At 34.8% G+C, this 144,179-nt stretch overlaps 9 protein-coding genes and 1 long non-coding RNA gene across 14 annotated transcripts; 7 read left to right on the top strand and 3 right to left on the bottom strand.

Moving 5' to 3' along the window:
* Positions 1-29,164: 29,164 nt before the first annotated feature.
* LOC144566376 (U-box domain-containing protein 25-like) lies at positions 29,165-30,720 on the top strand. Its single transcript, XM_078316394.1, has one exon. The coding sequence runs from the start codon at positions 29,209-29,211 to the stop codon at positions 30,448-30,450; it is 1,242 nt and encodes a 413-aa protein (XP_078172520.1). The 5' UTR covers positions 29,165-29,208; the 3' UTR covers positions 30,451-30,720.
* A 13,519-nt stretch (positions 30,721-44,239) lies between these two features.
* Positions 44,240-45,700, bottom strand: LOC144566614 (transcription factor bHLH95-like; the record flags this gene model as incomplete). The annotated part of the gene is made up of 2 exons (XM_078316662.1): positions 45,440-45,700; positions 44,240-44,602 (listed from the first exon to the last, which is right to left on the bottom strand). Coding segments are annotated over exons 1-2 (624 nt in total), but the record flags the coding sequence as incomplete, so codon positions are not given.
* A 7,821-nt stretch (positions 45,701-53,521) lies between these two features.
* Positions 53,522-57,739, top strand: UBP27 (ubiquitin-specific protease 27). Of its 2 annotated transcripts, XM_078316444.1 has the most exons (11): positions 53,522-53,643; positions 53,965-54,245; positions 54,642-54,765; positions 55,100-55,200; positions 55,294-55,521; positions 56,164-56,232; positions 56,366-56,497; positions 56,608-56,742; positions 56,831-56,893; positions 57,025-57,255; positions 57,340-57,739. In XM_078316444.1, exons 2-11 carry the CDS (start codon positions 53,967-53,969, stop codon positions 57,610-57,612), a joined length of 1,635 nt encoding a protein of 544 aa, XP_078172570.1. In that variant the 5' UTR covers positions 53,522-53,643; positions 53,965-53,966; the 3' UTR covers positions 57,613-57,739. The 2 variants fall into 2 exon arrangements, with proteins under 2 accessions (XP_078172570.1, XP_078172571.1); XM_078316445.1 differs by lacking the exon at positions 53,522-53,643 and having other exon boundaries at positions 53,944-54,245.
* Positions 57,740-60,183: 2,444 nt separating this feature from the next.
* LOC144566613 (BTB/POZ and MATH domain-containing protein 1-like) lies at positions 60,184-61,260 on the top strand. Its single transcript, XM_078316661.1, has one exon. It carries the CDS (start codon positions 60,184-60,186, stop codon positions 61,258-61,260), a length of 1,077 nt encoding a protein of 358 aa, XP_078172787.1.
* Positions 61,261-66,804: 5,544 nt separating this feature from the next.
* Positions 66,805-68,834, top strand: LOC144566692 (transcription factor bHLH95-like). Its single transcript, XM_078316715.1, has 3 exons — positions 66,805-67,199; positions 67,813-68,259; positions 68,433-68,834. Exons 1-3 carry the CDS (start codon positions 66,924-66,926, stop codon positions 68,520-68,522), a joined length of 813 nt encoding a protein of 270 aa, XP_078172841.1. The 5' UTR covers positions 66,805-66,923; the 3' UTR covers positions 68,523-68,834.
* Positions 68,835-69,343: 509 nt separating this feature from the next.
* LOC144566088 (histone-lysine N-methyltransferase ASHH1-like) lies at positions 69,344-122,025 on the bottom strand. Of its 3 annotated transcripts, none has more exons than XM_078315957.1 (12): positions 121,897-122,025; positions 73,693-73,750; positions 72,423-72,487; positions 72,122-72,278; positions 71,705-71,791; positions 71,351-71,435; positions 71,166-71,259; positions 70,885-71,083; positions 70,686-70,720; positions 70,297-70,580; positions 69,819-69,919; positions 69,344-69,687 (listed from the first exon to the last, which is right to left on the bottom strand). In XM_078315957.1, exons 2-12 carry the CDS (start codon positions 73,693-73,695, stop codon positions 69,478-69,480), a joined length of 1,320 nt encoding a protein of 439 aa, XP_078172083.1. In that variant the 5' UTR covers positions 73,696-73,750; positions 121,897-122,025; the 3' UTR covers positions 69,344-69,477. The 3 variants fall into 3 exon arrangements, with proteins under 3 accessions (XP_078172083.1, XP_078172084.1, XP_078172082.1); XM_078315958.1 differs by lacking the exon at positions 121,897-122,025 and adding an exon at positions 74,184-74,199; XM_078315956.1 differs by lacking the exons at positions 73,693-73,750; positions 121,897-122,025 and adding an exon at positions 72,846-73,065.
* On the top strand, positions 105,530-107,294 carry LOC144566543 (uncharacterized). The gene is made up of 4 exons (XR_013515219.1): positions 105,530-105,934; positions 106,130-106,209; positions 106,888-107,122; positions 107,251-107,294. It is a non-coding gene; the product is annotated as an uncharacterized LOC144566543 (long non-coding RNA).
* Positions 110,359-121,694, bottom strand: LOC144566087 (DNA-directed RNA polymerase III subunit 2-like). The gene is made up of 38 exons (XM_078315955.1): positions 121,478-121,694; positions 121,309-121,390; positions 120,881-120,996; positions 120,614-120,700; positions 119,963-120,029; positions 119,589-119,679; positions 119,347-119,399; positions 119,172-119,236; positions 118,444-118,549; positions 118,175-118,285; positions 117,340-117,399; positions 117,205-117,243; positions 117,059-117,109; positions 116,505-116,603; positions 116,211-116,270; positions 116,013-116,105; positions 115,796-115,897; positions 115,568-115,678; positions 115,360-115,476; positions 115,062-115,178; positions 114,808-114,888; positions 114,576-114,680; positions 114,386-114,466; positions 114,161-114,304; positions 114,014-114,058; positions 113,851-113,928; positions 113,604-113,743; positions 113,247-113,346; positions 112,940-113,046; positions 112,714-112,849; positions 112,493-112,623; positions 112,264-112,389; positions 112,089-112,144; positions 111,621-111,691; positions 111,421-111,505; positions 110,970-111,073; positions 110,743-110,871; positions 110,359-110,657 (listed from the first exon to the last, which is right to left on the bottom strand). Exons 1-38 carry the CDS (start codon positions 121,564-121,566, stop codon positions 110,607-110,609), a joined length of 3,486 nt encoding a protein of 1,161 aa, XP_078172081.1. The 5' UTR covers positions 121,567-121,694; the 3' UTR covers positions 110,359-110,606.
* Positions 122,026-138,484: 16,459 nt separating the features above from the next.
* LOC144566489 (ethylene-responsive transcription factor RAP2-6-like) lies at positions 138,485-140,245 on the top strand. Of its 2 annotated transcripts, none has more exons than XM_078316521.1 (2): positions 138,485-138,718; positions 139,725-140,245. In XM_078316521.1, the coding sequence occupies exons 1-2, from the start codon at positions 138,523-138,525 to the stop codon at positions 140,057-140,059; spliced, it is 531 nt and encodes a 176-aa protein (XP_078172647.1). In that variant the 5' UTR covers positions 138,485-138,522; the 3' UTR covers positions 140,060-140,245. The 2 variants fall into 2 exon arrangements, with proteins under 2 accessions (XP_078172647.1, XP_078172645.1); XM_078316519.1 differs by having other exon boundaries at positions 139,659-140,244.
* A 1,835-nt stretch (positions 140,246-142,080) lies between these two features.
* COP9 (COP9 signalosome, subunit CSN8) lies at positions 142,081-143,648 on the top strand. Its single transcript, XM_078316522.1, has 5 exons — positions 142,081-142,280; positions 142,364-142,443; positions 142,547-142,728; positions 142,855-142,962; positions 143,352-143,648. The coding sequence occupies exons 1-5, from the start codon at positions 142,197-142,199 to the stop codon at positions 143,489-143,491; spliced, it is 594 nt and encodes a 197-aa protein (XP_078172648.1). The 5' UTR covers positions 142,081-142,196; the 3' UTR covers positions 143,492-143,648.
* Positions 143,649-144,179: the final 531 nt, after the last annotated feature.

The following is a 144,179-nucleotide window of genomic DNA, read 5'->3' as shown; positions in this document are numbered from 1 at the left end:
AATTGGAGTATTTTATTTGTGTTTTAAATTCCATACTATCTTGCCATCTGGAGACATTATTAGAATGCTCCAAACACCTTCAATTGGAGTATTGTATTGGGGTTGTAAATGTCTTTAATCTTGCTATATACGGTCACTACTAGAGTGCTCCAAACACCATCAATTGGCGTGTTGTATTAGTGTTGTAAATGCCCTATTATCTTGCCATTTGAAGACATAACTAGAGTGCTCCAAACACCATCAATTGAAGTGTTTTATTAGGGTTGTTAATGCCATATTATCTTGCCATATGGAGACACTAGTAGAGTGCCCCATACACTCTCAAATGGAATGTTTTATTAGGGTTGTAAATGCCTTATTATCTTGCCAAATAGAGACACTACTAGATTGCTCCAAAGGCCTTCAATTAATGTGTTGTACTGGGGTTGTAAATGCCATATTATCTTACTATCTCGAGACACTACTAGAGTACTTCAAACACCTTCAATTGGTGTGTTATATTAGGGTTGTACATGCCCTATTATCTTGCCATATAGAGATACTACTAGAGTGCTCCAAACACAATTGGAGTGTTGTATTAGGATTGGAAATGCGCTTTTATCTTGCCATATGGAAACTAGAGAGCTCCAAACACATTCAATTGAAGTGTTGTATTAGAGTTTGAAATGCCCTATTATCTTTCTATTAGGGTTTTAAATGCCCTTCTATCATGCTATATAGAGACACTACTAGAGTTCTCCAAACACCTTCAATTTGATTGTTGTATGAGGGTTGTAAATGTCCTTCCTTTTATCTTGCCATATGGAAACATTAATAAAGTGCTCCAAACACATTCCATTAGAGTGTTCTATTAGAGTTGTAAATGCTCGATTATCTTGCTATATAGAATTACTACTAGAGTGCTCGAAACACCTTCAATTGGAGTGTTATATTAGTGTTGTAAATGCCCTATTATCTTCTCATCTAGAGACACTACTAGAGTGCTCCAAACACCATCAATTGAAGTGTTGTATTAGAGTTATAAATACCATATTATCTTTCTATTTGGTGAGACTACTAGAGTGCTCCAAACACCTTAAATTGTAGTGTTGTATTAGGGTTTTCAAAATCCTATTATCTTGCTATATAGAGTTACTACTAGAGTTCTCCAAACACCTTCAATTGAAGTGTTGTATTAGAGTTGTAAATGCCCAATTATCTTTCCATATGAAAACATTAGTAGAGTGCTCAAAACATCTTCCATTAGGGAGTAGTATTAGAGTTGTAAATCCTCAATTATCTTGCTATATAGAGTCACTATTAGGGTGCTCAAAATACCTTCAATTGGAGTATTTTAATAAGGCTGTAAATGCCTGATTATCTTGCCATATGGAGACACTACTAGAGTGCTCCAAACACCTTCAATTGGAGTGTTGTAATATGGTTGCAAATGCCCTATTATCTTGTTGTATAGTGTCCCTACTAGGGTGCTCCAAAAAAATCTTCAATTGGAGTGTTGTATTACGGTTGTAAATACCCTATTATCTTGCTATCTTGAGACACTACTGGAGTGCTTCAAACACCTCCAAATGGAGTGTTTTATTAGGGTTATAAATACCTTATTATCTTGACAAATAGAGACACTACTAGAGTGCTACAAACACCTTCAATTAAAGTGTTGTATTGGGGTTGTAAATGCCATATTAAGTTGACATCTGGAGACACTACTAGAGTGTTTCAAACACCTTCAATTGGAGTGTTGTATTAGGGTTGTAAATAATCTACTATCTTGCTATATAGAGTCACTACTAGAGCGCTCCAAATACCTTCAATTGGAGTGTTGTATTAGGGTTGGAAATGCCCTATTAACTTGCCATCTGGTGACACTACTAGAGTGCTCCAAACACCTTCGATTAAAGTGTTGTATTAGGGTTGTAAATGCCATATTATGTTTCTATATAGAGTCACTACTAGAGTGCTCCAAACACTTTCAATTGGAGTGATGTATTATGGTTGCAAATGCCCTATTATCTTGCTAGTGTCACTACTATAGTGCACTAAACACCTTCAACTGGAGAATTGTATTTGTACATGCCGTGTTATCTAACAATATATCAGTACTAGAGTGGTCCAAACATGTATTAGCGTTGTAAATGCTCTATTATCTTGTCATCTAAGACACAACTAGAGTGCTTCAAACACCATCTATTGAAGTGTTTTATTAGGGTTGTTAATGTCATTTTATCTTGCCATATGGAGACACTACTAGAGTGCCCAAACACTCTAAAATGTAATATTTTATTAGGGTTGAAAATGCCTTATTATCTTGCCAAATAGAGACACTACTAGATTGCTCCAAAGGCCTTCAATTAAAGTGTTGTACTGGGGTTGTAAATGTCATATTATCTTGCTATCTGGAGACACTACTAGAGTGCTTCAAACACCTTCAATTGGAGTGTTGTATGAGGGTTGTAAAAGCCCTATTATCGTGCCATATAGAGACACTACTGGAGTGCTCCAAACACCTCCAATTGGAGTGTTGTATTAGGGTTGTAAATGCCCAATTATTTTGCCATATGGAAACATTAGTTGAGTGCTCTAAACATCTTCCATTGGAGTGTTGTACTAGAGTTGTAAATTCCTTATTATCTTGCTATATGGAGACACTACTAGAGTGCTCCAAACACCTTCAATTGGAGTGTTGTAATATGGTTGCAAATGCCCTATTATCTTGCTATCTTGAGACACTACTAGAGTGTTTCAAACACCTTCAATTGTAGTGTTGTATTAGGGTTGTAAATAATCTACTATCTTGCTATATAGAGTCACTACTAGAGCGCTCCAAATACCTTCAATTGGAGTGTTGTATTAGGGTTGCAAATGCCCTTGATACCTCGCATATTTAGCCTATATTTGACTTGATTTCATACCAAATCCATGTTCCAAATTGTCAAAACCATGTGCATTTCATTGATATATTCTTAGAATTTGGTACTGCTGAGAGTTTGTTTGTTTTCTGCAGGATTGGAGCAAAATACACGAAGAAACGGCGTTTTTGGACACCTTGGTACGGCCCTTACCAAACTTGGTACGGCCTGTACCAAACTTAGCCGTTTCAGCCTTCTTCCCACCTTGTACGGCCTGGCCGTACCAAATTGGTACGGGCCGTACATAGGTGCCGCCTGACAGAATTCAAATCTTGGCAGAGGCTATATATAGCGGGGGATCTCTCCATTTTCGGGGATTCCACTTCATTCCAGATTGAGAGCTCAGTGAAAGAGAGAAAGAGAGCAAAGGAGCAAGAAGAGAAGATCAAGGAAGAGGAAGAGGCGAGAATCGACGGATCTACACCTTCTCCATTCCCGATCTTCAATCTAGTTCTTTCATGACTTTCTCTATCTCTTTTCTTGTATATCTGGACAGATCCATGACTTGTGAGTAGTAGACTTTCGTTTCTAGGGTTTGTAGATGGATTTTCTTGATTTGTGTTGCTTTTCTTGATTTGGATCTTGTATGAACTCTTGTGATTGAATTGATTGTGAATTTGCTTTTCTTGATTGCTTTGTGTTTCTGTGATTGCATGTGGTGTGCCTATAGTGGTAGATCAACCCTAACAAGGTCATGTGACCATTGCCTTCTCTCAACCAAACCAATCCCTTTAGGTAGACTTGATCGAATTGAAGCCGAAAGGTTGAATTCTCCTCTAATCGACAGATTAGAGGTTACCTTAGATCTCCAATCAATCAACTAGAGGATCTGGACCAAAACACGAGAGTTGAGGTTTAGAAACCCTAGAAGGTGAAGAATTGAATCCAAAACTTAGATCTTGAACCAACAAACGAGAGTTGAGGTTTAGGAACCTTAGGTATGGTCAATTGAACCTTTATCAAGAGTTTAATACGAGGTACCAGCAAGAAATGCATCAACTCGAACTTGTAAGCTCTGTTCTGGTAAACCAGTACGGCCCTTACAAGAGTGGTGCGGCCTACCCGTACCAAGCCCCATACGGCTTGGTCATACCAGGTTGGTGCGGCCTGGCCGTACCAACTTGGTAAGGGCCGTACCACTAGAGGCAAATCAGAGATGAAGTCTGAAACCCTTGAAACACCTTTTATCCCAAATCAAAACACAGTTTATACCTTTTCTTGCACATCTACTATTCTATATCATTGTGTGATTGCTTGAGTTGATTCCTTAGGAAAATTAAACACCAAAACCCCTTTTTCTCACTTCTAGTCTTTAGTCGAGATAAGTAAATATCTAGATAAAGGAACCGTCCCTGTGGATCGATACCCGATTATACTCCTCGATAGGGTTGTACACTTGCAACCCTAATCGGAAGGTGTAACCGCGGTTTTAAAAGGTACGCCCCCAAGCGTACCGAAACTTGCGTTGCGCTTTCACGCGAACAGCCCTATTAACTTGCCATCTGGTGACACTACTAGAGTGCTCCAAACACCTTCGATTAAAGTGTTGTATTAGGGTTGTAAATGCCCTATTATCTTGCTATATAGTGTCACTACTATAGTGCACTAAACACCTTCAACTGGAGAATTGTATTAGGGTTGTACATGCCTTGTTATCTAACAATATATCAGTACTAGAGTGGTCCAAACAACATCAAATGGATTGTTGTATTAGCGCTGTAAATGCTCTATTATCTTGCCATCTGAGACACAACTAGAGTGCTCCAAACACCATCTATTGAAGTGTTTTATTAGGGTTGTTAATGCCATTTTATCTTGCCATATGGAGACACTACTAGAGTGCCCAAACACTCTAAAATATAATGTTTTATTAGGGTTGAAAATGCCTTATTATTGTCACACCCCAAATCCACCGGGTCTGACAGCCTGCCGCGTGTATTTATCTAGTGTCACCTATACACGCAAGGCAATGGATCTTTTATATGCATTACCAATATCCTCATTTGCTGCGTCCGTGTAATGAACCTGAAAATAATCGGGGAGAGGGGGTGAGAATAAATTCTCAGTGCGAAATTTGCCACAGTTTAGATTATTGGACTTGCAATCAAACTCTATGTTCAAAAATGAAATCCATACAAAATCACATTAGCAATTCTATAACAATATATATAAATGAATGCATATGCTCGACAACAAATAATAAACCGAGTCACAGTTTACAGAATTTCCCAGTTGAATCTCAAACAAACACATATTTGGCTTAACTCGACTCATTAGGGCTTGTACCAACTACATATGTTCTTTCGAGCTGGACCGTTATCAAACCCACATCTGTAGGGTTACAGGCGCCTACAGATGGCCAACCAAGCTGGCCCCTTTATCTGACACCCATCTGTAGCTGTTTGGCTTAACCGTTTCCTAAGGTCTGGTTACAAGTCACCTATACAGGTCAACTTGACAAAAATGCAATCACACGGAATCAAAGTCAGCCATACGGCTCAACTTTGCAATTTTATTCAAATAGAACCAAAGTCGGCTATCAGCCTTGCAAAATTCAGTAAACAGATCAACGGATAGGTCACCGTCACCTGAATCCAGCCACCTAAACAGGTCGGCCTGGCAAATTCAGAAACAGATCAACGGATAGGTCACCGTCACCTGATCCAGCCACCTAAACAGGTCGGCCTGGCAAATTCAGAAAACAGATCAACGAATAGGTCACCGTCACCTGATCCAGCCACCTAAACAGGTCGGCCTGGCAAATTCAGAAAACAGATCAACGGATAGGTCACCGTCACCTGATCCAGCCACCTAAACAGGTCGGCCTGGCAAATTCAGAAAACAGATCAACGGATAGGTCACCGTCACCTGATCCAACCACCTAAACAGGTCGGTCTGGCAGATTCATTCACATATAGAACAATCGATAGAACTAATCAATTAATAACCATACCAACATGCAAGTTAACCTTAACCGAACAATTCAAATCATTCTCATTTATGCAAGCATCAATACACAGCATGAATTTCAAAATAATGCAACAATTAAGCTTTCAACATGACAAACGAATAAACAGTTTAATTCCTGAAAATAAAGTATCAAACAAGTCCAAGAATCCCGCACCTGTTTACGACGAGCGTATATCGCGCTTACGGTTCGGACGTCTCGAATGGTCCCGCAACGTCTTTCTCAACCGAGCCTACACCTATATTACATATATACTTGTTTTTAATCATTGTTCGGCAATTGATACCCTTACTTGAGTTATATGAGTTGCTTTATACTTTTCTGAACGAAATCCATATACCCTTGTCATTCGTCTTTATTACTCACACCTATAAAATTCATCCCGTTTACGTTTGGGTCCTATAAACCATATACAATTCTAATTATGCAACCTTTTGCAAGAATACCCGTTTAATCATTTCTCATCTTACTAATTAAGTTTTCATAACGATTTGGTTGGTTGTACATATATAGGGTTTGAGAGGTAACCCAACGATTTATCCAAGATACTATCCTTAAATCAATTTGAAACCAAAATAATTTCGGATTTGGCAAGAGAGAAAGAAATCTTACCAATTAACACCTCTAATTGGGTTGGATTGGACTAAACAATTCACAAATTTTTCCCAAAATTCGGATGTGGTTCAAAACCCTAAAATGGAAATATGAAATTGAGATGAAATCGAGAGAATAATCGACAAATAAACAACGAAGAAGCTCAAAGGAGAGGGATTACTCACAAATGATGCACCAATTTCGGGTTTAAGCAAGAATCGTAACAATGGCGAAAATTTGGGTTTTGAGAGGGGGAGAGAAGAGAAATGAGTACCAATGGGAGAGTTAGGAGAGATGCTCGGCCGACTTCTCGCTTCCTTCTTCACTTTCTTGGGAGGTTCGGTGGTTTGAGAGGGAGAGGGAGCTCTCTCTCTCTTTTTCTTCTTCCTTTGGTGGAACACACAAGAGAAAGGGGAAGGGACGGAGTGGGAGAGAAAGAGACACAGAAATTTTACTAATAGACCCTTATTTTGTGTGATGAAACGTTACAACGTTTTAGTAAATCGTTATGACGATTCAGCTGGTGAAAAACGCAGGAAATAGTGTATAAAACGCATAATTTGGTGTATAAAACGTTATAACGTTTTCTGAAAACGTTATGACATTTTAATTGAATCCAGCCTTCATAAAATTGCCATTTTTAATCAAGTTTTACAGTGAAAAACGTTATAACGTTTTACGAATTTTTTTTTTTTTTTTTTTTTTTTTTTTTTTTTACAGATGTAACATTCTTCCCCCCTTAAAAAATAAATTTCGTCCTCGAAATTTAAAATCAAAAATAGAAAATAGCATTTTTCTTACCAAAAATTAAGATGTATAGTTTCACCAATTTAATTAGTTGTATAAATTCACTACGCTTCCACTGCGCTACTCTGATCGTAATATTTTGTACGAAAATTTCATCAAGTACTTTCAAAATAATTACTACTAATCGCCATTCGACAAGAATTATGATTTTATTCCAAAAATTAATTTAGCTGGTACCATAACGTCAAGATTATTCTAAAATAGTTATTTGTTAATTTATTATTACAAGATTATCACAATTATATAAATATAATATATTGCGTACACATGATAATAAATTCATATCACTCTCATACTTGTTTGGCGCCACTTTACTTTTGTTGCTAAACATTTATACGTAACTATTTTAGAAAACTACATATTTTTCTAAAAATGTTTACCACATAGGTTCGTACCAAATATCCCTAAATAATTTAGCTAGATATTCTTAATAGATGTTTACTTAAAATAATTCATAATCATAACGTCTCGGTACTATAACAATCATGGAAATTTATACGTTAAAGTTTGGATTATATTTTCAACGTGTTACCATCATATCCTAAACTCTTCTTTTATACCTGTACATGAGTGTATTAAAAATATAATACCCTATTCGACTTCCATTAAGATATGTCGTTAATAAACAAGGGAATTTCGTAAACGATAATAATGACTTGATCAAATCTCAGTAATCTTTATACTGGTCTTTACCTAAGTAATTACAAACCATAAGTATATATTAGTGTACATATGCAATACTCTTAACCAATAAGGCACATATATGCAACGACTCCATTAAATTAATTGGTGCACCATTAGTATGTAATAACAGGAAATGCAACAACTCCATAAACCAAGAAAGCCCTAAATAATCATATTTAACCAACAAACTATTGATGCATATGCAATAATCTTATAAATATTACCTACTAATTATTTCCAATGAATTAAAAGGAATTTTCTAATAATATTTAAATCTATAAAGTTTGAAGTAAATCAAATCAATTCATTTTTTTACTGTCCAAAACAATATATGTTATGTCCTCGAGTGAATTCCTTTTACTATTAGTTTTGTAACAATTAACATTGTGCTAATGCCATAACAATATCAAAACTATCAATATTCTTTTCTAAAGCTATCATTATTTACCCCTTTCTCTACTATATGAAGGTTAACGTGAATGATCAATATTTATTCCTAGGAATATCAGTATTTTTCTTTTAACATGTCAAGTCCATTTGAAGAATACTATATAAAATAACTTTTAAAACTTTAAGGTTCCATGGTTAGATCTTAAACAGACTTCAATTCACATCTGGAGAACAAGAATAGAACAAATGTTGATTAATTTCAGTATCAATAATCGATGCAACAATTCTGAACAGATTTCACAATCACAAAATGAAACTAATGGATTCAAGGAATCAAAATTTTGAGTCACCTAATTAAATTATTTTCGATTCATGCTTAATCATTAAAGATTCAATTTCGATATATTTATATATTTTCTTGTATTTATACTTTGACAATCTCTTCTTTTATATACATATTCACCAGAACGTTACTATTTACATTTAGATCAACCATTATAACACGGTCTAGTCTATAATATATTTTCATATAAACGTACCTATATCATTGATTCTTATAACCAATCGTCAGAATTACACTTTCACATTTATTTCACAAATTCAATAACAATCGTATCATATATGTAACCGTTTACGTTTACCATATGTACCCCTCCTTACAATGTTTACGATTAATAGATCCTTCCAATATTCTGTTTAATTTTCATATCAACTCAGTTTCTATATCATTTCACTTTTCATATCAGAGATAACACTAATAAACCAGAGAGGGAATTCGTAATAATACTAATAACTCAATACGATCTCACTGACGTTCACTCGACAGCAAATGAGTTATTGGCACTGCATATTCATGCTCTGATACCATCTTAACTGTCACACCCCAAATCCACCGGGTCTGACAGCCTGCCGCGTGTATTTATCTAGTGTCACCTATACACACAAGGCAGTGGATCTTTTATATGCATTACCAATATCCTCATTTGCTGCGTCCGTGTAATGAACCTGAAAATAATCGGGGAGAGGGGGTGAGAATAAATTCTCAGTGCGAAATTTGCCACAGTTTAGATTATTGGACTTGCAATCAAACTCTATGTTCAAAAATGAAATCCATACAAAATCACATTAGCAATTCTATAACAATATATATAAATGAATGCATATGCTCGACAACAAATAATAAACCGAGTCACAGTTTACAGAATTTCCCAGTTGAATCTCAAACAAACACATATTTGGCTTAACTCGACTCATTAGGGCTTGTACCAACTACAGATGTTCTTTCGAGCTGGACCGTTATCAAACCCACATCTGTAGGGTTACAGGCGCCTACAGATGGCCAACCAAGCTGGCCCCTTTATCTGACACCCATCTGTAGCTGTTTGGCTTAACCGTTTCCTAAGGTCTGGTTACAAGTCACCTATACAGGTCAACTTGACAAAAATGCAATCACACGGAATCAAAGTCAGCCATACGGCTCAACTTTGCAATTTCATTCAAATAGAACCAAAGTCGGCTATCAGCCTTGCAAAATTCAGTAAACAGATCAACGGATAGGTCACCGTCACCTGAATCCAGCCACCTAAACAGGTCGGCCTGGCAAATTCAGAAACAGATCAACGGATAGGTCACCGTCACCTGATCCAGCCACCTAAACAGGTCGGCCTGGCAAATTCAAAAAACAGATCAACGGATAGGTCACCGTCACCTGATCCAGCCACCTAAACAGGTCGGCCTGGCAAATTCAGAAAACAGATCAACGGATAGGTCACCGTCACCTGATCCAGCCACCTAAACAGATCGGCCTGGCAAATTCAGAAAACAGATCAACGGATAGGTCACCGTCACCTGATCCAACCACCTAAACAGGTCGGTCTGGCAGATTCATTCACATATAGAACAATCGATAGAACTAATCAATTAATAACCATACCAACATGCAAGTTAACCTTAACCGAACAATTCAAATCATTCTCATTTATGCAAGCATCAATACACAGCATGAATTTCAAAGTATGCAACAATTAAGCATTCAACATGACAAACGAATAAACAGTTTAATTTCTGAAAATGAAATATCAAACAAGTCCAAGAATCCCGCACCTGTTTACGACGAGCGTATATCGCGCTTACGGTTCGGACGTCTCGAATGGTCCCGCAACGTCTTTCTCAACCGAGCCTACACCTATATTACATATATACTTGCTTTTAATCATTGTTCGGCAATTGATACCCTTACTTGAGTTATATGAGTTGCTTTATACTTTTCTGAACGAAATCCATATACCCTTGTCATTCGTCTTTATTACTCACACCTATAAAATTCATCCCGTTTACGTTTGGGTCCTATAAACCATATACAATTCTAATTATGCAACCTTTTGCAAGAATACCCGTTTAATCATTTCTCATCTTACTAATTAAGTTTTCATAACGATTTGGTTGGTTGTACATATATAGGGTTTGAGAGGTAACCCAACGATTTATCCAAGATACTATCCTTAAATCAATTTGAAACCAAAATAATTTCGGATTTGGCAAGAGAGAAAGAAATCTTACCAATTAACACCTCTAATTGGGTTGGATTGGACTAAACAATTCACAAATTTTTCCCAAAATTCGGATGTGGTTCAAAACCCTAAAATGGAAATATGAAATTGAGATGAAATCGAGAGAATAATCGACAAATAAACAACGAAGAAGCTCAAAGGAGAGGGATTACTCACAAATGATGCACCAATTTCGGGTTTAAGCAAGAATCTTAACAATGGCGAAAATTTGGGTTTTGAGAGGGGGAGAGAAGAGAAATGAGTACCAATGGGAGAGTTAGGAGAGATGCTCGGCCGACTTCTCGCTTCCTTCTTCACTTTCTTGGGAGGTTCGGTGGTTTGAGAGGGAGAGGGAGCTCTCTCTCTCTTTTTCTTCTTCCTTTGGTGGAACACACAAGAGAAAGGGGAAGGGACGGAGTGGGAGAGAAAGAGACACAGAAATTTTACTAATAGACCCTTATTTTGTGTGATGAAACGTTACAACGTTTTAGTAAATCGTTATGACGATTCAGCTGGTGAAAAATGCAGGAAATAGTGTATAAAACGCATAATTTGGTGTATAAAACGTTATAACGTTTTCTGAAAACGTTATGACGTTTTAATTGAATCCAGCCTTCATAAAATTGCCATTTTTAATCAAGTTTTACAGTGAAAAACGTTACGTAACGTTTTAAAAACGTTATAACGTTTTACGAATTTTTTTTTTTTTTTTTTTTTTTTTACAGATGTAACAATTATCTTGCATAATAGAGACACTACTCGATTGCTCCAAAGACCTTCAATTAAAGTATTTTACTGGGGTTGTAAATGTCATATTATCTTGCTATCTGGAGACACTACTAGAGTGCTTCAAACACCTTCAATTAGAGTGTTGTATGAGGGTTGTAAAAGCCCTATTATCTTGCCATATAGAGACACTACTGGAGTGCTCCAAACATCTCCAATTGAAGTGTTGTATTAGGGTTGTAAATGCCCAATTATTTTACCATATGGAAACATTAGTTGAGTGCTCCAAACATCTTCCATTGGAGTGTTGTACTAGAGTTGTAAATTCCTTATTATCTTGCTATATGGAGACACTACCAGAGTGCTCCAAACACCTTCAATTGGAGTGTTGTAATATGGTTGCAAATGCCCTATTATCTTGCTGTATAGTGTCCCTACTAGGGTTCTCCAAAAAATCTTTCAATTGGAGTATTGTATTGCGGTTGTAAATAACCTATTATCTTGCCATCTTGAGACACCTACAGTGCCTCGAACACCTCCAAATGGAGTGTTTCATTAGGGTTGTAAATACCTTATTATCTTCACAAATAAAGACACTACTAGAGTGCTACAAACTTCTTCAATTAAAGTGTTGTATTGGGATTGTAAATATCATATTAAGTTGTCATCTGGAGACACTACCAGAGTGCTTCAAACACCTTCAATTGGAGTGTTGTAATATGGTTGCAAATGCCCTATTATCTTGCTGTATAGTGTCCCTACTAGGGTTCTCCAAAAAATCCTTCAATTGGAGTGTTGTATTGCGGTTGTAAATACCCTATTATCTTGCCATCTTGAGACACCTACAGTGCCTCGAACACCTCCAAATGGAGTGTTTCATTAGGGTTGTAAATACCTTATTATCTTCACAAATAAAGACACTACTAGAGTGCTACAAACTTCTTCAATTAAAGTGTTGTATTGGGGTTGTAAATATCATATTAAGTTGTCATCTGGAGACACTACCAGAGTGCTTCAAACACCTTCAATTGGAATGTTGTATTAGGGTTGTAAATGACCTATTATCATGCTATATAGTCACTACTAGAGTGCTCCAAACACCTTCAATTGGAGTGTTGTATTAGGGTTGTAAATGCTCTATTATCTTGCCATATAGAGACACTATTAGAGTTCTCTAATCACCTTCAATTGGAGGGTTGTATTAGGGTTGTAAATACCCTATTATCTTGCCATATGGAAGCATTACTAGAGTGCTCCAAAAACCTTTCATTGGATTGTTGTATTAGAGTTGTAAATGCTTGATTATCTTGCTATATAGAGTCACTACTAGAGTGCTCCAAACACCATCAATTGAAGTGTTGTATTAGGATTGTCAGTGCCCTATTATTTTGCCATATGGAAACATTACTAGAGTGCTCCAAACCATCCATTGGAGTGTTGTATTAAAGTTATAAATGCTTGATTATCTTTTTATATAGAGTCACAACTAGAGTGCTCCAATCACCTTTAATTAGAGTGCTTGATTATCTTTTTATATAGAGACACTACTAGAGTACTCCAAACACCTTCAAATGGAGTGTTTAATTCGGGTTGTAAATACCCTATTATCTTACCATATAGAGACACTACAAGAGTGCTCCAGTCACCTTCAATTGGAGTGTTGTATTAGGGTTGTAAATGCCCTATTATCTTGTTACATAGAATCATTACTAGAGTGCTCGAAACACCATCAATTGGAGTATTTTATTAGTGTTGTAAATGTCCTATTATCATTCCATATTGAGACACTACTAGAGTTCTCCAAACACCTTCAATCGGAGTGTTGTATTAGGGTTTTAAATGCCCTATTATCTTGTTATATATAGTCACTACTAGATTGCTCCAAATACTATCAATTGGAGTGTTTTATTATGGTTGTAAATGCCCTATTATCTTGCCATATGGAGAGACTACTAGACTGCTCCAAAGACCTTCAATTGGAGTGTTGTATTAGGGTTTTAATTGCCCTATTATCTTGCAATAGAGAGTCACTACTATAATGCTCTATACCCCTTAAATTGGAGCGTTGTATTAGGGTTGTACATTCCCTGTTATCTTACTCTATAGAATCACCACTAGAGTGCTCCAAACACCTTCAATTGGAGTGTTGTATTAGGGTTATAAATGTCATATTATCTTGTCATATGGAGACACTACAAGTGTGCTCGAAACACCTTCAATTGGAGTGTTGTATTCGGGTTTTAAATGCCCTATTATCTTGCTATATAGAATCACTACTAGAGTGCTTGAAACACCTTCAATTGGAATCGTGTATTGGGGATGTAAATGCCCTATTATCTTGATATATATAGTCACGACTAGTGTACTCCAAACACCTTCAATTGGAGTGTTGTATTAGGGTTTCAAATGCCCTCATTATCTTGCTCTATAGAGTCACTACTATTGTGTTCCAAACACCTTCGAATGGAGTATTGTATTAGAGTTGGAAATGCCTTGTTATCTAGCCATCTGGAGACACTACTAGAGTGCTCGAAACATCTTCAATTGGAGTGTTGTATGTTAGTTTGTAATAATCTAGAAGTCAATAATACGATAAATTATCATAAAACTTTGTTCATGAATTGAATGTTTATTTATATATCATTTTGTTGCCTTGAGTATTATTGAATTTATGGATCATTTCGAGTTCATGACTGAAATTGTGAAACTCCATAATATAGATGATATATACTCTTAAAAGGTCACTGACCAAGGTAATTAGCAGGAACACTAATTACCGCGATAAGGTTAGTATGTGGATTAAAAGATGGTTAAGTTTTACAAACCACCTGACACGAGATGTCATTTTAATCACATAGATACATGTTCTAGGAACATGGTATTTGACAGACCCCGAATGAAACATTAAATAGAATTGTGTTCGTGTCATTTATGTTTTCATTTAGTGTCACGTTCTACAGTATGAGGTATTTATCGTTCCCACTGAAAAATATGTATGTGTGATTGTTATCCACCGCTGTCCGTAAAAAGCAGTCATAACGGTAGCTTTTCCATATGTATAGCTTAGCTGAGGAAGTGATAGTTTACCAAGAATACTATTTGTCCCTCGTATCTCTATACGAGCTATAGCATCACTGGGCCCCTTGATAGAGTAAGATTATCTGCTAGCGGTATAATTACAAGAGTAATTATATTTGATAATCTGCTCAAGATCAAGAAAAGATTCAGTTAGCAAGGATGACACACATCTACCTTGAAACTGATCTGATAGCTATGAGACAGAAGAACAGACACAAGTAAATTGTTTACTGGATCGTGATATTGTACAGTACAGCATCATCTGTGTAATTGGATGGTCATGATGTGTTGCCAGATGCCACCCATGATTATAGAAGTTAAAACAGTTTTAACTCTATTTACCAACATAACACAGATCCTATTGGGTCACACCATATAGGAGTTAATCGGAGAATCTTATTGTGATTGATTATAAATTGGTTATGATCAATAGTAAGATGGTTATAATTAATTATACGTGTTATAATTAAATTATAAATGTTATGTAAAAATAACAAGCAAAAATATTGGTTAATTTATAAACGTGTGTGACACGTTGTATAAAAGTTAACCGGTTAATTTATAAATGTGCAGGACACGTTGTATAAATTACCGAAACAACAAACCGCAAGAAAAATATATATATAATTGTTCAGAATAATTATACGAATATTATTTGTGTTCGGGCCGAGGGCATTCGGGTCTTTTCAGATTCGTCCTTATCCGCATGACATGTCATTGATCCTATTCAGATGACATGTCATCAATCCTATCCACAAGGGCAAAATGGTCATTTCACACCTATGCCACCTTGCATGTGTAGAAACATGGAGAAGAGTGTGGAAGGGTGTGGAAGGGGTATTTTGGTCATTTCACATATAAAAGGATGAGGTGTCAATGGCATACCTTGTAAATAGGCCGAACTTGGAGGGCATTTTGGTCTTTTGCAACCGACCCTAAACACTATAAATAGGGGTGGAGGGGGTAGAGAGAAAATTTACTAATTCACTTGTATCGTTTCGTGCAGAATCGAATCGGTATTTTCTCTCTTTCTCGGTTTCTCTCTCAAATAGTGTTTCGGTTGAGAAAAGAAAGTTATACGTAGTTGACGTATAATCTTGCGGGTTGTTGTGGAGTATATTTACGGGATCGATGAATAGTATTTTACCGAATTTCGCGGTATGTCAGTTTTGCATATTGATGAAACTGAGCAACCGAAAATTCGTATTTACGGGTTTTTGTCTTTTCCCCGTGAATAGTGTTTTTGCAGAATTCTGCGGTTTACGGTATTTCTGGCAGAAGAAATAAACCGCTCTTCGGTTAGTCCTGGTGGATAACTGATAGAGGCATTAGACGTCTGATGCTCCGTTCCGAGTCGATTCCTTCCCTGGTGAGGCTCTACTCGCTCGGTCTGCATTCCAACTGTGATTTGGAAACAAGGTATAAATATGTTATATTAATCTATTTAATTTGTAAGTAGATTAAAGTTTTAGAAATCAATCATGGAGTAGATCTGTGAAAGGATTAAATTGGGTTTTGATGCCAAAGGAATACTGAAGGTGGACCGCCTTGGAAAGTTTCCTGACATACCCCGTTTAATCCTGAGCTTAAGTTGGTTGTAGAAATTTTTGTTCTACGGTCATTCCGCACCTTAAGCCTAAAAGGGGTTTTGGTTAGCACCCGCGATAAACCCCAACATTGTATTAGGGTTGTAAATGTCATGTTATCTTGCCATCTTGAGACACTACTAGAGTGCTCCATACACCTTAAATTGGAGTGTTGTTGTAGGGTTGTAAATGCCATATTATTTTGCTATATGGAGACACTATTAGTGTGCTCCAAACACCTTCAATTGGAGTATTGTATTAGGGTTTTAAATACCATATTATCTAGCTATATAGAGTTACGACTAGTGTGCTCCAAACACCTCAGTTTGACTGTTGTATTAGGGTTTCAAATGTCCCATTATCTTGCTCTATAGAGTTACTACTATTGTGCTCCAAACACCTTCCATTGGAGTGTTGTATTAGGATTGGAAATGCCCTGTTATCTAGCCATCTGGAGACACTGGTAGAGTGCTCCAAACACCATCAATTGGAGTGTTGTATTAGGGTTGTAAATGTCGTCTTATCTTGCTATATAGAGTCACTACTACAGTGCTCCAAGCACCTTCAATTGGAGTGTTGTATTAGGTAAATGCTCGATTATCTTACTATATAGAGACACTACTAGAGTGCTCCAAACACCTTTAATTGGAGTGTTGTATTAGGGTTGTAAGTGACTTATTATCATGCCATATAGAAACAATACTAGAGTGTGCTTCAAACACCTACCATTGAAGTGTTGTATTAGGGTTGTAAATGCTCGATTATCTTGCTATATAGAGTCACTACTAGAGTGCTCCAAACATCTTCAATTGAAGTATTGTATAAGTGTTGTAAATGCTCCATTATCTTGCTATATAGAGACACTACTAGTGTGCTCCAAACACCTTCAATTGAAGTGTTGTATTAGAGTTTCAAATGCCCCATTATCTTGCTCTATAGAGTCACTACTATAGTGGTCCAAACACCTTTCATTGGAGTGTTGTATTAGGATTGAAAATGTCATGTTATCTAGCCATCTGGAGACACTACTAGAGTGCTCCAAACACCATCAATTGGACTACTACTTTGATTGATATAACGGGCTGGTCATTTAATTGATACAACGGTTTGCTTGGTTAAAAAATAGGCCAGAAAATTAATAAATAATACGACCTGTGCAAACGGCTTACCCAATTTCTGAATACTGATCCATATAGCAACTGTACGGACTAAACGAAACATGGCCAATCAATTGGATTATTCGGGCCGATTAGTCATTCTCCGTTGAAGGGAGTTGCCTTGAGCATCATATCAAAATCCGTCTGATGTCTCGTCTAAGTCGTCCAATCTGCATCAAAATTTACGTGTATAGTTAAGATTCACGGGACAGCTAAAATTAGTGCAGGTTTAATTCTGCTTGTAAGAATCTCAACGATGGATCACAGGGCTTAGAAAAGAGCATCGGACAAGCTTTTGCCCGATGTACTTAGAAAAAACCGGACCCTCTGCAAACCGGCCTCCGCATCTCTTGTTCATGACGGTTCGGCAAGTGGGTATTTGTTAGCTCAATTTCAATTCTATTCTGGGCCTTATCCTAACGATAAATCTTCTCACTTATCACTACGTATAGAGGTCTGCTGGTGGGTCCCACTTGTCACGCTCTACTGTATCGAGAACTGTAGAAAACACTATTCAACTACAGTAAAAAGACACATCGAAAATTAATATAGAAGAAATTAAGAATAGATATCATCGTATCAGTGTAGCACTGTTTAAATGCTAAAATAACGATCCAGTAGTTCGCTCTCTCCATATCTGGGCCTAAATCCATTGGGCCGATAATTCCTTTTCTTTGTTCAGTTTATTTTTTTGAGGGAATTCTTTGTGCAGCTGGTGATAAGCTGTCGATGTCGATGTAATAGTGAATGATGCAAAAACGGAGCTAATGCACAGTTAAATATAACTCAGATTTAAGTATCATTAATTTCATGTGCAATCTTGGATTTGCACGTGAAGGTAGATCGGAGTTTAGAGATGATAAATGATTGTGTGTTTGTACTACATACAGCTACATGCTGTCTTTGAATTTCACTGGATATATTTGAGTTGACAAGAGCACGTGAGAACATATTTGCCATAGGCTGATTATCTGTTCTGACCAGATAGAAGTAAAAACAATTCACAGCAACCAATACAAAGGAAACCTGTTTATATTATTTTAATCTGGAAACTTTAAAAAAATATTAACAGTCACGTTCTTCACGGTGATTTCTTGGCAGTAGTCAAACAAGCTTATCCGCTCTCAATTTATTAATAGTTTTATTTTGGGTAATTTATTAACATTATATTGGATGTAACCAGGAAGCTTCCTGCTCCGTATTCTAGCCGTTGGATTAGGATGCTAATCATTGATAAAATTGACAACAGTCTCCCATTTCCCATTTCTTTTTCTTTAATATAATCGGGCCAACTCAGGCAAACAATATAAATAGACACTTAAAATTTAGGCAATAGCTTTATAAATTTATATTTTGTAATTTCTAGCCATGTGTTTGGTTCATTTGTGATTTTACATATTTAGTTGTGCAAGGATCAAACTAATTGAAGTTAAACAAAGAAAATAAAAAAGAGTGAGTCTATGGACTATGCATATCACGGGTTGTTATTGTGCTACAGCTCTATATTTGAGTTTTCAAATCCTAACGGTCGATCCGAACCGTTCATCTTGTTCTCCATATTAATATGTGTTTGGAGACCAAATTTTACATTTTTTGAAATTTTTTTACTATTTTTTTTAGATATTTAGAAAATCACTTGATTTGAAAATTCTGGACCATCCAAAAACAGTGATTTTCAATAAATCTAAAAAAATAGTAAAAAAATTTCAAAAAAATGTAAAACCTGGTCTCCAAATACATATTAATATGGAGAACAAGATGAATGGTTCGGATCGACCGTTAGGATTTGAAAACTCAAATATAGAGCCGTAGCACGGTAACAAATCGTAATATGCATAGTACCATAGACTCACTCAATAAAAAATATACTCGATAAATTCATTCTCCAATATTAACTAAGAACATAACATATATAGGATCAAGTGTCTCTGTTTAAAAGCTTACCACTAACAAATAAAAAAAATATACAATTCTATATATTTATATTACAAAATTGTTTATGGAGAAGTCATGATTCTTGCATGATTGGGAGCGAAACTCCTTGGCATTTTACACTTAAATGCCTGCAACAACCTGATAAAGTATGATTAAAAAATATCAATTAAATAAGCTTTGCAACAAGAAAAATAATGGTTTTGTATTTGACGCGTTTCTATCAGAAATCTAGTACGCCATGATATTAAATGCCTGGAAATGGGAAATTAAATACATATGATGATGTAATGGGCTTATTGTTTTATGCAGCTTTTGTTAAGTATTATGTGGTGTAGTGATTTTTGTTCAACAATAATGAAGATACTTTAACTTTAGTTGTCACCATAGTGACAAGATACCTGAATTATATCTATTTAATTCTTTTTTTGGGTGATGTCAAACTGAACGCCGAATTATTTGGTTGATCGAACTTTGACCAAATTAAACCAGAATAATTTCCGAATTTTACGAACTTTTCCCTAATTTTATGAATTATTCACAAATTTTTCCAAGAACATTTTTTTTTTTGGTTTTTTTTGGCTCCCTTGCAGGACTGAGATTTCTGATTCGGATAATTCCGAATCATCCCCGAATTATATCCGAATTATTTCCGAATCACGAATTTTTGATCTTGTCGAACCGAACCCAAATAATTCATTTGTCACTATGGTTGTCACTTGTCACTCGTCAAAAGAGACGCAGCTCAAATTATATTGTGTGTAAGCCACATAAAATCCAACATCATTAAAATGGGCAGAAATTCCGTATCCTTTGAGATATCTCAAACTTTGCGTGACTTTTTGGAAAATCCCAACCGTTTAAATACTATCTGCACGAATCTCAAAGCACACATAATACTGACCCCTACATCACCCCGAATAGGCACCGGACACGTCGGTCACGCAAAAGTTGAGATATCTCAGAGGACACGCACCCGGAAATCAGGTGCTCAAAACCTATCGAGGGAAATATATTCGGCTGCTTCTCTGTCTATGAAGCAATCGTGTAGCGAATCGAATTGACGGCTTCCATTGCTTTCTTTCAAGAAATTAAGGAGAGCAACAACTAGGTGTTGGGGATATTTTGAATCTTCATTTTGCGGATGATACCCTACTTTTTCTAGAGGCTAGTGATAAGATGGTAGAAACACTCAAATTATTATTGATAGGTTTTGAGAACATGACTGGTTTGAAAATTAATTACCATAAGATTGTTATGATACCACTAAATTTGACTGAGTTGGAAAGTACGAGATTAGCTGATAGGTTTGGTTGTACAATAGGTCAATTGCCTATAACTTACTTAGGTGTACCTGTTCATTGGAAAGCTGTTCCTATTGATTGTTCGCATGTATTAATTGATAAAATTGAGAAAAAGTTACAAGGCTGGAAAAGTAAATTACTATCTATAGGGGGTCGAGTAACACTACTAAATGCAGTAATTTCTGCTATTCCTTTATATTGGCTTGCTTTGTATAAAATGCATGTTCAAATTAGAAAGCATATGGACAAACTTAGGAGGAGATTTTTATGGTACGGGGGTAGTTCAGTTAGAAAAAAGATTTCTTTAGTTTTGTGGTCAGTAGTCTGTGATATGAAATCACAAGGTGGTTTGGGTCTTTTAAACTTGCGTACTATGAATGTAGCTCTATTAGCTAAATGGTGGTATAGATATAATGATCCTATAGTTGTAGGGATGTGGAAGGATATTCTTTTAGCTAAATATGGGTTGCATGGGTGTAGTTATCAGATGTCAACCTTCTGGAGGAATGTTTTTAAACTAAAAAGAATAGTTGACTTAGGATTTAAGAAAACAGTAGGTAATGGAAAGGAGGTTATGTTTTGGACAGATAGGTGGATGGGAGAATGTCTTTTAAGTGAATTATATCCGCAGTTGTATTCAGTAGCAACTAACACTGGTATATCTGTAGCATCAGTTTTAGATTCTGGTACTATTAACTTGACTTTTAGGAGGCAACTAACAGGGGCGCTTAGAGAAGAATGGTGTAGTTTAGTTTCTCAACTTAGGGTAGTGCAATTGGATAGTGATCAGGCTGATACTTTGAGTTGGAGATGGAACAATAATGGTAAATTTACGGTTCACTCTTTCTATACCTGGTTTGAGTATGGAGGGATTCAAAATGTTACTTTTGATTCTATTAGGAGAGCAAAGATTCCTTTTAAGATTAAAATTTTCTTGTGGCTTGTTAAGCAAAGAAAGATTCTGACTAGAGTAAATTTGAGCGAACGGGGTTGGTTAGGAGATGTAGCTTGTTTATTTTGTGGGGCTCCTGAAACAATAGATCATTTATTTTTGCAATGTACATTTTTTAGAACAATTTGGAATTGGATAGCTGATTATAACAACTTTACGTTTGATATTATGACTATAGAAGAATTGTGGTTTATTGATGCTTTAATTCCTTTTAAATATAAGTATTTGATCGAACTTGTGAGAGGGGCAATACTTTGGGTTATGTGGTTAACAAGGAATAAACTTTGTTTTGAGGGGATTCATATTTCTCTTAGATCTATAGGATCTCAAATTATTTCTTTAGCACAATTTTGGGTGAAATCCAAAGGAATGGGTACTCTTCTTACATTATCTTTAGTTCTACCTACTGATGTGTTGCACTTGCCTGTTGCCTTTGATAATTTTCTTTTGCAGGAGGAGAGAGTAGCTGGAACAAGTGGTTTAGAGCGTCAGCTTGATGACGATAGTTTTCAGGAGGAGAACATAGTAGAAATAAGTGGGGTACAGCCAAGAAGTTCAGCAGCCGCTAATAGCCTAGTTGTTAGTGATGATTAGTTGGTTGTTTCTTTTGATAGTTGTTGGCTGCTATGTAGTTTTTTTTTATAGATATTCCTAGGTGATTGATATGGTTTGTTTGGTATGTTGTTGGGTTTGATTGGTATCAGCTTGGTACCACTTTTGTCTAACTTTGTAGGTTTCGTTCGAGTAATGAAATCGGTGGTGATTAAGCCACTTTTATCAAAAAAAAAAGAGAGCAACAACTATTTCTCACCAAAAGTACTATCTTCTTTTAATTCATATTCATCATAAGTACCTTACAGTAAGTTTAAATGATTAGAATTGACAAAGGAGGTATATTTTGTCAGTGATATTACATGACACTAAAGGATAAAGTTAAAAGTTCATTTTTTGAGAGAAGTGTGGTTGAGAAAAAAATGAGAGAGAACTTATAATGTTCATAGTTTATGATATGAATAAATCATTCATCTTCTCAATTACTGTTATTTATTTTTTTGTTTATATTTTCTCTTTCTGTGTTCGTTGATCTCATTTTATATTATTTTTCTCAATTTTTATGCCTTCGTTTCCTCTTCCTTTCACTTTACTCATTATTGATCACATTGATATGCAATTCAATCATTCATCACTTTTAGTCTCACTTTTATTCGGTTTATAAAAAATAAAAGTTGAAGTATCGTCACGAGCTATACGGTCTTAATTTCTTATTCAACTCTATTTTATAATATGTTAAAGCAATGAACAGTCCATAACTCAGTCAAAAGTAATCATATCGTTTTTATTCCATACATAGAAACTTCTAACTGAACCTGTATCCACAATACATAATAGAAATTTGAATGCATAACATAAAAACTGAATACATTTAAATTTTAACAACTTCACGAAACTAGAAATGAATGGAGATATTTATATTTATATAATAACTAAATCAAAGTGCTAGTTTTTTTGTTTATAAATTATGAGCTCTTCATATTCTCCCTGATTTAATTATGAAAAGGAAAATTACCGTTCCCTAATGCAAGTGAAGTACATTTTTCTAAAATGAAAACTGCTGCTTGAATTATACTAATTATTCCTTTTAATCTACATTTTTGTGTACAGTTTTTTCTAAAAAATATAAGAAAGCATTAGTGTCCATCGGGTACCAATGCAGAAACTCTGATTGAGCAACTGGGAATTGAGAGACACCTCTTGAATACACATTTTAGAGTGTTCTCTTAGATTAGGAAGTTGAAGTTTTTTAGATTAATTTTACTTACTGTTGACATTTTAATTTCTGATGCAATCTTTAGTAAGTTATTGCTGTTGTATGCTCTTTAAGAGCCGTAGTGTAACAATTTCTCATTCAATAAAGTATACCTACGGGTTTTTCTCAAAAAAAAAAAAAAAAAAACTAACTGTTAGGTTAAATGACTCAATACGCATGTGACAAGTCATGCTACCTTTACTGGCTTTACACATTAGTCCGAGCGGGTCCCGACGGATAAAAAGGAAAGAAGAATATTTGATTCCATCAAAGAACGGAAAAGAAAGAGACCGGAACCGGATGCAGTCAAAACCCATGAAAGGTACAGTAATATTCAGTATCACATTCTGTATGTCAAACCTATGTAACAAATCACTTTTTGTATTCTGATGAGCTGCTACAGATAAGGAACTCCATTAAATGATGCATAAAACCAGAAGGCATTAAGGAGAGGAGAGCTGGATGAAAGGAGACAGCTGTCAACACGTGCGGGCCAGGCATAGCACGTGCACGCGAAGCAAGAAGGAGAAAGAGCTGGGGCCGGGCTGGCCGGACTCGGCGTTCCTGCCTGGTTGACTGGAGACAACGCCTAGCCCACCAACTGTCTGTGGGTCCCGCTTCCTTTTCTTATTCCCTTCCTTGCACGCGTGGCAACACTGGTCAGTGGCCCCATCAATTCAATCAAGAGGGTGTGATATTCATGGCGAGTACTAAATTATTTTCTAGAATAACACCTTTTTCTCCAAATAATACTAGCCAGCGGCCACATCAATTTAACCTTTCTTAAGATTAAGCAAGTGAATTCTTCAAAGTGTTCGAAACGATAATTTACAATTTTATCTTATTTCAAAATTATAAAACAAACTATGTTTTTCGGAAAAAAATTAACAAACAATATTCCTGTGAACTTTCTTTTATACTCATTTTCTTTTCTGTCACATTATCTCAAGTTCTTTTAGGACGTGCTGTGGATAACGTCTTCGTTAAAGAAAAGAGAATATAAAAGAGGAATTATAATGACTTTTTGTTTAAAATTTGTTAGAAGAGGACAGTTTGTATCATGATTTAAAAAAAAAAAAAGACAAACTGCAAAATTTAACGGGGCCCATTTATCTACTGCATCACTAGTAAGAAAAGATAAATATTTCTGATTTGATGTTTGAAGCTTGTCTGATGGATTTTAAAACAATATCACTATAGTTGAAATAATATTGATATCATAGTAGTCGGAATATGATTCCGGTTACTATCACATCGGTGTTATTTCAGTCGTAGTAACACACTGACATTCACTTCAAAATACATCCACCATACTTTGAACAACATATCTAAACCATTCAATCCAATCTACCTAATAAGTGATGCATTTACATGCAAAAATTTTAAATCTTCGAATTTATTTTTATATGAAGCCAAATGGTAAAAAAAAAAAAAAAAAAATTAATGCATTAAAATTACCTTAAAAATCTGTTTCTTTTTTTACTGCTTGATTTTCCAAAAAATGGCTTCGAAAATTTACAGATTTTGTCTGTAAATGCATCACTCATAAGGAAGATTGATTTGAACAGTTTAGATATGTTGTTTGAAACATATTTGATAGATTTTGAAATTTGTGTCACTATGATTGAAATACATTGATACTATTAATAGCCGGACTCAATACTTGATCAAGAGGAGAATCAATCTTTGATCTAGTGATTAAGATAATGTTTTGTGCGCAAGAGATTACAGATTTAAAATCCAAATAAAAAATCATTCATAAATATTAAGAAAGTTAGACAATATGACCTCCGACTTACAAAAAAAATATACTTGATCAAGAGAAATGATATCTCAATTTTACTCTGCCCGCTTTCTCGTCTTATCTTCTTTTTGACCGCGAACTTTCATCATCATTTGATGGTTGATCCGTACTCCGTATGAAGACACATTTCTTCCAACGTAATATAATAAAATATTGAATGTTGAGAGAGAAATAATAATTGAGTACGAGTTGAGGGTTAAAGAAAAATCTAAGCCTTCAAAATAACAATCATTTATTTCGAAAGTAAATTATTTTGAAATAAACAAGTTAATTAATGCGAAACCTAAACCTTTCAAGACGATAAATATAATGTCTAGAATTTATTAACACAGCATAATTATTTCTTCTCTAGTTCTTCATTAAATAATTTTTGGTCCCCATTAAATAGATGTTTATGTTTGTATTACTGTGCCATGCAACAGTACACCGCTGGTTTTCTTTTCTACTTTTTGTCTTGGACTCTTGGCTACGGTGCCGCGTATCAATTTCCATCTGATCCACCCAATAGCAGCACTGTGGCGCAGCACCGTGCAATTGCCGGGGATCTGGTCTCAGTTACACAGACGAGTCGATGGCTGCTGTTTATTACTTGAATGGTTCACACTTCACACTTCACAGTATTAAATTTCTTCTGGTTATCGGCAGGGGGGAACCTGTACCCTTGTGTGTCGATTTCTCATTGGATGGAAGGAGAGGTGTTTCCTGTTTGCGGGCTAACATCTGGTCTGGTCCAAGCAATTGGCGTGGTCTTCACAGAATATTTGTACCCCGAGGCCCAGGCGCGAGGAGAGGAGGGGAGCCTCGGATATATGAGCCAATATGTGCCAGCTTGCTACAGGACTTCTTCCAATCCACTCATTCATTCTACTACGTTTTACAAGTAATTAAATGGACTGATGGAGAGATTCGTTTCGAAGATGCCCGATGAGATGCGACCATTTTTAGAAATTAGTAAAAGATTGTAAAATTGATTCGTTCGGAAAGATGCTGCATGCGCGGGGCCCATCGCCCCTATCCGATTTCTGTTTTAGATGTTTGACCGCCCACCACCCGAGACCCCTACATATTTGACCCGGAAGATCTACACCGTCCGATGCCTCGAGTTCCGTGCGTTAGAAGATCTGGCGGCCGGGATGCGTTCCAACTGCCGACAATTTTAACGAAGCACAAAAACCCACGGGTGGCACGAGAGGGTATCCGGTCCGTTGGGTTCTGATCGGTGGGCCAGGGAGAATTGATTGGAGAATTTGGCAATGATGGGAACGGGAGCGAGATGATAAACGCCAAAAACGGGCAGAACAGAACCGAAAGGCATGTGGATTTTGACAACTTGTGTATTATGAATTTATGGTGGGTTGTTTTCTGATTTGGTCCTTTGGTAGTTATATATTGGTAGCTGCTCTTCCAAAAATATCACAAAAAAGCTGTCCAGAAAAAGTTTTTTCGCTGTAATCATTAATATGTTTTAAAAATAATGTGGGATCCATTAACAATATATTAATTTGATAGTTTTAATAATAGTATAAATACTTTTATCATATTAAATCTGACCATTGAAATATTATATGCATTATATCTATATGATACACATGAAAAATTATCGAACTTGATTCAAGTTTTACCGCTGTCCGCTCATCAACCGAATTAAGTCCAATATCATATTTATAAATATTTTTAAAAATAATTAAACTTAACCCTTAAAAGTACACTATTAAAGTTGTCAAAATATTAATTATAAAGAAATTCCCTAAAAAAGGTAACTTAATTTGTTTATCTCAGTACTGATCTCGCAAGTTGAAATTTCATTCTAAATCATCTATTCTTATATAGACAGTGGCGAAGTTAGAAATTTTGCTAGATGTAGACGAACATTTACTAGGGGTAGAGCGGGATCATAAGGAGGTTCTTGTGAAGATGAATCAACTGAAAATTTAGGTCCATTCTTGTAGTATTTGTTCATTCTCTATTGACAAAATTTACAAAAAAAATTACAAGACAAATTGGTACAATGATTATGCATGAAAATTGGTGAAGTGTTCATGAAATTAGTACAATGATCATAAAATTACTAAATAACAATTATCATTATCACAGACAATTACTAAAATTGATACTGACAAACAATTATTTTCAACTCAAATTGGAGCAACAAGTCATGGTTTCCTTTGCAACAAATCATTCTCACAAACAATATACTATGCAATAACCATTAACCAGAATATAAGCAGAAGGGTCAATGAAGCTATAATGATCATTTCTTACCATTTTAATACTTTAATCAGTGCTCATTGCCATTGTTCCTATTGTTTCTCTTACCGAACACAAGTGCAATATATTGAAACAAAAAATGTATGTTCTTCATTCTACAATTTCCCTGTTACATCCACTATTTCTTTTATAACCGATCAAGCTTGTAGAGATTTTTTGAACATAAATTGAGAATCAAAACCTGTTAACTAACCACTGTTGCATCCACTATTTCTTATATAACCGATCAAGCTCGTAGAGATTTTTTGAACATAAATTGAGAATCAAAACCTGTTAACTAACCCCTTGTAATACTGAAGTCTCCAAGCTCATAGATTTTTAAGAGAACAAGAGTTTCTTATATATAAAAAGAAAAATAAGACTTCTTTTTTTAAATGAGAATTTTGCAATTAAACGATCACTAACTGATGGAAAGTTTGTCGTCCAATTGTCCAAATGAGCAAAACAAATGTATTTTCGTTGTATGATTAAATTTGTATGTTCCCCATTCTATTTTTGCTGAATTGCATGAATCACCGATTCGTGCGATTCAGCATAACAGTTTTTATCCCCGTAAAGTGTGCTAATAAAAAATGGAAACTTGCATAGATGAACTCATAGCACATGGAATTAGTTTGCAAAAAGACGTAAAAGAAATGTAGAATATTTTCAAATTCTAAATGATACATGAGCATTTATTTGACTATATGCAAAAAAACTCTATAGGCACGTTAATTTTGCTCAAGTTTGAAAACATTACCTCTACTTTATTTGAATGAATTAATATTTAGTATTGTAATTTTGTTACAATAAATTTTCACAAATATGTCGACGTGCTTCATTCAAGCACACACTAATTTTATTTAAGATTGTAATGTTTTTATTTAAGATTGAAAACATTACATATTCGGTATGTACATTTTTTATGAAATTTTTGTGCTTCATTAGTTTTCAAGAAAAGAATGTTTAGTTAATGCTCAATATCTTTGTGAATAAATATGGAAAATGCATGAACAATTTGACATTTTTTTTTTCTCATCAAGCTTATTATCAGTTCTACACCTAATAATTTGTATTATCTATCCATAATTTTTTTAGGATAGCGGAAGTACATTTTAGTCTTTTAGATAACAAGATAAAAAATTTCTCGAAGTCTTCGGAACAAAATCAACATAACCTCCATAACATACAAAAGCATTTCGTTGATATCTACAATATTGTCAAAGCAGAAACTCATATGCCAATTAGTTGTTTGATACTTGCATGCAAAGTAACAATTAACGATGTTATTAATCATAATAATTAGCACCATACGATTTTCTTTGGCTTGTCATTAAGTAGCCCGTGCACGCTTCATTAAGTACAAGTTCCTTGAATACAACTAGTGGGTCCACGAAGAGATAAAAAGGAAGCAAAAATAAAGTCAGTCCAAACGCAAGTATAATTTGTTGGGGTACCATACTGTTTCATTGAGTACATAATGCCACGCATCAAGATTGAGTAAAGAATACATCATTTAATAAATATGAGTACTCTCAGGAGTATAACTGAAAAATTGCAAAAAGTGCACCGAGGCCTGCTGTTGTTGCCCGCTCCGTTGGGCCGAACAAAAACACCCGGCCCACAACCCGCACGTGCACCAGTCTTCCCCATCTACATATATACCCTCTTCTCCTTCCTCACCCACCTCCCGCATTACCAATTACAGCAAGTCAACATGCCTGGAACCATCTCCCCTCTAGATCCCTCCAACTTCCAAATCCCCTGGTACTTTCGCTGCCCTATCTCCCTCGAGCTCATGCGGGACCCAGTCACGGTCTGCACCGGCCAGACATACGACCGCGCCAGCATCGAATCCTGGGTCGCAACTGGCAACACCACTTGCCCGGTCACTCGTGCTCCACTGTCGGACTTCACTCTCATACCCAATCACACTCTCCGCCGCCTCATCCAGGAGTGGTGCGTCGCCAATCGTTCATTCGGAATCGAGCGGATCCCTACTCCTAAGCAACCTGCTGAGCCCGATCACGTGCGGATCCTTCTGGCTCAAGCAGGCTCAGGAGGGGGTGGCGTGGCCGCACGTGCAGCCGCTGTTAGACGACTAAGGGCTCTAGCCCGGGAATCTGAAAAGAATCGGGTTGTCATGGCTACTAGTGAGACCAGATCAGCTTTACTGGATATTGCTTTCGAGGGTTTGGGTTTGGATTCGGATTTGGATCTTGAATCTGAATCCATGGCTGTGTTGGCAATGGTCGGGTTAGGTGAGCCTGAGGCCGAGGCTGATATTGCTGCCCGGCCTGACCGGTTAAACCGGCTGAGTGAAATTCTACTGCACAGCTCATCTCTAGAGGCTCGAATCAATGCTGGTGCGGTAGTGGAGGTGAGCTCAGCCGTATCCTCCACAGCTCGATCCGCTTTAGGTGAAACTGACGGCATAATTCACGGCTTAGTCAGACTAACTGAAGAAAAGTCGAATTCCCGTGCAGTAAGAGTTGGCATCAGGAGCATTTTTGCCATGTGTCTTTTAAAAGAGAATAGAGTACGTGCAGTTCAGGCCGGGGCTGCTAAGGCAGTGATGAGAAAATTGGGAGAGGTCGAAACAGAGCGTGGGGCCGCTGCGGTTGAATTGATGTGCCGGGTAGAGGGAGGCAGAGAGGCGGTCATAAGTGGAGCAGGTGGCGGGGCAGAAGCCGTGAAGGCATTGGTCAAGGCTATGGCAATTGGCCGTGCAGCCGAGCATGCAGCGGGTGCCCTTGTGGCAATCGTCAGTTCATCAGATAGCCTCCAAATTGAGGCGGTTAAGGCAGGGGCAATGGGGCAATTGTTGCTGATGGTGCAAGGCGGGTTCTCAGATCGGGCCAAGAGGAAGGCTCAGGTCTTGTTAAAGCTGCTGCGATCGGCTTGGCCAAGCTACGACTCCGTCTCCGACTCGGGCGGGTTTTTGCTACAAACTTATTGACACATTAAATGATTCGTTTTTAACTGCACAATTTAAGCCCCTATTGCAATGCAAAGGAATTGTGTGTGGGCTACTGGGCTTGTGGTTGAGTGACTCGTTACACTGATGCTTACACAATGGAGCTCTGGAAGGTGGTTTGGATGGAGATTGATTGAATTTTTGCCAATTTGACATTGTAAAAATTGCAATTTAATTTTTTTATTTGAAAATTTTAGGTATAACGGATTTGTAAGTATGCGCTTAATTCGATGGTTCTATTTTTTGTGCTTATCCTTCGGAGGGAAGTTTCACATTGCTTTCAAATCGAAACTTTCATTCAGTTGCCCTCTTCATTTGTTTGCCTTTTTGTCCTTTACCGCTAAGATGCGCCAAGAGAGATCAAATTTACAAGAAGCCCCCCTACACTATTCATAATATAGGAAAAAGGGCCTAAAATGTTTGAGAAATTCATGAAGTCCTTTGCAATATAATTTTTCAAGACTTTAGACTTGTTAATTGATTAAGGAGTCAACTCCACTCCACTCCACATCAAGTTATATCTATGGAGAAAATGATGCATCGTATATCCACCTTTATTGACAACATCTCTAAACAATGCATTTAACTTTTGTCGGCCATTATTATTTGAATATGTCGCCTAAATAAACCTCGATGAGGGATCCAAAATTATATTATTTTTTGGTGACACCGGATTACACTCTATGTTTTCAAAGACTGTTCAAATAGTCGATCTAAACTGTTCAATATGATGGATATGTTAAAATGTACTTGCAGGTAAAATTTTATATTTTTTTATTTATTTTTTACTATTTATTAAGATGGGTACAAAAATTCAATGGTATGAAAACAACAATTTTGTAAAATACTTAATAAATAGTAAAAAATATATATATATATATATATATATATATATATATATATATATATATATATAAATTTGATCTGCAAGCACACTTTAATATATCCATCATGTTGAATGGTTTAGATCGACTGTTTGAAATTTGAAAACTTTGAAAATAAAAAGTGTAATTAGATGTCACAAAAAAAGGGTGTAATTGGAACCCTCTTAAATCTTTTAACCTAAAGATAATAATAATAATTATTTTTTAAATGTTTGCCCTTTTAATTTTGTCCAAATAGAAACACTAGATATGGCAAGACTTAGCTTACAATATAGAATTTAATCTGATGATTTATTTTAGGGATAATATGATGCTCCCCAACCCCCACTCCCCCGGTTTGGAACATTTTTTTAAACTATTAATGATTATATTATTCATTAGAACATTTTAATTCGTGACAAATAGCTTCTCAACTACTGATCTCACATACCAAAATTAATTTTTTGACCTTGAGAAATTTATTCTTATCAAAATAACTTTCTAAATCTACTACATACCAATTTTCAAAATCAAAATTACATTAATAATAATTTATTATTTCCTGTGATTTCATGTTATTTAAATCACAAATAAGGCATATAATCTTAATTTACAATTTTATAATTTTAATATTATTATTAAAATTGTGACTGTCAGTCCAAAAATATATTTTTTTACCTAAAAAAATACACCAATAAAAAAAATACTCAATAATACCAAATCTTTTATTAAAACCAAAGTTGCCGTAATTATTAAAATTTTAAACATCCGGGAAAAAAGCCCCCACGTCATTCGCTAGTGAATAGGTGACATGTTAATGTCTTATCATATTATGGGCATTGAATCAGATTCTTTGAATTTTGGTGCAGCCTTATTAAATATAATAAAAAAAATATTTATACCAACAATTAATTCTGATTTTTCTATAGCCTGGAGGCGATGCAGAAAACATGAATGACATGCATTAAATATGGCCTCATTTGAGTTGCAAGTACAATTACAGCAGGTCTAAAAGCAGCAGCTGGAGAAATACAACAAAAGCTGCTCTCCCTTACTACATAATCGAATGTCTCTCCTCTCCCTACTGTCTTTAGATTCCAAACTTTAATATGAATCTTTGTGCTTCTACTCTCATTCTCTAATTAATTGTATGAATTATGAATTCTGATATAATTATTTGGTCATCTCTTATAAGCTGATAAAGAAAATTGTTTTTGATTCATAATTAACAGAATAACTTCAAATCTTACATCAGGCACGGATTAAAGGGAGTTCAGGGTGGCGACTGGCGAAGCTCCTCTTATGGTTCAAAAATGTTGTAAATTTTATGTTTAATTTTTGTTATTTTGTCTTCTCTATTAATTAAATATTTATTTAATTAAAGCAAAGAGATATGCCCTCGCTTTAAAATATATTATATTAAATACTATTTTTATCAAGTTCAGTCTTCGTTATAGTAAATTTTCGATTCGGTCCATGCTTGTGCAAAATATATTATTTGTTAATAGAAGTGGGACAAATCACACCAATTTCATTGAAAACATATATGTATATTATTACTAATAATAATAATAATAATAATAATAATAATATTATTATTATTATTATTATTATTATTGCCGTTGTTGTTATAAGCGGACAATAATAAGGGTATATTATTATGGAAAATGGATTTGTCCATTACTTCTCTAAACTGAGAAGATTGAAGAGCAGTGATTAAAATGTGTCTTTCAGTTTCATAGTCCAAATGGATTGTTTGACTCTGACCATGGCAGTGTTGGTTGGTAGCTTATTTATGTGATCATTGCTCCACTTTGGACTGCTATCTTGTCTTATATTTTTCTCTTACTTTTTTCAATTTCATCCTTCCATTTTACCGTAAGGTCTCTATTTTAAAATTGGAGATATTTTATGATTTTGTTGGCCACGATATTGCAAAACTACCAAACCTATAGAACATTCTAGCAGTACTTCTGAGCAATGTATTTACAGCAAAAGTAAAAAGATTATCTTGTTTCTTAGATCAAGAATTGAATTGAAAAATTTATATATTTTTTATTATTTTTCGAACAGAGAAAAATATTTCTAATGGACATTCTAGAATTTTTAAAATTAAGAGTATTTTTCTATTAAAAAAATAGTAACATGCTACAAAATTATAAAAAATTGACTTCTTATAGGATTTTGACAAAATAAACACAATACTGAAAAAGTGTCATAAAAATGCAAGGAGGATGATGCCTTAATCTCCACCGTACAAAAATATATATTAGATTTGCATCATTTACTTTTCATTAATTGGTTTAGATTGGTTAAGAGATAACTTTCAGACCATTGTAATTAAGGAAATGACACAGTTTTTGGACTAGAGTGATTGATTTTCTTACCTTGCCTTTGAAAATTTATTGAAAAAATTATCTGAATATGATTGGCTCAGCAAAAATCCTGCTGGAGCATGGAACAAATGCCTCTTCATTTCTGGCCTTTTGCTATTAATGAATGAAAGCTCTTTTTATCCTTCGAAATATTTGTAGTATGTTTTCCCCCTGGTTTTTTGTTTTATCAATAAGTTTATTTTGTATCTTTTCCAACTTAGTTGAAATAATTCTTTCTTGACTGAGATTACTTGTTTTGCCTTAAAAAAATACGATGAAACACACTCGAACATAGTAAAAGAGAAATATATGTGGCCATGAATTAGCCATGAATTCCAAGAGCTCTTTTTGAGTGTGTTTTCATTAGCGTTCTAAATAGGATGTTATAGTGGCGTTATATCGTTTTTAGATCTTGAATGCTAAGTTATGGAATAAAAATGCACTATTTCAGCTACGACTGTTGTAGCGGTAATAGCGGCCCACTATTTGCACTACGCGCTATAGCGCACACTATGCTACATTGAAAGGTTCAACTAAAAATTAATTTTGAAGATCAATTTTTTTCAAGTTCAGATTGATTTTGCTTTTAAATAGAAAATGATAGATAATTTATTTCATGATGCTTAGTTTTTTTTTAATAGAAAAAATATATGGTTTATGCCATAATGCTTATATTATTTTGAATGAAAAAAGAACATAGTTTATGGTATTATTAAGAATATTTTGAATAACAATTTATAGTTTGTACTGGTTCATATGAATATTCTAATTTCTTAATCAATTTTGTATTACTTATTGCTCTATGAGACTTTAGATAATGTTGATAATTAGTAGATATATAAAATATAAGTTTTTAAACAAAAAAATACTATGTATGATAGCTTTTGCTATAGCTACGCCATTCGCGATAGCTTTTTTTTAGCCTTTCTGCTATAACGCGATAATGATAAAGTGCCTTTGCTTCACTATGTTTTCTCTTGGCCAGGTTGTAACTGTTTGCTTGTGGACATGTGTGCTGAACTGCTTCTAACGTATCATTTTTTAAGAAAAATATTATCGTGTAAATTATAAATTATAAATTATAAATTATATATCCACCTATATTATACTTCAATGCACTCACAAATTATTTTTTAGAAATTAAAATTCCAATTTTCAAGAAAAGATTGATTTAAAAAAAAAAAAATAGGTAGTTCAAATTTGGAATTAAAAAAAAAAACAATGCCCTCTCTTTCTGTTGCAATCTTGCGATGATTACAAATTTGGATTGAAAAAATAATCCTGGAGTCATATGTTATAAAGTAACTTAGGTTATTATTACAACCAAAAATCCAAGATTATTTACAATTGTAAGAAATCTATATGAGAGAATCATCAATATTAAGTCATTTTAGTCATTAATTAATTAATAGTATGTGTAAACATATTACAGTCATATATAATTCATGTTTTTTCATGACAATGATATGATGAATTGAAAACTTTGTGTTTTTTCATGTTAATGATATGATCAATTGAAAACTGTCATGAGTGCTTCTTATAAATTCATGAAACCAACAATCTTTAACGTAGCAAATCATTCTATGATATAAAAATGTCTTATTATATATCTAAGTATTATGTTGCTTTATATTTTACTCATGTATGCATTAAGATATTTGAGAAAATCAATACAGTTTAACACAAAAACAATTTATTTTGGTATTTTTCGAGATTAGTAAGCTATCCAATTCAATCTGCGTATTAAAAAATAATAACAACGAGAACGATACAAAGTTTTTGTTTTAATGTAATTGAATTTGATATAAAATTTCCAAAATAATTCTGATATTACATTTGAGTTTCTCCAATAAGGCAAGATCGTCATATTGCACGAATCAAAGAATTGAGTGACAAAAATCAAACAATTGAGTGACAAAAATCCATATATTATCGATTCAATTTGCAATTTCAAATGTTAGAAAATTATTTCGATTGAATTTAGTGTTGATTGCGATTGTAATTTGAATTATTATATCTATAGATATGGGAGGGAATGGGGTAATGTGAGAGGTGTTTCTACTTGTAGTAATGGATTACAGGATCAGAGGTTAGAGAGTGAGCAATCTCATACCAATTAGATACAAATATTTTACAATGGAGAAGAAAGAGAGTGAGAGGCAGACAAATAGAGAGGAATTGAAAAATAAAATTTGCATTTTTTTTATTTCTAGAATCTCTCGTAATAGAAATATACATAGCCACATGTAACAAGAGGCGGAGGTAAGAAGTAATAATGAGATCAATTAACCTTCAATTTATATATATATATATATATAGAGGAGGAATCAAGTTATAACAATTTTTAAGTTACAACAAGTTACCACAACTATTTTCTTCATTTTCAAAGTTCAAATCGTCGATCCAAACCGTTAGATGTGATCTCTACAATAAAATGTGCTTGGAGACCAAATTTTACATTTTTTGAATTTTTTTTACTATTTATTAAGATGGGTACAAAAAGTAGTCAAATTCAGACCATTGAATTTTGTACCCATCTTAATAAATAGTAAAAAAATTCCAAAAAATATTAAATTTGGTCTCCAAGCACATTTTATTGTAGAGATCACATCTAACCATTTGGATTGATGATTTGGACTTTGAAAATGAAGAAAATAGTTGTTGTAACTTGTTGTAATTCAAAAATTGTTGTAACTTGATCCATCCTCACACACACTCATATTTATGTATGATTTTGTATATAATTTATAGTAAATTGATCGTCGTGCTCTGCACGAAAATTTTATATGATTAACCTCTATTTATTTTTGACGTCCATTATTTGAAAGTTTAGCTCCGCTCTTGCATGTAACTGTTGTTTACAATTCACTAATTCTAACAATTAATCTAAAATCGGTTTGCTTTGCAACTAACTTCTTTCTTTGACTTGGTCAATGCATGACTGTTAACTTTGTGTAATAGTGTGTTAAGTTGAACCATGGAGCTATATGATTCTGTTTTGATTTTAGAAAAAATGCTCGTGTAAATTATAACTACATATCATCTATGTTATACTTCACTGCACCCACAGATTATTTTTCTAGAAATTAAAAATTCAAATTTTCAAAAAAGAGATAAAATATTTTTTTTCGAAAAATAGATAGGACTGCACTTATAGTGCGATTCACCAAAAATAGACTGCTTGAACCGTAACAAAAAAAAAAAAAAAAAAAACCCACAATTTCAGTGTTATAATCGAAAAATAATTTGAAAAGTCAAATTCTAAAGATAATTAATAAATTAGTGTTATCAACCGTCATCCCATAAATCCCACCAGGTAAAGAGAAGAAATGGGTTGATAATTTAGTTGGGCCGTCGTTTGACAAGGACTGTAGCTTCTAAATATGGAAATTGAATGGGGTAAAAAATAAATTTGCAGCAAAAACCATTTGTCGAATTAAATTTATTTTCGAGAAAGATTTAAATATTTTATTTTTCATGCCTCGATAGCAGCTTCAGTTTAAAATTCTCAATGATAAACTTTTGAAACTTAATTAACAAAATAAAATATATCGATATTATTTTTATACATATATGACATGACAATTACGCTATTTCATTTTTGTTTTAGTCATAATCAAAATCACGAAATATTAACACCCATACAGTGTCCATTTGAATACATCTTTGTAAATTCTAGACCACAATCAAAACAAAGTCAATTATCATAAATTTTTATGTAGGCATAAAAATCGTGATAAATCTCATATCTAATAATAATTATATCAATTTAATATATTTTTAAAATTTTCAATTACTAAATATTTTCAAAATGAAGATATGGTCAGCAAAAGATATTAGAAATAGACATTTTAACCCCTCACATCTCAGACAATTAAACAAACACATTTGTTGGCACTTGGCACGGACTATTGACACGATTGGATGTATGCTATGTTGGAGGACAAGGTTGTAATCGTAGACAAGGATTGAAGGAAATAATATAAGCAATGTATTGGTCTACACTGTTGGATGGATGCTATGTCCCGAGACAAAGTTACAATCATAGACAATATTGAAATAATTCAAACAGTGCTATTTTGTTTCATGGGCTAACCCATTGGCCCAGCCCCCTCCTCATTTCCTCCCCCAAAGATCGAAAAGAAAAAATAATAATATATAACTAGGGCAAACGGGTTGGATATTATCCGACCGTATCCGACTCCGTATCCAAAAATTTAATACGGATATCCGATATCCGAATATCCGTGTGGATACGGATAAGGTTTTGAATTTTAATCATCTGTATCCGAATAGTAGATATATATTATATAATTTAATATGAATTATGAAAAAAAATTATGTTATTCACTATTATAAAAAGCGGATATCCGTATTCGTATCCAGTTAATATCTGATCCTTATTCGTATTCGTCTAATATCCGATCCGTATCCGTATCCGGAAAATAAAAACGGATACGGATATGGTTTTACCACTATCCTATTCGTATCCGATCCGTTTGCACCCCTATATATAAGTTATTAACCATGCTGGTTTGAATTCACGCAGCACACGAATAATACGGTTAAATTGAAAAATATATGGCTGATATGATGCATGAAGCCAAACCGGCAGTGTTAATATTTTTACCCAAAAAAAAACTTCTTTAAAAGACAAATCTATGAAAAGATGTACGTTTAATTTACGCGACAGTCATTTAGAGAGAAATTGAGATAAATCATATTAAAATATATATATAAATTAAACTGTATTTGGAGTTGCTTGTTTTCCATTAAAAATGTAAGAGATACAAGACAGAGGGTTCTGTATTAGCACGTAAAACATTTAATCAAAATCAAACAAATCAGAATCATACAAATTAGAATTTAGAAGGCTTTGCTTTCAATCGGACGTTTTATAAGGGCCAAGACATCAAGGTTCAATTGGACTTGGAAGAGAGTGCGAATTTCTTAGATGTACGATGACTTCTTTAAGATTCGTGTCAAATTTAAAATAGACAGTTCATATCTCTCTAGACATCTCACTGGATCCGAATTTTGCTCAGGATCCGAAATGTAGTGTTATAGCTTCATATTTAAGTAAATAATTCAACTGTCTACAATAACAACAAAAAAAATTAAAAGGGCCTTATGTCGGCGGTCCTGATTACAGCCAGGTAATAGTAAACAAAAATGTAAAGTTTTTTTCTTCTTCTTCTTCTTCTTCTTTCTGTCATTTTCTTAGAATAATTTTCAGAGTGAGTCTATGGTACTATGTTTTTTTTGAAAATTTTTTACTATTTTTTGAAATTTATTGAAAATCACTGTTTTTGGATGGTCCAGAATTTTCAGATCAAGTGATTTTCTAAATATCTAAAAAAATAGTAATTTTTTTTTAAAAAACGTAAAATTTGGTCTCCAAACACATATTAATATGAAGAACAAGATGAACATTTCGAATATAGAGCCGTAACACGGTGCCAAATCGTAATATGCATATTACCATAGTCAAACAACTAAATATTGCAGACATAGTCAATTAAAAAATATATATATTGTATGCATAGCCAATTAAACAAATTAATATATTGAATAATTATTTTTGTGTGCATGCAATATTGAGTTCGGCTAGTATTACATCGGTGTCAAATGATACAAACTCCAAAACTAATCAGATAAACTTCAAACTAATAATTCAAACCGTTCAAATCAATTTACTTTATGAGTGATGCGTTTACATGCAATTTTTTTTTTGAATTATTTTAGTATTAAGTCAAGCGATACAAAAATGTTAAAGAATAAATGTATTAAAATTAATTTAAAAACTCTCACATTTGACCGCTTAACTTGATATTAAATAAAATTCATTAAATTATAAATTTTGCACGTAAATGCACAACTAATGAAATAGATTGGTTTGAACGGTTTGGATTCATAGTTTAAAGTCGATTTGATAGATTTTGAAATTGATGTTGTATAGAGTGAAATGACACTAATATCATACTAGTCACATTCTTTACTATTATGGCAACGATAATAATTTCAAATTATAACTGTAACTGATTGGATGGAATATAAGATATTGGGTTAATATCATATGTGTTTTGTTTCAATATCTTATAGCTATATTAAAAGTTTCAATATATTGTCAATTAATCACTGACATAATAATTTTCAAATTGCACAAAAAGAAATTCACATTATATTCAAATTATAAAAGTTACACATGCAATTCTAGCTTGTTCAATATACTTTCCCAGTTAATTATACGGTCCTTAAATAAATATTATTATAAACATATTTCTTCTCTTTTCAGGACCAAAAAACTTTCCGGTGTACAAATTATTTTATATGCAATAAATAATCATATGCTTTACTAAAGATGAACATGTTTAACAAGATGAAAGATTATCATTAAGGTTTCCCTTTACCAAACAGGCTGTGAAATTTGAGATTAATTCCAAACAGGCTGTAAAATATTATTATCATATATTACTCTCCATTCCCTTTCAAAGAGGGACACCTCCATTTCCCTTTCAGTCCACAAAATGACAGAAATTTGCACATTAAAAAAAAAAACAGTATAATCATATAAATTACCACCTTTACATTTAAGTATTTAACAATACGGTGATCTTACATATTTCTTTAAAATAAAAAAAGATTTGAATCCATGCAGCCACATGCTGGTGTTATTTTAAGTTCATAGCCTTGTAGGCTTATAAGTGGGGTGTCACATGAAAGGAGAACCTCTCCTCAATTTTATTTCTCTGGATCTGTCACACATATTATTAAATTGTCAATGAATATTCATAATATAATAATTTGAATTTAATTTATTTGAATATATCTATATGTAGATCTCAGAATATATCCAATAATATATTAAGTTGGTATTAATTTTTTTTTTTGAGAAAATAACAGATCTGAATCCAAAATCAGATATCATTCTGTTAAACCATAGTTGTTAAGCTGTTATGTTGTGGATTTAAATGTCTCAAAGTGATGGAATAAAGAAGCAAGAATTCTATCTAGAACATTGCAATAAAATATTATACCTAGTAAAATTATAGCAGAGTTGCTTAACTACATATGATTTAGTTCATTTATTTAGAAATAATTTCATTATTGTTATAAATCTTAGATTTATTCAACGGAGACAATTTATGTTGGTTAACTATGCTTGATTAAAAACTTTGCTTTATCATACGGCTTGTTAAATTGATCGACGGTCTTTGTAATTTGAGTGAACTTCATGTGCTCGGCTTATTTTATACTATTTTGTTAGAGGAGGGTACAAATATCTTCAATTTTTACTTTGCTTTATGCTATTTAAATTGATTGAAAGTCTTTGTACTTTGCTTAATTATGTTCTTGGTCTAATAATAATTGTTTAAAATTTACATGTCAAAATAAAACTGTTAAATGTGATTTATGTTATTTTTTTAAATGTACATAAACAAAATATTACTTTTTGATTTTTTTTGTGTGAATCAATAAGTTGAAAAATCAACGCTCAGAATTTATCTATATCAATTTATCTTTGCAAGCTCTTGATGCAGATCAAAATAAAAATCAAAATGTCGTGATATTTTATATATTTGTACATTGAGAAATTAAGATAGATAATATCTAATGGTTTTATTTTAATATTTAATTTGATTTTTAAGTTTTAAATTTTATATTATTAATATTTAGAAAGTAGAGGCATGATGAATAGGGGACAATTGTCTCTTGAATTTAAAATCAAAAATTCAATTTCTCCTCATAACTTCGCAGCTTCTGTGAAAGTTAAAAAAATATATACATGATACGAATTCTCCATGAATCTCTCTTCACACTCATGAGTCTATGAAAAAAGTATTAAAGGGAAATTAAAGTTATTAGCTGGGATGATCAACTTTGCTATCAAGAAATTAAATGGTCCCGTTAAGGTATCAAAAGCAAAATTAGGTAAAAATGGTCCCAAAAATTAAACTTTCATTAAAGAACTGTAATGGTTAGACGACAAGATCCGTGTTTAGGAAACTATCGGAGACTAGACTTTTTGTTTCATTTTCTTCATTTTATTACAGGAATAATTTGGTGAACCGGTGTGCCCCACAAAAAAATGAAAGAAAGAAAAAGAAAAAGAAAACAAAGAAAGACAATGTTTTGCAAAAATAGTCATGGCTCTTGATTGATACAAGCGCCATTTGTAAGAGATTGTACTAAATTGGCTAAATACATCAGAAATGCAATTATCCGTTTTCTGCATTTCCAGAAAAAAATAAAATAAGAACACCACATTTTGGATTCTAATAAAACTTTTGATATTGAAACTGATTAAAATTTCTAATAATAATACCATAATTACAATAACTAATTAATTCTACATGTCAAGATTCGCAAGACAAGGCTACTTATTATTATTTTTTTTTATTTAATTTCTTTTCCATGTAATTTTGATATGTTTACATTGAACTTCAATGTAAACATATCAAATAGCAAAACAATATTTTCATTTTTGTTCTTGTTTCAAATTGATTGGAAGTGCGTAATCACTAATCAGGACCTGTACATTGTTTTGGAATGCTGGAGGCTGTTTCTCTCTCCCAATTTCCAGCCAATTCCATCGTGCCTTTGCCACTTTATGATTTTGTGCATTATTTTCCTCGAATCCTAGTGTGCTTCGGGTCAAATGGGTAATAGATAGCTCCTTGCCTACAAGATGGTTGAAAGTTGAAACGGACCCTTAAGACGTGCTTCAAAACGTCTTCATTAAAGAGATGGGAGTAGAGAGAAGGGGAGCAGGAGCCTGATTGGTTAAGAGTTAAGACCGAAGTTGGTTGCTTCATAATCGAAATTTTTGGGGAGGAGAGTTCAAATGCCTCCATGTTTTTGTGCCTCCATCTCTTTCCATCATTTTCAAGGTTCAAACAGTCGATCCGAACCGCTCAATCTAACCTCCATACTAAAATATGTTTGGAGACCAAATTTTATATTTTTAGGAATTTTTTTTTACTATTTTTTTAGATAGGTACAAAAATACTGTTTTTAGATGGTTCAGATTTACTGATTTTGTACCTATCTAAAAAAATAGTAAAAAAAAATTCCTAAAAATATAAAATTTGGTCTCCAAACATATTTTAGTATGGAGGTTAAGTTGAGCGGTTCGGATCGACTGTTTGAACTTTGAAAATGATAGAGAGAGATAGAGACATGATGGAGACACAAAAACATGGAGACATTTGAACCCTCCTCATTTTTGGGAGGGTGCTGAGGGGGAGCGGAAGAAAAATAAGATGAAAGTCTTATATAAACTTGATGATTTTTGTCACATTCAAATCGATATGTAAAAGAGCCAAGATGTACACTCTGCTGGGGCCTGGGTGTCTCTTCCATTTTCTTCTCTTCTCTTTGGTATTGGTTGTGATTTGTGAAGCACATTCTTAATTTCACTACAGTAATTCATATAATTTACTGATGCCTGGACAATTTACATAATGACATCCACAATAGATCTGAACCTCACATGCCTATTGGTTAGGCTTTTAATCCTCTAACATGAAAGTGGAAGTGGAGTTGATGCCTCAAACTTTTTGACTAATCCATCTTTGGGGACAAAAAAAGGGGAATGGATATGACATCAACTATCATCATCATAATCTTTTCTTTGTGCAAATTTTATTTATAATTTTTACCGGGAACAATATTTTATAGACAACTTTAACATCTGATTCCAGCTTGTCTATTAAATTCCAAATTTGTAATCATTGCAAGATTGCAATTTGCAACAGAAAGAGAGAGCATTGCTTTTGAAATATAGTATGAATTTAGTTGGAATTTGATCCATAAGGCCCATATATGGCCTTCTAAAAATGCTAGATGGTACAGTTAAATTGTAATCCTGGATATTGTGGTAAAAGGCCCAAAATTCTGTATTGCTTCAAACCTTAATATTTTGAAATTTCTATATTTAGTTTTAAGACTTTAAGCACATCAATTTTAAATCAACTCGGAGGTCCATGGTAGCATTGACCTAGACCTACCAGAAAATTACCAGGAAATTAGAAATGGATCTATAACTGAGATCATATTAAACATTTCAATTCTCGCATAATGAATGATATACCTAAGACATGCATTTTAATCATATTTAGAGATAGAACATCTTCAATTTAAATGACCAAACGACTGATACCACAACATAATTAACAACACTATATTAAAACATGCATGCAACTAGAAGGAGAAATTAATAACCCAAAGAGAAAGAATAATGTTTAATTTGTTGAACCAAGCCAGATAATCAGCTCTCCTAAGGCTAACTTGAACCTTTCATCAGCCGGCATCGCGGTTCCATCGAAGCAACCGGCAGCTTCATTGACCTGTATCTTATCAAAATTAACAAATAGTTCAAAAAGAATAAATATATAGATTAAAGAGCACAAGAGATAATAAGCATGAACATACACGAGCAAACATGATAAACATAGTGCGGAGGGGGTCAGAGTAGGATTGGACAGCAAGTGCCTCGGCACCGTGCCTCTCTAGGAAAAACGCGGCGGCTGTTATGAGGCCAGGTTTCTTAGGCGTGCACACGCTGATGTATGCATTGATCCCGACAATGCTCAGCACCACATTTGGTGAAGTCCAAGTCTGGATGCTGTAACAGTGTTGTGCCGGTGGGGGTAGTGGCACGGCCATATCCAGTGGGGAAGGGACTTTGCCAACTTGATCAGCAAGGAATGCTTCCCTTGAAATAGGATGCTCTGAGCTGATAAATGAGGAGGAAGAAGCAGCGGATGAAGGATTTTGGTTGACCAAGAAGGCGCTTTGGATGCGGTCCAGCTTTTGCTTTTGCAAGGTCTCGAGCGTGCACTCGAGGTTTTTGATGTAATTCACCGTCTCTTCCACTATTGTGGCCTTGTCAATCTGCAAATTTAAATTGTTAGGGTTTCAGAGGAAAGAGAGAAAGTGACATAAGAGAGACAAGCAAACTAATTTCTTTGGACTAAAATTCTCTCTTACAAGAGTCTTAACATAAGCAACAAATAAACATACATATAATTATATTATCTTGGTAGCCGTTACCAAGCTTTCAAAAAAATAAAATAAACATACATAGCCCAATAGCCCCCAATATAGCAATTTGGATCAAATATAACATAAATCATGCATGATAAATTTTAGCAGAGCTTGAATAATTAATCAGGAGGCTTTAATTAATTAATCTTCTCTTTTCACAGCTTTTCTATGATCTCACTGAAATGTGGATTATTCGTAGAGTTCTGATAATTAATATCTACTTTCCAAAAACATATACACCAGAGATTAATTGCTGAAGCTTTTAGACTATAGAGTACTGGTTAATGCAATATTTTTTTTTGTTTCTAATTTGGCATTGCCATATTTTTTTCTCTTTTCCTATATACATCAAGGTGCATGCAGAAACCTGGTTAACACACCCTTTTATTTTAGGAAAAAAAATAAATACATGAAGGTACTTGTACTAGTCCTTCATGCTCCTTAAAATTAATCTAACTCTTGACGGGTCAATCTAAGCTTTCTTCGCCTTCTATTAGTTAGAAAATAATTATTATGATGTTTTTATCTCTTTCTTGATCCTAATAAATCAAAGTTCATGTCGAAACCTAATGACGCACCGTTCTACTAATTATAACCGAGTAAATAATAAATGAAGCGGCCAGGAGCCCAAAACCCTAATTGTAAATTTTTTTAAAGTGATAAATTAAATGCTATGCTCAGTACCTTAGGCGGAAGGTGCGAATGAAACGCCTGCAAGCAAGAAAACAAATCCCGCATTCTCTTGCGGCGATCCCTTTCGGTCTGTATATGCTCCTCATGATCTGAGTTTCCGGTACCACTTGTTTTAACCTCTTTTTCTTTGCTTATTCGAACCATAGAGGAAACAATGCCGTCTTGTGTCTGGCTCGTCAGCGCACGTTTTTTTCCTTTGCATGAATCGGTTTTGTTTGTGGTGTTGATTACTCTTATTCCATCTCCAGCCATTGTAGGGGGTGGGGGGGTTGAGAAAGAGTGTTTGGAGGGGAATAAAAGATATTAAATGGAGTGTTTAGATGGGAATAGGAAGGTAAGTGAAGGTTCAAATATATAAGAGGTTCAGAAAGGGTGATGGCATTTTAGTCCTTTTCAACTTTTTAGAAATTGTAACTGTAGGTGAAGGTTGAGAAAAGAGACATAAAATAACAAAGCAATGTGTACCGTTACTAGAAAACAAACCATCTAATTGGCAAAAAAGAGAAAAAAAATGTATCTGCCTAAAGCAAGGAGGAGAAAAGTTGGGGGCGGCCCATCAATCAGTAAATTAATAGTACTGTTGACCTGGTTTTTGACTGGTCTTTCCGCGTCTCAATTTAATTACCATGTATAAGTGTATATATAAAATACATTGATCCAGGAAATGATTGCTGGTCTCTTTTCACTTCTAAATTTTATTTGAATTGACCGGAACTTTTATCCGAAATTCAAGTTACATTTCAGTTTCCATAGATATCAGAAAAGAAAAGCTGGAAGTTTCCAATCATGCATTGGTTTTGTGTTATTCACATTATGGTATATGTATAGAAGTTGAAGAAAAGTTTGGTGGCTTTAGATATTAACATAATCATATCTCCATTTACATCATGAGGTAAAAAATAATAATTAACTAACGCAAATAAATAATAACAAAAATCATTTTTTCTAAAAAAATAAATCAGAAAAAAGAATTGGCGCTTTTTAACAAAGTTGACACATGTTGGTTATTGAATCATTACGTGGCAACCAGAAACCAAAGCAACGGTTTCCATCTAACTAAGGAAGGCCCTAAAACCACTCCTGTAATAAAAGTTGGATGAATTAGGATATCAGCAAAAGACATAAAACAATTTTGTTTTGATATGCATATCTTGTGAAGTTTGGTGTGAGAGCGTTTTTTTGGTGAACTGATAATCTTGTGAAGCTGGAGGATTAATTTTATAAGAGGAGGGTTCAAATGCTTTCATTTTTTGTGCCTTCATCATACTTTCATTTTTTAAAACTTTAATAACTCAAGATTTAAAACTTAAAAATCAAAATAAAACCGTTAGATGTGATCTATGTTATTTTCTCTATGTGCTCATAAAAAATTATCATATTTCAATTTTGTTTTTATGTGAATCAATAAGTTCAAAAATCAACGTCTAGAAATCATCCAAATTAATGCATTTTTTACAAGCTCTTGATGACAATCAAAATAAAATTAAAATGTCATAATTTTTTACATGTGCATAGATAAAATGATGTAGATCATATCCAACGGTTTTATTTTGATTTTTAAGTTTTAAATTTTGAATTATTAAAGTTTTAAAAAATGAAGACATAATGGAGGCACAAAAAATGGAGGCATTTGAACCCTCTCATTTTATAATTGTACGTAGGGAACCAGATCAGATAAATTCACTACCTAATTCTCCTAAAAAAAGAGATGTAATAATTACATATATATATGCTGGATAATATTATCCATTTAAATATTAATAGCGGCTCTTGTAGCATGTGTAACATATAAATCAAATTATCGCTCTAGCTAGGTCTTGATCATGAATTATATAATCATGTATAACTTGAATTATATATATATATATATATAAAGATGCGGGCAACAATATTTTATATTATTGTTGAGGGATGCTTACCTAGTTTCATGATTTGAATTTTTTTAATCATATATATTAATTGAAATAATTTAATTGTATTTTTTATATAGTTTAACTTTTTTCATGAATTACATGTTTGTGCTTGTAGCCTCGGTAGTGGTTAGAATTCCAGTTTGTTATTGTGGAGAATGGAATTCAAGTGCCGACCATACATGCATGTTATATTTTAATTAGCTCCTTTCTATCGAAATTTTCTAGTTTCACCATAGATGTTTTCTATTTATACATGAAATAGAATTTGTAAATATTTTTTGGGGTTGTTGCATAAAAAACTAATAATGGTTCCTTAATTAGCCCAGGACGCGGAACCAAATTTTTAAGTTATAAGGATTAAAAATACATTTGAGGTCCAATCATATAAAAATTTTATGTTATGTATGATGATTAATTTTATATAGTACTTATGGTATTTTATTCTAAACTAATTCCGCCTATTTACTAACACTAATTCCGTCCTGGCTTTTCTGAGATATGGCAAGGGGATACATTGTGGAAGAGGACCAGATATAGGTTGAGTGTGTGCTGGTATTTTGGATACATAAAATATGATAGAGTTAGAATGCTGTTAATGTATAATTTAGTTGTAAATTTAGTATTCGTTTGGTAATGTTGGAATAGGGGGTAGTTTATTGTTTTGTATAGATAGGATGTGATAGAGTTAAAATATTGTTAGTGTATAATTCAGTTTTAAATAATTTCGGATTCGTTTGGTGACGTTGGAAACTTGGAATAGTGAAATAATGGATAGTTAGATATTTTGTAGAGATAGGATATGATAGAGTTAGGATGTTGTTTTTGTATACTTCAGTTGTAAATTTTGTGTTCGTTTAACAATATTGGAATAGCAGAATAAACGAATAGTGGATATATAGTTCGTTATTCTGGCTAAGAATTATTGTCAAGTCTATATTAGAGAGTTTAAAATAGCAACTATAATATGTTAATCAGCAATTTTAACAAATAATCTAATAGTATTTATTTTAATTTAGCATTTTTATTTTTTATTCTAATTACTATTACTATCATTATATATATTATTACCATTGTTAGTAGTTAATGTTATTTTATTATAATTTACCATAATAATGATTATAGTTATCAATAATTTTATCATCATTATTATTGTTATTGTCATTATTATCTTTGTTGTTGTTGTTGCCCTGCATTCTAACAATATTCTTATAATTTTTCAAACAACTTTTTTGTTTGCATGTTCTTTCTCATATACTTTTCAAGTACACAAACTTTGAAGTACATGTTTATAATTATTAATTTGTTCAACTGAGAAAGCTTCTTTGGGAGCAGATTTGCTTATTTTTCTTTATTTTGAGTTCGTGTAAATATTAGCTAAACGGTTTACTTGAGTCTTGTAAATATTTTTTTTATCAATGAATAATTCGTAAGATGGCATTGCCACCTTACCCTAAAAAAAAAAAAATTAGTTGTTCAACTACTCTTGAAGTACATGAACCTGTAACTAAAGTAGTGAGGCAGCAATAGTCTGCATATCACATATTGATTCTATTAGAATTAATCTCTATTTTCAAAGTTAAAATTATTGATTTTAGCTCTTCAATATAATCTCCGTATGAAAATATACATGTAGATCAAATGTTATAATTTTTAGAATTTCGTTACTATTTTGTTAGATAAGTAGAAAATTATTTAATCAAAAGATTCTAGATCATTCAAAAGTAATAATTTTGAATAATATATAAAATTTAACAATATAAATTTAGTCTGCAAGCACATTTCTAATATAAAAATTATGTTAAAAGTTCTAATCAACTATGTGAACTTAAAAAAAAAAAAAAATCTGTAATACAAACTAATCTACATTATGAATAGTACCATAGCCCCCATATCAATTATATGTCAAGTATTATACAAATACTGTTAGCATCCAAATCGACCTATAATATAATATAACTGAGATTTTTTGAATCCCCAAGTACTTCGAAAATCATAATTAATGCATTTGTAGAGGAATAGTTTATATCATGATTTTTTTATTGACACTGATAATCGGGAATATCTTAATTTGTAGATATGCCCCCTTGACCAATATAATGAATACTATAACTGTACATTAAATTGACATGCTCAACAAGTATGCTCAACATAGACAGTTTTCTGGACAATTTTGACCAATGTTGATACTTTGACCATAACTTAATTTATCATATTAACTTCGAATATTAATCAAAAGAATTGAAAGAGTTAGAAATACCTACAATTTTCTTCTGAATTTGAATGTATCATGATCAGAAATTCATCAATTTTTGTTATGCTCAACATGTCTGCGTCAACTTATTATTTAATTTTTTTTACAAACGTTGATATGTAGAACTCACGGTCATAGACAATTATTCATTTCCTAACATTTTATTTCTCTAGACGTATTAATTTATACCATAACTTAAATTACTAAATAAGGTGTAAAAAGTAAGGAAAAAGATAGACTAAGCAATTTACTCCTCATTAACTTACTCCACAATCAAACATAACAAATTTAGATAAATCATAATTTCCTGGAAAACTCGTGGAAAAATCTATATTTTTGTATTTTAAGTTTTTATTGGATCAACATCTATAATAAGAATAAATCAAAGGAGTTACAATGATGATTATTTTAAAGCAAAAACAAACTACAAAGTACAAACTTTCTGTTAAGAAATTAAAAAGAGTGGTGACAAATTTAAAACAAAACTTGCAAAGAAAAGAAAGAGAAGGATGAGAAGAAATTAAAGAACCAGATGTTCAAAATATGATTACTTGCTCTACTAGCTAACTTGTATTTTGAAAGAAAAACAAGAAAAGAGGAAAAGAGAGTGTGAATAAAGACATATTTTTCTGAAGCGACCATCAACTTGTACCCTTAATTTTCTCTCCTTATTTGTGGAGAGCCCCCTCTTATCTCATTTTTCCCTCTTTCCTTCTTTCTTTAATTCTAGATTCTAAAACACTACCTAAATTTCTAGCTTTAAGTTATTTAAATTCCCTAACCTCGGAAAATTTCATTTGTGCAATTAACCATTTTGCTCCAACAATTGAGTACTAAAAAGTTAATGTTTAACTTAATTTTCACCTAAAGTTCCGAAATAAATTTTTGAGTGCAGGGCAGAAATTAAGTCATTCAATTATTTAATATTTCACAAGAATTTTCTATTCGGGTTTTGAAGTTTGAACCTACAACTTTATCACATAAAGAATATTACATTTGTCACTAGACAAAATGTTGGTACTCAAAAACCTCAAATTTTAACACGAGTGATGTTTAGTAATGAACAAATCGCATTTTAATTAGAAAATAAAAAATCAAGCTCCTTTTTTTTGTGAACATGCGTTTTTCCGCACAAAAGATATTATGTTAACGGTTAGATCTTCTATACAAAACTTATTATTCTAGATTTGGTATTCGGTTGAGGCCTAAAGTTTGAAAGGTTTAAGTTGGTTATTTCAAATTAGATACTTCAATCAAACAACACCCTAATGATTAGTATTAGATGATAAATGGATACATCCATTCAATCTGATACTGGAGGCAAGAGATTCAAGACTGAAGAACTTATAAAACTGAAAAACTTCTTAACCAGAGATGTAAACCGTAGTTTAGATATGGTTTGTATAGCTGGTTTAGATCAAAGCTTCTCTATATAAGCATTGTAACACTCAATACAAATCAATAAAAATAGATCGCAGCAAACAAAAACAAAAGAATCTTCTTTTCTGATTTTAAGTTGATCTTCCATACAAGAGATATTATTCTAATATATTATAATCAATAGATTAGAAGTGGTTCTCACAAATTTAAGTTTTAGAGAAAATGTTTCCGTCCACTGGGTTTTCTCCACCATTTGTCCATAGCCTCTTATTCACTCATAGTGAATTGATTTTAACGGCCGATGTCCCCATCTTCCAACGGAAATTCAAATCCTTCTGAAATCTCACGTATTTTAACATTCCTTCTTCCAATCGTCTCTTTTCTTTTTTGAATCTCATTTTTCAAACCTTCCTTTCCGATCAGATTTTTTACTTTCTGAGGCCGATTCACTATGCTGGAAATGATGGATCCCATATTTCTGAAGGAGATCGCTATGCGTTTATATTTATCGCGTATTTCTGAACGAAATCGCTGGAAATGATGGATCTGATATCGGCCGATTCACTATGCTGCTTCCTCTACAATCACTCTGGTCAAAGAACGGATCTTGTATGAGTGGCCTAAAGGTGCGATCTCCTTCGCGTTGTACATCTGTAATTTTTTAATATTCACTTTGATATTTAGTGTACATCTGACTTCGGTTTGGAAACTTGTTGCTTCCAAATTTTTTTTTGTTCAATTTATTGATCTGAACTCCAAAATTTCGTAGGTTTACAAAATTCTCTTCTCCGTTCTTTTCATTTATTGGTCCGATCTCCTTCTCCGTTCCTTTCGATCGGATAGAAGACGACGATATTCAAATCTAGTAAGTTTTTTGTTGAATTTGTTTTTTTCATTGTATGCAGTAACAGATTTATCATTTTGACTGAAATCTGGAGGAAATAGATGATAGAGATGCTATATGGAGTATTGATATGTTAATTTTACTGTATTGCCCCGTTAATTTTACAGTATTCATCTTGTGGAAATCTGGAGGAAATAGATGATAGAGAGGCAATATGGAGTATTAATCTGTTAATTTTACAGTATTGCCTTGTTAATTTTACAGTATTCATCTTGTCATTTTACAGTATTCATCTTGTAGAAATCTGGAAGAAAGAGATGATAGAGAGGCGATATGGAGTATTGATCTGTTAATTTTATAGTATTGCCCTGTTAATTTTACATTATTCATCTTGTTATTTTACAGTATTCATCTTGTGAAAATCTGGAGGAAAGAGATGATAGAAATGCGATATGGAGTATTGATTTGTTAATTTTACAGTATTTATCTTGTAATTTTACAGTATTCATCTTGTAATTTTACATTATTTATCTTGAAAATTTTATAGTATACAAGATTCAATTGAAAATTTACAGTATTATTTGAAAATTTTACAGTATACAAGATTCAATTGAAAATTCTACTGTATACAAGATTCAATTGTAAATTTTACTGTGTAGAAGATTCAATTTTACAGTATACAAGATTCAATTTTACAGTATACAAGATTCAATTTTACAGTATACAAGATTCAATTTTACAGTATACAAGATTCAACCCAGTGCGGACGCTAATAATTAACTCTAACTGCCAATAACCGCTAATAACCGCTAATAACTAACTCTAACTGCCAATAACTTCCTATAACTGTAATTTCCGAAAGTACAGTTTGAAAGTACATTTATTTTGTCCTGTTGTGCAAGTTGCAATCTTTTTCTAACTATCATGGGACCACTTCAAATAGTTGCTGGATGTTTTGTGATTAACTGATATATTTTATGTGATATATTGTATAATTATACAGCATGTAGAAGTAATTTTACAGTATTAGTGTAAGTCAAAGCTGTGGACAATTAGACGCTTTCATTCACAATCTACACAACGGAGCATCAACATTTCTAAGTTTTATAGGAGCTTTCAACCTAAGCATGATTTTAAAATGTCATTTTCGTCATAAACATGCTTTATTAGCTAATTCACAATCTACACAACGGAGCATCAACATTTTTAATTTACCTTTTGTACATGAAATGCCATTAAAACGCGTGCAAGGCAACATATATATATGATTTTTTTTTTCCAAAGCATATATGAAGTTTGTTATTCAATGGCTTGTAGTTTGTCAAAATAGGGTCAGAAAATACCAAAATTATCTGCATTTTCCTCGTTTTTTCTTTTTCTCCTTGCGTAAAGGTGTCATCTTATCGGATTATATATTTAGTAGTCTGAATTAAATCCGATAAGGCTGAAAGGCCCATACCCTATGGGCCATGGCCAGTTTTAGGTCCAAAGGAATTCCCCTGTCCTGTAGTCTGAGACTGAGTGTCTTACCCAATTTAACAACCCTAAACACGACTAACTTCGTTGAACGGACTACAGACATACTGAAATGTGGGTCCCATGGAGACCTCCTTTTTCGGACCCACAGTTCAGTCATACAATGCTCTATAAAAATTACTCCTAGACCAAGTCTAGTAAGCAGTTTGATATTGTTTCTTGAGCGCCTTGAAACCGAAACTTCTCCAATCTCCCTCCGGATTCCGCAGCGGGGAAATATTATGACATCGCGATTTATCTCCCTTCTTTCACTTGCTCAAGTTTGATTTAGGTACGATATTTTCACTCTTGTTTCACTTATTACTATCGTGCCTCGTTATTAGCTCAATTTCGGGATCGGAAATTTGGATGATGTATATTATTTCCGCGGTGTGTGTTGATAAGGTGAATTTGGAATAGAACCACAAATTCGAACGGATTTTGTGCTGATAATGGTTTCCGATTCGATTTATTTCGTCACAACAGAGAGTTAAAGTTGAATTTAGCTCGTTGAAGAAAAAAAAAAGATACGTTGAGGAATTACTGCGCGGTAATGGTAACTAGGGATACAGCTAATTTGTTGATTGCTTCTTTTGTTGTGATTATTACACAGATATGAAGCACGAAAGAGCTATTAGGATTGGTTCCCTAATTGCTACATTGAAGAATGGGTTTGAGCTGTTATCCCAGGTCCGGTTCACCTCTTCATTTGTAGTCCATCCTGTGGCAGCATGTCTTGGCTTGGGAGCTGGAGTGGCAAGTTTGTATATAGCACTACGTGGTAGTGCCACTTTACCTGGGGCCTCTGACAGAGAAGCCTCGTCTGAAATCGTTCACTATGTAGGAGGTCTTGATAATCTTGGAAATAATTGCTTTCTTAATGTTATTTTACAGGTAGTTATTTTATGGAAAATATATCTATCTATAGTATGTATTTATTTGGATAAGGTTTGTGTTCAAATTCGGTTTCATAGTTTAGATCCCTTGTTGAATGTAGCCAAAATATAATTTCAAAGAAAAAAAACATTTCAGATATTTAAAGAAGATAAGCATTCTATTGTTATCTGGTAAAGCCACCCAACAAGTCATTATTGCCTTTGAACAGATTTGAAAACTTTATACAAACTTTTGTCCCAAGAAGTGAGTTATTACAACTAGGGCAAAACAAAATTGTGATTATTTAGCAAGATGTTCCTTCTCAATCGCATTAATCTTAATCTCAAAGTTTGTGTTTTCTTTGCAAATACCTAACAAATCCGTAATTAATATTTTTATGCCTTCCTTGTTTAGGCACTTGCCAGTTGTAGCAATTTCCTTCCATACCTGAAAAGTATACTTGAGAGTGAACATTTGCTTGTTATAGACAAGACTGAAGAACTGCCTCTTATACATGCTTTGATCTTACTTCTGGAAGGTAGATGTTCTTATTAAGTTCTTCGTAAGAACTTGATTCTCTGTGTTGATTGGAAATATAATCTTGTACTGCTTGGTTTTACTCACCAAGTTTACGAGAAACCAGAAATGGCTCAAATGGGAAAAATTGCAGGAGAAAGTGAGAAACCATATCGGTTCATTTAAGTTGGTTTTCATACCAAAATTTACTTAACATTATCACTTAATGTTTCCTTTTTTCTTGTGGTGGGCTGGTGCATTGGGCTACATCAATCAGCTGGTTTAACATTTTATTCTGGTCATCTACCTAGCAACATATAATGTTAAAAAGCTCTTTCACTATGTTTTTGTTGTAGAGCTGGGCATGGTTAGGGATGAAATGATGGTATTAAGCCCAAAGAGAGTAATGGCTGCCTTGAGCTTTTACACAAGTAACTTTAATCTCACTAGACAACAGGTATGTTCATAAAATCTACATATAGTCGAGAATACCATGTAAATCAGAAGGATTTCAGCTATCATCTGATATGGTTTTATTTTAAAATTATAGGATGCTGCAGAGGCATTACTTCACCTATTGACTTCTCTGAAGAGTGAGATTTTACTTGGCTACGTGCCACATGGTAGTTCTGTATTCAGTGTCACTGGTTTTGCTTCTAGAGTTTACAAGAAGGAGATGGGATATGGGCTTGAATTGGAACAGTGGAAGAAGATTCTTTTTGGCCCATTTGATGGAACTCTTCGAAGCATGCTGACTTGTTTAAGTTGTTCTTCTGTGGTAATTACATATCCTATTTATTAAGTTACTTTTTAGTTACCTTTTTTGTGCAATTGGTTAGTTTCATGTCATCCCTGCAATAAGTAAATTAGCACGCACACATCATCAAATGAGAAATGTCCTTAAAACATGGAAATATCATGTATTCCTCCAAATTGCTCTTTCTCCCCATTTATTCTCTCTACAGAAATGAGCAAGTAGAGGCACAGTTTGGGTAACTTTGGAGGAAGCAGGTGAGGATGTTTCTCATTTTTTTGGGGTGTATATGATGCAGTACTTCTTTTTAGAAGTTTGTGCTTGATATTTTTATCTTATATAGGGTGCAGGCCGAATTGTTCCTTCTGCAAACTGGATCAAATGTTTGCAAGTGAAACCAAAAGAATTTATCATTTGCAAGTTACAACACCAATCATCTATTGGTTTGGTTGACTAATAAAACCATGTTAAATCATGCAAAATCGATTAAACTTGCCCCTGACCATACTGTCGACATGTAGCAAAATGTACCGAATCTCATATTCCTATCAAATGTCATCTGTTATGTGCAACAGTGCAAATACCTCAATTGTATCTGATGGTTAGATGCAAATGAGAGAAACATTGGTAATGTTATCTTATATTAACTCGTCTATATCTTAACAGCTGTCTATGGATTATGAGCATTTCGATTGCCTCCCTCTTTTACCGGTGCTCGGCAAAAATGGAGATATCGTATGTCTATCAGGAGCTTCCTTCTAACCTTTGTTAGTTCCTCATATTATTTTTCGTAGTTACCTTATTTTTGTACTAGCTTAAATTATTCACATTCATAAACTTTTTTTTTCGCTGTTTTTTTTCCTTCTAGACTGATACTTGCAGTTTGGTCGATTGTCTCAAACATTTTAGCACAGTTGAGCTTCTTGAAAATTATCGGTGTGACAGGTGTTGGCATAATTCTGCCATAAAGTACATGTCACTGAAATCAGAAACAGAAGAGGTAACTTTTTAGTTTAGCCTACCTCTAATTTGGATTTATTTTTTCTTCAAAACTGTTCAACTCTGGTATGTTCTTCTTTTTCTTTTTTAATTACCAACTTTTCCTTTTAGGGTAAAATAAACAAGGTAAGGGGCTGCGTGAATTATGACAATTGCTTATGCCCAAACCTTTTCAAGAAGGATGAAATTACATGGTCTGGAATTTCTGTTGCATCTAAACAGTTAACTCTAAACCATTGCCCAAAGGTAACGTTTGGTCTTTGTATTTTAGAATTTAACAATACTGTCATATGTTTCTTTTTAACCTATTTCAATTATGTTGCTTTTTATACAGATACTGTGCATACATTTGCAGCGTGCTTTGATGAGTGTTACTGGTGATTTTGTTAAACATGAGGTACTGGCGTATGCTTCTTTCTCTAAATGAAAGTTTTTTGTGTCTTTATTTATTTCAAGTGTTTTGGCAACCACAGTTACATTTTATTCTTGTTGTAGCATATATATGTGAACAATCATTTATCATTGCAGGAGCACATATCATTTCCCTTTATTCTAGACCTATCTCCTTTTACAAAATCTACATCAACTCTCCAGAATGACTATGCATTGCAAAAGAAGCCACCAATCCCAAATATGCAGTTGGTTCCACATATATTAAAAATCATGGAAGGAACTACTTCTGCAGAAGAGAAAGGATTTCGGAAATTTAATTTAGGAGGTACATCAGAAAAGAGGGAAGAGATATCCCAAGAAAACCAGGTAAAGCTGCGGACTTGAATTATATTAATTAGCAGTTTACAAGGACCTATGGTATTATTTGGTTTATTTATAATTTTTATGCAGGAAAATAGTAACTCGAAAGACATCTACTTTGGTATGAAGAATTGCATGTACTCGCTTTGTGCGGTTGTAGAGCACTATGGGAGATATGGGGGTGGCCATTATGCAGTCTATAGAAAAGTGCCACCTGTCCTTGATCACGGCCATTTTGTGGAAGGATCAAAACGAGTCAATAACAGCAAGTGGTTTTATGTATCTGACCGTCAAGTGTTAGAGGTGTCAGAAGCAGCAGTTCTCAGTGCAAATGCTACTCTCCTTTTTTACGAAAGGATTTAGTCATTTTATTAGGTCACAATTTTCATTATCTTGAATCTTTTTTTGAGATGGTTTCCATCATAATGAGAAATAACTTTGTTGATTCATATTGTTGGTGGATATGGATGCTTTCTTTGCTTTTGTTTTAATATTTTCTGAGATTTTTTTTTCTTTTTTCTTTTGAAAAGTCCTGGTCACTAGAAAAGAAGTCATTCCAATTACTATTAGGAAACTTTGAATTTTATGGCGTAATATGCAATTAGGTCCAACTATTTTGCGTGGCTATTGGATGTGCTACATACTTAAAAGAGTTAAAGAGTCGATCAGTCGAATTCCTTAATTCTTGAATTGGTTTAATCTGTTTCTAATCCGTATATTGTTGTTTTCAAATCAACCCCATTATTGTGATTTTTCCCATATCTTATGCCGAAGAATGACATGAATTATGAATGTAATGTGAGAAAAAACGATTGAACTGCCCTCAACTTCTTTTACAAAACACCTCTTACCCCTATTGAGAGAACTATTTTTTATTGTACTGATCCACCTTATTTTAATTAGAAATGATCAATTCGTGATGATTTGCAGGTTACTTTCAGAATTAGTTTCATGGAAATATAGCGCCTCATGATTTTCCAACTAACTTGGAACAATTAAGAAAGTACAACAACTATATATGTCGTACCTACTACTATTGCAATTGATTTCAAAAGTGCAAATTTTAACATGGAAATTCTCAGGTTTGCAAGTATATGGATGCTAAAATAGACCTCACTAGCAGAAAGTCTTGTTTTGCTTTGGTGGTGACAATTGAGACAATTCCGAAAAAAGCATAATAAGTTTGTTGATATAATGCGAGGAAAACAAAACCAAAACAGTGTATATGTACATGCTTCACTTAAACACTCATAATTTTCTGTAGGAAACTCTAATGGACTTGAAACTTCACCATCTTAGAATAGATATAAAGGAGCTTAAAATTCATACCTTATTTGCGCCAGTTGGACCATGTTAGGCCTTTTAAATCCTATCATCAATCCGTTTAGTTTTTTGCCCACTACATAATTTGACGAGTCAAGTTTAATTTCTTCATTATTTTCAACACCTTCACAACTCCAATCATCTCTCTAAGCTGCTGAAAGCTTTCAGTTTTGAGGAGTTTTGTAAAAATATCCACAACTTGGTTGACGGTTTTGATGTATTCTACCTCAATCTCCTTCCTTGCTTGCGATGCAATCCTGAATGAAATGAAACTTTGTATCAATGTGTTTGCTTTGATCATGAAACCCCGGATCCTTAAAACTCTTGGAGTTTCTAAATAATTGTTAACTAATTTTTAGAAATTTTGTCTCTGAAAGTTTCTAAATCCCCACATCACTGAAACTAAAATTAGAGTTTCTTAATTGCCACATCAGCAAATAAATTACAAGAGAAAAGAATTTCAGCGAATTATTTGGCCACGTTAGAGTTTATAAACGGTTTCTTATTAAGAAACTTTGGAGCAAAGTTGCTAAATAAGAAACCCATCTGCATCACTGAAATTGGTTTAAAAACTGCCACATCAGATTAGAAACTCAAAGAGTTTTACGGATGTAGCTATAGAAATTGCGGATTTACTGTCCAGCAAAATTTTAGTTGCTTAGCAGCCTTTTTATCAAAATAAAATAAAATATATATCCATCAATAATGAACTGGATCGAAATAACATCTACAATGCAGATAACATTTCCCAATGACAGAAACTGAGAGATATATGGATCAACCATATAACTAGTTTGGGCCTAGTTGTAAATTGAGATGCGTAAGGCCCAAAATAACATCCATCAAGTAAAACCTAATTAGCGCCATCTCCAACACATTTCCCGCTTAAAACATTCCCAATTCCCAAATCCCAATTGACCAGGTTGCATCAGTTGAAGATATTAGGTCTCTCTTCTCCTCTCTCTCTCTCTCTCTCTCTCTCTCTCTCTCTCTCTGTGCATGTTCGCAATCAGAGGTTTTCAAAGTATCTGATTGAAATCCAAACTACCATTTATATTTCTTGATTGTAGCTATTTTAGGTTTTCTTTTTACAGATTCGACACCTTGAAACCTAGGTTCTTAACATAATTTGTTAAAGTCATTTCATTAATGAAAAAAGTAAAGCTGCTAAACCAAAGAGCGGGTTTTATCTAGCTTTGGTCTAAGTATGTGCGTTGTTGTTGGAGGCTTTGCCTCCTAACTGTCTACTCTTTCCCCGTTTCTCTCAATTGTTAATCAAATTGGATATGGTATCCCCATTATTTAAGGATTTCTAATATCATTTAGTGGCTTATTAATTTTACTGACTAACGTAGTACTTTTCAATTGGTCAACTAATAACATTTTTTTTAATTCCTTGTGTGTTTTTCATGTTTCATAGAAAACCAATTCGTTTTTATTATTTGATAAATTTTCAAATGACTCGTATCTCTTGATTACTTGCATCCACGTACTTCTCTTTCTTGCCATCCCTTGTATTCCTTCAACAATAAATAATTTATTTACACAAATCATCCGTGCTTTATACTTATAAATGATTATGTTTGATGAAATTACCAGATTAGTCTTCAGATGGCGGTGCAATGCTTGGGAAGCCCCTATCTTGCCAGAATCAAGAGTATAACACACCGCTTTGAATTTGACTACTTAAAATCAAAACATATCCCAGTAATCTCTTCCCGTCCCTTCAGTGTTGGAGGCTACGATTGGGCTCTAGAATTTTGCCCACATGTGTCAGATTCAGACCAAGAAAACGACGCAGAAAGTGAAGAAAACGATGGAGAAAGTGAAGAAAACAATGAAGAAAGTGAAGAAAACGACGGGTCGCCCTTTGCAGCCCTTTACCTAAGCCTTTTGAGTGAAGCAGAGGACGTCCATGCGGAGTACTCCTTGGCCATACTTGACAACAAAGGGAAACTTGTGTCAATTGCGAAAGCTACATCAGGTATCTTTACTAATCCTGGCGACTGTGATGTTAAGTTCATCATATCTGGGGATAAAATAGAAGCTTGCTATTGTAAGGATGGCATGCTTGTTATTTATTGCAACAGTAGAGTTCTGAGTGCACCAAGTGGAGTTGATGACTTTTCAGGGGGGTTGTATGAGGATATAGAGAAGCTCTGGAGGAAGGGAGAGAGCTTTGACGTGACTTTTGATGTTGAAGGGGAGAAAATATCTGCTCACAGATTCATGTTGGTTGCCAGATCACCAGTGTTTCAGGCAGAGCTAAATGGTCCCTTCACAGAAGCTAACTCAAGCTGCATCAAGATCAATGACATGAAAGCTGAGGTGTTCAAGGCTATACTTCGTTTCATTTATACTGACGATTTTAACTTTGAACACCAAGAGCATAAGATACTCTCAGTTGAATTGATCCAGGATTTATTTGTAGCTGCTGATCGCTATGCTTTACAAATGCTCAAGGCACAATGCGAACAGAGGTTGTGCGTTGCTTTATCTATTGAAACGGTCTTGACAACTTTGAGTTTGGCAGAGCAGCACAACTCTGCTTGGCTCAAGGAGAAGTGCCTTGAGTTTGTCTCCAAATCAGAAAATTTCACAGAATTGGTACTCACTGAAGAATATCTGCATGTGATGCTTTCTTTCCCTTCCCTCTTGGTTGATTTGCGTAAGAAGGTCAACATCTGATGAGATGTTGTGAACACTGAACAATGCTAAAGCAGCAAAGGACTAGTTAGCTTGTGCTGGTAGTTAGATGTACTAAACGCTCAAGTAAAAGGCTAAAAGTTAGCAGCTTTATTGTTTGTAATCTCTTAGTTGTAAGAACATTTAAATACATTTTGTAATAGGGAGCCTATATAATAGTTGTTTGGTATTGTGGTTTCAAACTAGTCATTTCAAAATGGAAATTGGTGGATTTTTCCTACTTATATCAAAATGAAAAAAAAAGTAAAAGATTAAAAGCAGAGAATATTTTATGTTGGATTGTGAGAATTGCACTTATGACTTACCTCTGCAATAATTAAATTAGCACGTATACATCATCAAATGAGAATTGTTCCTTCTTGGAAGTTATACTTGATTTTTTTTTTATCTTGTATAGGGGTACAGGTAGAATTCTTCTGCAAACCAAAATAAAAGCATGTTACAACACGAGTCATCTGTTGGTTTGGTTGAGTAACAAAACCATGTTAGATCATGCAAAATCGATTAAAATTGCCACCAATTTTTTTTTAACTTAGTTTAACAAAATTGTTTTTAGATGTGGGGCAATTCTGTCAACATGTAGCAAAATGTACCTTATCACACACCCCTATCAAACGCCATCTGTTATGTGCAACTACCTGGTAGTGTTATCCTGTTATCTTATATTAACTCGTCTATGTCTATGTGAAGCATCTTAACGAGTCAGTAATAGCAAGTGGTTTTATGCATCCGACCGTCAAGTGTTAGAGGTGTCAGAAGCAGCGGTTCTCAGTGCAAATGCTACTCTCCTTTTTTACGAAAGGATTTAGCAATTTTATTAGGTCACAATTTTCTTTATCTTGAATTTTTTTTGTGGGTATTTTTCTAGAGTAAGATTCTATCATAATGAGAAATAATTTTGTCAATTCATATTGTTGGTGGATATTGATTTCTTCTTTGCCTTTGTTCCAAATTTTTTGTGAGATATTCATTATCCTTTTTTTTTTTTCTTTTGAAAGTGCTGTCATTAGAAAAGAAATTATTCCAGTTTACTATTAGGAAACTTTGAATTTTATGGCATAATATGCAATTTTGCCCAACTATTTTGCGTGGCTACTTGAATGAAATACATACTTAAAGTTAAATCCTTAATTAAATCTTGAATTCGATCTCGGGTTGAATTGGTATAATCGGTTTCGAGTCCGTATATATATTGTTTATTTTCAAATTAATCCCATTACTGATTTTTTTTTTCCAAATATTATGCTGACATGGATGTAATGTGAGATAAAATGACTGAACTGCTCTTCTTTTACAAAAATCAGTGTTCTAAATAGCGTGCTATAGCGTTTATGGACCCTAAACACTAAGCTATGGCATCAAAACACGCTATTTGAGCTACGGACGCTATAGCAGTAATAACGGTCCGCTGTAGCGCAAATAGCGCGCGCTATGCAACATGAGCTGTTTTTTTTTTCCTTTTCAATTTATATGGGCTTTAAATAAAGGCTCATATTGGATTTTAACTGTGATTTTTTTTGCGATTGACATACTAAGCTTTATATTAAACTATTAATTATTAAATGAGAGATCCATCAAACGAAATCAAATAAGGAAGCTAGAACGCGCTATGCAACATGAGTTGTTTTTTTTCTTTTTAATTTATATGGGCTTTAAATAAAGGCTCAGATTGAATATATTAAGATATTTCTTGAAGTAACAAAATGATACTTACTACATGATATTTTGAATAGATTAAGATAGTTAATTATGCCATGATGTTTAGGTTATTTTGAAATTTAAATAGAAAAATGATAGATTATGTCATTATGCTGAATATATTTTGAATAGAAAAATATCGATAGTTTATGATATTAGTATTATTATGGATATTTTGAGTCGCAATTTGGACTTTGTATTGGTTCAATATGAATATTATAATTTTTTAATCAATTTGATGTTATTTATTGATCTATGAGACTTAGATAATGTTAATATTTAGTACAAATTAATATATGATATATTTTTTTATAAAAATAAAAAAGCGCTATATAGCATAGCTTTCGCTATAACTTTTTGTTTTTAGGCTTCCCGCTATGACTCAATAAACGCTATTTAGAACCTTGACAAAAACCATCTTATAACTATCAAGGGAAACTATTGTTTATTGTACTAATCCATACCTTATTTTAAAAACAAATTATCAATTCGTGAAGATTTGCAGGTTACTTTCGAAGTTAATTTCATAGAAATATAGCGCCTTATGATTAAAAAAATTCCCAGCTAATTTGAATAATTCAGAAATTAATATAGCTATATATCATACTAGTTATAGGATACGACACAGCACGACATGTGTCGGTCACGTTTTATGACTTTATATTCTATGTTGTGTCTATTCGCATGCCATTACTAACTTTAAAAAAAAATGACACGGCATAATGCGAGCACATTATAAAAAAAAATTATACCATTATTTATCCCAAATAACAATTCAAATTTCAGATACTTATTTGTTTTACAACTTCGTTTCTTATGTTATAATTTTTTTATATTTTCTACATTTTCGACAGTTGTCTTATTTATTTTTTCTTAAACAAATTTAAAATTAGAAAAAAAATAGTCAAAAGTGTCAAACATAATCAAGTCAAGTTAGGTTTGATTATTGTATGACTTGATCATAATGTGACTAACATGTTATAATTATTTTCTGCTATTTTGATCGATCATGTGAAATTTAATTTGCTCACGTTACAACACAACACTCGATCCCAATTACAACGTAACTAGAAACTAGTCACACAGTACATTTTGAATATTGACATTTCTACTTGAGATATTGCACCTTGTTAAATAGATCTCGTATGTACTTAATTTACTTACATTTCTATTTTTTTTTGGTAATTACGAAGACTACTGCTATCCCTATGCTCCGGTAGCTTCTGACTCGTGTTAGAAACGAGACCAAAAGAAACGGAGAGAGGGACTTCGTGAAACTTGACAAAATAGACGGAATGGAAATAAATAATTAACCAAAAAAAAAAAAATGATAGCTACTATCCGGTTTTTCAAAAAAAAAAAAAAATTAACCAAAATGGAAATAAAAACAAAATTAAGTTAGGCAAACTGATGCAATCTTTTGGTGGTAGAGACCCAAAATTTTGTTAGTTAGCACTCTAATAATTCGAAATTAAAAAAAACACTACTCAAAACTTTAAATTTCAAATTTTACCACCCACGCTTCTTTAGGACGCACATCAAATTTTTTGATGCGCATCTTGGGAAAGTGCACCATATTAATTTTTTGGTTTTCAATGTTTTGGTGCGCACCCTCAGTAAGCGCACCAAATATTTTTTCTTTTTAGTTCTATTTTGAATTGTTTGAAATTTTTGGACTATTTTTTTTTATGTTTTGCGTATACTTTGTAGTATAAAACATTGATCGAATTGTGCGTATAATTTGTAGCAATTTGCACACCAACTTAATTACTTAGTACAAAACCCTGCTTAGATTGTGTGTATAATTTGTTGTAATAATTTTTAGTTCAAATTTAGTCCAAAGTTTTATTTATCAAACAAGTGCATTTTATTTTCTACAATTTCGCCGTCAAATTTTATGTGTACATATAATTCTAAATAACACAAAACAAAATAGAATAGAACATAAAAAAAAATTTAGTCCAAATATTTCAAACAATTCTAAACAGAGGGTGCGCACCAAAAAAAAAATCATAATAAAATAAATTTGGTGTACTTCCTTAGGATGCGCATCAAAAAATTTGGTGCTCGTCCTGAAAATGCGTGGGTGATAAAAATTAAAATTTGGAGGGATAGGTAATGTTTGTTTAATTTTGATTTATTGAGGTGTTAACTAAAAAAATTTCAGAGTAGAGACCATTGTTGATGCATGTCGTGGCTAGCTAATTTAGTCCCTTCGTTCAAACTTTTGAAATATTGGATGCTGTCTCTTGCACTTCTATTTGATTTTCATGATATTTTTATGAGTATGCATTGTGCAGATTATCATTCACCTTAAATAATAAAGAAATCAGGGGCAGATCAACGTTGGTTCAGGGGGCAATTGCTCCCCTCTGGATTTTGAAATTTAGTAAGAAAATGGATCTGGTTTTAGTTTGCAATTTAGTCATTAATTATTTGGAATGACAAAATTTAGTCATTAAAAATTATTTGGAATTTAGTCATTAACAATTTAGTTATTTTGAAATTTAGTCATTAATTAATTGGAACGACAAAATTAAAAATTAATGAAGTTTAGAGTGACATTATTACAATTTCAAATTTCGGAATGACATTTTTCTAATTTGAAGGTTTTGGAGTGACAAATAACTAATTTTCTCTAAAAAAATATGTAGAAACTGTACAGATCTTTTGAGTCAAATTGTATGAGAACTTATCTATATGATTCGTGATATAGTATGAAGTATATACTAAGTTAAAGCATGATTCGTTATATGAAAAATTTCGGAATTATTAACTTCACTTCCTATCGAACTAATCAATTTAAGAAGAACAAATAGTAAATGAAATATTTTGCCTGACTAAATACATTGATTCTGAAATTTACATTGTCAAAATCTATGGTCGCTAAATTATTATGTTGATTGTTTTTAGAGTAGAGTTAAAATGCCCCATTGTTTTTTGCCTCAACTATGCCCCATCTCTATATCTTCGTTTACAAAGTTCAAATAGTTGATCCGAACCGTTCATCTTGTTCTACATATTAAAATGTGCTTAGAGACCAAATTTTATATTTTTTGGAATTTTTTTACTATTTTTTTAGATAGGTACAAAATCACCGTTTTTGGATGGTCCAGATGTAGTGATTTTGTACCTATCTAAAAAAACAGTAAAAAAATTCCAAAAAATATAAAATTTGGTCTCTAAGCACATTTTAATATGTAGAACAAGATGAACGGTTCGGATCGACTATTTGAACTTTGTAAACAAAGATATAGAGATGGGACATGATTGGAGCAAAAAACAATGGGGCATTTTAACCCTACTCTTGTTTTTATATAGTACCCAGCTATAGCTATCGGTTTAAATCCAATAAACTATTTGAATTTTATTTATGCCTCAAATTCTCCGTCCGCTCTGAGAAGAAACAACTAATTAAATTAAACTCAAAACTAGATTTCAAAAAAAAAAAAATTAAACTCAAAACTAAATTTCAATGTAAAAACTAGGGGAAGAAACAATTAAACTAACTCCTCCTTTTATGCTAAAGACAAATATATAGTTTGTGGGCTAGTTCAGTTGTTTTGACAGCTGTGAACTGCACTAAATGACAAATTCTCATCCGTACCAGAAATATTCTTTTGCTCCTGAGTTCTAATTTTTAATCACCATCATGAGTCCATGACACGGAAACAATTCCCCATGACACCGATCCCTGAAACTATTTATAATTTGACACGGCTTTTCCTGCTTCCCTACAAATCAGCCCGTTAACCCGTTCCAGAGGACCTGCAATTCTGCAAAGGCAGTTGTACCGTCACCTTCTAAACCCTATTTCTTTTTCCAAACATCCAAATCCATATTCCTTCCTTCCTCGAATTCCTACTTCTATTTCTTTTTTCTTTGAGAAAAACCGCCTATTTCTACTTGCCTCGCTCGCGAGTACTAACCACTACTCTCTCTTTCTAATGACTCGAGGAAGGAAAAGAAGGATTTCAGCTGGCACAAGAAACGCGAATGATTCGCAAGTGAGCAACCCCGACAAAGAAGAAGACGATGCATGCGGAGGTAAGAAGCGCACATCAGACGGTCTATGTTCTTTTAAGATCGGCGGAGGAAAGGAGAAGGAGGTCGTGGTTCTGACTGGCGGGTCCCATAAATCAGGTAATGAAGCATCCAGGAGGAACAAGATGAAAGACTTCTTTTCAGTATTGCACACTTTCCTCCCGAACCTCCCGCCTAAGGTAACTAAAACGAAAGTTTCTTGTAAAAAATTTATCCATCTTCTGTGTATTTGACTGTGTTTCCTTTAATCTCAAGCAGTTATTTTCTTCTAATAAACACGAAAATGTCTCCTGGGCATTTCACAAACATGTCGTTCGCAAAATCAAGCAATGAAAACAGTTACATATATACTTTGTACTTTTCAGTTTTCACTGTCTAACTAAAATTATTGCCTCTAGAAAGATGTTACTTTTCATATATTGGTCTATAATTTACAACCCGCAATTGAACATGTGAACTTCTGGAGCCCAGAATTGGTGATGGTAAATTGGACCCCACATAAAATCCCAATACAACTATACAAGTATCATCCTATCTTGATTGAAATTTATTGTCAGACTCATTAAATATCGTTTTGACTTTTTTCTCATGTCTTGTGCAAAAGATTAAAATAAAGGTGATATTCAAGCTTTCTTAAAAAAAAATGGTGATATATCATGAAAATTACAAAAACAAAAAGACTGTCTTGTAAAACAAATCCGTTTGTCATTGGCTCATTGCATCATTTCCTTAATTAATTATGTACATAGCGCTGTTAAATAAATAAATCACCAGATTAATATTTTTGCACAGTTTGGCAGGGCTGAATTAGCAGAAGAGACGGTTAACTACATAAAGCTACTTGAACATGAATGTCAAGATCTGGAGAAGAGGAAGCGGGACCGCACCAAAAGCACCGGCCCCTACCAAAAGCCTCAATTTGGTGCCGTCTCCTCAGCTGTCAACCCGGAGCATTGCATTTCGAGGGAGACTTTCTTGGCCGAGCAAATAAGCAAAATCCCCTTCCAAACAGATGCGGTGACACCAGCTCAGCAACAGTGTTTCACTATGCATACTTCTGCATCACCGAATGTTGTGTTGAGTGTTGCGGGACCTGACGCGCATGTCAGTGTATGTGCACCCAAAACACCTGGACTCATATCTGCCGCAGTGTACTTCCTAGAAAAGCACGATGCTGAGGTGCTCTCTGTGCAGGTCTTCTCTGACATGTCACGAACCATGTTCCTCATGCATGCTCATGTGAGTTAAACTTGTTCAGCCAAACACACATTTTTCAACCCAAACATACACTTAATTGAGGTGGATTACAGCAACTTTTTCAGGAATAATAGAGGTGGATTGGTTGAAAAATAAATAAATAAATAAAGACCTGATGGTGTGTAAGGAGCTAATGCCGTAATATTTGCATACAGGTGTCGAGGTCTGATGATTCAAGGCCGGCCGAGGAGAGATTTAAATTAGCCAAGGAAGAGTTGATTCTCTGGCTTGGTTCTTCTGAGTAGACATGCATCTCTGTTTTTCGTGGAGCTGTGAACCAGGTCCATAGTAAAATCTAACTGCTAGTCTTATCACTCATTTTATAAGCATGTGTTACCATGCCATATTTTTTTTGTAGAGCTTACTTAGGTCTGCTTAGTTAATTTTTTGATAATTTTGTTTGCAATATGAAATTTGATTCTTGGCTGATATTTGGCTGTTCAGTGTTTATATAGGTGCTTTCGTTATTCTGGAGAGCTGGGGTTTGTGTTTTGGCCTTTCGTTTTTTTCTTTTGAGCTACTAAGATGTTTTGAACAGATTCTTAATCAAAAAGAAAGGATTAGGATTTTACTAGTGTTTTTTTCCCCTGGGTTTTTTATTCTGTTTATTTTTTTTTTATTTGTCATTGGTTGATAATAGAGAAGTACAAGCCATTAGTTTTTGTACTGAAGTTCATATCTATTTTGACATTTCACTATTTCATAACTTGAAAACTAAAGATGTCAAAAATAAATTGCACGATGGAAAATGGACAACAAAAAACGAGCATTTCTGTCAGATCAAATAAACTCAAGGTTTCAGATCAAAATGGAAAATGGACAACACTAGTGATTTTTGGCTAGGTCTTCTTAGATTTCATAATTTCCAAAAAAAATTACCACTTACTTTTTTGGCTTAATATTCATGGTATCCGGCAAATATGCAGTGATTGGTATCTTCGATTAAGGCAACCGACCAAAATAAAATTATTTGTGAAATAATCTTGCTACGCCATATGTTAGAACAAGTTAAATTAATTTAATAAAAAGTGTTTAACCATCACTAATTACAGTAGTAAGCATAAACAGTCATGACAAAACTAATTTATCTATATATAAACCAACTTGACTAAAACAAGGTAAATGATTCATGCAACATTCAACAATCTAATTCTCCAAATACTTCAACCCATTTTCCACCAAAGTTTCTTTCTGCTTCTGTCAAGCGTGCTTAGGTGCTAATGCAACATTCCTAATTATGGTAGAATACAAGTCAAAATCAGCTTTATATTTTAAACAGCTGGCCTGAATCCATTTTTCGGCCAAACTAGTAGAGACGCTATCTTGGCTGTCTCTTTCGTGTTCTTCTATCGCCGGCCTTATCTCATCATACACAGAGCTCAGCTGAGCAGCCCCAACTTTGCTTGTTTCCTGTAACAATTGATCAATTGCCAAATGCTACAATAAGTTAACAAAGAAAGCAATTTCAAATTAGCAACACCTTTAGCTGTGTTCCTTGGAAGCTAAAATGAAACAAAGGTTCAGAATGTCAAAATTTGCACCTCACAAGATAAAATTTCGTCCTGTGCCTCCTTGGAAGGCAATCTTTCTGTTATTAGCGATACATTTAGCTGTGTTCTTGCTTGAATTTTGGGTTTTCGACCTGAAAGAAAATATATAGAAAATTTCAGTTACAATGGGCAGAAATGTTAATTTTCTCTTCCTATTTCTCAATTTTCATTTCTTTCCTTAATATTTTTTAGTAAAAGATGGGAGTCAAACCCCAAATTTCATAAATCATCTGTTATCTTGTCTTTTTTTTTTAAAAAGTAACTGTCAGCAATTTGATATTAAACCTTTTATTTATTTAATAATTACAGAACCAAAGGTAGATTGAAGCCAAAAGGGTACAGTTAGCGCTAGTTTGTCAGTTGTCACAATTAGGTTTCTTCAGTCTACAATTGCATAAATTGAAAAAACTGAATTTACTCTATTTTATTTTTCATTTTTTGTTTATAAAGGAAGGATCCTCAATCATACCTCGCACATTTGGTCTCACGGTACTTTGTGAGAAATTACTCCTATTGGCATGTGGACCTGAGCTAGTACTGATCTCTTTTTTTACATATTCTATGAATTCGGCATCCATTGGAATGGAATCCAGGGGTTCCACCGACTCAAGAACCTCAATATCTGAAACTGGAGATGTCCAGTTTGAGCTTCCTGCAAGTGTACCCCTTCCATTTGTAAGCCCCATTGCCTCAGATAGGCTCGTAGGTTCATCGTCATCAGAATCATAAAGTGGTACATTTTCAACTGAGAACCTGTCAAAGAAATCCCAAAATTTAGACTTCTAAAAACTAAATTTAGAAATTCTATTTTAAGCAAAAGTTTGCAACTCAAAAAAACCCGGATCTGATGTTGAGTACCTTCCGTCATCATCTTCCCATACGTATGCTGCCTCCTGAAATCCAAAGTGAAAATCATCATTATTTTTATTATCTTTCTTTCTTTTTGTTATGTTTCTGATTTATTTATTTTTGTTTGTTCTTGTTTCTAAGGGTGGGTTGGCGCAGTCACGTAAAGTTATCCTTAATTAGATATAGGCGATAAATAAAACAAAAGTACCTGAAAACCGCGTGATTTAGCCCCAAGAAATCCAGAACAATTGGTAGCACCACAAAGGCACCTCACCATGACACCACCATACCACTCGAAATTATAGTTGTAGGACAATTCTGCCCCTACAGGAATGTCTTGCTTTGCAAAAATGCCAACTCGAACCTCCCCTAAAACATACCACTTTCTTGTCTCGCAATTTGGCTGGCTACACTTCGTCACAACAATTGAAAAGTGAAAGAGAAATATATATATATAGGGGATAACTGAAAATGAAAGAATATCTATACCATGAATGGTTAATAAACCGAGCAAGGCTCCCTTTTCTTGTCGCATCAATCGACTCATCAGCATTTAGATAGATGATATACGCATCTTTAATTCCTAAACAAATAAAAAAAGGGTCAAAATTAAAGAAGGTTTTCTCCTTATCTTTTCATTTTTTATAACTTGATAACCAAGTATTTAGTGTTACCTTCAGAGTCATAAGCATGAGACCGTCGTTTCGCTTCCCTCCATGAAATTACTTCCCCACAATATTCAATTACAAATTGCCCCGCCTGTACATATTTTAATATTTACATCAATCTAGGACAAATTTGTACTAAATTAATCAGATCGTGCATTATACAACACCATAAATGACAGCACTTCCTATATTGAGGTCGAACCAAAACTGAGATCATACCGCCACTACAGGAGTACTAAAAGCCGGTACAAAATCCTCTAATAGTACCGGATTACCATTACTCAGTAGTACAAATCGAATTCAGTAGTTGACCTTTTTGTCTCATATTTGGCATTTAAAATTAAATTTGTCCAAGGATACCTTTATATTTTCATCAACCAAAAGACCCCACCCACGACCTCCAGTTCTAAATAGCCTTGTCTTAGCATATTGGCATTTCTGAAATCTCTGCAATGTTTATAAATCTCATGAAAAGAGATGTTACTAAACTAAACAAAATAAACAGTTCAACGAAATGCTTGTGATAGGTTGAATACAATATTTCAAAAGCAACACAAGCAGCAACAACAACAACAACAACAAAGCCTTTAGTCCCAAGCAAGTTGGGACTTTTTTAGAAAATTTAAACTGTGATTTTTTTAGAATTCGGGTTACTTTGGCTTGAAAAACTGCAAATTACACCAGTGGTAATTAACTACAAGATTACGGTTCAACATAATAGGAGGGAGAAAACAGAAAAAGAAAATAAAAAAAACAAAGACCGAAAAGCAAATGAACCTGATTTTTGCAATACTCGCCGCAAGGGCAATAACCAGGTGTGCACTCAGTGCTGGTTAATAAATTCAAGCATTGATCTCCACATGCACTGTCTGGATTGTCAGGAGAGTACTTGCATATGCATATGTTGATATCCTCTTCCTTTTGTTTTCTGTGCCTGAATATAAGGGCAAAATAATCTAAATTCACTTAATCAAATAAAAAGTGATAAGGATGCAAACACAATGCACGCACACACGAACACAGAGGGAGAGGGAGAGGGAGAGGGAGAGAGAGGAGAACTCCATGGGGAATTGCTTACTTGCGATATGAAAATTCATTTCTTTCGATATGTATATAAGGGGGAGGCTGTTCAACTTCATTGTCCTAAGCAATAATGAAATTTGCATAGAAATAAAATAATTAAAAAAGGCACAGTAATAAATAAACTCAGTCAAAGTAATAACCAACTGGTACTCAGTACCAAGAGACATAAATCAACCATTGCAATTATTTCTGTTTATTGAAACTATTGGATTTTAAGCATGGTTCCAGAAATCGGCCGATTCCGAGTCAACTCGGAATCGGACGGGACCGGGCCGAGTTTTACCCGAGTCTCGCGCCTATGCGAGTTTCTCAGCAAAACTCGGATGAACAGTGTTTGACTCGGCCGAGTCAACCGAGTTACACCGAGTTTTGTCCGAGTTGAGCCGATTCCAAGAAAAAACTTCCGACTCTCACTAACCTGGACTGTGCTGTGCTCTGTCGTAGGAGGTGCCATTCGAGTTTCCTGGGGAGAGTCTCAATCGGCGCAGAAATTCAATTGGCTGAGGAGAAGAGAAGAGATCGGCTGAGGAGAAGAGATTGGCCGATTTTCAGAACTCTCCATTGGCGCAGGAAAAGGTGGAGCTCAGAAGTCGGAAATCTCCATTGGCGAAGCTGGAAAGAAGAAGAGTCGGGACTAGAGAGAGAATGAGATGGGGAATAAAATGAAAATTTACAGTCGGCCCCTCTCATTTTACTATTTTACTCTTTCTTTGATTTTACTAGGAATTAGAAATGCAGTCGGCCCCTCTTTTTTTTAAAATTCACAGTGCAGATTTTGTTTTTTCTCGTACAGTGCAAATTATTTTACTCATTAGCGCATGCTTTTGTTTTTTCTTGTACAGTGTAGATTTTGATTTTATTCATGTAAAATAATTAATTTAAATAAATCATGTGACTCTATAGATTTTATTCATGTAATATTGTCTTAATTAATATAGTTTTTTTTTACAAATTATTTTTATCAATTTTTTCCTATTTTTTAGCTACAAAACAAGGCTTCTGCCAAAAATACCCGAGTTACCGATCCGATTCTTCCGATTCCAGCCGATTCATCCGATTCTGACTCGGTGGTCAAAAATCCGATTCCGATTTCTGGAACCATGATTTTAAGAACATTGGGGCAAAATCAGACTTTACATTGCATGTTGGTTTTAAATGAAATCAGAATATTAGGTCCTGCGCGAAAACCATTTGAGTGTACAATAACTAGTTAACTGCTATCAGTTATACAAATCAGAATTAAGTATATCAAGATATAATATTACCATTGTATGCCTTATCCTTGATGCATGTTAAATTAATTGACTGACTTCTGAATTTGATCTGGAAACAAAATTTAGTATTGTTATCAACTGGGACACCGGCGAGAAAAGAGAAAAATCAGAAAGTAAATCTTTGCCTTTTTTTCTGGTCAAAGTCAGATAGCGGCTCAATAACAGAGTTAGAAAAACACAAATTTAAGGTCTACCTCCTCATTGACTAAAATTGCACACTAATTATCTACCATTGTTGAAAAAATTATAGACAAAATCGGACTACTATGCAACACTTGTAGAATGAGAAGGGAAATTAAATGTAAATTTTTGTGGAACAGTTGCTATGTTTTGTATGTTTTAGTTTTGCTATTTGGACATGTGTGATTGGACACGAACTGCTTTTGTTGTTACAGACTGGGTTTCTTAAATGAAACGGGCTACAAGCCTTTTATCAAAAAAAAAAAAAATTAAATTAAATGTAAATTTTGCCAGATACTTACAAGCAAATCAGATTTTAGTAGAGTAACTGAAAATTGTTGGAAGACCATTAGTAGTAGCAGGGGCGGACCCACGTTAAGGTAGGGGTGGGCAAGTGCCCTACCCTGAATTTTCGAAAACAGTTATCAGAGTATTTGATTTTGAACTCTTGTCCTACCCTGAAAAAATTAAATGCCCTACCCTGAGAGATTGATTTCAAAATTGTTGATTCGGCTGAGTTTTGTAAAAGAATATCAGTGGAATCTGAAAATTGAGTAGAAATGAAGGTGTTGTTTTGTTGATAGAAAGCAAGAAGATGGGTTTACGAGAAGGAGAATCTGACAAGATGCTATCAAATATTTGAGATTCTATTGGGCCAAAGTTTAATAATATTGGGCCGTTTCTTATTTAACCAAACTAATAGGTAATTTCAATTTTAGTCCAATCTATTATTTCAATTCAAAAATTTGGAATTACTTTTCCATTCAGTCAAATGAAGCAATATACAATGTAATAGTTTATTTTTAGTTAATGTTTGTATTTTATTTTTTTGACAACTTATCATTTTACAAAAAAAAAAAATCTTTTTTTTCTAATAAAAAATGTTATATTTTTTGAAAAATCCAAGTTTCCGAGCTGATTCGCCTCATTCACTTTCTGCGGTTGGGTTTGAATCTGATTAGTTAATGAGTTTGAACCTAATTAGTTCTTTTCTTGTCCTACCCTGACTGAAATCCTGAATCCGCTCCTGGACACCAACACTCATATTTCGCTCTTCAAGAAGAAGAAGCGCAGAAGAGGGAAAAAAAAGAAGAAGAAGAAAGGAGGTTTCATCAAAAGAAGCGAAGAAGACCAGGTGAGATTTTATTGAAGAGAGAAAGATTGAGAACCCAAGCACAAATTATGCATTTTGCTGTTTTAACCTTACTTTGTATAGCCTTTGTTTATACAGCATCTGAGTTGTTAATTGCTGATATATATGAATCAAATTAAGATCTACTTGACAGCTAACTTGGTACACTTTTACTTGGCTAATAAACACTTTGCTACAAGTGATGATGCTTGATGCATGATCTTATTTACCATCAAAAAATATATATGACTGGATTATGTGCAAGCAATATTTTATTTAGTTAAGATGTATGGTCTTTGATCTTTCATTCATTCTAGGTGACGATGCAAAAAAATAAAATAAAAAGTTATGATAAATCAACAAACAGATAACCTCAAGTATTTTTTTAGTTGAGCATTTTGTAGTCTAGTGAATTTTTTCCAAGCACTATGGTCTGTTTTTTTCATTTAATACTTGATTTTTTTTCTATCAGCAGCAAGGTATTTTACGGCCATTTTTATTAATAACCCAAAAAAAAGGTTTTTTATCAAAATAACCACAAAATCTGAGTTTTTTCAAATATAACCAAACCACCAGGGTTGCTGGCGGTCTGCTATTTTTTTTTTTCTTAATATTTTCATTTGTGAAGTTTTAGTTTTTTTTTGTTTAGGATATTTGGGATATTTGTCAAAAAATTAAGGACTTGGCCTTTATGTTGGTCTTCTTCTTCTTTTCGGTTTTTATAATATATGTATAATATATACATATATACATACATACATACCGGCCATTTTTATTAATAACCCAAAAAAAAACATTTTTATCAAAATAACCCAAAATCCTGAGTTTAACATAACTGTAGTTCTAAAGTAGTCTAACAAGTAAAGTTCACGAATACAATTAAAGTTCAATGATACAACTGAAGTTCACCAATATTCATAACTTAGTTCAAACCAAACAGAATAAGTTCACCCAAGCAAAATAATAAGTTCATCTTTCACGACGTCGGAATAAACCCAATAGATGAGAAGATTTTCTGGTGCCAGCTGCAGGTGCGGCAGTACTTGTAGACCCTTGGCTACTAGATGATTGGGTCGCAAGAGGTGGTTGTGTTCTACCAGTTGCTTCAGCAACAACTCTCGCATTTTCTCTTTCATTGTGTTCGTTTATGGCATCTGAACATAACAACAGAATTCAGTTATTAATATAATAAAATCATAAATTAATTCCGAAAAATGCTACATACCTGCCCTGCGCCTGTCAGAAACGGAACGGCGAGCCCGATTTCCCGATGGCCTCCTACCACCCATCTCGTCCATGGTCATTATAGCACGTTTGTGTCTCCTCCTCCCCTTCCTTATCCATCCTTCTGAAGGGAGTATTCTATCACCGACATACGCAGGCCACTCATGCTGGTTGGGATAAGAATGGAAAGATCCACCCCAAGTAGAAGCAAGGTAATCGGTACGATACATGTCAGCGACATAGTGATCCTCGCAGAAGTTTCTCACTCGGCATACCGCCATCACGTGACTACAAGGTATGTGTGTTAGTTGGGGTCCTTGGCATGTACAGGTCACCTCTCTTGCCTCTCGGAATTGCACTACGTACTTGAAAGCCCTCTTCACAAACTCCATAGTGCCATCTGGTCTACGGCTGGAAGGAACGTACTCATTTGGATTGTGCACTTCGAATTCTGTACCAGTTTGTTTATATTTGAAAAAACTCAGATTTTGTGGTTAGTTTGGTAAAAAACTTTTTTTTTTTGAGTTATTAATAAAAATGGCCGGGTATTTTACTTTATGTTTTTGCTTAGGTCAGCTTTATTTACTTTTTATGTACCAGTTTGTTTTTTACCAGCAAGATGTTTTATTTTTAATGTATCAGTTGGTTTTTAGTGATGTTTTGTCCAATGCATTTTTAAATGTTAAACCAATTGAATATTGTTCGTACCAGTAAGATTGGTACCATTTGGTATCAGTACCAACTCAGATATAAACATTTTATGTCCAAAACTAGTTGAACTATTTGTTTGATAAATTACTTTAAGCTACAAATTGAATGGATTTAAAGTATATACTTTAAGGGCATAAAAGTCATTTACTCTAATGAAATCATTTCTCTTTTATTATGTGTACATTTCAATCAATAAATAGAGAAGAATTCAATTCTAGTTTATTTTTATTCCGATCAAAAAATTTCAATTAGAAATCATCTCTATTGAATACTATTGAATTGAAATCAATTGAACTCTAACACCTTTATTGTTCTGATCAGACCCTAAATTATTCCTGCTGTGAAATTTTAATGTAAAAATTAAAGCGGCTTTAGCCACCCATTATAACAGTAACCATCTCAAAAACTGTTCTAACACAGATTCTATTTTTTTCTAGAGGACACAAACATCGAATATAAACAACAACAACTCATACTTCTCAGGGTATTAACACACAGACTAATACTTTTTAGGATGAAAATGGAATATCAATGTAAATTAGAATGCTAAACCCTAAACCCTGACTTTGAACACACAACTGTTTGCCCAAAAAAAATTCTATCAAAATAGTCAATCGTACGAGAGAGGAGGGAGACTTACTCCTCTTGTTGAGAAACCATATCAATCAGCACCCGCGCACAACGTCCTCCAAATTCTCGTGTGCGCGATATCTCTTCGTTTTGGCCGGGAATTTATGACGGGATTTTAGGAGCCCAAAATCATGCAAAATAATCCCAGAAAAAATGATGATATTTCGCGAGAATTCGTTTTGCCAGCGAGATATGTGTCTTTTTCCCTTGTCTTCTCGAAGTGGATGTTGAGACAGAAAAGCAATGGAGAGGGAGAAATATGGAATGGGACGGAGAGCAGTGGAGGGGAGAGGAAGAAAGCTTGGAACTGGGTCTCGGCGCTCAACAGCAGTTGAGACGGAGAGGGAGAGGGAGAGGCCGGGAGGGAATTGAGACTTGAGAGTGAGTATGGAACCACCACTCTTCTCTTGAATTATATTGAAAATCAACAAAGTTCAATTGAAAATCAACTCTATTGAATTATATTGAATTGAAATCAATTGAACTCTAAAACCAATTGGTTCCGATCACAGCCAAAATTGTTCCTGCTGTGAAATTTTAATGTAAAAATTAAAGTGGCTTTAGCCACCCATTATAACAGTAACCATCTCAAAAACCGTTCTCACACATATTCTATTTTTTTTCAAGAGGACACAAACATCGAATATAAACAACAACAACTCATACTTCTCAGGGTATTAACACACAGACTAATATTTTTTTAGGATGAAAATGAAATATCAATGTAAATTAGAATGCTAAACCCTAAACCCTGACTTTGAACACACAACTGTTTGCCCAAAAAAAATTCTATCAAAATAGTCAATCGTACGAGAGAGGAGGGAGACTTACTCCTCTTGTTGAGAAACCCTGTCATTTTGTTGAGAAACCATATCAATCAGCACCCGCGCACAATGTCCTCCAAATTCTCGTGTGCGCGATATCTCTTCGTTTTGGCCGGGAATTTCTGACGGGATTTCAGGAGCCCCAAATCATGTAAAATAATCCCAGAAAAAATGATGATATTTCGCGAGAATTCGTTTTGCCAGCGAGATATGTGTCTTTTTCCCTTGTCTTCTCGAAGTGGATGTTGAGACAGAAAAGCAATGGAGAGGGAGAAATATGGAATGGGACGGAGAGCAGTGGAGGGGAGAGGAAGAAAGCTCGGAACTGGGTCTCGGCGCTCAACAGCAGTTCAGACGGAGACGGAGACGGAGAGGGAGAGGGAGAGGCCGGGAGGGAATTGAGACTCGAGAGTGCGTATGGAACCACCACTCTTCTCTTGAATTATATTGAAAATCAACAAAGTTCAATTGAAAATCAACTCTATTGAATTATATTGAATTGAAATCAATTGAACTATAAAACCAATTGGTTCCCATCACAGCCAAAATTGTTCCTGCTGTGAAATTTTAATGTAAAAATTAAAGCGGCTTTAACCACCCATTATAACAGTAACCATCTCAAAAACCGTTCTAACACAGATTCTATTTTTATCTAGAGGACACAAACATCGAATATAAACAACAACAACTCATACTTCTCAAGGTATTAACACACAGACTAATATTTTTTTTGGATGAAAATGGAATATCAATATAAATTAGAATGCTAAACCCTAAACCCTGACTTTGAACGCACAACTGTTTGTCAAAAAAAAATTCTATCAAAATAGTCAATCGTACGAGAGAGCAGGGAGACTTACTCATCTTGTTGAGAAACCATATCAATCAGCACCCGCGCACAATGTCCTCCAAATTCTCGTGTGCGCGATATCTCTTCATTTTGGCCGGGAATTTCTGACGGGATTTCAGGCGCCCCAAATAATGCAAAGTAATCCCAGAAAAAATGATGATATTTCGCGAGAATTCGTTTTGCCAGCGAGATATCTGTCTTTTTCCCTTGTCTTCTCGAAGTGGATGTTGAGACAGAAAAGCAATGGAGAGGGAGAAATCTGGAATGGGACGGAGAGCAGTGGAGGGGAGAGGAAGAAAGCTCAGAACTGGGTCTCGGCGCTCAACAGCAGTTGAGACAGAGACGGAGACGGAGAGGTAGAGGGAGAGGCCGGGAGGGAATTGAGACTTGAGATTGCGTATGGAACCACCACTCTTCTCTTGAATTATATTGAAAATCAACAAAGTTCAATTGAAAATCAACTCTATTGAATTATATTGAATTGAAATCAATTGAACTCTAAAACCAATTGGTTCCGATCACAGCCAAAATTGTTCCTGCTGTGAAATTTTAATGTAAAAATTAAAGGGGCTTTAACCACCCATTATAACAGTAACCATCTCAAAAACCGTTCTAACACAGATTCTATTTTTTTCTAGAGGACACAAACATCGAATATAAACAACAACAACTCATACTTCTCAGGGTATTAACACACAGACTAATATTTTTTTAGGATGAAAATGGAATATCAATGTAAATTAGAATGCCAAACCCTAAACCCTGACTTTGAACGCACAACTGTTTGCCCAAAAAAAATTCTATCAAAATAGTCAATTGTACGAGAGAGGAGGGAGACTTACTCCTCTTGTTGAGAAACCATATCAATCAGCACCCGCGCACAACGTCCTCCAAATTCTCGTGTGCGCGATATCTCTTCGTTTTGGCCGAGAATTTCTGACGGGATTTCAGGAGCCCCAAATCATGCAAAGAAATCCCAGAAAAAATGATGATATTTCGCGAGAATTCGTTTTGCTAGCGAGATATGTGTCTTTTTCCCTTGTCTTCTCGAAGTGGATGTTGAGACAGAAAAGCAATGGAGAGGGAGAAATCTAGAATGGGAGGGAGAGCAGTGGAGGGGAGAGGAAGAAAGCCCGGAACTGGGTCTCGGCGCTCAACTGCAGTTGAGACGGAGAGGGAGAGGCCGGGAGGGAATTGAGACTTGAGAGTGCGTATCCTTTTAAGTATTCTCGTTTCTGATCGGAAGGGAAGAATTCTCACAGAAACGAGAATCTAAAATAGAATTAACGATTATCCCGTGTAGGGCTGCAAACGAATCGAACCAAATCGAATCTGCCCTAATTCGAATTCGAATTCGAAATAATTTAGAATCAAATCCAGTTCGAAATTGAAATAGATTTCAAACCTAAAAGGCCGGTTCGAATTTGGTTCGATATAATTCGAACTAGTTCGATTTGATTCGAAATTAGTTCGAAATTGAGGCAGTAATCTTGTGAAACACAGCGGAGGAGAGAGGTTAGAGGAGACAAACGGCGGAGGAGAACGGCCGGAGACAGAGGACGGAGCGGATGAGAGGCGATCCTGACAGATTCGACCTGAAGGTGTCGCCTGAGCTTCAAGGTCATCTGCCTTCCTCTTCCCCCAATCGATCAAGAAACCGCCCTTAATACTGCCTGTTTTATCTTATCGCTCTTTCTCATCTCTTTTTCTTTCTTACCTTGGAAGAGGAACTCTGGTTTCGGTTTTATTTCACTAATTCTTTTTCTGATTTTAATTTTTTGGGAGGCCCTTCTTCTGAGAGTGAGAGCGAGAGAGGGAGAGACTCGCGAAAGAACTTCACAAACAGACAAAACATTATAATATATAAACAAATAGAGTCAAATCAAGTGCACATCGTTTGAGGCCTCACCAAACAGACAAAACATTATAATATATAAACAAGTAAAATAGTTTGAATACGGAAATTTAATTGGACGTTACTCGGAATTTCGAACCAAAAAAAATCACGAATCGATTTCGATTGAATCTAACGAAGTTCGAATTCGAAATTGAATTAATTTCGAATCGAACCGGTTTGAATTAATTTCAAACCGAATCTATTTCGAATCGATTTTTTTTCGAATTTTTTCGAATCAAACTCGAATCAAATCACGAACTACGAATTTTTTGTGCACCCCTAATCCCGTGATTGGAAGAGAGTGACCAATCGGAAAAGAAAAAAGTTGGTGCACTTTGGAAGCGTAAATTGCAAAAGGAAATTCGACAAAAAAATAAAGATTTGGCGAGAATCGTTGCGATTTGGAAGAGTAAATCGCAAAAGAAAATTCAGTGAAAAAGCTAGAGATTTGGTGAGAATTGTTTTTACTGAAGTAAAGTGTCGATTTTATCCTTTCTTCTCTATTTCACTGTAGAGAGAGAAGGACGACGATTCAACTATTCAGACACTGTCGAAGCTCGAACAAAGTAATTTTCTTCTTCTCCTTTCCTTGTAGGTTTCATTTTATTCTTTTCTTTTCTCCTTTTCTCTTCAATAAATTTTCCAAACCCTAAATAATGGCACTCGAGGAATTTTAAGCAATACCAGTGGTTGTTTAGAATAGATGTATATTGAATTCTTTTATTCATTTACGGCTTTTGATAGACAAAATTCAATTCACAATCAATTCTTTTTTATTTTTTCTTTTCTATTGAATTGAATTCTTTTCTTCAAATAAATCATTCTTTTTTAAATTAATCATTTCAAGCATCAAAATTCAATTCTAAATCAATTTTTTGAACTCTACTCTATCGAAAAGAATTGAATTTATGTTAATTTTCATTCTAATCAGACATAAGAGGACGGAAGAATTTCCAACTTTGGAAATAAATCTGCTGTGATTCTCAAACTTTTAAATTCAACTTTTTTGTTTGGAATGCACAAATTTGAAAAAATAATAGCAGAAATCTCTGAAGGAGTAGATTTAGAATAAAGAGTGTAATTCTCAAACAGATTTATTTCCCCCAACGTCGAATCTGAACTGTCGGATTCCTTTTTCTCGGGTGAGTTTCCCTGCGGTTAAATAATAACTACCGGACGAATCAAACTTATTTGGTACCCGTTTGATTTATAAGGTCCGCTTTGAGATTCGTATCAGAATAAAACCGACCATATAAAAATCTCTTATTCTCTTTTGAAACCCTAAGTATCAAAAATCTCATTCTACATGGTCTACCGCGCCTCACTGGTTTGAGAAGTTAAAACTTATTTTTTATTTTAGTAACGATGGCTTGCTGCTTCGGTGAATCAGTCATCCCTTTCTAAATTCTTATATTGTACATGCTAATGTTTGTTGGACCATCTTCATTTCATATACAAAAGCTACAAATATTGAATTGAATTGAATTTATGTTAATTTTTTGAACTCTACTCTATTGAAATGAATTGAATTTATGTCAATTTTCATTCTAATCAGACATAAGAGGACGGAAGAATTTCCAACTTTGGAAATAAATCTGTTGTGATTCTTTGAGAATTACATGACTGTTATTTTAAATTCAACTTTTTTGTTTGGAATGCACAAATTTGAAAAAATAATAGCAGAAATCTCTGAAGGAGTAGATTTAGAATAAAGAGTGTAATTCTCAAACAGATTTATTTCCCCCAACGTCGAATCTGAACTGTCGGATTCCTTTTTCTCGGGTGAGTTTCCCTGCGGTTACATAATAACTACCGGACGAATCAAACTTATTTGGTACCCGTTTGATTTATAAGGTCCGGTTTGAGATTCGTATAAATGTAAATTAGAATGCTAAACCCTAAACCCTGACTTTGAACACACAACTTTTTGCCAAAAAAAAATTCTATCAAAATAGTCAATCGTACGAGAGAGGAGGGAGACTTACTCCTCTTGTTGAGAAACCCTGTCATCTTGTTGAGAAACCATATCAATCAGCACCCGCGCACAATGTCCTCCAAATTCTCGTATGCGCGATATCTCTTCGTTTTGGCCGGGAATTTCTCACGGGATTTCAGGAGCCCCAAATCATGTAAAGTAATCCCAGAAAAAATGATGATATTTCGCGAGAATTCGTTTTGCCAGCGAGATATGTGTCTTTTTCCCTTGTCTTCTCGAAGTGGATGTTGAGACAGAAAAGCAATGGAGAAGGAGAAATATGGAATGGGACGGAGAGCAGTGGAGGGGAGAGGAAGAAAGCTCGGAACTGGGTCTCGGCGCTCAACAGTAGTTGAGACGGAGACGGAGACGGAGAGGGAGAGGGAGAGGCCGGGAGGGAATTGAGACTGGAGAGTGCGTATGGAACCACCACTCTTCTCTTGAATTATATTGAAAATCAACAAAGTTCAATTGAAAATCAACTCTATTGAATTATATTGAATTGAAATCAATTGAACTCTAAAACCAATTGGTTCCGATCACAGCCAAAATTGTTCCTGCTGTGAAATTTTAATGTAAAAATTAAAGCGGCTTTAACCACCCATTATAACAGTAACCATCTCAAAAACCGTTCTAACACAGATTCTATTTTTTTCTAGAGGACACAAACATCGAATATAAACAACAACAACTCATACTTCTCAGGGTATTAACACACAGACTAATATTTTTTTAGGATGAAAATGGAATATCAATGTAAATTAGAATGCTAAACCCTAAACCCTGACTTTGAACGCACAACTGTTTGCCCAAAAAAAATTCTATCAAAATAGTCAATCGTACGAGAGAGGAGGGAGACTTACTCCTCTTGTTGAGAAACCCTGTCATCTTGTTGAGAAACCATATCAATCAGCACCCGCGCACAACGTCCTCCAAATTCTCGTGTGCGCGATATCTCTTCATTTTGGCCGGGAATTTCTGACGGGATTTCAGGAGCCCCAAATCATGCAAAGTAATCCCAGAAAAAATGATGATATTTCGCGAGAATTCGTTTTGCCAGCGAGATATCTGTCTTTTTCCCTTGTCTTCTCGAAGTGGATGTTGAGACAGAAAAGCAATGGAGAGGGAGAAATATGGAATGGGACGGAGAGCAGTGGAGGGGAGAGGAAGAAAGCTCGGAACTGGGTCTCGGCGCTCAACAGCAGTTGAGACGGAGAGGGAGAGGGAGAGGCCGGGAGGGAATTGAGACTTGAGAGTGCGTATGGAACCACCACTCTTCTCTTGAATTATATTGAAAATCAACAAAGTTCAATTGAAAATCAACTCTATTGAATTATATTGAATTGAAATCAATTGAACTCTAAAACCAATTGGTTCCGATCACAGCCAAAATTGTTCCTGCTTTGAAATTTTAATGTAAAAATTAAAGCGGATTTAGCCACCCATTATAACAGTAACCATCTCAAAAACCGCTCTAATACAGATTCTATTTTTTTCCTAGAGGACGCAAACATAGAATATAAACAACAACAACTCATACTTCTCAGGGTATTAACACACAGACTAATATTTTTTTAGGATGAGAATGGAATATCAATGTAAATTAGAATGCTAAATCCTAAACCTGACTTTGAACACACAACTGTTTGCCCAAAAAAAATTCTATCAAAATAGTCAATTGTACGAGAGAGGAGGGAGACTTACTCCTCTTGTTGAGAAACCATATCAATCAGCACCCGCGCACAACGTCCTCCAAATTCTCGTGTGCGCGATATCTCTTCGTTTTGGCCGGGAATTTCTGACGGGATTTCAGGAGCCCCAAATCATGCAAAGAAATCCCAGAAAAAATGATGATATTTCGCGAGAATTCGTTTTGCCAGCGAGATATGTGTTTTTTTCCCTTGTCTTCTCGAAGTGGATGTTGAGACAGAAAAGCAATGGAGAGGGAGAAATCTGGAATGGGACGGAGAGCAGTGGAGGGGAGAGGAAGAAAGCCCGGAACTGGGTCTCGGCGCTCAACAGCAGTTGAGACGAAGAGGGAGACGCCGGGAGGGAATTGAGACTTGAGAGTGCGTATTCTTTTAAGTATTCTCGTTTCTGATCGGAAGGGAAGAATTCTCGCAGAAACGAGAATCTAAAATTGAATTAACGATTATCCCGTGTAGGGCTGCAAACGAATCGAACCAAATCGAATCTGCCCTAATTCGAATTCGAAATAATTTCGAATCAAATCCAGTTCGAAATTGAAATAGATTTCAAACCTAAAAGGCCGGTTCGAATTTGGTTCGATATAATTCGAACTAGTTCGATTTGATTCGAAATTAGTTCGAAATTGAGGAAGTAATCTTGTGAAACACAGCGGAGGAGAGAGGTTAGAGGAGACAAACGGCGGAGGAGAACGGCCGGAGACAGAGGACAGAGCGGATGAGAGGCGATCCTGACAGATTCGACCTGAAGGTGTCGTTTGAGCTTCAAGGTCATCTGCCTTCCTCTTCCCCCAATCGATCAAGAAACCGCCCTTAATACTGCCTATTTTATCTTATCGCTCTTTCTCCTCTCTTTTTCTTTCTTACCTTGGAAGAGGAACTCTGGTTTCGGTTTTGTTTCACTAATTCTTTTTCTGATTTTAATTTTTTGGGAGGCCCTTCTTCTGAGAGTGAGAGCGAGAGAGGGAGAGACTCGCGAAAGAACTTCACAAACAGACAAAACATTATAATATATAAACAAATAGAGTCAAATCAAGTGCACATCGTTTGAGGCCTCACCAAACAGACAAAACATTATAATATATAAACAAGTAAAATAGTTTGAATACGGAAATTTAATTGGACGTTACTCGGAATTTCGAACCAAAAAAAATCACGAATCGATTTCGATCGAATCTAACGAAGTTCGAATTCGAAATTGAATTAATTTCGAATCGAACCGGTTTGAATTAATTTCAAACCAAATCTATTTCGAATCGATTTTTTTTCGTATTTTTTCGAATCAAACTCGAATCAAATCACGAACTACGAATTTTTTGTGCACCCCTAATCCCGTGATTGGAAGAGAGTGACCAATCGGAAAAGAAAAAAGTTGGTGCACTTTGGAAGCGTAAATTGCAAAAGGAAATTCGACAAAAAAATAAAGATTTGGCGAGAATCGTTGCGATTTGGAAGAGTAAATCGCAAAAGAAAATTCAGTGAAAAAGCTAGAGATTTGGTGAGAATTGTTGTTCGTACAATAATCTTTTACGTCTATTTGACTAATTTGCAAAAACATACAATTATTGAATTTTACGATTTCTTCTATTTTAAGAACATATAGGTCCAAGAAGAGAAAGAACTGCGATGAAATATGCTTGGACTGAAGAAATCACGAAGACTTTTATCAAGAATATAAAATGTAAATTCAAAAGATTGATAAAGTATGTGTGAGGTTGATCAAAGTGGGATAAAACGTTATGAACGTTTACAAAACGTTGGTAACGTTTTATAATGATCAGAAGCTTCAAAAATATCAAAAGAAAACCAAGTTATAACGTTAGAACGTTTTATAAAACGTTGTAACGTTTTACAAACGTTATAACGGTTATGAAACGTTGTAACGTTTAACAGGCTCAGAACAACTGAAGAACAGGTGTTCAGTATAAACTAGAAACGTTGGAACGTTTAGAAAACGTTATAACGTTTATAAAACGTTGTAACGTTTTATAAAACGTTGAGCAACGTTTTACTAAGCTGTCAGAGAATTAAAACCCTAAATCGCATTTGAATAAAACGTTGGTAACGTTTTATAAAACGTTGGTAACGTTTTATATCAAACAGCTCATTTTTGAGCTGCCACTATAAATAGATTGAAGGGATCACTTTCAAAAGAACTTCAGCCGACCCTAATTATTTAAAAAGTGATTTTCTGAGAGCTTAGAATCCACCATTGTTGTGAGAGCCTATAACTTCAAAATCCCTCAAGCAACCTCAACCTACTTCACCAATCTAGCTATAGATTAGGTTAGAGTAAGCTATTGAGTGTTTCTCTTGTGTTCCTAGATAATCGAGACCTTGTTCTCACCTCTTTGAGTTGGCCGTTTGACTTCCCGCTTGGTGTGTAAGGGCTCAACGGTTCACAAGTTGTAATCCTTTCGTATTGGGTAATAGGAAGGCGCACCTCACAAGGTTGCGAAGCCCCGGAGACGTAGGCCTTTGTTTTGCCGAACTCCGTTATCACCCCGCGTGTCAAATTTCTCTAAACTCATCTCTTTACTTTCAATTGCAATTTAATTTCAGTTTTTGAGCAATTAGAGGTGCCCCTAAGTGTAACAAAGTGGTATCAGAGCAAGTTACTCGAATTAAGACACACTTAATTGGAGATTAGATCAACTTGACAAATGGCACCTTATAGATCCGTGAAAGAACCCCTAATTTTTGGTACTACTACCAAAAATTTCATGCATTGGAAGAAAACCATGATCAATTACTTGAATATCCTTGAGGTATGGTATGTGGTTGAACAAGGGTATACACCAACATACACAAGTGTAGCTACCGAGGGTTCAACCGATGCCAAAATTGAGACCATCATTTCCAAACAAACCAAGAAAGACAATGATCTAGCAACCAATGCCATATTCAATTTGGTTAGTGAATCGGTAGCCTCACTCTTTGGTAGTGCATCAAGTGCGAAAGAAATGTGGGATGCTCTTGTAAACCGGTATGAAGGGAATACCCAAATCAAACGAACCAAAATAACCGGTTTAGAAGCAAAATTTGAAACCTTTAAGGTTGAAGATGGTGAAAGCATTGAGGATATGTATAATAGACTTATGCATATCCAAAATGAGTTTACCGAATTGGGAGAACCACTTTCTAACAATAAACTTGTAGGTAAGCTATTAAGGGTGATGCTCATGAGGGATAAATGGTCCGGGTTGGTGAGTGCTCTAGAGGCAATCCAAGGCACGCACGACACATTCACACCGGATGACCTCTATGCTCATTTTAGGAGTTTTGAAGAAAAACTTCGACAATCCGGTGATTTGAAGCAAAGCTCAAAGTCCAAAACCGTAGCTTTTCCGGCACAAAACCGAAACTTTCCAAGCTCCTCAAACACCCGTCTCTCAAATGATCAATTTATCAACAAAATTGATCATGAAACATCCAAGGATGCTCTTCTCTTATCCAAGATGTTTCAAGGAATGCTTGATTTTGAAAGAAAATACAACAAGGAACGAGAAGAGAAGAACAAAAGGGTAATGTGTTTCGCATGCCATAGAGAAGGGCATTCCATTCAAACATGTTTCAAGCTATTTCCACAATTGAAGAACACGGATGGCGAAACACAACAAGATAGAAAACCAAGACAAAAGTATGACGGGTATAAGAAGAAGAAGGCCAAAGCTTTGCAAGCCTTGTTCTCGGATAGTGAGACGGAACAATCCGACACGGAATCGGATAATGAAGAGGAGATCAACCTTGCATTGATGGCAAGTGTAGATGAAGATTCCTCAAAGATTGACATAGACTCAATTATAGCTAGCAAGAACATCACCGATGAAACAACCATCAACTTTCTCATGGAACTTGTTAAATCAAGGAATGCCAAGAAGGGAGATGAAGGAGTCAACACCTCAACAAACTTTGCTAGTGAGGTACATTCAACTCTTAGTCTTGATGGTTATGAGACCGAACTTGAATTTGTAAATGAAGGTGGTGAAGAATATAGTGGTGAAATTGATATTGAAAATTGTATCATCACAAATGAGACCAATAATGACTTGAATATGAATCGGTTAGATACCAATGATACAAGCACTTTCAATAGTGAAATTCTAATGCACTATGATAATGAATCTAGGTTGAAATCACTCCTTGATGAGTCAAATAGAATCTTGGTTGAGAAGGAAGGTATTATCCAAAAATTAATTGCAAAAAATGACATGCTAGAACTTGAAAATAAAAAATTAAAAGTATCTCACTTAGGTGAAATAGGCATTTTAAAAGTTAAAGTTCAAATTTTGGAAACCGAAATTCGGGCATTGAAATCTCCTAGTGAATTATCAAAAGTCACTAGTCTAGATCCCTACTATGTGAGCAAATTGATAAATGATCAATCCTATTATAAAAATGATAGAGTTGGTCTTGGATTTGAGAAGGGTAAATCCTCACTTAAATCTAATCACATGCTAAGCCCTAAAGAAAAAGGGGAACATTCTCAAACTTCAAGTATTCCAAATGAAAAGCTAAAGTTTAATTGTGAACAATATTCAAATTATCAATTCTTTACCAAAAATGGTTTGACTCCCTTGAACAAGGAGTCATCCAAATTGAAGTCCTCTCATGCCTCAAATGCTAATCAAGATAAAAAGTCACCTAATTATGCATTTAGATATAAGTATAATAAAAGAAATTTCAAGAACAAAAATACTTTTCAAAATAGTGATAAGAACATGTTTAATCCAAAGGGGTCAAACAAAACTTATTTCAAAGGACCCGATGGATGGTTTTATGAACTTAAAAATAAAAATGCTTTACAAAACCAAACTCAAAGAAATGGTGTAGCTAGAGATGTTCCCCAACATCACAATAGATTTAATTCTAACAAAATCAAAAGTGTTGCATTCAAAGTTGCAAATAGGTCACATGATAGTAATAAGAGTAGTGTATGTGAAGTGAAGTACCAATCCATTCTCAAACAAGGTTCTACTACACTTAAGCAATCGACTACAATATGCAACTATTGTTGTAAATTTGGCCACACTTCCTTAGAATGTGGATTTAGGAATGTAAACAACAAACATAATGTTGTTTGGGTTCCTAAATCTATTCTATCTTAGGTTCACACTTAATCTCCCCTAAAAGTTTTAAAATTGCCAAATACAAAGGGGGAGATTAAAAGCAAGGTATATGTTAGTTACTAACTCAATAATAACTAATATATACTTTGTAGGTGTGTTTGATTTCATCTCAAAAGGAAAGTGCTTGGATCATTGATAGTGGATGCTCACACCATATGACCAGTGACAAATCAAACTTTAAATTCTTAGAACCATATGATGGAGGTACGGTTACCTTTGGAAACAATCAAAGGAAGAGCTCTATTATTGGTATAGGCTCAATTGGTAACCAACACTTGACCATATCCAATGTATATCTAGTTGATGGATTAGACTATAACTTACTTAGTGTAAGTAAGTTATGTGATTCGGGATACTATGCCAAATTTGATGCTAATGCTTGTCACTTAGTTAGATCTTCGGATGATGCTCTAATCTATTCGGGTAAACGAAAGAAAAATGTATATTACTTGTATTTTACTCATTTTGATTCCGGTGAAACTTGTCTAAGTGCCGTATCTAGTGGATCATGGTTATGGCATCGTAGGTTAGGTCATGTTTCAATAGATACCATTAAGAAATTGATCAAACTAGACCTTGTGCGTGGTTTACCAACACATAAATTAGAACTTGAAGGATTATGTGATGCATGTGTTCAAGGTAAACAAACCAAGAGTAGTTTTAAATCCAAAGACATGGTTTCAACCGATCAACCTTTGCAATTGTTACATATGGATTTATTCGGACCAATTAGTGTACCAAGTTTGGCCAAAAAGAAATATGCATATGTAATTGTAGATGACTATAGTCGCTTTACTTGGGTTTTATTCCTACAACACAAGGATGATGCAATTAGCAACTTCATTGAATTTTGCAAACGTGTTGAAAATGAAAAGGGGTCAAAAATCATTAGGATTAGAAGCGACCATGGGGGGGAATTTGAAAATGCAAAATTTGATCAACTTTGCTCTAAAAGGGGATACAAACATGAGTATTCGGCTCCTCGCACACCTCAACAAAATGGGGTAGTTGAGAGGAAGAACCGAACCTTAGTTGAGCTTGCCCGAACCATGCTAAATGAATACCCCTTACCCAAACACTTGTGGGCCGAAGCGGTAAATACGGCATGCTACGTGGTAAATCGCGTAAGCATAAGGACCATATTGAATAAAACACCTTATGAGCTATGGAAAGGGTACAAGCCTAAGATATCTCATTTTAGAGTATTTGGTTCAAAATGCTTTGTTCTTGATGAATCTCCTAAAGTAACTAAATTTGATTCTAAATCTATTGAGGGAATGTTTGTAGGATATTCAAATTCAAGTAAAGCCTATAGAATTTACATTCCATCTCAAAGAATTGTAATTGAATCCGTGCATGTTAAATTTGATGAAAATGCTAATCAAAAGGTCGAGAAAGGTATTGAGATTGTAGGTGTTGAAGTGCCAATTCTTGATCAAGATGAAATTGAGACAAGAACCGATACAATTGAGGATCAACCCGAGCAAACTCAACCCGAAATGGATGCAACCAACATTGTCGAGATGGATCCAAGAGTTGAAGGAATACAAACCGAAGAGATGCAATCTTCACGAATTGAGTATCAAATTCCTCAAGACCTAAGGGAAGTATCTTCTCATCCTCTTTCTAATGTAATTGGTGATCCTAGGGAAAGAGTTAAAACAAGATCCGAATTAAATCAAATGATTGGTCATTGTGCATTTGTATCTCATATAGAACCTAAAAATTTTAAAGATGCAAATATAGACCCAAATTGGATTTGTGCCATGCAAGATGAACTTGCTCAATTTGAAAGGAACAAAGTTTGGGAACTTGTACCTAAGCCAAATGATAGAATGATTATTGGAACCAAATGGGTCTTTAGAAATAAAAAGGATGAAGATGGAAATGTAATTCGCAACAAAGCTAGGTTGGTAGCTCAAGGGTACAAACAACAAGAGGGCATTGACTTTGAAGAAACCTTTGCACCTGTAGCTCGTCTTGAATCCATTAGAATGCTTTTAGCATATGCCTCAAACAAAAATTTCAAACTATTTCAAATGGATGTTAAAAGTGCATTTTTGAATGGATTCATAGATGAGGAGGTGTATGTTAATCAACCTCAAGGCTTTGTTGATCCAACATTTCCTAATCATGTATATAGACTCACCAAAGCTCTCTATGGACTCAAACAAGCCCCTAGGGCATGGTATGGTAGATTAAGTTCCTTTCTAATTGACAATGAATTCATTAGAGGCAATAATGATACAACTCTTTTCACTAAGAAAAGAGATGGATCACTTTTGGTGGTGCAAATCTATGTAGATGACATAATTTTTGGTTCACCTAATGCGGCACTGGCCGAGGAATTTTCTTCTCTTATGAGTAGTGAATTTGAGATGAGCATGATGGGTGAATTGAACTTCTTCTTGGGGCTTCAAATCAAGCAACTCATGGATGGCACATTTGTGAGCCAAACCAAGTATGCGAAGGAATTGATCAAGAAATTTGGGATGACCGAAAGCAATACAAGCAAAACTCCAATGGCTACGAATGCAAATCTTGACTCGGATCCAAATGGCACATCGGTGGACATCACTCAATACCGAGCTATGATAGGTAGCCTACTCTATTTAACTGCTAGTAGACCCGATATAATGTTTGCGGTATGTCTATGTGCTAGGTATCAAGCAAATCCCAAAGAATTGCACTTGAAAGCCGTTAAAAGAATTCTTAAATATGTCAAGGGTAGTTTAAATTTGGGATTATGGTATGGCAAACAATCGGATTTAGACTTGATAGGATATGCCGATGCCGATTTTGCCGGAGACCGTATGGATAGAAAAAGCACAAGTGGTACATGCCAATTTCTTGGTGGTTCACTTGTATCTTGGTCAAGTCGCAAACAAACCTCGGTTGCCCTTTCCACAACGGAAGCCGAGTATGTAGCGGCCGGTAGTTGTTGCACACAAATTCTTTGGATGATTCAATCCCTAAATGATTATGAAATTCGCTTCCGCAACGTACCAATTATGTGTGACAATACTAGTGCCATTATGATATCCAAAAATCCGGTCCTTCATTCTAGAACCAAGCACATAGAGATAAGGCATCATTTTATTAGGGATCATATAGAAAAAGGTGAAATTGAACTCATACATATCGACACCAAAGAACAAATTGCCGATATATTCACAAAACCCCTAAATACACAACAACACAATGAATTAAGATTTAAATTAGGCATGCTTGAACTTAGAGAATAGTCATATACATAACTTATTTCAAAATTATTATTTGCAATCAAAATAGGTCATTTAAGGAGTGTTTTAAAGAAACAAAACGTTATAACGTTTCTGAAAACGTTCCTAACGTTTTGTGAAACTTCAAAAAGTCCGAAAGCATTATAAAAACGTTACATAACGTTTTATAAACGTTATAAACGTTTTCACTTCCAATACTTAGCCAAAATATTGACAAATTACAATATAAACGTTGTAAACGTTTTGAAAACGTTGGTAACGTTTTATTAGACTTCAAAAAGTCCGAAAGCTTCACAAAAACGTTGGACAAACGTTGCACAAACGTTCCAACGTTTTCAAAACGTCACAACGTTTATACAAACGTTGCAACGTTTGTCTGACAAGGGACCAAAAGTGCAAAAATTACAAGTGAAAACGTTGTAACGTTTTCCAAACGTTGGTAACGTTTTATGAGACTTCAAAAAGTCCGAAAGCTTCACAAAAACGTTGGACAAACGTTACACAAACGTTATAACGTTTTAGGTAAAAACAATGTATTTTAAACAAACGTTGGTAACGTTTTATAAACGTTGGTAACGTTTTATAGCGAAAAATGGTTTTAAAGCCTCCAAACCCGTCCCTTCCTCCCTATTCTTTCTTTCTTCCTTCAAACCTCTCCTTCTTCCTCTACTCCGACTCTCTCTCTCTCTCTCTACCCATTCTAGCCATCTACTTCACCAAATCAAGAAATTCTTCTTGATTTCTCTTCTCCTCTCTTCTCACTACTCAATTCTCTTCTCCAAATCTCCTTTCCCTCTCTCAATCTCTCTCTCTCCAAAACCCTAGCCAAAACCCTAGGAGCAAATCCGGCGATCCGACCGTTGGATTGACGATCCGGCTTCACCACTGCACTTCTAGGGCTCTCCTCTTCTCGGTTTAGCACTTCACCTCTCAATCGGTAAACTTTCTCTTTAACCCTAATCTAATGGCTCCAAAGAAAGATGCAGTGCCTAAGGGTAGTAAGAAAAGACGTGTGGACTCGGAGGTTGGTCAAGGAAGTGGGGGAAATTTGGAACCAAATTGGAACATTCACCGGTCAAATAGATACCTATTCCGGGATATTGTGGCCTATGAGAATTATGTGGGTTCTTTTATGAATAGGAAAATAACCGATTGCTACTGGTTTAACAAAGCCGCGGTTACCTTCTCCCAACCCGAGGATGACAAGATAATTGCTTATGTGAATCATTGGGGATGGGAACCTATTGTCACTTGTTATGAACCCTACAATGACCTTCTTACCCGCACGTTCTATGCAAACATCCAAACTAGTGATGAACCCTTCAGGATCATCTCTTGGGTAGGCGGGAAAGAAATTGTCCTATCTCTGGATACTGTGGCACAATGGCTTGGGGTTGAGAATGACGGGGAGGAAACCTACCCCTTGAGAAGTTGGCCTCTTTATGCCGATGGAACTTCACTTGACTATAAGAAATGGTTTGACCGCAACTACATATCCGGAGCTAAAATCTATGCTTCTCACCTTCCATCTCTACATCGATTGCTCTTTCTCTTCATCAACAACATCCTTATGCCCAAAGCCACAATCAAAACCAATCTTGAGTGGGGACCCATGTACTTTCTTCGTCATCTCATTCAAATGGATGAAAAGAGGATTAATATACCCTACTTCTTTCTTCGTCACATTAATGGTGCATTTACAACCTCGGTCCACTCTCTGCCTTATGCCCACCTCATTCACAAAATCATCCGTCTCAACGGTATCCAACTACCTGAAGATGCAGAAGTATCCTTCCCGACAAATTTGGTTGACCACCTGACAAGAATCGGGTGGGTCTATGGTCATTCAGAATCGGGTCTGAGGCGCTATGAACCCGATGCAAGAGCCATCAACCAATGGATAAACCATCAAGAGGCACTACCCAATCAATACTGGGATCCGGAAGAACAAGTTGCACCGGCTCAACCTCCACCTCAACCACAATTTGTGCCACAAGCTGGTGCGTTTGTCCCTCCAGAAGGTCAAGAAGCACAAATGATGTGGCTTTGTCAACAAATGCACAACCAACGTCTTGAGATTCAACAGAATCATCAAGCCATGAATAGGAGGTTCGACAAGCTTGAAAAGGGGCAAATGAAGATAAGGCAACAACTGCGAGCACATGCTCGAGCTCTCAATACGCTTGATGAAGCACAATCAAGCCTCTCCAATCGCTTTATCAAGCAATATGGTCCCTCTGGAAGCCCGGCACGAGCACGTGAGCGTCTGGTTGAGGAAGAAGACCTGGATGATGAAGAAGAAGACATCCCAGTTGAAAGTCAAGAAGAAATGGCCGAAGAACCAAACGACCCCATGAATGACGAATAGATCGAATTTTTTTTTATAACTTAAATTGTGTGTTATTTGCATGAACTGTTTGTTGATTGCATGTTTAATTTGAATTGTTTGAATTGCTTTGATTTTTGTTATGTTAGTTCAATTGTTGTTTTGAAATGTTTTGAATTGTTAAATTGGTGAATTTCAACTAGTTTAAATTGATTGAATTGCATGATTTGATTGAATTGTGGTATTTGAAATTTGGTGTAGATATGTATGAGATATTGATATCTTAAAAATGGTGTATGAATTGCTAACTTGTAAGGGGCTACATTGCAAAATTGCAAAAATTGGATATCTTGGCGCCTTGACAAGTTTTATTGAATTACTTGGATTGCATGAGTTGAAATGTTGTATATGCATGAGCTATGCACATGGATATATACAACTTGATATGGTGAATTGAAATTGAATTGTTTTGCATGTAAAAGTTATGCCCTCAACTTTATTTTTGTTTGTAAATTATTGTTGCTATATTACTAAATTGAGGGGGAGTGCATAATTTGAGGGGGAGCACTTTAAATTAGTGCTAATTTTCAACCCTTTCGTCGATTTCCAAAAGGGGGAGAAATTGGTACAAATGGATTGAAATGCAAAATCAAAACTGGATTAACTAATTTCTGAAAATTTTCGATTTATGCACTTACTCACATTGTATGTTTTTGCAAATCGCCAAAAGGGGGAGATTGTTGTTCGTACAATAATCTTTTACGTCTATTTGACTAATTTGCAAAAACATACAATTATTGAATTTTACGATTTCTTCTATTTTAAGAACATATAGGTCCAAGAAGAGAAAGAACTGCGATGAAATATGCTTGGACTGAAGAAATCACGAAGACTTTTATCAAGAATATAAAATGTAAATTCAAAAGATTGATAAAGTATGTGTGAGGTTGATCAAAGTGGGATAAAACGTTATGAACGTTTACAAAACGTTGGTAACGTTTTATAATGATCAGAAGCTTCAAAAATATCAAAAGAAAACCAAGTTATAACGTTAGAACGTTTTATAAAACGTTGTAACGTTTTACAAACGTTATAACGGTTATGAAACGTTGTAACGTTTAACAGGCTCAGAACAACTGAAGAACAGGTGTTCAGTATAAACTAGAAACGTTGGAACGTTTAGAAAACGTTATAACGTTTATAAAACGTTGTAACGTTTTATAAAACGTTGTAACGTTTTATAAAACGTTGAGCAACGTTTTACTAAGCTGTCAGAGAATTAAAACCCTAAATCGCATTTGAATAAAACGTTGGTAACGTTTTATAAAACGTTGGTAACGTTTTATATCAAACAGCTCATTTTTGAGCTGCCACTATAAATAGATTGAAGGGATCACTTTCAAAAGAACTTCAGCCGACCCTAATTATTTAAAAAGTGATTTTCTGAGAGCTTAGAATCCACCATTGTTGTGAGAGCCTATAACTTCAAAATCCCTCAAGCAACCTCAACCTACTTCACCAATCTAGCTATAGATTAGGTTAGAGTAAGCTATTGAGTGTTTCTCTTGTGTTCCTAGATAATCGAGACCTTGTTCTCACCTCTTTGAGTTGGCCGTTTGACTTCCCGCTTGGTGTGTAAGGGCTCAACGGTTCACAAGTTGTAATCCTTTCGTATTGGGTAATAGGAAGGCGCACCTCACAAGGTTGCGAAGCCCCGGAGACGTAGGCCTTTGTTTTGCCGAACTCCGTTATCACCCCGCGTGTCAAATTTCTCTAAACTCATCTCTTTACTTTCAATTGCAATTTAATTTCAGTTTTTGAGCAATTAGAGGTGCCCCTAAGTGTAACAAGAATTGTTTTTACTGAAGTAAAGTGTCGATTTTATCCTTTCTTCTCTATTTCACTGTAGAGAGAGAAGGACGACGATTCAACTATTCAGACACTGTCGAAGCTCGGACAAAGTAATTTTCTTCTTCTCCTTTCCTTGTAGGTTTCATTTTATTCTTTTCTTTTCTCCTTTTCTCTTGAATAAATTTTCCAAACCCTAAATAATGGCACTCGAGGAATTTTAAGCAATACCAGTGGTTGTTTAGAATAGATGTATATTGAATTCTTGTATTCATTTACGGCTTTTGATAGACAAAATTCAATTCACAATCAATTCTTTTTTATTTTTTCTTTTCTATTGAATTGAATTCTTTTCTTCAAATAAATCATTCTTTTTTAAATTAATCATTTCAAGCATCAAAATTCAATTCTAAATCAATTTTTTGAACTCTACTCTATCGAAATGAATTGAATTTATGTTAATTTTCATTCTAATCAGACATAAGAGGACGGAAGAATTTCCAACTTTGGAAATAAATCTGTTGTGATTCTCAAACTTTTAAATTCAACTTTTTTGTTTGGAATGCACAAATTTGAAAAAATAATAGCAGAAATCTCTGAAGGAGTAGATTTAGAATAAAGAGTGTAATTCTCAAACAGATTTATTTCCCCCAACGTCGAATCTGAACTGTCGGATTCCTTTTTCTCGGGTGAGTTTCCCTGCGGTTAAATAATAACTACCGGACGAATCAAACTTATTTGGTACCCGTTTGATTTATAAGGTCCGCTTTGAGATTCGTATCAGAATAAAACCGACCATATAAAAATCTCTTATTCTCTTTTGAAACCCTAAGTATCAAAAATCTCATTCTACATGGTCTACCGCGCCTCACTGGTTTGAGAAGTTAAAACTTATTTTTTATTTTAGTAACGATGGCTTGCTGCTTCGGTGAATCAGTCATCCCTTTCTAAATTGTTATATTGTATATGCTAATCTTTGTTGGACCATCTTCATTTCATATACAAAAGCTACAAATATTGATGTGATAATAGCAATTGCAATTTTAAGAATGTGAAGCAATTGCTGCAAATATTTGCGGCCATTTTTATTAATATCCCTAAAAAAAATTAAAATTTTAAAAATATTCATGTTCCCCATTTTTTTTTAAAAATGACCTGACCGCCTGGTCCCAGGGCAGCCCAAAATTCCCCATGGGGCGCCAGCCCCTGGGGCGGCCCATAGCACAAGTGAGGCGCCAGCCCCCAGGGCGCCTCATGTGTGTGTGTGTTTTTTTTTTTTTTTTAAGAGAAATCTTAGTATTTTGATTTGAATAATTTTGTGAAAAAAGTTTAGGGTTTATGTATATGTGTATGTGTATGTGTATGTCAAAAAATAAAATATTATGTGTATGGCTACCGGAAGCATTTCGGCCGAGGTGCTTCCGGGGTTATATTTTAGTGTGTATCAAACAACAAATCTAAACCGTTAGATGTTCAATCTATTATAAAATATGCTTGGAGACCAAATTTTACATTTTTTGGAATTTTTTTACTATTTATTAAGATGGTTTGAAAATCGCTGTTTTTATTAAAATTCTGCACCATTAAAGCTTATATTCAACATAATGCGCGCCAATGTAATACAGCAGTCCCATAGTAATATATTACAATAAACAAAAAAATTCACACAAGCAAAATAGCAAGTTTATCTGCCCCTACCACGACGTCTCAATAAACCTAACAAACGACTAGTTGTACTGGTATGAGCTACAGGTGCGGCATTACTTGTAGAGGCTTGGCAACTAGATGATTGGCTCGGAGGAGGGGGGGTTGTGTTCTACCAGTTGCTTCAGCAACAACTCTAGCATTTTCTCTTTCGTTGTGCGCGTTTATGACATACCTGCCGTGCGCCTGTCAGAAACAGAACGGCGAGCCCGATTTCCCGACGGTCGCCTACCACCCATCTCGTCCATGGTCATTACAATACGCTTGTGTCTCCTCCTCCCCTTTCTTATCCATCCTTCTGAAGGGAGTATTCTATCACCGACATATGCAGGCCACTCGTGCTGATCGGGATAAGAATGGAAAGATCCACCCCAAGTGGAAGCAAGGTAATCGGTACGGTACATGTCAGCAACATAGTGATCCTCGCAGTAGTTCCTCACTCGGCATACCGCCATCACGTGACTGCAGGGTATGCGACTTAGTTGGGGTCCCTGGCATGTACAGGTTATCGCCCTGGCATCTCCGAATTTAACCACGTACTTGCAAGCCCTCTTGACAAACGCCATAGTCCCATCTGGTTTACGGCTAGTAGGAACGTACTCATTTGGATTTTTCACTTCGAATTATGTTCCATCATTACCCATCGGGATAACGGTCATAGTTGCACCTTTGTCCCTGTGTCGTCTTAGTTTCTCCTCCACCCTTGTTGAAAATGACTGGTTCATCCTTATTAATTCTGCGACCTTAGCACGCCGTTCCTGAAACCATGCATTTAACTTGTAGAATGTGTCCTCTACAATTGCAGCCACAGGCAACATCCGGCTCTGCTTGAATACTGCATTCAGCGACTCGGACCCGTTGGTTGTCATAATTCCCCAACGCCAACCTCCATCACGGGATTGATATATTTTCTCGTATGCTGGATCTTCGTTGACATCTCGGGGATTATTTTTGCCCACCTTCATTAGGTAGAGATTTGCCTTTGGCATGTACTACACAAAAAAATAAGGAAATAGAATAATGTAAGTAAACAATTGTACTAAAAAATCATTTTCTTAAAGTACAATAGTATATGTAAACAATTGAAATACATGTACCTTTGCAAAACTGCTAGTCATCTCTACCACCCTTCTCGATTTTTTCTTTCTGCAATTCCATCTAAATGTATCAGTAACCCACTTGTCACCCCCGGTTACCTTGGAAAGGTTCTCCGCAACGTGTTGCATGCACAACCTGTGCACACACTGGCCAGTACGGGTTGACCAACCGTAATCTTCACGATCAAAAACATATTTTATTCCTTTGTGCTGGTCTGATATCACGCAGAAAAACTTCCCTTCCCCAATCACCCGTCTTCTTAAAAACTGCATAAAGAATCCCCAGTTCTCGCCGTCCTCTTTATGAACAATTGCAAACGCCAAAGGCAAAAGCTGGTTCTCAGCATCATATGCGCATGCTATCAGTAGCCTCCCCTCGTAACGGCCAGACATGAAGCATGCATCAATGCTGATAACGGGTCTGATGTATGGCACAGTCTGGATACAAGCACCGAAAGCCCATGCTATGCCCTTGAATTGTTGAGCTCCCTCTATTAGTACTCCGTCTTTATCAAAAAAAGGGCCATGCCATCGCTCATATACGGTGCCGACATTTGTACTTGCCATGGCCTGGAGCAATGGTGCCAGATAGCTATACGAGTCCTTCCAACTACCGAATATCCTGCAGATAGCAAGTTCACGACCTCTCCACAGCCTGTTGTATTTTGGGATTACATATTTGTATTTATGTCTGACGGTCATAGCCACCGCCTTGATGCTCCTCGATGGATCCAACTTAATGTCCTCCTCAATTGCATCGGCAATTAGTGATGTTGTCAGCTGCGCATGGTCTGTCATTGTGGACGCAGACTTGCATGTATGATAAGCCAAAATTGTATCTATTTAAACCTAGGGTTAGGTATGTAAATTAAGCCAAGTTTTGATTAAATTAGTTTAAATTAGGTTTAATTAGGTTAGAAATGTCCAAAAGAATCAAGTTACTGCGTTTCCTCGGTTTTAATTTGTAGGAAATGAAGAAAAATGAAGAAAAACGAAGAAAAATGATTAGTGCGGACGCACAGATTGCGATACGGCCGAACTAAATACTTAGATAGATTTCTGGACGCGCGCCAATTTTAAAAAGATATAATAAGCCATGCATCAAAATTCGTGCGAAAACACGGATCTCGATGCAGCCGCACGCTGGTCAGAAAAAAAATCCGAACCCATTGCAGACCGCAACGCACTGTAGCAGTCAGCCAAAAATAGAGTCTGAACTTAAAACGGCCATAACTTTTGACTCGTAACTCCGATTTAGGCTTGTGACCACTTTTTGGAAAGCTAACGAGAAGATCTACAACCTGAGAATATAAAAGGAATGTATTGCAGCCCGCAAGGACTTTTATTGCGGCCCGCAAGGACCTCTTCAGAATTTTTCTGCGCAGTCTGTTAACTGCTACAGTACATTGCGGCCCGCAATAAAGTTATTGCGGCCCGCAATGACCTCCCCTTTCATTCCAGCACAGTTATTGCGGCCCGCAGTAAATTTACTGCGGCCCGCAATAAAGTCGGTTCAGACCCCGTTTTTGATATTTTTAGTTAGTTATTTTGGGATTTTAGAGGGGGTTATAAAAGGGGACCTGTAAAACAGATTGAGGACGTTTTTTAGGCAGAATTTCTAGGGTTTTAACAAGGAAAAGCAAGGAATAGCAAGAGGAGAGAAGAAGGGAGGAGAGATCATTGATCAACCGGTTTTCATTGAGTGCAATTTAGGATTTATTACTTGTGTAGTAAAAATCACATCAATGTATGAGGTGGTTCACACTTCTTAATCATCCATGCTTCCCCTGAACCCACAGGGGTTGCAAAAAGGCGGAACTCGCAGCGCGGGTGAGTTTTACACAGCACAACTAACCTTGTTCGGTCCTTTTTGTGTATTATACATTCCCAGTTGCCGTGAACATGAGTCTCATTTATTTTCTTTACAAGTTCGTCTATGTTGGTATAAACTTGCCCTGCGGCAAGTTCTTTATTGTATTCAACACGAGGACCGAAGAAACTAATGTCTGCCTCTTCGAAAGCTGTGGTGTCGTTGAATGTGGCGACCGGATGCTTACTTCCCCGACCTGTAATCGGGAATTTTTCTGCCCTGGATAAACCTGGTACATTTGCATCACCATCTGATAAGTCATCAGCTTCCCAAACCCCTTGGTATTCGTCTCCCGTTTCCATTTCCCTTTCTGGTATGACATCAATAGCATCAACATCAATATCAATATCATTTCGATTAACGGGTACCGGTCCTGACTCTGGCATAGTTGGAAATCTAGGGATTATGGGTGTCTGTCTGGGTGGTGGTGGCAACTCTTCAGTATTTTCTGGGGAGTTGTGGTACCCCTGGTTGTCATAACCGGGGCTGTGGTACCTCTGGCTGTCATAAGGGGACTGCTGGTGATATCCCTGGTTGTCATAAGGGGATTGCTGGTGGTACTCCTGGTGGTCATAAGGGGAGTGCTGGTGGTACCCTTGGTTGTCATAAGGGGAGTGCTGGTGGTACCCCTGGTTGTCATAACCCGAATTGTCATAACCTGAAGGTCCGGCTCTCGTTCGGGGAACCCTCTTCGAATATATGTCCATTACCGGGACCCCACAAGCTACAAATTGAGTTTACACAACTCTCCACAAATTGACATCTGTTATTGGAAACTTAACAAAGTAAGGTCTACCCCCCCCCCCCCCCGCGTGAGTTGTCAATCCGTGTAGCCAATTCTATTTCATACCTGTTGGGGTTTACAGATGTCTTTTCGTATATTAGCTGCTTCAGTTCCTCAAATGTGGTATTTTCATTAATCTCGAAGCCAAATGCGACTTCTTTCGTGTAATGCACGCCATCTTCATCCCTTTCTAGCTTGCCGCCGACAAACAGTGCAACTAACATCTCTTCTTTAACAAACTACATTTTAAAAAAAAAATTACAAATATTACATGACATAATAATGGGTACAGTAATAAATGACTAACTGAAAAATAATTAAAATTTTTTTTAAAAAAAATTACAATTTTGCTACAGTACGATACAGTAATTACAACAAGTCAGATACAGTAAATGTACAGTGTGCTACAGTAAGTACGATACAGTAATTACAACAGTCAAAATTAACTACAGTATCCGTCTTTATCAACAGTAATGACTAATTATTATAATTAAAAACATACCTATTCACTCAGTTTCTCGCCTCGAGCGAAATTCTCAAATCAGGAAGTGACAGAGGCAGAAAACGAAGGGTTTAAATCAGATTAAATATGGGGCGCCCGGCTGTGTGGCGCCTCACTTGGCTTATGGGCCGCCCCAGGGGCTGGCGCCTCACATGGTTTTTGGGCCGCCCTGGGCCCAGGCGGTCAAGGCATTTTTAAAAAAAAATGAGGGACAGAGTTATTTTTAAAATTTATATTATTTTTAGGGATATTAATAAAAATGACCGAAATATTTGTCTAGAAGTATCATATCAGACTTTATAAGTATCAATTTTTTAATATAATATTGGCAATTAGAAATTATCAATTTTAATAATATTAGTATTGGTAAGAATTAAGGTTCTACATAGCGTGCTATAGCGTTTTCAGACCATAAAAGCTATCAGCGCTATAGCACGCTATTTTGCGTTTTTTGAGCATAGCGCTGTTTTTTCAGTCAGTCCATTATGACGCGATAAACGCTATTTAGACCTTTGGTAAAAATTAAGATGTTCTTAGTAGCTAACTTTACTGGGACTGCTAACATGTCTACACGTAACTACTTCGAAAAAGATACAGGTTTTAATGTAATGCTAAAAATTAACTAGAAATTATAAGATTCGTCAATAAAAATTCTGAAAATATAGCATTCCGAAGTAAAATTAGGAATGTCTGAATGGCCGAATGCTCTCGCTATAAAGGAATAGAAGTACAATTGACCTAGGAGCTATGTTGCATAGATACGAGTGCGGATATTGTATCGGATACGATACGGATACGGTGATATGTTAATTTTTAAAAATTTAGGATACGATACGCCTATTTTATATATATATTTTTTATTATTTTATATATTCTATTTAGATAATCATAATTATTGTATAAAAAAAATTATAGGCTTAACTTTAGCACATAGTAAATACTATAATTACTAGCATTAGTCACATGTAACGCTATGGTGCAGTGGTTAAGGTTTTGGCTCAAAACTGGACTGGCTAGGTTCGATCCACACAGACAGCAAAAAAAAGTAACATTTCGGCCGGTGTACACACGGCTCACGAGCGCGTGCGCGGTTCACGGCCCATACGCATATCCTGAGCGTATCCAGCCATATCAGCACGTATTTTGACCGTATCGAGAGGTTAGGGATACGCCAGCTCATCCTACTGGCGTATCTAACACGTATTGGGTCCGTATCGGGTACATATCCATATCCGATACGCACCCGATACGAATACGGCGCCTTAGATGACGTATCGGAGTAACATAGCCTAGGAGTCAGGAGGTCCGATAAGCCGAGGTGAGGTGTATACACTATACATGACTACTCTGGATGATTTTTTTATAAAAAAAAAAGAATTTAAGTAGAAAAACATGTGAAGTACAAATTTAGTATGACAACACGAGCTTCAATTTTTTACGGGAGGTCGCATATTTAATTCTTAAAAATAATTCTCTAAAGATGCTGAAATATACCAGATTCTTTAATAAAAAAAAAGTAAGAAAAACATGAACAAAAGAAAGCAAAGTAACTAATCAAAAGATGAAAAGAAGCATAGAACAATATGACATTAGGTGCATGGAAAAAATGCTAATTGACATCAACCAGCTGCAAACCAATCAAATTTTGTACGAAGCAATATATGGAGTAGCATGTAATTCAAAGTAAAATTTATACCAATCACGTCCATTACAATCAAACTGAACAGATCATCGGGTATTTTTCAATTTCAGTTATTCCGCTTGTCGTTTGTCAAAAGCTATTTTAGTACCACAAAATGGTATATAATTTTTCTAAGTGTAGGTAGTAAGGCAGTAAGCTATCTTAATTGATTTATTTTTTGTATGTTTTTTTTGCTATCAAAATTGACCAAAGTGTGATAGTTTGAGAGTAATACAATTGAGTTGATAAAATTTGTTACGTGCGACTCACTACACGCTAGGCAACATACGAATTCAGCACATAAATCTTTCTCTTAGACAAAATCGTGAAAATTTTATCCTAATCAAGACAACATTCGAATTCAACATACGCATGGTCATGGTTCTCCATGAACCAATGAACTTCTTAAATGTTTTCATTACGCGCACATAAACCAAATCTTTTCAAGTAAATATAAAGATTCTTCTTTCCAATAGCCCAGAGAGGCGCCCCCTCCAGAAATTATTCGAAGTTCAAACAAATGCAAACTTCTTCCAAATAAAAACAGTCGCGTTTTTTTTTATCCCCGCGATACCCTTCCTACCATTTCAGAGGTTCGTCAGAGAGATCGAATTCAAGTAGTTACGTAGCTGCGCTCCGTGAGACAGACCTGTCGGCAAAACTGTTTTGGTATCGCGGCCGAGCTCTGGTATCGCAAAACTCTGAGATTTCTCGGCAAAACTGTTTCAGAGCTCCAGTGTGCAAGACAGATCTGAGATTTCAGAGCTCGGCCGTATCTGCGCTCCGTGAGACGGCGGAAACGTACCCGATCGGGTTGTTTGGGACACCAACACTCATATTTCACTCCCCAAGAAGAAGCGCAGAAGAGGGAAAAAAAAGAAGAAGACAGGAGGTTTTATTGGAAGAAGCGAAGAAGACCAGGTAATATTTTATTGAAGAGAGAGATTGAAAACCCATAACACAAATTATGCATTTTGCTGTTCTAACCTTGCTTTGTATAGCCTTTGTATATACAGCATCTCAGCTGTTAATTGTTGATATATAGAAATCAAATTAGGATCTATCTGAAGGCTAATATGGTACTCTTTTACTTGGCTAATAAACACTTTGCTACAGGTGATGATGCATGATCTTATACGCCCAACGAGATATATTGTGCCTTCCTCACTGCTCGGCAAATCTTGATAGAAGGACAGGTCAGAGTTTTACTGGTATTCTAGACACAGACCTCAGCCAACGTGTTCAAATAAATGTGAAAGAAAATACTGATACTTTTATATGGGATGAAAATGCTTAATGAAATTAATTAGATCTGCAGCAAGTTATTATACTTTTATATGTACCAGTTAGTTTTTATTTAGGTCAGCAGCAAGGTATTTTACTTTTATGTATCAGTTGGTTGTTGTTTAGGTCAGCTTTATTTACTTTTTATGTACCAGTTTGTTTTTTTACCAGCAAGATATTTTATTTTTAATGTACCAGTTGGTTTTTAGTGATGTTTTGTCCAATACATTATTATAATGTTAATCCAATTGAATATTATCCGTACCAATAAAATTGGCACCATTTGGTATCAATACCAACTCAGATTATAAACATTTTATGTCCTAAACTAGTTGAACTAGTTGTTTGATAAATTACTTTAAACTACAAATTGAATGGGTTTAAGTATATACTTTAAGGGCATAAAATTCTTTTTACTCGAATAAAATCATTTCTCTTTTATCATGTGTACATTTCAGTCAATAAATAGAGAAGAATTCAATTCTAGTCTATTTTTATTCCGATAACCAAATTTCAATTAGAAATCATCTCTATTGTATTCTATTGAATTGAAATCAATTGAACTCTAACACCTTTATTGTTCCGATCAGACCCTTAGTTTCACGGTACCTGATCGTTGGCGACCTGTGATTTGGAACTTTCATACCAAATTGCGGTTTGAACCCTTCTGGTAACCTCGGGAAGGACAAAAGAGAGATGCTAGTATAAAAATTGGTTGCTATGGCTGAAGTCTCTATAACTGAGTTATCTCAAGTGAACGAGATTCAGTTCAAAAAACCCGAATTTGCTGTCAGAATGAAAAGAAAGACACCTTCTGAGCTGAGGGTAACATTTTTGTGTTAATTTTACTAATCTTCTCTTCCTAATACTGATCTATACTTTTACCGCTTGACTTTGTAGTAAATAAACTCAAAACTTTCAAAATTTTGCATATATATGTATCACTCATGAAGTACATGGATTTCAACGGTTTGAATTCGGTGTTTGATGTCGATCCGATATACTTTTAGAGTTGTGCTCACCAAACTCCCTTGATAAGTACATGACACCCTAGCTTAGCTCTTTTTTTAATATATATGAATATATGAATGATTGGAACCAATAAATAGAGAAATGTAACTATCGGCTGATGTTTGTCACAGTTTATTTACTATATATTCTCTTTCAGGGAATGCAACTATCATATGCAACCACAAGGCCCACAACATAATGGATGTATCCTTAATTTCTGACGTACTAATATATAAAGATTTCTTATGCATCAGAGTTGCAAATGAGGATCCCACTTGAAGATATTGATAAAGATTTTGTTCTTTTCTTTCACTTTATACGAGACTTTGTTTTCTTGTGCAGTTGCTAACAAATAAACGAGTCCGGATCTTCTGAAGTAACTAAAATTTTGAGTTTAGATCTGATCAAAATCCGGACCAATTCCGTCCGAGATAGAAATTAGAATGCACAAGATCCCTTTAATATTTGTGCCTAAATAAATCCATATCTAAACTAAAAAATTTGAGTTACCTTAGGTGATAGGAATTCCAAACAAAGGGTGTTTTGCGTAAAATCTCCATTCGCTTATTTTGATGCAAAACAGAAAAATATATATATATTTTTTTAAAAACCAGACAAAACAGAAAAATATATACACTATTATTTAAGCACCTTTTAATCATCTCATATTGTGTATGAAATATAACAAATTAGCACGGCAACTGGTTGTATAGTTGGAAGCCTCTGAAATCTAATGGCCTCTTCCGTTGTGAGAAATGTATACTATCAGTCAGTTCGTATAGAATATCAGTATAAATGCATACTCTTAACTATATCTGGAATCTATTAGCCTCTTCTCCTTCCGAAATTTTTAAATATACCATGGTTCAAAAAAAGATAAACCCAAACACTCTTTTTTTGAAAAATTTCGAATTTTGACACGGTCGCATCCCGAGGGAGCGGTCAGCTTATTTTGGGCCGCTTCTAGGCGATGCGGCCACCCTGTTTTCAGTTCAAAGTCACATGAGAAAAAGGCAAAAAAAAAAAAAAAAAAGGGCTGCTGCCCCTAGATGCGGCCTGCAGAAAAGTGGCCGCATCTAGGCGATACAGTCATGTCAAAATTCGAAAATTTTTAAAACCGGGGTGTTTGGATTTATCTTTTTTGGGATGATGGTATATTTAAAAATTTCGGCTTCTCCTTCTCCTATAATACTAAGTACAGAAAGGTGTATCTGTGTCAAAGGAAGTTTGGTGATCATCTTTTTTTGTGACCGAAAACAATTTCCTCATAATAGGGGTTATGATGTCAATGCGGTATCATGAATTGGATTGGTCCGCATTTTGATCGGACGGTTTGGATCCAAACTCAAATTTTGAGAGAAGAAAGAGGTTTAAGAAATTAATTTAACTTGATTTTATTGGTTTCCAGTAAAGTCTCCTTTCACTCACTAAATTCTGACTAATAAAACCCTAGGTTAGGGTGCTTATAGGTTTGATCCGGTTAAAATCAAAATAAAATAGGCAAACTAAATTTTTTATTCGGTTTTAAAAAATACAACTAAACTAATCGAATTAAAACCAAACTGAACATGATGAACATCCTAACCGTAGGGGAAGGACGACAGGGAAAAGAAGAGGGGTAAGATTTCTTTTTTCTTTTCTTTTTCAGATTGTTTGGAGGAGCTACCAAGGGTTAAGATCTTAACAGAGCAATTTTAACCTCATACAACGTACAAAATATATGATTAAAACAACAATGCATATAGTTCGTGCATTGCAAGAAGTCAAAATTGCTCTGTTAAAATCTTTATCCAAAAGTGGAGATGGGATAGGAATTTTTTCTGTAATAAGTAAAAAAATAGAATTTAATCTTCTAATTTTTCTGTACCTTAGATATATTTATATATTTTTTTCCAATACATGTTTATACTTAGTGTTTGCATTGAAATTAAAAACTTTAAAGATATATTTTTACGTATTTAATTTATCTAATTTAATTTTTAAATTAAACTTTTGATCATTTAAAAAAAAATAAACAACTTGTATATTAAATATAAATCCTATCGAACTAAAGCATAAATAACTTCTACCTAAAATGACTACGGTTAAAATGCCCCATTTTTTTGTACCACAATCATGCTTCACATCCTTATCTCTGTTTTGAAAATCCAAATAGTCGAACCCAACCGATCAACATGTTATATCTATTAAATTTGCTTGTATACCAAATTTTATATTAGTTTGGAAATTTGTTCTATTTTTTTAGAGGTACAAAATCACTGTTTTTTTACAGTCCAAAATCTATTTAAAAACAATGATTTTGTACCTATCTAAAAAAACAATAAAAAGTTCCAAAATAATAAAAACTTTGCTCTCCATGCATATCTTAAGATAGAGATTGTATTTAACAGCTTGGAATTTAAGAAATTACATTTGGTCTAGTAGCAAAGGCACATGATGCTCATGTGAGAGATCATGAGTTTGAAACCCACAAGTGAGAAAATATTATATAATATACATAACAATTTGAAAATGTGTTGGGTGGCTTAACCTCCAACCCATGATTTCAAAAAAAAAAAAAAAAAGCTTGGAATTTGAAAACAATGGGATATTCTAACCATACTCATCTAAAATATATATACTCTCTCAAAGAAGTTGGGATACAGTTACTCAAAAAATTATTTCAGTAAAGACGTTTTCTCAACAGGTATAAATACGGTTAAGACCAAGAAAGAATAAATATTTTGCTATGCCTCATCTGGCCCTGGATCTCTTCTGCTTGTACGGGTTACACTGATAAGGCTTGATCTCAGAATGTATGTTTTTTTATATCTTAAAAAACCAACGACTGTTTACTTAAAAAGTTTTTTTTTTTTTTAAAAACACGATTTTGAAATTTAAACCGTAAAACGTCAATTGCTAGCATCCACAAAATTTTCAGAGACGCCGTCAGATTGACAGCGTTCTCTGAATCCAACACTTTCGGACTTTCCCCTAACAATTGTTCATAAAATTCAATTTATGGACACTAACAATTACCGGCATCCATTTTCGATAAAAGAGTTCAGTCATTTTGTACTTATTCTTAGTTTTATTGTTACTATATATATTATGGTTACAGGTCCCGCTTACAACAACAACACAAATAAAAAACCAAATGTGAAAGAAGTTACCCGGTTTTCTTAAACAATTCCCTTCCAGTAATAAACATGTAAAATAAAAAAAAATTAAACAAATGCTAACTCGGTAGCCGACACTTAAATCTTAAATTACAGTAAACATGAAACAATTAGCAATTAGTGAACAAGACTACAACATATTATACCTCAGTTAGCTTTAGTCGAGGAACAACATTCATCGATTGCAACTCCTGCTTAAAAAAACAGAGGAATTACCGCAACGGCATATCGAATGTAAAAAAAAGAGAGAAGATGAATATAAAAGCACATTTATACCTGAAATAAAAGCTTGCACGCGTAAGGAAGTTTCATGGTTGCCATATTTTCTCCATCTTTGCACATGGAACAAAACGACTTCTTCAACTTTTGATTGTAGTAGCCTAATAGGCCACACTTCTGACAAACCTGAAAAGTGGCAGATAAATTCATAGTTAAATTTCAAATAAGCATGAGCAACACAATTATATTTGCATTTTGTAAACAATGCCGTCCTCCTTTAGTACCTGTACTTGATAAGGATCACTTGATAACATGAGGCGTTCAAATATTAACATACTGGCACCGTATGCTATCAAACAGTCACGTTCCATTTCTCCTAGTCGCAACCCTATCATATAGAAGAGAAGCAAAAGAAAAAAAAGGAGGATAAATAAATCTGCAAGTTCCTAAACTATCCCTCCTTAATTAATCGAATAAAGGGGCACATGGGCTGAGATGAAACTGGTACCAGGATCCGGTATGGTACCATGAGGTACTGGTACTTGGTTTTATCAGGATGCAAAAAATCTGCTGATGCCAACTGTGGTTAGCTTTGACATCATATTATGATGTGGTTCTTTTTTAGGGCATGCAATAGACTAAGTTTCTAATGAAAAGGGCAGTACTGCTGCTTTTTTAAAAAAAAAAATAGAGTAGGGGCAAGGGGTAAAAATAGAAACAGTTAAGAAAAGGCACCTCCGTCACGGCTACGCCCTTCAGTAGGTTGCCTCGTAAGCATAACACGCGGTCCTTTAGCTCTTGCATGCATTTTATCGAGAACCTTACAGAACCAAGGGTATTTGTGGAATGCAAAAGTTACACTTGCGACTATTTTACTGAATACTGAAAAAGTATAGTGCGGAAGGAACTAAAGGAAAAGTGACACATAAAATTACCATGTGTTTGAGTTTCTGATAGTAGATGGGCCCCATGAAAATGTACGCTTGAAGAGGAGTTCCCAAAATACCTGAAGCATGCATTACAACATAAGTAAAGAGAGGTTTTGGTTTTTCCTCAAAGAAGGTCGATTCTCAGTCTCCAGTTATTGTTTATTATTGTTAATATCAAGGACGGAGCCAGATTTGAAGCTATGGGGTTCAAACATGAATGGGGTTTAATCATATAAAATTTTCATGTTGCACATGGGGGTTAATTTTACTCTATAGAAAATAATGCACAAGTATAAAAAATTTGAAAAATGAATGGGTGTCAATTGACCCCCATTGGATACATGTGCTTTTGCCCCTGTTTATTATTATTGTTGTTGTTGTTAACTATAAAACCCTTATAAAAAGATGAAAAGATGGCATCAAATTTCACTTGAAGAAGTAATTGACCAAAGAAATTAATGTCATCTAATGTACCTGAGTACAGAAAATCCTTTCCACTATAGCTAAACCCCTTCTGTATAAGGGCATTGCTGAAATATCAAATAACAAATTCATCAATTCCAGTGTGCCACAGGCCAGAGTGCTTAAACAAATTTGTTGTGTGTGTGTGTGGGGGGGGGGGGGGGGGGGGGGGGGGGGGGGGGGGTACCTAATGTCGTCGACCTTACAAGCATTGCCACTAGGTTCACCAAAAGCAGAACCATAGTGGAACCTTCCCCAAGATACACCTGCTTTCCCACCTAGAAGCTCTATCATTTTGCCAATTGTCATACGACTATAACACAAACATACCGTTACAGTTACTAGAGTAAATATTTACATTAATTGTGTTGACAAAAGATATAAAAATAATAATAAAAGATATTAAGAGAGAGGACCTCGGAAATCCATGTGGATTCATAATTAAATCAGGACATATACCCCGCTCAGAAAATGGAAAATCCTCTTGATTAACTATTGTGCCACAAACACCTTTTTGTCCGTGTCTACTGCTAAATTTGTCACCAAGCTGCAGTTTCATCAACAACAACAAAATCAAGTAAATTAATTTTTTTGGATAAGATTAATAAAGTAATACAAAAATAGGAAATACACTCACCTCAGGCCGCCTAACATGGCGAATTATGAACTTGATAGGCATCTTTTCATTATTATCTTTATAAATTAGTACGCGGTCTATAACAGTTGTCTCCCCTTCAACACCTTTGAAAAAAGCAGGCGTATCTTTGTATGTACTTTTTTTCCCCAAAAGCACATCGGAATATAATGAGTTAAAAAGATCTTAAATGGAATAAATTAAAGAAATAAAGAAGGAAAATGCAAACCTTGTTTTGAAGTCTTTATCAACATTTAGAGGAGATTTCTTGTTTACAAGCATATCATTATTTCGCACTATTTGACCAGGTTCCGCAATCCCATCTGCATCCAGAATCTTTCAAGAGAAAAAAAAAAATGGAATAAAAATTACAATAAGGGTAATACTTGGTACCAATTTGGTGCAGCCGTTATTTGGTACAGAGTGTACAGTACAAAATTGATGCCTTAAGTGTACAGGTTTGTGCTATTCACCTAAAATTCAGAAACAAAATTTTCCATATTAACTTCATAAAGAAAAAAAAGAGATCTTCTTGCCTGCATATTTTTCTTGATTAAAGCACCATCTTTGTCCCTTTGAGGCGCAACGATGATATCTGACACTTTGCCACCATAGTTCTCTCTCACAACAGTTTGCCTGTAAATAAGAAATTCAAATCTTGAAAGTCTCAAAAAGGAAGTGATTAGCAATATGGTGTCACAAATAACAGCACCATCTTAAATAGAAAACATGTTTGATTCAAACCAGGAAACTTAATTTTCAATTGGTATCATTTTGATCCAGCTTCATACCAGATTTGTTCACTAGATTCTTTAATTAGGCCAACTGAGAGCACAGTTCATGCTTAGACACTAAGGTACTGATAATAAACCAAAAGGAAAAAAAATAATTACTTCTTCATAGCAATGCAACGGCCAAAGCCACGATCAAGGGATGATTTGTTCATGACAATCGCATCCTCTATATCATACCCACTATAACTCATTACCGCTACAGTCGCATTTTGTCCTGCTCCAAGTTTATCATAACCCACCTGCATTAAATTGTTTCAGGTTCTTTGTTAGATGAACAATTTCATGCTGTTTGCTCATAGTATCTCCAAAGTTTTTGCAAAGCAATATGAAAGATAGAGAAGAGTACCAGCTCTATAGTTTTTGTAGTCAGTAAAGGGCGTTGTGCATATACTAGCAAGTATAGTAGAGTGTCAGCCCGGGATAACTGCACTCAAGCAAACAAAAACTTCTATAAACCATTAAAAAAGTAACAAAATTGGACTTAAAAAATTAATTAAAAAGAATGATGCCTGGTTAAATGCAATATTCCCCATTGCTTGCTTTCCCATAGCACACTGTAAGATTCAAACAAAGTCTCCATTAGACCATTTGAGATTAAAAAAATACATTGCTAAACTGTAGTTTGAAAGCAAAGCACATTCAAGTAATAAACAAACCTGGTAGGTGTTACGTGGAGATTGGTTATGGTGCGGATAAGGGATGAGTCCTGCCACAACGCCTAAAAGAGTAAGTGGTTCGATCTCTATGTGTGTTATTTCATTCCTGTCAATTTCCCCTGCCTCGTGCTCATACAATGCAATCTAGTTTGTTTTGTTAAAAAGTTAAAACTTCAACAGGTACACACAGAAAGAACTTAGAAGGAGAGAGAATAAATTGTATACCAGAGCATTGTTCTGCTCATTGACATCAAGATACTCAATAAGCCCATCATGCAAGAAATCATCAAAAGTACGAAACCCCACCTAAAAAAAAAATCACTGTTACTAAAAGAGTGAATTTTGACAAAACCAAATAAAAACAAATAACTGGTACATTGTTATTGAAACATATAAAGAATTAAAAAGGACAGACCTGGAGCTCCTTCATGTGATGTTCTAAGACCCTCGAGATGCCCTTATCAGCAATAATAAGAGGCCGGCAAACACGACCTCCATCTGCTGCCACGTACACACAATTCTGAAAATATTTAAATGCAAAAAAATGTAACTAGTTAGTTTCAAATTCATTTTCCAATCTAGTACACCAAATGAGCAACTGAGATACCCAAATCTAGGGGGGTGAGAGGGAAAGAGAGAGGAGCAACCTGCTTTTCATGAACATAAATGCTAACAAACTCCCCAATCTTCCCCGAACGACGCAATCTCCTCATTGCATTAGCAAAAGTCTGTACAAATATCAGCTAACATAAATTAGCAGAAACAGCTGGCTAAAAGAAGAAAACTGGAAAAAGACGTGCTTCTAGTTTTTCAAAGATACTGTACATGGCTACCAAAAAGAAGTTTAGCACCAATCAAAGATTGACAGTAAAATATAAAATAACAGATTGAATTTACAGACATGAGGTCTTGTGTGCTTTCCAAGAATAAGTCCGTTGAAAAACACCAGATATGAATCGTTTGCATAAATTTCTTCTGCAGAAAGGTGAGCAAGATCCTCTACACCTAAACTGTAACACTGCAATAAAGAGATTAAAATATTTTGAAAAAGAAGGTAGAAGGTACACAAGAATTTCATGCAGACCACTTCTACACATATTTGAATAATAAATATAAAAAGTAAAAAAAAACTAAGAATAGTTATTACTTCAGACAAATTTCCGGAACATTTAAATGAACAAAAAAATTAAAAGAGAGACCAGACTAATAAGAGGGCCCTCTTCCTCGTCAGTTGTCACATGAGTCATCAATGCCAAATTTTTTGTCAGACCACAAGCTTCTCCTTCAGGGGTGTCACATGGGCAAAGCATTCCCCACTATTTCAAAATGAATTCAATAAGTAAATTCAAATTTTAGTGTACCTATTCAAATAGCAAAAAAAAAAAAAAAAGAACAACAAGAATATACCTGGCTAGGTTGCAAAGCCCTGGGCCCACTCACTTTGCGTGTCTTTTCAAACTGTGGTGATATGCGTGTCATATGACCTAGTGCCCCAATGTATGACAATCTAGAGAGAACCTGTTACAAGTACTAGTGAGCACTAGATGGTATATTGGAAGGGGTGAGGAAGGCAATAGAGGAAGGGAGGAGAACAGAGAGAGAAAGAGAGATGGATTGACGATGGAGAGAGAGAACCTGAGAAACACCCTTCTTGTGCATCCTAAAACGCTTCAAGTCCCAATTTCCAGTTGAGATGGACTTCTCCAAGCCAAGAGTTATAATATCAGTCACTATATACTTAATAAAATATGAAAAAGAAAAACACAATTTAGTATGAACACGTCAATTATTTGCTGTTTAAATATGATAAATCTCAGTTTAGAAGAATTAAAAAGAAAGATCTAGGACATACCCGACTAAAATCCAAAGCACCAGATCGATTGCTTTGGCCCATTGCATAATTCATTCGCTGGACAGCTTGAGTGTTCATTGTTTTGAACAAATCCTTTAGGAGGGGGGATTAAGGATAAATAAATCAAAAACAAGTTGCTCAAAGAGAATAATAAACCAATTTCTTCTACTTAATAATGTAAAGAAATAGATATATCACCTCAAAAAGCAAAGATACAAGCTGGCCAGATAGCTCCAACCTCTTGTTACCCACATAATCCTAACAAAAATGATATTAGAAGACAAGTTTTTCTATATGAAACTATTGTACATGTGTCATTTGCCAAGTTTTTTTCAAATGACACACATCAACTGGTACATGCAACATATATCTTTTCTTCAAGGTTTTCTTATATCTTGGTTGACTCTTGTTTTGAGTAGAATACAAGAAGCCATAATTACAGATTTGTCAAAAAGAAAAGCTTAATGGCACAGAATTCAAAGCAGCATCAACCTTATCATCAAATGTGTCGGAATTAAGAATTGCATCCAACATGCGGCGTAACATAACAGCAGCATAAATGCACTTTGGTCTGAAATTTTGTTCTTTGACCTGTAAATAGAACAAAAGACCAATTATAAGAAGTCCAAAAGGGAAAAAATACAAAATAAATAGTTATGACAGGAATCATTCATGGCCTTATAAAGCATATACAACCATGCATAACCCTGCAATATGAGTACACATGTCGTTACATAGAAACAGTAAATGTATCTTGTAATAACAAAATTTATCCCTCTCCTTTCTCAATATCCAAAAACAAATGCTGATGGATGTATAGTCTGACATTTCTTTCTTTTATTACGAAGTAGATGGGAAAGTATTATCAAATAACGTATCCTAGTTTTCGATATATATAGTATATTCTTAGCACTCTTCAGGGATATATATGATAATTCCTATTTTATATTTTTCATAGGGCAACCATGATATTTCCTTTAAAGCGGCATAACCGCACAAGTAAATTTTTTTATCAACTGCAGTTAAATAATACATAAAAAACTTACAGGCACATGTGCAAGAAATACATCCGTTAGAATTGACTTCGTTCGTCCTTCCTTCAAGGTAGAAAAAAGAAGTTACAAAAAGTTGCATACTAAATGATCTCAAAAAATTAAACTTTATACTGATTGCCAAAATTTTACAGAAGTACCCTTCGTTTCTCAGGATTCACCGTGCCAGCATATCCCACCTGATATTTTAAAAAAAAATTCTGAGTAACGAACTTGCTTCATACTTATAACTGTTAATCAAAGTTCTATATAAGTATCGCATGTATGTAGTGAACCTTAGCATCCATGTAATCCAGCGCCTGTTCTTGGGAATATATTCTCTCAGAGGAGCATTCCTATAAAGAGTTTTGTGTTATATGAAAGTAGATTCAATTAGCAACAACAACAACCAAGCCTTTAGTCCCCAACAAGTTGGGGTAGGCTAGAAATGAAACCCAATGGGAGTCACAAAGTTTAATAATAAAATAATAATAACAAGAACAATAACAAGAAGAAGAACAACAACAACAACAACAATAGTAGTGATACTAATAGTGATAAAGAGTGAGGCTATGTTACTATGCATAGCGCACTTTGGTCCGTACTACGGATCCATTTCTCCATTTTCAAGTCCAAACAGTCAATCCGTTCCGCTCAACATGATCTCCATATGAAAATGTGCTAGGATGCCAAATTCTACGTTTTTTATAACTTTTTTACTATTTTTTTACTAGGTACAAAATCACTTGATGTAAAGATTCGATACCATTCGAGGAAGTGATTTTGTACCTATCTAAAAAAATAATAATAAATTCTACATAATGCAATATTTGGTTTCGAAGTACATTTTCATATGGAGATCATGATGAACGGTTCAGATTGACTATTTAGACTATGAGATTTAGATATGATCCGTAGTACAGACCAAAGTGCACTATGCATAGTACCATAGCTTCACTCTAGGATAAATAAGTTGCATTGATTTTCAGGAATTGATCTCATAAACCAAATTTATTTATATTGTCATATTTTAAATACTTTATATATGTCTGGCTGGTTGAAACTATGCAAACGAAGTGTTAAGTTTGCTACTATCTTCAGGGTTTATTTGTACTGGTACAGAACTCATACCTGAATAGAAGGGAGGAGGAGATCACCATACCGGGGGTTCCTTCCAACCATTTGCACCACCTCTTGATCGCTTTCCGTTCCCATTGCCTTCATTACCACCATTATTGGAATCTACCATGTAAAGACATGTTCTATTACAAATATGACAACCCTCAAAGCACTAAATTCGTGCCTCCATGCGTATGGGACAACACAACACTCTTAGACTATAAAAATAGCAAAGGAAAACGACATGCTAGAGTTTTTTTTATTTTGTTCCTGTTGCGTACCGGTTTGACAAATTGATTGAGTTGTAGATATATCTTCTCCTTATCCATAAAAAAAACAGTCTTGCTTTTAACTTCGTGTGTGCTGCAAGTAACTGATGCTGTGATCCTATTACAATGCAAATCACAGTTACAAATGTCAAATGCTAGAAGCAACTAAAAAGAGATCATAAGTAATAACAATCAAATAGCATAGAATTATGGATGCAAAAGCTACATCATATCCAATTATGAGTTAGTGTTTACACTACAAACCCCCAACTTGTTGAAGTAGCTAGATAAAACCCAGCTGTTAGAAGCTGACCACATTGCCCTAAATCAACAATCTCTAGTATTGATCTCATTTGAACCATGTATTGGTGTCAACATTAATGATTTTCTCCTGTAAATATAAGTCCTCGCCCTTCTTCACTCTTCCACTTCTTTCTTTGCCACATATTCTCTTTCATATCAATATTCCTTTGACAAATTGATTGAGTTGTAGATATATCTTTTCCTCATCCATAAAAAAAAAGTCTTTGCCAGTACCTTTTACTCATTTGATGAGAAGAAATATCAAAATTCAACGAATCTGCACAAATAAAAGAGTGGAAATTCTCCACAAGCAAATATAGTTTTACAGCCAAACTGAACGGTCATTTATCTGACTTCTGGTTCATTAAAAATAGCAAAAAGAAAAAAAAATAACACTACAGGACACAAAATTGGATAACAAGAGGTAAAAAATTAACCTTCCTTTGCCATCTATGTCGATGAGAATGCGATTCTTAGACAGCTGTTCCTGTATTAGAATCACCTGAAAAATCAACATAACAAGCATATAAAATCAGATACTTCTTATAATGTATCGCAAGCAGTATGTAGCACAGTCATAGATGGTGATATCTATTGTAAGAATGAATGTACCTTCTCAGTTCCTTTGACAACAAAATAGCCACCAGGATCAAGAGGACACTCTCCTGAGTCACAAAATTTGCATTAGCAGCTTAAAAGAACAAATTCAATAAAACATAAAAAAAAATTAGGCGTTTGCTAAAGGAGAAGAGACTCATATTAAACTCTGAGGAATAGACATAAAATGCAAATTTTATATTTCTTTGTTTGCTTTTTTTTTTGCAAAATTAGGAAAGAACTTTAAAAGAACATACCAAGCTTAGCGAGTTCAGTTTCATCCTTGCCATTTAGCACGCAATTACAGCTCCGCAGCATAATAGGGAGGCGACCAATCTTAACACCAGTCTGGAGAAGAGCTTTCACAGTTATGTTACGAATAAGTTGTTCTCTAAGGAAGGTAGATATAGATGGACAAAAGATTTGAATACAAATCACCACAGTTGTGTAGGTCACTAGTTTTGGTTACCTTTTGGGTGTTTGCTCCACATACATATATCTTTATTATCTTTTTTGACATAACTTGTTTGATACCATAAGATAACATACAATAATCATCCAATGCATGCACACTTGTGCACATACAAACACACTCACACACACACACACACACACAAAGAGACATAGTCACCTTTCTAGTAGGATGTTGACCTTTCCCATCAGTGTACTCAATGTCAACTGATATATCAGCGCTATAGCTGTGTGAATATCAAAACCACAAAAACATGCTCAAAGAATTATCATAATGCTTGTACCTCTTTGGGAGATTTAGAAAAAAAAGCACCCAACATTTCTAGTAGTTTTATCAGGTCTATATAATTTGAATGTTACCGTTTCTATTGGATAGAAAAGGGACATCGTATGCATTAGCAACTTTGCCCTCATAATAAATGTATGTTTTCAACTTAATATTGATCATGAATGTAAATAAAACTGCTGACACTTTGTCTTTCTTCCAAGATAATGAAAATGAAAATTGTAAGGACAGTTGGTCCTTCATTTTAGGTAGTTGGGTGTTATCTGCAATTCAATTATAGAAACATAAATACTTAAAAGATGGGTTTCTATTTGCAAATGCAGTGGAAAATTGTGGGGTTGAAATTTGAAATAAATCCTATCTTTTTACTTTTGCACAAATATGAGAAGCATTTTATCCCCAAACATTTGAACCTGCTGCATCTTGCTTATGGAAAATTTCACATGAGTATTGAAAAAGTCAGAACATCTATATATTATATAAATATTTGGGATTAAGAAAACAACAAATGACATAACACTGTACGTTCTATCAGAGAGGCGGCAGAATTGAGGTGTTAACTTGATGTTGTCCTGAGCTAAATATGGCTCTCCAACAGATATTTTTATGTATCTGCATCCATTTAAAGAAGCAAATAAAACAAGCTCTCAATAAGATATCACAGATTAGATGAAAACAAATATGCACCCCCCCCCCCCCCCCCCCCCCCACCCCCCCCAAAAAAAAAAAAAAAAAAAAAAAAGACAGAGAAATAAAAAGAAGTTAAGTTTCATTACAGATTAAATTTGATACCTGAGGTAAATTGTATCGGTGACCTTGTGCAAAGCATTGGCCTCCATTATTTTCTTCATGCCATAATTAACAAAATAATTGAACGAGTCTATATGCTGCTTCACCAGCCCCCTTACCTTTTTCCACAGAAATATAATGAATGAACAAGACTTTTAGAGAAAAATCCAAAGAAAACAACCAATAGAATGGAAGTAGCACTTACTAGGAACTTGGTTCTTGGTACTGAACCTGTCATTCGGTTAGGCCTGGTACCGGTATGAACCGGGAAGTACCAGATTCATACCAAATGCACTTTTTTATAATTCTTATATTCTTTGGATTACAGCCATTTTTTGTATACACGTTAAAAAATGGAAATGTGCATTTTCTTAGAGTGTGCCATGTGCACAAGAATAAAAATGAAAGACGAGAGAAATTAAAGGAGGCACCTTTAGAAAGGCAGGAAGCAGCTGAAACTTGTCAATTGGTGACTTAATAGGTGCAGCTAACAAGTTGGGATTTGCACCCAAGCTACACATAGAAAAGGAATTTTGTAAGTCCAAAAAGTAACCCTCTGATCGGAACCAATTCGTTCCCGATTAAGAGTCTGATCGGAACCTCAAATTCTCCGTTGAAACGCGAATTAGAATTGACGTCGCTTCATTTTCTTTGATCGGAACGTGACCAGCAACAGCAAACGATTTCATTTGAGACGATTTTGGCTCCAAAAATGTCTCGTGAAAATTGATGAGATTCGGCGAGAAATGATTTGGTAAGAACAGCCGGCTTTTTTTATTCCAGCGATACCCTTCCTATCGTTTTAGAGGTTCGTCAGAGAGTAGTAGACACTCACAAAATTCCAAAAAAAATCTCAAAAATCAAATTCTTCTTCGAATTGAAATCTCATATTCAAATTCAGGCCCCGACATACTGGTATACTAACATTTCCTCCCATAAATGCAAACAAAATTACGACCAGAGTTCTCTTCAGAAAAGAGCGAAACTTTCGTGCGATAAAAACAAAATAGCAATCATACCTCGTATTGTTTCTGAGTCTCTGAGACAACGAAAGAGCGGGGATGTTCGCGCAGGACGAACAACAAAAAGAAAATGTTTTAGAAAAGAGGAATTGAAAGAGGAGGCAAAATACTTAGGTCAGATATCTCTAAAATCTGAATCGAACTTGATAATTATGCGCTAAAAAACCGAAGGCCCAATTTCCTTTATAAATATTAATTTGGGCCTCTCTTTTAAAGGCCCATATTGTGGCTTTTCTCCTTTATTCTCTCTCCGTATTCAACAAAATGAAAAATATTAGCACTTGAAACATGCCGATTTTTTTAAAAATACCCACCCAAAAAAAGATTTTATTAAAAATAACCAGACTTCAGTCAAATTTTTAAAAATGCTCAAACCGTGAATTTTTTCCGCGGCCCGGAATTTTTATTCCGGGCCGCGGAAAAAATTCGCGACCCGAAAAAAAAAAAAAAAAATTTTTTTTTTTTCCGACCGCGGATATTTTCCACAGCCCAGATTTTTTTTTTTTTTTTAATTTTTTTTTTAGAGTTTGGAGTTAGGAAAATAATATTTTTTTGGAATTTTTTGTCCAACTTTGCATCTCTAATTAACATATCAAAACACTTCCAAAAAACATGAAAATTTACCGACATGTATTCTTGACTTCATAGAATAAGACTGTGAAGTTTCATACAAAATCTCAAAACAGACCGTGAGATATCGGCTCTCAAAAATTGCCCGCACTGCTGAAGGAGTGCTTCTGAGCCCAATTTTGCACCTCTGGTTAACATACCAAAGAACCTCAAAAAAGTATGAAAATTTACCGACATGCATTTTAGACTTTATAGAACAAGACTGTGAAGTTTTATACAGAATATCAAAACAGATCGTGAGATATCAGCTCTCAAAAATTGCCCGAACTGCTGAAGGAGTTCTTCTGAGCTCAACTTTGCACCTCTGGTTAACATATCAAAGCACCTTCAAAAATCATGAAAATTTACCGACTTGCATTCTTAACTTCATAGAACAATACTGTGAAGATTCATACAAAATCTCAAAACAGACCGTGAGATATCGGCTCTCAAAAATTGCCCGAACTGCTGAATGAGTGCTTCTGAGCCCAACTTTGCACCTCTGGTTAACATATCAAAGCACCTTCAAAAATCATGAAAATTTACCGACATGTATTCTTGACTTCATAGAATAAGACTGTGAAGTTTTATACAAAATATCAAAACAGATCGTGAGATATTGGCTCTCAAAAATTGCCCGAACTGCTGAAGGAGTTCTTCTGAGCTCAACTTTGCACATTTGGTTAACATATCAAAGCACCTTCAAAAATCATGAAAATTTACCGACTTGCATTCTTAACTTCGTAGAACAATACTGTGAAGATTCATACAAAATCTCAAAACAGACCGTGAGATATCGGCTCTCAAAAATTGTCTGAATTGTTGAAGGAGTGCTTCATGATTTTTTTGATATGTTAATTAGAGATGCAAATTTGGCCTCAGAAGCACTCCTTCAGAGAGAGTTCAGTTTTGTTATGTTTGAGTTTTGATTTGTTATGTTTAGTTTTATTATCTTCTTAGTATATGTTTTATTATGTTTTAGCTTTTAGTTTTGTTATGTTTCATTATTTCACGGTCTATTTTGAGTTTTTGTATGAAACTTCACAGTCTTGTTCTATGAAATCAAGAATACATGTCGGTAAATTTTCATGATTTTTGAAGGTGCTTTGATATGTTAACCAGAGGTGCAAAGTTGGGCTCAGAAGCACTCATTCAGCAGTTCGGACAATTTTTGAGAGCCGATATCTCACGGTCTGTTTTGAGATTTTGTATGAATCTTCACAGTATTGTTCTATGAAGTTAAGAATGCAAGTCGGTAAATTTTCATGATTTTTGAAGGTGCTTTGATATGTTAACCAGAGGTGCAAAGTTGAGCTCAGAAGCACTCCTTCAGCAGTTCGGGCAATTTTTGAGAGCCGATATCTCACGATCTGTTTTGATATTCTGTATAAAACTTCACAGTCTTGTTCTATAAAGTCTAAAATGCATGTCAGTAAATTTTCATGCTTTTTGGAGGTGCTTTGGTATGTTAACCAGAGGTGCAAAATTGGGCTCAGAAGCACTCCTTCAGCAGTGCGGGCAATTTTTGAGAGCCGATATCTCATGGTCTGTTTTGAGATTTTGTATGAAAATTTACAGTCTTATTCTATGAAGTCAAGAATACATGTCGGTAAATTTTTATGCTTTTTGAAAGTGTTTTGATATATTAATTAGAGATGCAAAGTTGGACAAAAAATTCCAAAAAAACATTATTTTCCTAACTCCAAACTCTAAAAAAAAAAAAAAAAAAAAAAAAAATCTGGGCCGTGGAAAATATCCGCGGTCGGAAAAATTTTTTTTTTTTTTTTTTTCGGGTCGCGAATTTTTTCCGCGGCCCGGAATAAAAATTCCGGGCCGCGGAAAAAATCCACGGTTTGGGCATTTTTAAAAATTTGGCTGAAGTCTGATTATTTTTAATAAAATCTTTTTTTGGGTGGGTATTTTTAAAAAAATCGGTGAAACATGCGAGTAATAAATAACTAATAATGCTCGTAATTAGGGGTGCAAAAAAAATTCGTGATTCGATTCGAGTTCGATTTGCAAAAGTTCGAAAAAAATTCGATTCAAAAATAATTCGATTCGAAATTAATTCAAACCGGTTCGATTCGAAATTAATTCAATTCGAATTCGAACCGGGCATGGTTCGATTCCATAGAATTGTGAATCTGGTATGGTTCGAATCTCCGATATTAATCTGAACCGTCCATTTAATTTACGATGAACGTTCCCTCTCGCTCTCACTCTCGTAGCGCTTAAATCTAACCTAGCCGACTTTCGCTCCTCTCTCCTCCAGCGCTCTCTCCTCTCACGCTCTCTCCTCCGATATTTCTTACCATAGACCTGGATACTTCTTCCTGTTACGCCTCTCTCTTCTCCTTTGACTGGCGCTTAAACCTAACCTAACCAAGCCCTCCGACTCGCGGAGCTCTCTCCTCCTGTTACGCTGATGAGTTTCTTCTTTATGAATAATTGTTTTTTAGCTTTTGGTTTTGGAGACCACAGTCATCATTCTTTATGAATAATTGTTCAGATAAAGCAAGGATCTCTCATTCCTTGGATTTCGAACTACATAAAATTACTGAAAATTGGTTCTCTGTCTCAATTTTGAACTCATTTCGAATCAAATCGAATTAGTTCGAATTATATCGAACCGAATTCGAACCTGTCTGTTAGGTTTGAAATCATTTCAATTTCGAATTCAAATTTGAACTTGAGCAGATTCGATTCGGTTTGGTTCGTTTGCAGGCCTACTTGTAATCAATGGGAACTGGAGAGTACAGGAACCAGATAAAAATTATAATATTGTACAATACAAAGTAGCACGCCATTCATGAAGTCTTTGTGCTTCATTTCCAGGTATTTCTCTTTATGTTTTATTTTTTTTATGCTGATCTTGATCTCTCGGAGCCACGTAATCAGGTATTACACATCCTGACATCCGAATATGAATATTCTATTTATGAAGAGGAAGGAAAAAGATACCAATTGGGCAACGTGACGCACATGCTTGTAATTTTACTAGAATAAATAAAAACTGAGCAACTTTGGTAAGTAAAGAATGAAATTAAAGAAATTGGCACCCACCTTTAGCTTGTTCTTTTCTTAAAATTGAAATAGATTTATGATTTGTTATAATTGCACATTGCAAAAGTTGGTCTTTATGTATCAACAACTTTAGCAAGTGACCATAGGCATATTCATTTCCGCAATTCATCGTAGTTTTAATTTATAAGATACTTTCATTGTTTTGATATTATTTTACTTTGACGTCCTTATATAAGTTGATAATTGTAGATGCTGATGTAAAAATTTCATCCAAATTGCTAAAAAATACAAGCATATATTAGTAATTGTTCTAATTTATGCAAAATCAATTATAATATAATCACATCAAAATTAGTTTATGATTGATATATATTTGAGTAAAAGTTAAAACTACGTATATTTGTCAATTAGTTGTGGGGAATAAATTTAAATTTTGAATAGAGCTATTTAATCAATAGTTAGTAATCACTAATTATTGTTTGAGTTTTTTTTTTCCATTTTAATTGCTTATATTGATGTGATAACTACGGCATCAAATGGACCCGATCTCCATATCCTAAGGTCACAATATATATATATGAGTAAAGCTAGGGTGTGATGTGCTCATCAAGAGGGTTTGGTGAGCACAACTCCAAAAGTATATCAGATTGACTTTAAATATTGAATCCAAACTGTTGAAATCCATGTACTTCATGAGTGATGCATGTACACGCAAAATTTTGAAAGTTTCGAGTTTATTTGCTACAAGGTCAAGCGGTCAAAGGAATGAACATTTTATAAGTTAATTTATAAGTTATTTTATATATTCAATTTTTATCATTTTTTGACCGCTTGACCTTGTTGTAAATAAACTCGAAACTTTCAAAATTTTGCATGTACATGCATCACTCATTAAGTATATGAATTTTAACGGTTTGGATTCGGCATTTGAAGTTGATATGATATACTTTTGAAGTTATGCTCACCAAACTCTCTTGGTGAGCATATCACACCCTAGCTTTACTCTATATATATATATAGTAAGGCTACGCTACTTCGCGAATTAAACGGGCTGTTTTAAGTCACGCTCATATCTCTAGTTTTAAAGTCCAAATAGACGATCCAAACCGTTAGATGTTTAATCTATATTAAAATGTGCTTGGAGACCAAATTTTACATTTTTTGAAAAAAATTTTACTATTTATTAAGATGGTTTGAAAATCGCTGTTTTTTAATGGTGCAGAATTTTAATAAAAACAATGATTTTCAAACCATCTTAATAAATAGTAAAAAAATTCCAAAAAAATATAAAATTTGGTCTCCAATCACATTTTAATATAGATTAAACATCTAACGATTTGGATCGGCTATTTGAACTTCGAAACTAGAGATATGAGCGCGAATTAAAACAACCCGTTTAATTCGCGAAGTAGCGTAGCCTCTCTCTCTCTCTCTCTATATATATATATATATATAGAGGTTGGTTATTCTACTTCCATAAGCATATGTGGACATATGCTTATAACTCATTTTTGCATTTTTAATGTCCAAATGGTCGATCTAAAGCGCTCAACATGTTCTCCATGTTAATATGTGCTTGGAGACCAAATTTTACATTTTTTTGAAATTTTTTTACTATTTTTTCAGAATTTTTCAAAACAGTATAAAAAAATATGAAAAATTCTAAAAAACAGTATAAAAAAAAATGAAAAACCTGTTTTGAAAAATTCTGAAAAAATAGTAAAAAAATTTCAAAAAATGTAAAATTTGGTCTCCAAGCACATGTTAACATGGATAACATGTTGAGAACTTCAGATAGATCATTTGGACATTGGAAACACAAAAACGAGTTATAAGTATATGCCTGCATATGCTTATGGAAGTAGAATAGCCAACCCCTCTCTCTGTATATATATATATATATATATATATATATATATATATTTTATAAGTGGATAACCACTTGTTTCATTAGAAACACAGATGTTCATACAAAAGAGATACAATTCTATTTCTTTCTATCAGAAGGATTACTATCCCAAAGGAACCATCATCGGATTCTATCAATTATAATTCTGATACCAGCTGGAAGTTTATAAATAGATAGCCAATATAATGGAATTGATGTGAGGACATAATTCAAAATATTTCTTTTTAGATCTGGACCATTCGATTAAAATTCAGATCAATTCAGTTCGAGATAAAATGCAATGAGTTCGGAAGTGGAGCCAAGCTTTCAAGTTATGGAGATCAATAAAGATCAATCATATAAAATTTTCATGCTATGAATATAGGTCAATTTTATTATACTTTTTTTTTGGTAAAAAGACTGCAAGGCCCGTTTCATTTCAAAACTAGTAATGTTTACAAATTAAAGGAAGTTAATGAAAACCATTGCCAATGTTTAGGGACCCGGCTCCTGGCAAAAAAAATATACAGTAGTGGGAATGCAACCCCTAGCAAAATAACAGACTGTTTGCATAGAGTAAACACATAACATAACAAAATATATTGAAGTAGCCACCTAAAATCCAAAAAGTTGATCTTTGAGGCTATGTAGAGTGAATCTGGCAGCAACCTCCTTGGTGGAGGAACTGGTTTCCTCTTCAAAGGAGGAGGACAGTTGTGTTGTAGGGGTAGAGTGAATAGCTTGCACTGGAATGAGAGTGGTGTCTGATGGTAGCCACTGGTTAAGTTTTGCATTATACTCTCCAAGTCCTTGGCAAGTAGAGTTTTTAAGCTTCCATAGCCATTTTGTGAGCATGGCAATATTCATGTGGTCAATGTTGAGGATACTCATTTCTCCTTATTGTTTGGCAATACAAATGGTAGGCCAATTAAGCAATGCATACCATTTTTTGTTGGTACCATAACCTTGCCAAAGAAATTTTCTCCTTAAAGCATCATTTTTTTTTTTGTAAAACTATAACTGGGACTCTAAACAAGGAAAAAACATATAATGGGACTGAGGAGAGAGTAGAGTTGAGAAGAGTGAGTCTACCACCAATGGAGAGTAGTTGATATTTTCAACTTTGTAATTTGTTAGTAAGTTTGGTAAGCAAGAAGTCACATTCCTTAACAGGTAATTTCCTATTATGTAATGGAAGGCCTAGGGATTAGAAAGAGAATTTCTCAATTTTACATCCAAAGATGGCAGCAACATTTTGTGCGAATTCAGTATCTATGTTAATGTGGAATAGTCCAGTTTTGGTGAGAATTCTAATATCATATAAAGTTTGAAAGCCTTGCATGGTCCATGACACTTTTTCTAAGTTATTTAGAGAAGCTGAGAGGAAGATGATATTGTCATCAGCATAGTGACAATCAGGACCAGTCCCGAAGATTTTGGAGTCCGGGGCGAAAGAAAATTTTGGGTCTTTATATATACCAATCTTGTAAAAAATGGTCTTAACGGCCAATTATATGCTTGTTTAATCGATAATGGCAGTCAAACCGTTATGAATACACTTATCGGATTCTCAATTATTCCCAATTATTTTTTCATTAAATAAATGTGTTACTGACACATGTAAAGTGCGTGTGTATTGTTAAGCGTAGTGTCATGTTATAATAATATAACTAAGTTAAATTTAAGTTAAATTGTTCACATAATTCTGATTAATCGACCGCATACTGATTAATTGCTTGACGGTATCCCGTCATTATAGGTGCTATCGGGTCGGGTCGGGTCCAGATACTATTATATTTGAACCCGTATCCTAAAAGTGTTCGGATCTGAATTTCGATCCATATACTTATTTGTTTCAAATCAGGTCGAGTTCGAATCCGGATCCGAATACTTATCTACCCGAAGATAGTTCGGGTCCAGTCTTTCGATTCCATATAGATAGATATCCATAACTTGTTTGTAGATTATCGGGTCCGGTTCAGATACGGGGCGGTTCCAGATCCGGTGTGGGTATATGTCATAACTGTTAGTCTATAATAATCTAGAAGTCAATAATACGATAAATTATCACAGAGCTTTGTTCATGAATTGAATGTTTATTTATATATCATTTTGTTGCCTTGAGTATTATTGAAATTATGGATCATTTCGAGTTCATGACTGAAATTGTGAAACTCCATAATATATATAATATATACTCTTAAAAGTCACTGACCAAGGTAATTAGCAGGAACACTAATTACCGCGATAAGGTTAGCATGTGGATTAAAAGATGGTTAAGTTTTACAAACCACCTGACACGAGATGTCATTTTAATCACATGGATACATGTTCTAGGAACATAGTATTTGACAGACCCCGAATGAAACATTAAATAGAATTGTGTTCGTGTCATTTATGTTTTCATTCAGTGTCAAGTTCTACAGTATGAGGTATTTATCGTTCCCACTAAGAAATACGTATGTGTGAGTGTTATCTAACGCTGTCCGTAAAAAGCAGTCATAACGGTAGCATTTCCATATGTATAGCTTAGCTGAGGAAGTGATAGTCTACCAAGAATACTATTTGTCCCTCGTATCTCTATACGAGCTATAGCATCACTGGGCCCCTTGGTAGAGTTAGATTATCTGCATGCGGTATAATTACAAGAGTAATTATATTTGATAATCTACTCAAGATCAAGAAAAGATACAGTTAGCAAGGATGACACACATCTACCTTGAAACTGATCTGATAGCTATGAGACAGAAGAACAGACACAAGTAAATTGTTTACTGGATCGTGATATTGTACAGTACATCATCATCTGTGTAATTGGATGGTCATAGTGTATACTGCCAGATGCCTCCTATGATTACAGTAGATACGGTTATGTCTACTTGATGAGACATAAGTCTGAATCCTTTGACAAGTTCAAAGAATTCAAGACTGAAGTAGAAAATCAATTGAACAAAAGTATTAAGGCTCTACGTTCTGACCGTGGAGGCGAATACTTAAGTTTTGAGTTTAAAGAGTACTTAAAGGAATGTGGGATAGTCTCGCAGCTCACATCTCCGGGGACACCACAGTGGAACGGTGTTTCTGAGAGACGGAATCGAACTCTGTTAGACATGGTTCGTTCCATGATGAGTGAAGCCACACTTCCGAAATCATTCTGGGGGCACGCACTAGAAACTGCTGCACGAACAATAAATATGGTTCAATCCAAGTCAGTAGAAAAGACTCCATACGAGTTATGGTTTGGGAAACTCCCAAATATGTCTTATCTTAAAATATGGGGTTGCGAAGTATTTGTCAAACGCCTGACGTCTGGCAAACTTGATCCCAAGGCTGACAAGTGCTTCTTCGTAGGGTATCCTAAGGAAACGAAAGGATATTACTTCTATCACCAATCCGAGAACAAAATAGTTGTTGCTCGTGATGGTAGATTTTTGGAGAACGAGTTTCTCGCAAAAAGAAGTAGTGGGAGTAATGTAATACTTGAAGAAATTCAAGATACATCACACAATATAATATCTGATACAGATCAGATAAACCCACCTCTTGATTTTTCGGCTGATGAGCATCTAGAAGTACCAAATCCACAAGTAGTTATGGATGAGGTTCTAGTCCCGAGCTCAAGTACTTCAATGCAAGTTGAAGAAGAACTAGATCCGCAGACCGTTGTGGATCAAGTTCAACAGCCCGAAGAACAAGTGCTACGTAGGTCAACAAGAGCAGTCCATGCACCCGAGAGGTACTTGGGACTGCACGAGATCTCAGTCTATGACACTGAAGATCCTTTGACCTATGCGGAAGCAATGGATAGGCCCGACTCCGATAAATGGCTGGAGGCCATGAGATCCGAAATACAGTCCATGTATGACAACACGGTCTGGAACCTAGTTGTACCACCTGATGGGGTAAAACCCATAGCCAACAAGTGGGTTTTCAAAATGAAAACAGACATGGATGGTAAGATGACTATATACAAAGCACGGCTAGTAGCGAAAGGTTTCAAACAGATTCTCGGTGTAGATTATGATGAAACTTTTTCGCCCGTGGCTATGTTTAAGTCAATTCGGATACTCCTAGCAATTGCCGCATTTCATGATTATGAAATATGGCAAATGGATGTCAAAACCGCCTTCTTAAATGGAAATTTAGAAGAGGATGTGTACATGACACAGCCTGAGGGTTTTGAAGATTCAAAGAATGCTGAGAAGGTGTGCAAGTTTCTTAAATCTATTTATGGACTGAAGCAAGCATCACGGAGTTGGAATCTTCGATTTGACGAGGAAGTCAAAAAGCTTGACTTCGTTAGATGCGAAGAAGAACCGTGTGTATACAGAAAGACTAGTGGGAGTGCCATCGCTTTTCTTATCATATATGTAGATGACATACTACTAATGGGAAATGATATTCCTCTTTTGCAACAAGCCAAGTCTTCGTTGAAGAAAGTATTTTCAATGAAGGACTTGGGCGAGGCTGTCTATATACTAGGCATAAAGATCTATCGAGATAGATCAAATAGACTTATAGGTTTAAGTCAAAGCACGTACATTGACAAAGTGCTGAATCGGTTCAGCATGCAGGATTCTAAGAGAGGATTCCTGCCAATGTCACATGGTGCTCAGCTAAGCAAGACTCAGTGTCCTTCGACAACTGATGAGCGAAGCAATATGAGTAGAGTACCATACGCTTCGGCTATTGGCTCTATCATGTATGCCATGTTGTGCACTCGCCCTGATGTCTCGTACGCTTTGAGTGTGACAAGTAGATATCAGGCTAATCCAGGGAAAGAGCACTGGATTGCTGCAAAGAATATCCTTAAGTACTTGAGAAGAACTAAGGATATGTTTCTCGTCTATGGTGGTGATTCCGAGCTTGTGATTAATGGTTACACTGACGCCAGTTTCCAAACTGATCGTGATGACTCAAGGTCACAATCTGGGTATGTATTCATACTCAACGGTGGTGCTGTGAGCTGGAAGAGTTCAAAGCAAGAGACTACAGCAGACTCAACCACCGAAGCAGAGTACATAGCTGCATCCGAGGCAGCTAAAGAGGGTTTCTGGATCAAGAAGTTCCTTAGCGAACTTGGAGTGGTTCCCAGTGTTCAAGGCCCTGTGGACCTCTACTGTGACAACAATGGAGCTATAGCTCAGGCCAAGGAACCGAGATCGCACTCGAAATCCAAGCATGTTCTACGCCGTTATCACCTGATACGAGAGATCGTAAATAGAGGTGATGTAAAGATATGTAGAGTTGACACAGTCAGCAACACAGCTGATCCACTTACAAAACCTCTTTCTCAAGCCAAGCACCAGCTGCATACAGCTTCTATGGGTCTGAGACACATAGGAGATTGGCTATGAGTTTTTCTTTAGATCTACGAGATTTTAGAATACTAGAGATTTGTATAAGTAGGACCTACGATGATTGGCTCCTAGCTTAAGTGGGAGATTGTTAGTCTGTAATAATCTAGAAGTCAATAATACGATAAATTATCACAAAGCTTTGTTCATGAATTGAATGTTTATTTATATATCATTTTGTTGCCTTGAGTATTATTGAAATTATGGATCATTTCGAGTTCATGACTGAAATTGTGAAACTCCATAATATAGATAATATATACTCTTAAAAGTCACTGACCAAGGTAATTAGCAGGAACACTAATTACCGCGATAAGGTTAGCATGTGGATTAAAAGATGGTTAAGTTTTACAAACCACCTGACACGAGATGTCATTTTAATCACATGGATACATGTTCTAGGAACATGGTATTTGACAGACCCCGAATGAAACATTAAATAGAATTGTGTTCGTGTCATTTATGTTTTCATTCAGTGTCAAGTTCTACAGTATGAGGTATTTATCGTTCCCACTAAGAAATACGTATGTGTGAGTGTTATCTAACGCTGTCCGTAAAAAGCAGTCATAACGGTAGCATTTCCATATGTATAGCTTAGCTGAGGAAGTGATAGTCTACCAAGAATACTATTTGTCCCTCGTATCTCTATACGAGCTATAGCATCACTGGGCCCCTTGGTAGAGTTAGATTATCTGCATGCGGTATAATTACAAGAGTAATTATATTTGATAATCTACTCAAGATCAAGAAAAGATACAGTTAGCAAGGATGACACACATCTACCTTGAAACTGATCTGATAGCTATGAGACAGAAGAACAGACACAAGTAAATTGTTTACTGGATCGTGATATTGTACAGTACATCATCATCTGTGTAATTGGATGGTCATAGTGTATACTGCCAGATGCCTCCTATGATTATAGAAGTTAAAACAGTTTTAATTCTATTTACCAACATAACACAGATCCTATTGGGTCACACCATATAGGAGTTAATCGGAGAATCTTATTGTAATTGATTATAAATTGGTTATGATCAATATTAAGATGGTTATAATTAATTATACGTGTTATAATTAAATTATATTTGTCATGTTAAAAATGACAAAGCAAAAACTAATGGTTATAATTAGTTATACTTGGTATAATTAATTATAATTAATTGTACGTCATTTAGAATGACAAACAGAAACACAGGTTTGTTTATAAACGTGTTTGACATGTTGTATAAAAATTACCAAACGAAAACCGTAAACGAATATAATTGTACATGACAATTATACATATTTGATATTGGATAGTTACTATTTACTATTCCTTTGGGTTAATGGGTTTAGAATCCATTAAACTAATCTAACCAATATGAAGTTGCAAAATCAAATTTGAATGCCACATCCAAAATGGCAAAAATGTAATTTTGTCAAGTACGGGGGTATTTCGGTCTTTTGGCGAACCTCCTCATTTGCCTATAAATATAGGGGCATAGGTGAAAGAGAAAAACCACTAATTCACGTGTTAATCTGATTACTTCGTTAATTGGATTTCTCTCTTTCTCTATTTACGGTTTTTCGATTGGTGAATAGTGTTTTACCGAATTTTCACGGTATTTCAGATTTGGTTTAATTAGCAAATCTGAATGAAACGAATTTTTCGATGAATAGTGTTTTTGCATAATACCGCGGTTTATAGTATTTCTGGCAAAAGAAATAAACCGCTCTCTGGTTAGTCCTGGTGGATAACTAATAGAGGTATCACACGTGTGATACTCCGAGTCGATTCCTTCCCTGGTGAGGCTCTACTCGCTCGGTCTGCATTCCAACTGTGATTTGGAAACAAGGTATAAACATGTTATAGTAATCTATTTAATTGATAAGTAGATTTAATGTTTTAGAAAATCAATTATGGAGTAGATCTGTAAATAGGATTAAACGAATCTTTTTGATTCATTTAATCCTTAGCTTAAGGTAGATGTAAAAGTTTTGTTTTACTCTTTCCGCACCTTAAGCATATAAATTGGTTTGAACAGTCAAAACCCCAACATGATTAACCAATGGGTTTGAACAGTCAAAACTCCAACATAATTAATCAATGGGTTTGAACAGTCAAAACCCAACAACAACTCCAAAGCATTTGAAAAATCATTTACATTTAAATATAATAATTTCTTAAACATCTCATATCATAAATCATTATAATATAAATTAAAAACTACTGCAAAATAAAAATTATACTATTGATCTTGTTCATAAATAATAAAAGATACCATGCTACATAACACAATAAAAATAATAACTCTATGGTTGAAGAAGAGATATAATTTTTAGAAAGTAAAATATTGGAGATGACGATTTCCTTTTCTATGGTTCAAAAAATCTATGAATGAAATACTAATAATTTGTAAAAATGACATATCAATGAGAGCAATAAATTTTCATTATTATACAGAGGATATTAAGGCAAATATTGAAGGATGTATTCATAGCAATAAATTTTACTTAAAAAATTAATGTGGCTGTTATGAAAGGAATAAATTTGGCATTTATCTGTGTGTATAAACATAGCGAATATGTGATTGCATTATATTTTCTCACATTCGAGTTGTAAAAAAGTACTGGGCTCACCACGGCTTATGCAAAAATTAATATGCAAAGTTGTATTTTTTATTTTAATAGTTATTAATATATGTTTTATCGGGTATTTATATGGGTATCGGATCATATTTGGTTATGGGTCGGATAATTAAATAAAATCCATATCCTACCCATTACAGTATCGGTTTCAGTTCAAATCCAGATTGGATATTAAATTATTAATTTTGTAACTGTACTAATAATTTAATCGGTTATATTTTTTAAACCATACCCTGTCCAAATTAATTGGATCCGGGTTGGATCCGGTTTGGTTCCAAATCGGATCCGAGTAAAAAGTAGCACCTCTGCCCGTCATTCGACAAGCGCATACCGTTATTTACAATACTGATATATACGATTTTTTTTATTGATATGCCAATAGATTATACCTATTTATAGAAAAGTTGGACCCTTTATATATTCAAAGTTTGGACTCTAATATTTTATTTATTTAATATATACATATTAATTTTTTTTAATATATGCAAAATAATTTTTTTTTCTTTTGGGCCCCCTTGAATCTTGAGGCCCGGGGTGATCGCCCTGGCTGCCCAGCACCAGGGCCGGCCCTGGTGACAATTTATCGCTGCTGCATGGTTGAGACAAGGGGGCCAATGCCAGAGATAAATTGGAGTTCTCCCCCTTTATTGAAGAGCTTGCTGAGGGTATTAGCAGCTAGAATATACATGAAAAGAGAGAGGGGATCTCTTTGCCTGACCTCTCTTTGACATTTAAAATAGGGGGTGAGTTGATTATTAATGTTAATGTAAGTTTGAGAAATATAAAGCCAGTGTTGGATCCAACTAATCCAAGTGGGTTCAAATTAAATTCCTACTGATCATTACCTCTAGAAGATAACCCCAATTGATTTTGTCATATGCTTTCTCAAAGTCAATTTTGATAATCACACCTGATTGTTAGTATGAATTGCGTGATGAATGATTATCTAAATTATATCTTTCAGGCAAGCACACAGATTGAGTATTATCAATTATTCTAGCCATGATAGGATCAACTCTTTTGGTAAGCAATATTTTAGACAAACTCTTAATGAGTCTGTATTGTTTGAGGTGAGTAGCTTCATGAACTTTGGGGATGAGACAAACTACAACTTTATTAAGATGGTTCATGTTGATCAATTGGTGGGAGTGGAATTGATGGCACATGATCATCAAGTCATGTTGGATTAGGTCCAAGAAACATTGATAAAATTTGTAACGAAAACCTTCAGGACCAATGGCACCATGAAATTTAGAATCAAAGACTGCATTTTTCAATTCCTCAAGTGAAAATGGAACTTCTAGGGATTGTTGTTCTACAGAGTTGGGTAAGTCATTCACATGCCAGAAATTAGGGTCTAAGGTAGCATATTTCACTCTAGGTTCTTCTAGAATTTTTCTTGTAGTAGTCTTAGGCATGTTTTTGAATATCATGTGTGTTTGTAAGCTCCTTAGACTTTGAGACAATCCTAGAAATCTTATTATGTTTTACTTTGTGAAAAAACTTAGTATTATGATCCCCTTAATCCATTTATTTTTAGACCGAAGTTTCCAATATTCTTCCTCTTCTAGGTATATCTGATCTAGGTTAGAGGTTATTGTTTTCCACAAATCAAATTCAGATGGGTAAGGGGTCTAGTTTTCTTAATCTGCTCTAATTCAAATATTGTTGCTAGAGCAGCTCTCTTGAGTTTTTTTTTTTTTTTGTTTCCATAATAATTCTTAGTCCAACCTTTAATTTTCTTTTTGAGGTGTTTTAATTTGGCTTTCCATTGTAGACCAAATTCACTGGTAGGGTCAACAGGTTTTTTCTCTCACCATTTGTGTATAAGTTGAATGAACTTGGGACAATTAGTTCATTCAGGATCAAATTTAAAAGGAGGGGAGGTTTGGATAGAGGAGAGGGCAATGGTATGAACCAAAGGAGCTAAGTGAAGAAATTTGACGGTGTGGAAATTGTTCTAAAGCATTAGTAATGAAAATTATATCTAACAAAGCATGATTTTTACCATTAGTTCAAGTATATTTCCTATTAGCTATGTGCATCTTAATCAGTGTATGATCTTGGACAAAAGTGTTAAACTTCCTACTAAGTCTGACATCAAAATTAGGTCTTGATTTTTCCATTCTAGATCTAATGACATTGGAGTTGCACATATATATCAACCAGGGTCAATTTTATAATATCCATAACATTTTATTTAAAATTATATAAAATGAGTTCTCTTAATATTTATGCGGATTCTAATTGGACGATCCTCTTCTAAAAACAAAAATTTGTTACCTTAGTCGATATGAATTCATCTCTTTCTCCATTTTCAACCTCTTTTATCCCACAATAAATTAAATGTGATGCCGTGGAACAGTTAAAAAGAAACTTGAATTAAATTTGAATTTTCAACCGGTTATTTTTCATGCATTTAAATCCTCTGAGGATGTGGTGGCTAGCCTGGTCAGGCACTGTTTTAATTTATCTATTTTGTGACTTATATGAGCACAAATGATTCTGACGCTTTCTCCTAAAGAAGATTATCCTTTAAATAAATTTCTTTTGCCTAACAGAAAGGGCACAACAACCTCCGTACGCAATTAAAACATATCTTTTTTATTATTTGTGCATGTTTTCCTTGTAGAAAAATATATAACCCATTTATAATATTTATATATTTTTCTATGGTCTAAGGCCCAAAATTTGGCAACAAAAACAGGGATTATTTTGTAATTATTATAGACATGCAATACGGGTTTCTGAAATTTGACAGATTGTTGGAGCTTCCACACACTAGTTTTGAAAATCAACAGAACAACAATAATACTACAATAAGGTTAATCAATTTAGCTTCTTTTAAAAGTTACAACTGGAAAAAATTTAAATTTATTTAGCGGTTTGATTTGACCCTCCGTGTTTGTTCTCTTCTGAATTCTCGTGCATGCGCATGCAGACATTATTTTCAATTACTCGAAAAAAGGTTACTTAATATTCAACCTTTCTAGAACCTCTCTTACCTATAAATTTCCAAGTTCGATCTCATCATCTGATCATTTCGATTATCGCATGTATTCATGATCTGATTTCTGTTAAAGAGCGCTTTCACATCATCTCCAAAAGGGACACATGAATAATCCAACAGAAGCTGGCTACATCTATCCTCCTCTGATGTTAACGGAGCACGGCCATGCAACAGAGATGTCAGTCATGGTATCTGCTCTGACACGTGTCATCTCAGGAGACAATAGCTTTGCTTCGAGTTCGAGCTCCAATCAGCCGTCGACCACCGCCAATGTATATGTACCAAGAGAGAGCCTTTTTGGTGAGTTTTCTTGTTATAGTAAATATAAATGCAAATATATCTATATATATATATATATATAGATAGAGGTTGGCTAAGATCAAAGTGGTAGTTTCTGAGCTTTAATACTAATAATTCGTTTTTCATTTGTCAAAGTTTAAAATATCGATCCGAACCGTTCAAGTTGTTCTCCATACTAAATTGTGCTTGGAGACCAAATTTTACATTTTTCTGAATTTTTTTACTATTTATTAAGCTACTTTGAAAATCGCTGATCCAACGGTGGCTTAACAAAACAGTAAAATCAGAAGCCACCGTTGGATCAGCTGTTTTCAAAGTGGCTTAATAAATAGTAAAAAAATTCAGAAAAATATAAATTTGGTCTCCAAGCACAATTTAATATGGAGAACAACTTGAACGGTTCGGATCGACGAGTTGAACTTTAAAAATTGAAAAACGAATTGGTAGCACCAAAGCTCAGGAACTACCACTTTGATCTTAGCCAACCTGTATATATATATATATATATATATGTGTGTGTGTGTAAGAATATAAGGCTAAGAAGGTTATAACGTATGATTACCTAAAGAAATAATCTAATTAGAGAATGCTATCAGTAAATTGGAAGTCTGATGTCTGAGATATTAATTCATATGAAAAACTATATATGATACATTGAAAGATACAATTTGCACATTACTTAGGCCTTTGGTTGGCGCTTTATACTTCTAAATCAAATTTCATGTTTTCTATTATGAATGCAAAATCATTGTAGACCTTTTTTTTTATCTACTCTGCCATGCAATTGTAGCTCCTGAATTTACTTTTTAGCCTGAAAATTTTGTTGGCATGGCACATCAGCACTGTGTTGAAACCTTCTTTTTAATTTGTTCCTCTTAATTAGATCAATTTCTTACATTACATGTATATATTTATATATACCCCTACATGTTATTAATAGTACAACAAGCAGGTCCAAATTTACTGAGTATTGTATGTGCACAAAACCCTACTCCATCTTTAGTAGATCCCCAGCCTTTAACAACCGGCACAGTCGAACAATCAGTGCCAAGAAAATACAGAGGAGTGAGGCGAAGGCCGTGGGGCAAATGGGCAGCTGAAATACGGGACCCACATAAGGCAGCACGCATCTGGCTCGGTACATTTGAGACTGCAGAGGCTGCCGCACAAGCTTATGATGCCGCGGCTCTCAACTTTAGAGGGTGCAAAGCAAAGCTAAACTTCCCTGAAAAAGTACCAGTATTGTTTCGACCGGGCGAACGTGTCAGGCCATATATGTCAGGCAATGCAAATGCAAATGCAATTGGAACAGAATATCATGTAAATGATTATAAACCCTAGATTGATGTATGTCAATATAGGAACTATAAAGTTAATGGATCTGAATTAGTTTTGTTCTTTGTTTTCCTTTTCATTTTTTAATAAGTTAGCATCTTGTTGGTATAATTTATTTATAATTAATTGGCAGGAAGCTTCCTGCCAATGTAACAATGTTAGCTGATGCATTTAATGTGACACGAATTGTAACGTAACTGTGTCTTGCATTGAAAGATAAACAAAGAAGATATATGCAGTCTGTGATCTGTTTTGAATATGGATCGATAAAGTATATGACTTACAATTTTTAAATTAATGTTGGTCATGATGTCATTTTCATACATGATTTCACACGTTTTATATGTTCAAAGAATAGAAAAGCTTTATTGATCTGTTGACCTGACCCAACATTCCGTTCACATACTATATTTGAAAATCATTTTTTAATTTCCTTTGAGGATCATATTTATTGTATGAAACATTTTCATTTCTCTTCTATTTTTATGAGACAAAATGTATCACAAGGTATTATGGTTGGTATAGCTAAAACATATATATAAAAAAAGGAGTAATGATTTTGCTTGTTCAAAAAGAAAAAAAAAATCATCCAGTACAAGATGGATCAAGATTCATTTTTTTTTTCACTTAAAAAATAACAAATCCTATCTATTTGAAGAGTGATCAATTGACCCTACGTCATTTTTAAAGCAAAAAAATGATGATCTTCGTGTTAAATGAGAGATATATAATAAAAAATTTCTCAACGATAGTACTTAACACCCTCAAAATTAGAAGAAGAAAAAACTGCAAATTAACGAATTACCACCCCGAGCAAATCTTCGTATATGTCATAAAAAGGAGTTTGGCTAGTATAACATCAGTGTCATTTCAACCTATATAACACCAACTCTAAAACCTATCAAATCGACTTCAAACGGTGAATCCAAACCGATCTACTTCATTAGTTGTGCGTTTACATGCAAAATTTATAACTTTTCGAATTTATTTAGTATTAAGTCAAGCGGTCAAATGTGTGAGTTTTTCAATTAATTTTAATACATTAATTTTTCAATATTTTTACCGCTTGATTTGATATTAAAATAACTCAAAAATATAAAAAATTTGTATGTAAACGCATTACTCATAATGTAAATCGGTTTGAACAGTTTGGATTAGTCGTTCAAATTCGATTTGATAGGTTTTAGAGTTGGTGTTATATAGGCTGAAATGACACTAATGTTATACTAGCCAAACTCCATAAAAAGACATGGGAACTGTTAGCACGTGAAAGGAAAATAAATCTGCTACGATCCTAATTAAGGGATTGTAGGTCCCTACAATTCTAAATCCAAACTTTAATTTGTTTTGACATTCATGCATAAAAAACAACTTCTATGAAGATTCGTACAACTTAAAAAACAAAAGGTTAGATTTAGAATTGTAAGGACCCTACAATCCTAGGTACCAAATTTATTTCCCACGTGAAAGTGTAGTAGAATAGCAAAATGAGACAGATCGATCGATATATCAACGGCTAGTTTGCTCAAGTAGCAAAACTTGGTGGCTTGAAACTTTGTTAAATGTAAAACTAAAAGAAAGAAAAAAAAAATGTCCAAAGATATACATATACTTGCATCCTGCAACTGCTAGAAGTTCGAAAAAGTTAACACCATTTATTAATTCTTTGTTTGAGCATTCGAGTTGAACTATAGCAGTGAGTTGTTTCTACAACGTACACGTATACATTCAATTCAAATCATCTGGAATACAAACTTTAAATCGTACGGTTGGATGTTGCGTGTTTGCTGCACTGTAAGAAAATCAGACGGTTTAAACATCTCTCCAACTATGCGCAATCAGGATCTCTTATTGAAACAGAATAGTCGGTCCAGATCTATCTATGTTCTATCGGGTCCTTAAAATGGAGAGGATCCGGACCGGCCTTTCTAGGCTCATATAGCCCAAATGTATTTGTATCTTCTCCCATCAACGGCCTATAAAAGCCCATTTACTATGATTTCTAAAATAGCCCGAGAGGAGAAGTGCTGCTTCTTCGACCATCGCCAGGCCTGAGGTAGACAGAGAGAGAGAGAGATCAAAGAGAGAAGAAACAAAGCCATTTGGTTTTTCTTGTAGAAATTAGAAGACCTAACGATCAACAATGGACCTGTCGCAACTGCACGATGCTCTCTCCTCCCAATCCTTTGACAAAATCGCTGACATCTGCGACGAACTTATTCTTCAGGCACGCACAATCAATTTCTCCTTTTAGGGTTTTTTCTGTTGCTTTGTTCTTTCTCGCAATTTCTAATTATTAGTTCTTATCAGGTCGCATCAACTGGCGTCGCCTACCATGAAGAGTGGCCGTACACGATACACCTCCTCGGCCACCTCTACATCCATGATCTGTAACGCTCCTCAATTCGCTTCTTCTCTTTCAACCGACCCTATTTAGGGTTTTATAATTGTTTGTGCGTTCTTTTTCCCTTACTAGCTTTTTGGAATAAACAGGAACAGTGCAAGATTCTTGTGGAAATCAGTGCCGCAAGGGATTAAGGAGACTCGGCCAGAACTTGTTGCTGCTTGGAAAATTGGGCAGTGTCTGTGGACTAAGGATTATGCTGGGGTTTACAATGCTGTTCGAGGTTTTGATTGGAGCCCAGAAGCTTCTGGAATCATTGCCTCCTTCTTAGGTTAGTTCTCTTTGCTGTCAGTCATTACATGTCTCAACTTTAGGGTTTTGCTTTTAGATATCAATTGTGGGAATTTATTGTACAAATATTGTATGTACTTAATGTGGCATTGTGTAAATCGTGCAGAGAACTACACAAGGAAGATGTTTGACCTTTTGACTTTTGCATATTCTACCATTACCGTCTCTGATGCGGCACATTTCATGGGAATGAGTGAAGAGGATGCTACTAAGTGTATGATGCTTCTCCTCTTTTGTACTTCGAATATTTAGTGAACTATGAATGATTATCTTTTCCTTTGTTGGGAAATTATCTCCAAAGTCATATAGTGGGCTTAATTATAGTCAATTTGAATCTAAGTAGCTTGGACCAGCATGTAGGTTGATTAAGAATACTTGCTTTTTGGTGAATTCTTATCAAGTGCCAAGGGAATTAACTAATAAATTTCACGTTTGCACTAGTACCCGTTGATTTCTGCTATCATCAAGAAGCGAACGATTCTTTCATTTTTTATTTTTATTGTTGCTCCTTTTCTGTATTTAAATACTTTTTTTTTCAGTTGGTAATCAACTAAATCATTCATTTATTTATTATGACATTGATTTGTGATTTTGTTAATGCAGATGCTGTAGAGCATGGATGGAGCCTAGATGCACCGACAAAAATGCTGACGGCTGTTAAACCAAAGATAGCCACTGAGCAGAAAGCCGACCCTAGTAAATTGCAACGCCTCACGGAATTTGTATTCCACTTGGAGAATTGATCGGGCAACAATTTTCTTTCTTTTGAGGTTTCTTTAGCTGTAGCTTGTGTTCACTGTTCTGGCATGCCAATGCCTGTTTTGAAAGGTTAATTTGGCTGTGCAGCTTGCTTCTTTTTTTAATCAAGATCACTCACCGGTATTGGTTATCTTCCAAAAATGAGCACCTGTGATCCAAATTGATTGTTGTTTGTACTTGATTCTGTCTTCCCTCACCCACCCATAGGTCGCAGTTCTTAAGAACTAATAAAATAGAAATACTGGACCCCCCCCCCACCCCCCCCCCCCCCCCCCCCCCCCCCCCCCTTTCCCTTTTGTTTTTGGAATTTGGTCCCTAGGCTGAGCTCCCCAGTCTCGCAAGATTTCTCTCTTTATGGACAAGGCATCTACTTTTAAACAAAATCTCAACTTAAAAACTATTTTTCTTACAGCTTTACAAGGGGAAAAAAAATGCTGAAACACGACTTGAACCTAAAGTTACTGATTGATGCTACCTTGTTTTCAAATTTATCCATGATAACACAGTGGAAAAACTGAAAACAAGGTCTTTGATGTTAGTCTTGCGAGTTTCAATCAATAACTAATTCATAACTTTATGGGCTTGGAAGATTCATTAATCAATCCATTGTAGATCATATCATTTTCTTAGAGGTTGGCTAATATATTCATGCTGGTATAGAAAAGTTCATTA

The sequence above is a fragment of the Carex rostrata genome, chromosome 15 (assembly GCF_964058835.1).
Source record: "Carex rostrata chromosome 15, lpCarRost1.2, whole genome shotgun sequence".
Classification (NCBI taxonomy): domain Eukaryota; kingdom Viridiplantae; phylum Streptophyta; class Magnoliopsida; order Poales; family Cyperaceae; genus Carex; species Carex rostrata.
Note: the sequence above shows the minus strand (reverse complement) of the source record. Positions and strands in the feature narration are given on the sequence as shown.

Bases quoted from the DNA above. Each gene is read 5' to 3' on its own strand.
- LOC144566376 (XM_078316394.1), top strand. From the start codon at position 29,209: ATGCCTGGAACCATCTCCCCTCTAGATCCCTCCAACTTCCAAATCCCC.
- UBP27 (XM_078316444.1), top strand. From the start codon at position 53,967: ATGAAGCACGAAAGAGCTATTAGGATTGGTTCCCTAATTGCTACATTG. The intron at 55,522-56,163 runs GTAATTACATAT...ATATCTTAACAG, and splicing joins GTTTAAGTTGTTCTTCTGTG to CTGTCTATGGATTATGAGCA. The intron at 56,894-57,024 runs GTACTGGCGTAT...TTATCATTGCAG, and splicing joins GTGATTTTGTTAAACATGAG to GAGCACATATCATTTCCCTT.
- LOC144566613 (XM_078316661.1), top strand. From the start codon at position 60,184: ATGGCGGTGCAATGCTTGGGAAGCCCCTATCTTGCCAGAATCAAGAGT.
- LOC144566692 (XM_078316715.1), top strand. From the start codon at position 66,924: ATGACTCGAGGAAGGAAAAGAAGGATTTCAGCTGGCACAAGAAACGCG. The intron at 67,200-67,812 runs GTAACTAAAACG...ATTTTTGCACAG, and splicing joins TCCCGAACCTCCCGCCTAAG to TTTGGCAGGGCTGAATTAGC. The intron at 68,260-68,432 runs GTGAGTTAAACT...ATTTGCATACAG, and splicing joins TGTTCCTCATGCATGCTCAT to GTGTCGAGGTCTGATGATTC.
- LOC144566088 (XM_078315956.1), bottom strand. From the start codon at position 72,881: ATGGCACCTCCTACGACAGAGCACAGCACAGTCCAG. The intron at 70,581-70,685 runs GTACTCAACATC...TTTCTTTGACAG, and splicing joins TGGGAAGATGATGACGGAAG to GTTCTCAGTTGAAAATGTAC. The intron at 69,688-69,818 runs GTGCAAATTTTG...CAATTGTTACAG, and splicing joins ACGAAATTTTATCTTGTGAG to GAAACAAGCAAAGTTGGGGC.
- LOC144566087 (XM_078315955.1), bottom strand. From the start codon at position 121,566: ATGAAATCGTTTGCTGTTGCTGGTCACGTTCCGATCAAAGAAAATGAA. The intron at 113,744-113,850 runs GTACTCTTCTCT...AATTTAATGCAG, and splicing joins CTACAAAAACTATAGAGCTG to GTGGGTTATGATAAACTTGG. The intron at 112,624-112,713 runs GTGAGTGTATTT...ATGAAACTGCAG, and splicing joins GCCATGTTAGGCGGCCTGAG to CTTGGTGACAAATTTAGCAG.
- LOC144566489 (XM_078316519.1), top strand. From the start codon at position 138,523: ATGAATAATCCAACAGAAGCTGGCTACATCTATCCTCCTCTGATGTTA. The intron at 138,719-139,658 runs GTGAGTTTTCTT...TGTTATTAATAG, and splicing joins ACCAAGAGAGAGCCTTTTTG to TACAACAAGCAGGTCCAAAT.
- COP9 (XM_078316522.1), top strand. From the start codon at position 142,197: ATGGACCTGTCGCAACTGCACGATGCTCTCTCCTCCCAATCCTTTGAC. The intron at 142,444-142,546 runs GTAACGCTCCTC...TGGAATAAACAG, and splicing joins CACCTCTACATCCATGATCT to GAACAGTGCAAGATTCTTGT. The intron at 142,963-143,351 runs GTATGATGCTTC...TTGTTAATGCAG, and splicing joins TGAAGAGGATGCTACTAAGT to ATGCTGTAGAGCATGGATGG.